Source organism: Lagopus leucura, unplaced genomic scaffold (genome assembly GCF_019238085.1).
Source record: "Lagopus leucura isolate 7727_CA_CO unplaced genomic scaffold, USGS_WTPT01 Super-Scaffold_810, whole genome shotgun sequence".
Classification (NCBI taxonomy): domain Eukaryota; kingdom Metazoa; phylum Chordata; class Aves; order Galliformes; family Phasianidae; genus Lagopus; species Lagopus leucura.
Window position 1 is genome coordinate 12,022,228 of NW_024962261.1, and position 116,101 is coordinate 12,138,328.

At 40.0% G+C, this 116,101-nt stretch overlaps 2 protein-coding genes across 4 annotated transcripts; one reads left to right on the plus strand and one right to left on the minus strand.

The window, feature by feature from the left end:
- Nucleotides 1–2,274: 2,274 nt before the first annotated feature.
- ERAP1 (endoplasmic reticulum aminopeptidase 1) lies at nucleotides 2,275–15,375 on the plus strand. 2 transcript variants are annotated; one of them, XM_042866128.1, is made up of 18 exons: nucleotides 2,275–2,841; nucleotides 3,645–3,783; nucleotides 4,947–5,081; nucleotides 5,637–5,757; nucleotides 6,110–6,264; nucleotides 6,843–6,956; nucleotides 7,764–7,895; nucleotides 8,436–8,567; nucleotides 8,717–8,800; nucleotides 9,151–9,314; nucleotides 9,820–9,899; nucleotides 10,191–10,374; nucleotides 11,644–11,800; nucleotides 11,890–12,074; nucleotides 12,774–12,935; nucleotides 13,533–13,673; nucleotides 13,784–13,865; nucleotides 14,988–15,375. In XM_042866128.1, the coding sequence occupies exons 1-18, from the start codon at nucleotides 2,384–2,386 to the stop codon at nucleotides 15,132–15,134; spliced, it is 2,772 nt and encodes a 923-aa protein (XP_042722062.1). In that variant the 5' UTR covers nucleotides 2,275–2,383; the 3' UTR covers nucleotides 15,135–15,375. The 2 variants fall into 2 exon arrangements, with proteins under 2 accessions (XP_042722062.1, XP_042722063.1); XM_042866129.1 differs by having other exon boundaries at nucleotides 9,154–9,314.
- A 2,555-nt stretch (nucleotides 15,376–17,930) lies between these two features.
- Nucleotides 17,931–76,712, minus strand: CAST (calpastatin). 2 transcript variants are annotated; one of them, XM_042866130.1, is made up of 30 exons: nucleotides 76,655–76,712; nucleotides 70,366–70,425; nucleotides 59,875–59,943; nucleotides 45,297–45,356; nucleotides 40,320–40,367; nucleotides 39,026–39,082; nucleotides 38,798–38,914; nucleotides 37,118–37,216; nucleotides 36,538–36,639; nucleotides 35,718–35,798; nucleotides 35,568–35,621; nucleotides 34,902–34,991; nucleotides 34,644–34,739; nucleotides 34,015–34,116; nucleotides 32,927–33,010; nucleotides 31,894–31,941; nucleotides 29,286–29,390; nucleotides 28,898–28,999; nucleotides 27,207–27,308; nucleotides 26,249–26,323; nucleotides 25,455–25,487; nucleotides 25,235–25,324; nucleotides 24,593–24,691; nucleotides 23,459–23,560; nucleotides 21,749–21,841; nucleotides 20,867–20,920; nucleotides 20,387–20,476; nucleotides 19,799–19,873; nucleotides 19,338–19,404; nucleotides 17,931–18,637 (listed from the first exon to the last, which is right to left on the minus strand). In XM_042866130.1, exons 1-29 carry the CDS (start codon nucleotides 76,691–76,693, stop codon nucleotides 19,354–19,356), a joined length of 2,277 nt encoding a protein of 758 aa, XP_042722064.1. In that variant the 5' UTR covers nucleotides 76,694–76,712; the 3' UTR covers nucleotides 17,931–18,637; nucleotides 19,338–19,353. The 2 variants fall into 2 exon arrangements, with proteins under 2 accessions (XP_042722064.1, XP_042722065.1); XM_042866131.1 differs by lacking the exons at nucleotides 59,875–59,943; nucleotides 70,366–70,425; nucleotides 76,655–76,712 and adding an exon at nucleotides 54,691–54,786 and having other exon boundaries at nucleotides 19,799–19,878.
- Between the last annotated feature and the right edge of the window lie 39,389 nt (nucleotides 76,713–116,101).

Genomic DNA, 116,101 nt, shown 5'->3' on the forward strand with positions numbered 1-116,101 from the left:
TCTCCTCTCCTCTCCTCTCCTTTCTGTCTTCCTGTCTGGTTGTACAAAACAGATTTTATGTCAACACACAAGTTCTTTTTTCTTGTATTTTCTTTTCTTTTCCTGAGTCTCATCCCCATCCCACTGTGTGATGAGTGAGCACAACGCAGTGTGATGCTTAGCTGCCTGCCAGTTTACACCACAACACAATCATGCTGGAATCCCCCACACTCTACAATCCCCTGCTCTGCTGCAGAATGCACTTGGACTGAACCCAAAGATGTTTAACGAGGCACAATGTTGGTGCAAGGTGCTGCACTTGGGTCAGGGCAATTCCAGGTATTTATACAAACTGGGGGAAGATCTCCTTGAGAGCAGCCCTGTGGAGAAGGACTTGGATGTCCTAGTGGATGAGAAGCTGGACATGAGCCAGCAGTGCTCGCAGCTCAGAAGGCCATCTGTGTTCTGGGCTGCACTAAAAGAGGAGTGGTCAGCAGGGAGAGGGAGGTGATTGTCCCCCCTCTGCTCGGCTCTTGTGGGGCCCCGTCTGAAGCACCGTGTCCAGGCCTGGGGCCTGAAGCACAAGGATATGGAGCTGATGGGGCAGGTCCAGAGGAGGTCACAAAGATACTTAGAGGATTGGAGCATTTGTCCTACGAAGAAAGGCTGAGGGAGCTGGGCTTATTTAGGTTGGAGAGGCTCCAAGTAGACCTTGTTGTGGCTTTCCAGATCTCAAGGGGAGCTAACAAAGAGGGAATCGACTTTTTACACAGTCTAATAGGGACAGGACATGGCAGAATGGTTTTATACTAAAATAAGAGAGATTTAGGTTAAATGTTGTAAGAATCCTTCTTTGTTTTTTAGCTCAAAGCTTGCTTCCTGAGGTATTTTTTGTGATAAGACTGACTTGTCTAGAAGATGAGTGATGGGTGTTGTCATGTGGCAATCAACATCACTGTGTGGACAATTTTACATCTTTGGAGCTGTTTGCCTTCGGAAGAAGTGCTCAGGACTGTTTACTGGTGGAAGACCTAGCCTGTGACCAAATAACTCCTGTTTGCTATGGGAGACTGGGGGATGATGCCGCTGTATCCTGTGAAGGCAAGATACAAGTTGGCACCTCCCTGCTCCCTCTTATCTGCTGGCAAGGCCAGGAAAATAGGAACAAAGGAGTTTCCTGCTGAGATCCCAGAGCCAGAAGCTGCCACTCCAAGAGAGCTGACTCAACCACTTTGGATTTGAGCTGTCACTCCAAAGACAGCTGACTTGACCACTTCGAAAGCACTGAAAAGGGGCCATAATCACCATTGTAACCGTTGTCATCATCTTCGTCAACAGAACAACTCTGCCCAATGACTCACCACTACTGAAGATCAAAGACTGAACTACGAGCCACGCTGGATCCATGGTGGTGACTATCTCCTTCTTGCTTCTTATAAAGACTCCTTGCTTCTTCTTTCCTATCTTTTCTATTGCCCTCCTTCCATTCCCCATTACCCTAATTCATAATAGTGTCTGTCCTCCCCTTTCCCATTTTCCTAATTAAGATTTGTAATAAACTGATCGGACCAACATTTGAACTGTTGTTTCTTAATCTCACGCCGGGTATATAGATAATAAAAGAATCTCCTCTCCCTCCTATAAATTGGAGCGAGACAAATGTTAGGAGGAAATTCTTTACTCAGAGGGTGGTGAGGCCCTGGCACAGCTGCCCAGGGAAACTGTGGTGCACTGTCCCTGGAGGAGTTCAGCGCCAGGTTGGATGGGACCCGGGCAGTTGAGCTGGTGGGGGGCAGCCCTGCCCACGGCATGGGTTGGAGCTGGGTGGACTTTCAGGGCTCTTCCGACCCAAACCACTGTTCTATGATTGCCTCAGAGATTTCCTCAGAGCTGTTCAGAAGCCGCTTGGTGCCGCATGGTGCCGGGCACCCTGCTCCGGGTGTCCCTGCCGGAGCTGAGCTTAGAACAGCTTGACCCAGCAGTCCTGCCAACCTCAGCCGTTCTGTGATTTTTGGAGCAATTCTGCTCCGCGGCAACAGCTGAAATACATGACAGCGCTCGCTCAACTTACAGCGGTACTCTTTGGCAGCAAACGCCTTGTTTTAATCACGGAGCTACTGGACAGCAAAGCAAGGCGTATCAGGTTCCAGCAGCCGGAGCCCTACCAGCCGTGCCGCCGCCGGGGGACGGCACCGCCGAGCTGACACGGCCCGGCCGCGCCGCGCTCCCCCCGTCCCCCGCGGCGCGATGGTCGCACCGCCGGGAAGCGAAAGCGAAAGCGAAGGTAGCGCCGCGCGGGGCCCGCAGGCCGCAGGTACCGCCTCGGAGCTGTACGCGTCCGAACGGCGGCGATTTGGAGCTTTCTTTCCTTGTGCGGGTGGTCGCCACCGGCAGCCGGTCCGCCATGGCAGCGCCGCGCTGGGAGGTGGTGGTGCTGGGGCTGGCGAGCGTGGCGTGGTGTGCCGCCGATGCCCAGTTTCCCTGGGACGAGGTGAGGCTGCCCAGGAGCGTCGTCCCGCTGCACTACCACCTCCTCATCCATCCCAACCTCACCACGCTCACTTTCACCGGCACCGTGGACATCGACGTCGCGGTCGCGCAGCCGACGAAGGCGGTCGTCCTGCACGGCAAACGCCTGCGCGTCACCAGGGCTGCCATCGAGGCGGAGGCCGGGAGCACCTGCACGGTGCGGAACGTGAGGCTGCTGCGGCATCCGCCCCGCGAGCAGCTGGCGCTGCTGGCCACCGAGCCGCTGTGCGCCGGGCACAACTACACCCTCCGCATCCAGTACTCAGCGAACCTCTCCGACTCCTTCCACGGCTTCTATAAAAGCACCTACAGAACTCAGGAAGGAGAACTCAGGTATTTGCTGGCTGTTTGTTGTTGTTGTTGTTGTTGTTGTTGTTTTTCTTTTTAAAGCACTAAATATGATTTCTTTGATTTTTCTCTGGCTTTAGAATTTGTTATTGCCTGCTTTAGGATTTTTTTTTTTTTTCTTTCTGGAAACCATTCTTGAGGTTTCTATTGCAATTGTGAAATAAAATCTAACCAAATTGTGCAATGGGAAGGGACTGCCTTTTTTTCAGATAGCGATGGGGTTCATAGAGTTGTATAACAATAGAAAGGTTTGGGTTGCAAGAGCCCTGAAAGCCCACCCAGCCCCAACCCATGCCGTGGGCAGGGCTGCCCCCCACCAGCTTCGCTGCCCAGGGCCCCATCCAACCTGGCCTTGAGCGCCTTCAGGGATGGGGCACCACAGCTTCTCTGGGCAGCTGTGCCAGGGCCTCACCACCCTCTGACTAAAGAATTTACTCCTAATCTATAAGGTTTTGACTGTGGCTTTAGCAGACCTTGATCCAACAACGTATCCATTGATTTCCCTTGGGCATGGCGAGAGGAAAAGGCTGACGACTTGTTGGGCTCATAGCAATTTTTCTCTTATTCTGCAGTCCTTTCCAAGGTGGTTTTTAATAAACTTCATCTGCTCACCTCAGTTCCCCTCTACAGTTTCAGAAACAGCAATTCTTGAGTTAAAGTGCAAAACATCATAATAGTACATATAGTTGTTTCCTTAATATGAAATTACTCGGTTTTTAGACAGGTGATAAACCCTGTGGATGTGAAGATGTGTGGACTACAGCTCCTTCTTTCTTTTTTTTACTTAGAGTGCTTGCATCAACTCATTTTGAGCCAACATCTGCAAGAATGGCCTTCCCGTGTTTTGATGAACCAGCCTTCAAAGCCAGGTTTTCAGTTAAGATTAGGAGGGAACCAAATCACCTTGCATTGTCCAATATGCCACTGGTAGGTAGATACGTTTAACGTTGTGCAATTGCTTGGTGGCCATTAAAACAAGAAAGTAAAATGAGAACTTCCAAGCATAGGAATGCTTGGCCTAAACGTTACCTCCTTTCTTTTATGACAGTGGGCTATTGCTAGTAGTTTTGACACAAGATTAAAAAGGAATGCAGAAAATTATGCATCCAGTGGGTTCCTGCTTCTTAGCAATGGTTTGAGAATGTTCAACATGATGTGGCTTTGATAACCTGTATTTTATTCACCAAATGCTTTCCATCATTGTCATAGATTTTGAAGATTAATAACAAAATATGTCTGAATACAACATGACACGATTCCTGTGTATTACCTTAATTACCTGCTAAAAAGATCTTTCATGTAAAAAAGAGATAGTTTGGCCTTCAGAAATATCTCAATGAAAATGCAGTACCCTGTAATGACTCCAAATGTTGCTTGCAGTTACAAATATGTCTGCATAAAATAGGGTAAGTTACATTTTACCCATCTGATCTTAATTTCTGCATGAGAGATTCTTTGTAAGTTCTTCTGTATTACCAGTTCCTGGTTTGTGAGGAAGGAATATTACCTCCCCATACACACAAAGTAGCTCTCTAAAAAGGAAATATTTTGAAAATTGGTTTTAAAAAAGCAGTTCTTACATAGAGAAATGGATAGAATGGTGGGGTTTTTTTTTTTTTTTTTTTCATATTTGGTGAGTCTAAGTTATTTAGCTAGGCTTGTATGTAACCAAAAGGAAAAATGGATAACTCCAACAGGTGACCCATCTTGTTGTCAATTAGATACTGAGACAGCTGATCATTGTCTGAAGTTTATTTCTCTCATGAATAATAATTAATGTTTAGATTTAGACAATTTAATTTGATTGATGTGCTGTCACACACTGAAGAAAATTGAGGCAGCAACCAGTATTTTTCTTTATTTAGTTTTAGCAATGTTGAAATAACTTGTAAGTTTCACTTCTTATGAGTGAAATTACTTGTATGTTATGTTTTCTTTGTGTGGGGAGGATAGCCATGGGAATTGATTCTTTCCAATGTATCTTCAAAGTGGTCTCAATAAAACTGAAAAAAAACCCATAGCAATTTATGATCTGAGAGTCCTCATGCATACTAGCAATGAATGATGTGCTGTGCTTGTTATTTTTTTAGGTGAAGTCCGTGAATATAGCCTCATGGCTTGTTGAGGACCATTTTGATACCAGTGTCAAGATGAGCACTTACCTTGTGGCCTTTATCGTTTCGGATTTTAAGTCCATCAGCAAAGTAACCAATCATGGAGTTAAGGTAGATCTTTCTCAGTTTCTAAGAGCTTTGTAAGAAGATCTGTATGGAAACATACAGTTTACTTTTCAGTTAAATCATTGCTTTTAAACATCCTGAAGTTTTTCGTGAATTAAAAGACAGAATGAAGAAGGGTTTGTAATTAGATGATTGGATGATTAGTCAAAACCTTTTAGTAATATTCTTGCTTTTTATACATGTACACTGTGTGTAACATTGTCACATGTAAGAGAAAAAGGAAACGAAATATTGTTTTCTTAGAAAATCAAGAGAAGAATATATCTGTGTAGCTTGAACAACTCCAGCATGATAGGGGTGGGAATTGTAGAAGTCTTTGTGGGAGTGTACTGGCTGCAGAAGTAAGTTAGAATTTGTATTTTTAGTTTTTATCATATTTTTTCTGGATTGTTAAAAACCACTGTTGCATAAGAACGGTGCTCTATGAGCACTCTGTGCTCTGGAGTCACTTTTTATGTTCATTCTAATAGCAGTGTAAAAGAACAAATGACATAAGGTTTTGACGGTGGTATCAAAATCCTGCTTGCTTGTGTGCTGTAGATTTCCGTATACACAGTACCAGAAAAGATCAACCAGGCTCATTATGCATTGGATGCAGCAGTAAAACTTCTAGACTTTTATGAGGACTACTTCAGCATTCCCTACCCCTTACCAAAACAAGGTAAGGTAATAATATTTTTAAGAACAGAGAGAAAAATAGTCTAGAGTTAGTAATTCATGTAAGACTGGGCTGACTGGCTCACAAGCTTTTATGCTTTTGTGCTTTCTTCGTCATCTTGCTTAAGAGTAGTTTTAAAAGCTGCATTGTGAACTGAAAATCCTTGTATTCTGTATAGAACTTCTTTGAAGTATGTTTTTGCTATTGCATTTGAGGAACCCCTTAAAAGTATGTGTGGTATATGTGATATGTGTGCCTGCGCGGGTGCTGTGGTGAAGTGGGATGAACAGGTAGCTGGGTTCTTGCTGGGTAAAATAATCCTAGCAGTATTTTAATGTTTTGTTTTGTTTTCTAGATTTAGCAGCTATTCCTGATTTTCAGTCTGGTGCTATGGAAAACTGGGGGTTGACCACATACCGGGAATCTGCGTTGCTGTATGATCCTGAAAAGTCCTCAGCATCCTCTAGGCTTTGGATTACTATGATAATAGCCCATGAGCTGGCTCACCAGGTGAGATTTAGGAATAACAATAAAGTATCAGAATGGGCCCACAAAGTGGTCAAGGTTGGTGGATTCTGTGTGGATGAGGGGATGTTGGGACTACAAACTGAAAATAGCTGCTCCAGCCTGAGGGTGTTCTCCTCTGAGCAGTGAGGACTATTTCCAGTAAAGAAGTCTAGTCAGGCTGCACAGACATGGAAGGCTGTAGATGTATTTATTCTGGTAAGTTTGGTAGTTCAGTGGGGCCTTTGCGCCATCGTCAACCATCGCAATTAGCTGTGGGGCCTGGATATAGATACATAAAGGTTTGGAAAATATTTATATCTGGCTCCCCTAACAAACTTGTTTAATTTACAAGGTTTCAAGGAATGGAAGTGGAAACCAGTGCTTTAGAGTTTTACCATAAAAACAACAAATGAAAGAGCCCAAAGCTAGCTATGTTACTAAAAAGATCCTTAAAAAGTCAGTTTTTAAGGACCTTTAAGGATCCTTAAAATAATATAAATTCAGTTTCATGCAGGTCAGCAGTAGCTTTTGTGACAAGCTGGGTACTTAATTTCAGGAGTTTGGTGTTTTTGTTGTTTCAGTGGTTTGGCAACCTAGTTACCATGGAGTGGTGGAATGACCTGTGGTTAAATGAAGGGTTTGCAAAGTTTATGGAGCTCCTGTCAGTAAACATAACTCATCCAGAACTGAGAGTTGTAAGTGGTATTTCCTGCATTTTTATTTTAGATCTGTCTTCTAAGACCAATAATTTGTATGGTAAAGACCATGCAGTTTTGTGCTGTGAAACACTTCTTAATTTCATTTTGAAGGAATTGTCTGATCTTAACTCTGAAGGGTGGGAATGTTGATTGAATAGCGTGTAATTATTTTCAGAAACTGATGATGGAAGTTAATGATTGTAATGAAAGTGCACTCTTTTTTTTTTTTTTTTTAAGTTATTTATATTTTCAAAAGTGTAAAGAAGTGATTTTGTCTTTCTCTTAGCCACATACAGTCAAACTTAAATCCTAAGTAATAAGTAATGTAAGTAATATCAGTAATTCTGCAATTTTGCATAGCCCCACCAAAGTGAGATGCACTGGGAAGATCTGTGCAGGATTTTGCTATAAAATTACATTGGAATGATGATGAAGAAATTCACCATTGCATTTTTTTGTTTGTTTTATTGTTGTTCTTGTGTTTTCTTTTTTCTTTGTTTAATGGTTGCTGACTGTTCTTTTTGTCATCAAAAAGATGTTGGAGTGTGCATGTGCTTTTGTGGAGTTATTTTCAGCTCTCACTAACTGGTCTGTCTAAGTTTGTTCAGACTGGTAGAAGAAATTTGCATCTCTTATGTTAATGTCAGTGTTTTTTTCTAATGCTCTGCAATAAAAAGAAAGATGTACGTTGCTTTCCTTGTGTGATGTAAAGATGATGAGGCATGGATTGTAATGTGAACTAACGGGAACTCAGTAGTCACTGAGCAAAATGTAGTACCAATAATCAGTTCTGCCTCCCATTAGGAAGATTATTTCTTAAGAAGATGCTTTGATGCCATGGAAGTGGATGCGTTAAATTCATCCCATCCTGTGTCTACTCCTGTGGAGGATCCAGCTCAAATTTTAGAAATGTTTGATGAAGTTTCATACGAGAAGGTAAAATAAGTAACTAACTGCTTCTATTTTCAATTGTACTGAAGGTACACTATGGCTGTGATGTACTGATCCCAGTCCTTTGTACCAGGAATCCCTGAGCCAAGGCGTCAGCACACATTTTTATGAACTTGCCTAATTCCTTGTCCAAAGCACATGAATGAAGTTCAAATGGTGGTTTTCCTTTTCTGTCTAAAAAAAAAAAAAAAAAAAAGGTTTTACTCCCTCTTCTCTGTTCTGTATCAATTTAAACCATTAAACCGTTATTTCAGATGCTTAAGTCAAGCAGCATTTTTCAGTGTAGGATTATATGGTGCCCGTTCCATATAGCAATTAAAAAAATAATAACAGTTTACTCAAGCCACTATATTTTTAAGAATTATGACTTAAATATATATAAAGCTCAGTTGTTTTTTGATCAGAGACAAGTAAAGCCATAGTGCTATTTGGATGAGTAGCATGCTGAAAAATTACCAAAACAAGCATTTTGCTGTCTAAGGAGTGGTGCTATAAACAGTTTGTCACTCTTTTTTTTTTTTTCAGGGATCGTGTATATTAAATATGTTGAGGGACTTCCTGACTGCAGATGTGTTTAAGGCTGGAATTGTGCAGTACCTACAGAAATACAGTTACCAGAATACTAAGAATGAAGATTTGTGGGACAGTTTGACAAATGCAAGTATTTCTTTTACTCTCTTTTTTTTTTTTTTTTTAATCAAATTTCATAGCTTTTCACCAGTAATTTCTTTCTCTTGTACACTAAAGAAGACTGCAAACACCACTTAAAGCTATTACATCAACGGGTGACTGAAACTCTTTTACAGATTTGTCCCACAGTAGATACTGAAAAAAGTGAACTACAGGGTGATGGCTTTTGCAGAAGAAATCAACAGTCATCTTCAAATGCAGTAAGCATCTAGTATTTTACTCTGTAGTATTTGGAAGTTTGACATGTAACACTCATATGTCCTCATGTTACTATCCTGTGCTGTAGGATTGGTACCTGGACATAAATCCTACTTCTGTGCCCAGTGCTGACTGGAAAACTGCACTACTAGTTGGTAGTTATGTAAAAGTGTCCAAAGGGAGATCAGCCAGAGATGTATTGATATCCCATGTTCCATCCTAAACTTTTCTATACAGAGCTTACAAATTCGCAGCAGCTTTTATTCGGTGCTTTCCTACTTAAGTCTATTTCATTGTCATTGTACTCCATCTGTCTTCCTCCTCTTCTTACATGTCTTTTTCTCTCACTCAGCAGCACTGGACCAAAGAGACTCTAGATGTGAAGGCAATGATGGACACTTGGACACTGCAAAAAGGTTTTCCCCTGGTAACTGTCACCGTGAGAGGAAAGAATGTCCATCTGCAGCAGGAGCACTACAAGATAGGAGTACATTCTCTCTCACCCACAGAAAATGGGTAAAGAAAATGGGTAAATCTCAGGGCACAGACTACAGTACTAACCTGTCACAAACACAGCTAAACAGTAAGAGCTTTTACTCTTGTTTCTTAAAGAATGCTGCCTGAGCAAACTAGTTGAGTGTCTTTGTGCAGCTCAGTACCAGCACCACTGCTGCAGTAGGTGCAGTTGGTGAGACTCTGAGTACCTGGTTGGAGTAACAGATGCTTCAGAGCTGCAGGGGCTGGGCACCTTGGTGAGCTGAGTAAACCTGCACTGCAAACATGCTACTGGAACTAGGCTTGGAAGTTCTTACTGTTGCAGCTTCACTGTTAATCTTCCAAGCAAACAGAATTAAAATTAGCTAGATGCATGTGGGTCTGTACTGAAAATGAACAGAAGTGATTGCAGCTCATGGCTGTCATCTGGCAGGTAGAAGATACTGCTCAGCTGTTAGGCTGAGCTGAGTTGGAGAAGGTTTTACAAAGCTTTTTCATTAAACAAAGCACTTCTGTTTTGCAATAGGTACTTGTGGCACATTCCACTAACCTACATTACCAGCAAATCTCACACTGTTCAAAGATTTTTGATGAGAACCAAAACAGGTAATTTCTTTGACTAATTTGATTAACTTGTTCAAAGTTCAAAAGCTTTTTAGCTCTGCTGTTGTTTTTTTTGTTTGTTTTGTTTGTTCGTTTTGGTTTGGTTTTTTTTTTCAGAATTGACAACAAAATAAGCTTTTTTTTTGTTATCTGAATAACATCACTATACTAGTCTCTTACTGTATTCAGCCATGTTGGAATTCTATTTAAATCTCTGAAATGAAACAAATTGTGGGTCTAACCCTAAGCTGTATTTGATTAATTAACAAAAAGGAGTTATATTTATGTTTGCAGATGTCATAATCCTTCCAGAAGAAGTTGAATGGCTTAAATTCAATGTGGACATGAATGGTTATTACATTGTGCACTATGAAGATGACGGATGGGATCGTCTGATCAACCTTTTAAGAGAGAATCATACGATAATTAGCAGCAATGACAGAGCAAGTCTTATTAACAATATATTCCAGCTTGTGAGGTAAGATGTTCTGTCCACGACAAAATACAGACCAGAGGACATAGTAATTCTCATGCTCCAAACAGTCCCTCGTGTGTTTGCAACAGCATGTAGCTTACTGTTTGAGTCTCGTTTTTGAGAAGGAGGGTTTGCAACTGAGTTCTCTGTGAAATACAGTATTTGCTGTGTTAATTGTTACTTCAGAGTTCATTTTTCACAGGGAAGCAGCACATATACATGTGTGCCATCCCTAACAATGACCTGTTTATTGTAGTAGTGAGGTCTGTCAGACAAAATTATGAGACTTAAAACTCCTTGAAATGGAGCCCTTGAGCTCTCTGCAAGCTGAGGGTTTTTTTTTTAAGACACTGTAACTCTTTCTACTATGATATCACACCAGGTCTTCTTAGGTTGCCTTTAACTATTACCCTCTTAAGCACTGAAGACATTGAGAATGCAAACATGGCACACATTTGGTGAGGTGAAAATGTATTCAGTCATGGATCTGGCAGAGACTGCAGTAGTAGAATGTATTTTGTCCATTGCTAACATTGTGCTAAGGTCTGCAATCAAAATGGAACCTATCTGTTTTTGTCAAACCTCTCTTTTCTTTCAATGTTTTGCTCATAGTCCTACCAATCTCTGCTATAATTTTAGCTTCCGAGGAAGGTAGGTTGAATATTCAAAACCTGGATTAAAGTGTTCTTTGAGGACACGAGGTGCTGTCAGCACATCTTCACACAACCTTTTAATCTCTCAGTGAATTTTTTGCAAGTGAGCTAGTGCTGGGGAGAACATTTATATGGAAGTACTGATGTTTACTAGGACTGTCAAATCTCTGTATCTCCTGCACCACAGGTAGCTGTCCTTTCTCAAGTCTAAGAAAGGAAAGCACGGAAATTAAATTACAATTTCCCTGGTCCAGCTGAGGAGCAAGAAGGCAATTAAGTAGATTCTCTAATAAGTAATTCTTAATAAGAATTAATAATTCTAATTAATCTAATAAATCTAATTAATAATTCTCTAATAAGTAAATCTAAGTAGTAATTCTCTAATTCAAATGGAGTTTTTTTAGACCAGAAGAGAATCAGAAGTTACATTCTCAGCATGAAGTTTCACAGAGGAGAAAATGAATAGATTTTAAAGGGGGGCAAAAACATTTCATTTTCAGTGCAGATGTAGTGCAAGTATACCAATGTAAGGTAATGGACTAGGAGAGTGATTCTGCTTTTAAGCTTGTCTTATGAGCTTAATTGTAAATTGTTTTATCTTCTCCTTTCCTCTCCTTAGAATAAAAAAACTGTCAGTTTCTAAAGCTTTTGATTTAACTTTATACATGAAACGGGAAACACAGATCATGCCCATACTCCAGGGTATGAATGAGCTGGTTCCTATATACAAGCTCATGGAGCGGAGAGATACAGATGGCACAGAAAAACAGCTAAAGGTAATATGTTAAGTGTCTACAACTTGGTAACTCTGCTTGTACCTTGCAAAGCGCGCTTTGCATAAATATTTGTTATTGCCTTATTTTAGGAATATATAGTCAATCTATTTAAGGACCTAATTGACAAGCAGCTTTGGAGTGATGAAGGCTCAGTGTCTGAGAGAATGCTTCGGCAGTCCCTGCTAGTGTTTGCATGTGTGCGCAGGTACCAGCCCTGTGTGGACAAAGCAGAAGAGTATTTTTCAAAATGGCAGAAATCCAGTGGAACCTTAAGGTCTGTTTTGTAAATACTATTCCCTTTTCTAGGGTTGTCTTTTTGATTTCTGTTTAATTATAGCAGCGTTAATTTATGAGTTCTACTGCAATTTTTTCTGCAGTCCGAAGCTGAGTCTAGTTTCATTTTTCAAGTCTTAGCTTCCACTTCTTCGACACTTTGTTGAATATCTTATACCCAAACCATCAAAGACGTCATGTGGTACTTCACAACTTTTTTTGTTAGAAATGTTCCGAAAAGTGAAAATTATGTGTGAATGTATTCCCTCTTTTACATGTGTAAGAATAGGTAGCTTCTGTTCATGAACTTGGCCTAATTCATATTTCTCATCGTGACATAAGAACTCTCTAAAACACCCTTGAAAACATCTCTTGAGAGATTGTTCTGGGCAGGCCAAAAATGTCCACATTGGTATCTGACTAAATACAAAACAGCTGTGAAAAGAATATTCAAAAGTAAGGAAGAAAAACAAAATAAAAGGAATGAGTCCAGCAATTCAGGAAATCACTTCCAGGGCAGTAACAGCACCATCATACAGCCTGTGTTTTTCAGCAACAGGCGTTGCTTTCTAATACCCATGGAGGACCAATATTTCTTAACAAATTGTCTGTTGCGTCAGCTGAAGCATGGCACAGCTGTATTCCTACATACATTCCTAGATGTGACACGGAATGTAACTTGATCTTCAATTTTCTGTAGGCTGCCAGCAGATGTGAAGACAGCAGTATATACCGTTGGAGCACAGACATCTGAAGGTTGGGATTTCCTCCTTAGTAAATACCAGCACCACTCCTTCAGTGTAGACAAAGATAAAATTGCATCAGCTCTCAGCCTCACCAGGAATAAGGACAAACTTCAGTGGTGAGTGGTGTGTTACACAAAAAAAGTGTGTTAGAGGGAAGATACACCAGTTCTGAAACAGGAACGAGAGTTGCTCCATCTTGTTTCACAGCTGTTAGTTTCAGGATTTCTGATATGTTTTATGGAGTTAATACAGTAAGAGGCTGCAGCACTTCCTTTCGTGGTTTTAGTGCCAGTAGTAAATCTGCAGTAGCGAATTGGGTTAAAATGCAGAGCTGTTCTGATACCTTTCCTTTGCTTGACAGACACTTTTTTACCTTCATAATTACTTTGGTTGTAGCTAGATATGCTGTATGTTTCTTACAAAAACCTGATTTTTCCCTGCTTTTGAGAGCTGAGCACTACTGAAGTTTTCAGGTGTTCAAACACTAATGCTTGATGCAGGTCTATCAAGTAACTGTACTTGTGAAAGTAATATTAATGGAGAAGGTGCACATACACCATAAAAAGCAGTTCAAAGTCACCACAACGAAATTATGTGTCAGGACCTTTAGGAATTTGAACTTTTTACAACAGTAGAAAATATTGAGGGGAGTAATCATTTGTCATTATTATCTACTGGTCTAAACAACTTCAATTTCTGTTACTAATTCTTAGGCTAATGGAGGAAGGTCTGCGTGGTGACATCATAAAAACTCAGGATTTCCCATACATTATTGTGTCTGTTGCCAGAAATCCATCTGGCTATCATCTTGCTTGGACCTTCTTAAGGGAAAACTGGGAGAAACTCATTGAAAAGTAAGGAACAGAAGTTGTTTCACTCCTGTCTGCACCCAAGCATATATTAAAACACTATTTCCTACAAACTAATAACACACTTTCTGAGTGTAGGTTATTCTTTTTGCTAGATTTGAACTCGGTTCATCATCCATAGCACACATTGTCACTGGAGTGACAAATCAGTACTCAACAAGGCCACAACTTGCACAGGTAAGCCGTTCACTGGAATAAATGTTTGGAGTAAGTTTTAACATCTTAAAAGCATGACTGGTTATGAATTGTCCAAGTAGTATCCAGTATTTTCCTTGGAGATGATTACAGCAATAGAGTTGGATTGCTTAAGGCAGAGCATTAAGCTGGTGGCAAGAAGGATGGGTTTTGTTTAGGCAGAGGAATTGGATGTAGAGTATAAATGTGTATGCTCAAGAGCTTACAGCATCCCTCTGAGAAGTACTGAAGGAAAAAAAAGGAGGTTTTTCACTGAGCAGTGATGGGCAAATATGTCATAAATGATAATCATTTTGTTCACTTATTCCACCATCTTTGTCAGTGTCAAAGAAAAAAAAATCAAGGCTGGTCAGTGTGCAGATTCATATCCCCACAAGAACCTCAAAATTGAACGCCTGGTACTTTCTTTTCAGAAGTTGTCTCTGCTGCTGCCAGTTTAAGATTTCCTGATTCATAGCAAAATATAGGCAGTAGTAGTATGACCAGAATAAATCCAAAATGAAAGAAAACAAGGAGAAGTACATTGTTTTGTACTTGGTTCTCAGCCCTCTTAGATCCAAATGAACTCAGTGAATGTGCCTGCAGTGTGTTGGCCACTGCCACAGACTGCGGGGATGTTTCTGTGCACTGCTCAGACGTGTGGCTGCATCTCCCTTGAGGATCTGCAGGGGTTAGATTTTGTGGGGTTTTTTTTCCTGGTAGAAAATTGAAGGAGGCATGGACCTCTCCATGTAGAAAAATCTTCTTTGAATATTTTATCATCAACACTTAATGCTCTCTGTGGTGAAAGTCTGTGCTGACACATAGCTGTCCTTGGTGCAGGTGCCACAGCTTCAATGACCATAAGGGTTTGTTGAATGAGCAAAGGACAGATTCCTCCCATACAGCATTGCATTATTTCAACTGGATTTTTAAAAATAATTAATTTTAAATGTAATCTCCATCAGTTCTTGGAATAGAGCAGTTATGAAACTTCTAAGATAACTCTTTGTGTCAGATGGTTGTCAGGTCAAACACCACAAATTTCTTGCTATGAAAGTAGGAGATGCTGCTGCCTCTTCATTCATCTGCTACTCTTTCACTTTTTTTTTTTTTAACTAACAGGTAAAAGAATTCTTCAGTTCTCTGGAGGAAAAAAGTGCACAGCTTCGTTGTATCCAGCAAGCCATTGAAACTATTGAGGACAACATAGAATGGATGGACAGATATTTTGAGGAAATCAAAACATGGCTGCAAAAGAACCAGCCATAAATTAGGATAGCTTGTTTGTATTTGTTAGAAATAATTGAAAGGCACTGAAAATACAGGGCTGGAGGGAAAGCTAAGCCTGAGGCATTACTTCTTCTGGAGGAAGCTCTCAGCCTTCTGCTGCTGACTGAAAATATTTTTGTATTTTTAAGTCACGTCAAGGAAAGGAGAATGCATATTTTGTGTGTGTGAATCTGTGTGAATCTGAGTTTAAGATGATTAAACAGTTTGTTTTAGCTGTAAATTTTGCTTTTAGTGATCCCTTGGACAACTAACTGAAATGCAACTACTGCTGTAAATACTCATTGGTGGTTAAAAGGACAGATAGTCATTTGTAATGAGCTTTATTTGTTAGCTCTAAGATGATGATAAGGATTATAAGGTAATTGCTCAGACAGTTGATGAATATTATGAAAGAGGCATAGTTAAGAGAACATGAGTTGAAATCTTCGAGGTGTTTTTATTTTTATTATATATATTTTTAATACATAGTAGTGAATGACCTTTTCTGCTTACCTACAAAAACCCTTCAACTCAAATACTAATAGTAAAAAAAAAAACCAAAGAAAACTAATTGTCATAGGTGCCTAAGATCACTTGATTTCTTGCATGCCTGTAATTCCACAGCTTTTTTTCTCTGCTGTTTTGACCTGTCTGTATTTCAATACTGGCTGACACAGACAGAAACCTCTTAACAAAGACTGAAACCTATGGATAAATGCACAAGCTGGAACTAATCATAAGCTTTTAAGCAAAGAAGTGTGCTTTGTTCACTTTCCAGTCTACTAGGAATAAAACCTGCTCCAAAAGTGGAAACCTACAATTAGAGTTCAGAAAGTCTTTAGAAAGGCCAAAAGTTTGGTCTCAATCCTGTATAAAACACCGTTTCCTTTCACTTGCTCTATCCATTCATATATAAGGAATCTTGTACCTCATCACTCAGTGAGGGAAACAATTCAGAACAGGATGTGCACCATGTGTACCAAAGTTAGAGAATTTTTTCAGCTCAATACTTGAACTTTTATGAAATGAAGTTTTACTTTCTGATGAACAGCTGAGGTTCAGTTCTTAGCTTCTAATGCCAGTGGAACTTCACTAAGCTACTGCAGTACTTTACAGGTGTACTGCTGCTGATGTAGCAGCCAGGTATAGAGCTCCACCAAAATGCAGCTTACTTTGGGCTGGGATGCCTGGATGACTTGCAGCAATTTGTAACAACTGTAAGGAGCTGAGACTCAGTATTTCAGGTATGGTTGAAACGTTGATTACAGTAATAATAATTAAAAAAAAAAAATTACACAGTTCTGGTTAAAGTACTTCATTTCCACATGTGGGGTGCTTTTTTTTGTTTTGGGATTATTTTTTTTTTCTATTGTAAGAAGGAATTAATATTGCTGTTCTCTGCTTTATCTGCTTTATTTTCAGCTCCAAGAACCTTCTTTAGTTTCTTAACTCTGGGGAAAGTTAAGTAACACTGCTTGCCCTCCCTGTAACAGCCACCTGCCCCCCTTCTTTTTTAATTAACTCAAAAAACAAAACAAAACAAAAAACCAAAAAAAAAACAAACACCAAAACCACCTCAGGGAAGCATCAATTTGATTAATTTGCAAGCATATATCCAGATACGTTGCAGTTCTCCCTATGGGAGAAAAGGGAGAATCACCAAGTATGCTGATATTCTTTATTCATAGAGTTGTGTGAGGTGACACACTAATAAACATTTTAGACACCCAGATGTGTGTGTCATGAATAAGGCTTGCTCATCGTGCTAGGAGCACTCTACTGAAATTCTTATGTCAGGAATCAGTCATGAATTGCAACAGCTACAGACGTGCAGAGCAGGGTCCACATACTTTGTTAAAATAAGGGTTTCTTGAGAATGACCATTCATCATTTATATATATTATGTCCCAGATTCTAACTGGACTTCTTCAGCAAAATAATCACTTCATTTTGTTTCTGGAAACTCTAAATGTGTACTCAACTGAGCTGTTCTGGGCCTGAGGCCCAGTTGGGCCCTACTAAGCTGCTATACGGCATGAAAAAGTGGCAAGCGGCAAGGAAGAAGGACCTGTAGCTGGCTCACAATCAGATTATGGAGGGCTTCATGAAGCACCTCTGACAAGCATTTTGGTTTTTTTAAACACATTTTCAGTTTTAATAGGCCACTGTATTTTTAAGTTATTTCTTGCTTTTATCTTCCAACAACTATTCCCGTAACAGCTGCAGTAAATAAAAAAAAATTAGAAACATCATGGTGCATTCTTTAAAACTTTATTAGTGTGACACAGGTTCTCAGTACAGACTGCAGAGTACAGTCAAAATTCTGATTATCCTCCAACTTTCACCTCAAGGCCACCTCTGTCTGCCACACTTCATACTAGAATCAGGTAATGGAATCATTGCAAATACTGACCCCTAGTATGACCTTCTGTAAGCTAACAGCGAAGCAGTACATGTGTAAGGATGTGCAAAAAGGTGTTTTGCAAGTAATGAAGACAGAGGTAAACAAACGGAAGAACTTGGTATGCCTAGGTCCCAAAAGCTCTGCCTGCAGCAGATGTCCTAGAGGGTGCCTGCTCTTGCCTGTTATCTTGAAGACTTGGTGAAAAGGACATTGTTCCTTACTGCATCAAATTCTGTTCTACTGCATTCTCTCTTGGAGCGTGAGGAACAGAAACAGCAAAAAAGGAAAAACAAACAAACAATCAAAATAGCCCAGCTGTCAACTTTAATTTCTCTTTGATCTCTGCTAAGGCTTATGCACCTTTTTTTCCTCTTGTGTGATTATAATGGTGGTGGTGGTGGTACACAGTGATTTTTATTTTTTCAGTCCAGAAGACTCCCAAAACCATGAAAAAGCACAGATGCAATTGCAATTCAAAAAAAAGTCCGTATTATCCGGAGTGGTTTTGCTATGGTTAGCTGCAGCTAAGGCATCATCAAAAACTACCTGTTTTGTTATTCCTGATGAAACAGTTATCACCAGTTTCTCATTCCTTACGCCTCCACAGCTTATCTGTGTTTTCTCACCAAGAAAAAGTCAGGAAAGACTGTGCAGCCAGGCTGAGATGCACTGGTGATAACTAAAGCTCATTGTATTCCAGAATACTTATTACACTCACTGCAATGTTAAAACTGCTAGCACATGCAAATTCTTCTGAGATTTACAGGCACTATGTGGAGATTATGTGCAAAAGTTTGCATTTTCTTTTTGGCATTGCTATTAATTTCTGAAATATACTTCTTACAAATATAAAGCATCCTTTTCCTCTGAGAACTCAAGAAAATTACACAAAAAATTAAAGCACATCAGTACAATAATATGAAAGGCTAGAAAAAAAACCAACTAATCTACTACTGGAAAAAAAGGAAAATATGAAAAAAGTCCAGGAAATACCACAGTACAAAAAACACCTAGAATAGCTACATGCTTTTTGCACCAGCTTTTGCAGCAATAATTATCCCCAGTAAAAAGAAGACTCTTCACATCACGTGCCAATATCCTGAGGGGAAAAAAACATAGATACATTAAAGATAAGAACATTAGCATAGAAAATCAACAGTTATAAAATATCTAGTGACAGAAATAAACCCAGGAAGACAAAATATCACAAGAAAGGAGTTTTTTTTTCAAAAGAAGTACTGCACTAAGTATATCAGCTTGCTGCAGATACAGAACCATTACACATCTTTGCCTTTCTGAAGTCCATTGCTAAGTCTTCACACAGGACTTAGGTTCATTCATCAACTGATGAAACCTGTTGAACCTTTTGGTTTAGCTGTGGGGGTTTTTTTCAGTTTGTTTTGTTTTGTTTGCTTTGTTTCATTTTTTTTCTGACTGATGCAGAAATAATGATGTAAGTTAACTGTCTTATAAAAACAACCAGACTGCTTGGCCTATGTAAATTCCACAGAAAAGCTCTTACTAAGGAATCAGTATGGTATGCTTTGTAATGCTTAAAACTACAAGGGTTTAAAGAAATTTAGCTACAGGAAATAATTTTATACTAGCTGTAGGGACAAATGGAAAAAATAGTAAGGGCTTTTCTGCATAGGATTCTGAAGTACAGAGTTATTCCACGTGTTCCTCTGTCTCTAATCACAGTCTGCTTTTAATTAAAACTGTTATAAAACTTAGCTTTGACAACACTAGTGTGAATTGTCTTTATGGTAGCTCAGAGAAAAGAGAAGAAAATATCTCACCTAGAAAGGTTAACGTTTAGCTTGTTTTCTGCTTCTCAGATTTGCTGCTGGAGGACTGTCCCCTTGCCTAGGGAGCAAAATAAGTAAGACAGTATGAAACTGAACTAAGCTAAACCCAAACTTATACACTGACAGATAGTCATCAGAAATCACAGTGATTCAGTCACTATTCAGAACCTTAAAAAACCCACATCTTTCTGGATTTAAAGACCTTCCACTTTTACACTGAAAACTGTAAGACAGTTCTGTTGCTACACAAAATGAATGTGCAGAAATTTCACCATAAGCAAAAATCCTTTCACTTAAAATGTAAAGAACATTTCCAGAGCAGATGTTAGCACACTGCTGCAAAATTCCCCCCAAAGTAGGAGCACGTAATACAATTCCAAATTGCAGCTGCTCATCTGTCCCACTTACAGTGCATATTAACCCTGACTGTCCATACTGCAATACATTTCTACCTTTTTATGATCCTTGGGTTTTCTTTCATCCTTTGAGGTTGCTTTAGTGGTGACGGTTTCCTTTCCACTTTTCTCCTACACTCCAAAGAAAAAATATAATTACAGTTACAAACACATTACAGGACTGATGGCTCTTACTCAAATTGCTGCCCTTACACATTATTTTAAATACACAGATGCAGGCTGCACACATGGAAGTTGGGATCCCTGCTTAATACTGGGGAAACTATGGTACAAGAAAGTACACAGACATAGAAAGGCTGGTGTATTTGGTCAGATCCTGCGTTTGCTACAGAGCATAAAGATTTAGCTCAAAAGGTCATCACCAACTAAAACATCTCTTAATCACAGAATTATTAACGTTGAAAAAGACTTTCAAGATCACCAAGTCCAACCATCAATCTGGCTTTCTGAGGACACATCAAACTTCCCTTATAGTATTAAGAATCATTACATTTTGAAAGCACATTCTAAAGAAGATACACCTGATTCTAAACTGAGCTATGGCAAAGAAAACAACTTTCATAGAGTAGTGAAAAACTGTTGGTTTGGGGTTTTTGTGTGTGTTATTAGCAGAAAATGTCCTACCTTTGAGTGCTGTGGTGTGGCAGAAGTCTTGGGACTAGTATCAAAGTCACCTGACAGGGCATCGATAGCAGCAGACTCATCTGTAGGCTTCTGCAATGATGTTAATTATGAAGTTAAAATATGCTAACTCCTAAAGCCCAAGTTATTGTTTTAGGCATTAAAGAATGGCTCAATCACCTTACATATGTCTTCTGTACATTACCTCTACAGAACAGATGCATTTATTTGAGGTTTCCAAACTACACAATATCTTTTAATACCAGATCCCTACATTACTAGCACATTTGTGTGCTTATAATGAATAGTTATTCTTAAGAAAAGTTTTGCTGTCTGCTGTTCCTATTACCTACTGTATTCAGTAGCACTTATGACATTTTACAATAAAATTAATTTTAAGCCTCCAAAGGACACAGATTAAAAAAAAAAAAAAATCAGAGTACACAGCAAACAATCACAGACCAAAAATGTAAGAAATTTTACCTTCTGTTCCTTGTTTTTCAAAGCATCCTTTGGTACTGGCTTGACAGGTTTACCCTTTGAAGGAACAAAGATTACATCTTCAAGTTGGGCTGGTCAGATTCTTTTTATGATTTAACACACTCTCACGTATTACACAGGGAGTTTTCATGTTATTATGAAAGTTGAACCATTGTGACCTGACTTCTTTATTACTTGTGAAATACATTCAAAATCAGTTCAGAATGCATTTTCACTCTCTATTCTTTTGACTATGTTTGTCACTTCATCTGCCTTTGCAGTCTACAGGAAAAAGTTTCTTGACCTAGAGCAGATCAAATCACTGTCAGCACAGTCACTCATTACAGTGAATGTCAGCTAATAGGGCTTCATACATACCACAAAGGTCACACTTGTAGATATAGTTCTCAGACTAGAAACTACCTAGAAACAATAAGCATTATTACATACAGTTTGTAAATAGCTCCTGTGTACAGGAGACTATAAGCAACATCTTCGTAAAGGGCGATACAGAATTTGTTCTCCTGGTTTTCTGGAACAGCTAAGAAAATGCGCCAGTATATCTGAAAGCTGTGCTGCTAAAAATTCATGATGATTGCTATTGGCTTGTTAAAATTGATTTATTTTTTCAGACTGCCTATAAAACACTATCTAAGTCAGACTGTTGTTTGTTTTTTTATATTAAATGCAAGAAAGGATGCAGACAGCTTCTCGTAAGTATTAAAGTTCAACATGTAAATCTTATATATATTAATACATCACACACTCTTCCTGGTTCAGTTTCACTGTTCTGCCTGTAATTCCACAGAGGAAACTCTGGCATGTGTGCACAAATTTCTAGTTACAGTAAAATAATGTAACAAAAACCACACAGTTTCTCCTTACCTCACCAGATGACTCCAGAAGTTTTTGATAGTCAGGTGGAATAGTATCATCTCTTTCTCCAAGTTTGTCTCTGTGTTCAGATTTAGTTTTTTCCTGAAAACATTTAAGAATTTCAGTACTTACATTTTTTCCTGTTCCTATTACATTTTAAAACTGGATACTTATTTACTACACAGAAGGTTGTTCTCTCTTGTGCATCATGAAGTAGTTCAATAAATACAAAATCAGTCAAATTAGTTTGACAAACATTATAAACATCAGAAAACTGTGAGTGTTCATTTAAAAAAAATTAGGACGGCTGCCTCTTTTGAATTTAAAATTACAGAACTACTGGGAAACATCCACATATATCTATTTCACAACCAAGTGTGTGCTCAATGTCTGAAAGTTTTAAAACTACAAGCTCTCAATAGGTGCACCTATTCACTAAGTTATGTACCTATATATGCAACAGCAGACCAGCATAAAGAAAATAGTTCTGTCTAAATTACATTAGAATGTAATAGAGCAGTTCTCTTGGAAGAAATTTTCAAAAATCATCTACTCCAACTGCCTGACTAAGCAAAAGTTAAGAGCTTATAATTCAAGCATTATTCAATTGCCTTCTGAATCCTGACAGGCATGGGGCATCAACCACCTCCCCAAGAAGCCTGTTTCAGAGCTGGGCCATCCAAACAGTGAAGAAATATTTCCCACTGTCTGTTCTGAACCTCCATCGCTCTGTGCTTCCCAACCTGCCATTGGATCCCTGGAGCAGAGTCTCACACCTCCCTCTGCTTCACTTCCTCAGGAAGATGCAGAGAGCAATGAGGTAACCTGCTGGATATGCAGAAGGCTGAGGTACTCAACAAGCTCTCTACCTCAGTGGTTTCTGGCAGTCAGGCTTCTTGTATCTCTCATAACATTTAGGTATGGGCTGCAGAAGCAAAATCACTCCCACTGTAAGCAAAGAGCAAGTTCAAGACTGCCTCAGGAGGCTGACTGTGCACAAGTATATGGGACCCTATGACATGCATTCCAGCTGCCTGAAGGAACTGCCTGATGTGGTTGCCAACCCACCCTCAGTAACGCTGAAAAAATCATGACAGTCAGTCCCCAATGACTGGAAATAGGGAAGCCAAAAATCACTACAATGACCTTAAGTCAGACTAGAAACCTTCCCATTTTGAGTCTATTTTATTCATGGTTATGTATAGTGATTATACTTCAGAACTAATCCTTTAAGTATTTCAGCTTACGGCTTACTACAACTACTACTATTATGCAGAGATGAATGTGTTTTAATTATTAACAGAAAGTTCTTTATACAATTATATGAAAAAGTACCGAACGAAGATGAAACAATCAGAAACAAGCAAGTAGAAAAAAACAGAACTGGTTAAACAAGTATCCCCATTGACTAATTTGTCTGTGGGGTCATAAAAGTCAATGAGGTTTGACAAAAAGGCCATAACATTCAGAGGCCAGAGAAGAAACCTGAAAAATAAGTAGAACAATAACAACAAAAGGGAGCAAAGTCAAATTATTGCAAATTCCTGTAATATTTTAACAATTATCTCCAAATAGCTAAAATGTATTAACTCAATATCTCTGACAAAATTCACAAAGAATTCATCTGACTGTAGACTGCCTGCTTAGAAATAATAATAATAAAAAATTAAAGTCCTCACTTTACTGAGATAGCAAAAGTTTCAGAATATCTTTTATTACCTTTACTTTATCCACAACTGGTTTGTTCTCATCAGGATCAGGTTCTCTCTGTCCCAGGGAATCAGACAAGAGATCCAAGGCATCATCCATCTCTTTTCCTCCCTAATAAAATATAAACATATGTGAGAAACCAAATCCGCTGTGAAAATATTGTTTTTTATTAAGCTAGCGTTAAGTACTAATTCATGTAATGTCCAGAGAAGAACGTACAGATAGTTTTCAGTTTCTAATTGCAAAGTAGTAGTAACAGCTGGGGAAAAAACATTTGTATACTGAAGACATACAGAAATCAATTTCAAGTAGAGGTTATAGAATTGATTTTAACGGTTTTGTTTTGTTATACAATTGAACTAATGAGAATAGTACTAAGAAAAGATTGTTGGTTTTTTTTTGTTAGGAGTCATTCATTTTGCAAATATCATCACTGCATATTAGTTGTTCTACATTCCCCTTTCAAAGTAGGTTGAAAACACTAGAGGGCGCTCTCACTGCGTGGATCAAAGTGGAAAATGGCCTCTACATACAACATTACATCTCAGCGTAAGAAAAATCTTGGTATTAGAAGGACATGGAGCTACCTGGGCTTTCACTAACAGTGAATTCTTTCACGTTTAGGCTTACAAAATGCAAATGATTAAGCCACTGGTTGATTACTATGCTATTATTATTTGTGATACTGACATTACCTAACCAGAAAAAGACGGGTGTGGTTCCGTTAAAAGATCAAAGCCTAAAAATGAAGCTGTTTGCATGCAGGTAACTATCTTCATCTGCCCACGGAACTGAAATGCCAAATCCTGCTGATACCCTCTGTAATTCTGGAGCAATCAGCATGAGATTGTGTTTCTCGTTTTCTAAGAACAGGCAGGGAGCTCTCAAGAACAAACTGGAATATGACACTATTCAGATAAAACAGACAGAACAGTCTTCAAAGACAAACACAAAATGTCCAGAACACTCCAAACTCTTTTTTCCAGATAAAAAAAAACCACATTTTTATCTCAATAACCATTATTAACAACTAATGACTTAACTTTACAATGGCCTACAGTGGTAAAACTGGCCTTATGACTCTCCGAACTCTACTCATCAATCTCTCATCTGAAAGCAGGATCTAAAGAAAACATTGCTTACCGACGTGGAAGCCAGGGGAGTTGCTGAGTGCACTGAGGAAACTGTAGAAGCAGAGATAACATCTGAAGAATCTGCAGTTTTTTTACCCGCTTTGGTTTTCTGAAACAAGACATAGCCTCATTACTAACAGAGATGACTAAAAGAAAAATATTTATCAAATTCCACGCATTTGAAATGCAATGCCCACATCACTCTTAAAGGGCTTCCTTTTTCTTCAAAGCTTGACTTATTTTAGATTGAAATGTCTTCTTGTGTGCAGAGTGTAGGTGTTTTCCATCTTAGCTTGTTCATGTTCAATCTTCCATCTCAGCTACTTAAAATCTGGCTTAGTTAAGTCAAAGGCAGGTTTCAGAAAACCTAAGAGTAGGTACGATTTCACCAAGCCCATCTGTATCAAGTAGCACTTTCAGAAATTTCTACTTCAAGCACTATATATGCACACAACTGGTAAGAAAATGCGAAAGCTAACTTGTCCAGCTTTTTTCTTACTATTGAAGTCTTGCTCTCTATTCCACTAATGTCCTGCTACAGAATTAAAATTTAATCACTCATGAATATTTGCATAAAAATTAAGGGAAAAAATAAAACAAAAGGTTACTCAAATTATGTGAAAATACATCTTTAGAAGATAAATATACTCACCTTTTTTACAGTTTGTGTAGGTAATGGTGCAGATTGGGCTGGAGAAAATCCTTTTGTCAAACCTTCTAACAGATCGTTTTCACTCATAGGCTATCATTGAAAAGGACAAAAAATATCAGTAGGTCTATTTATAAAATTCAACACTAGCAAATCTTACAAATGTTTGAGTTAGCCATTAATGAATGAAACAGTCCTCTAAATATGTAAATGTTCACTTTACCTGGGACTTTTCTTCAGGTCTTCCATCTTTATCCTACAAAAGAAAAATTCCCTTACATTAAATCAAGCAGTCCTTAAATGACCATGCAATATGAGAAGTCCGACAGAAATTACTTACTGACAAATAGTACTACCAAAGAAAAGGATCTAACTAGCAATTTCTAGCATTTACCTCTGTTACCCAAGTTGTCATCTAAAAAATCAAGGTCCTGCAACTTAAAGACATGACTACTTAAAAGTTATTCACTGTGTGGATTCTGAGCTTCTCCAATTTTCTGTTTCTGTGGAAAGTAAGCAGCAGAATTAAATAAGATCTCAACTTCCAGCTTGCTATCAATATACTGCTGAATAAAGAGTCAAGAAAGGCGGTGTCACACTGGTACCTGTGGCAAGTGATGGGCAGGACTTGGCTATACGTAAGCAACCCATTTATGTCAAATGAGTTGTGTGGTGCTGTCTGTAAAAATTTCTACTTGAAAGTTGTTGTTTTGTGGAGTGTTTTAAGAACAGTTTTAAGTAGTCATGACTTATTAAATTTTACAATATGATGAAAGACTCCACCATACTAATCTCAAACAAAATTACTCATATGCAGGCATTTGCATCTAAACCATTTCAGTTCCTAAGGAGGCATCTAATGAAGGATGTCAGATAATCCAGGAATTACAAACCATGACTTCTACGTAGTGTAAAACTGCCTTAAGTAAACATATCAAAATGAAATACAGTTTCAGTTTCATCCATGTGAATTGAGGAATGAAAGGTCAGACTGAAATAGAACATTAAGTTTATTACTTTTGCATTCGTTGATCTGTACTCTGGAGGAATTGTTTGTTCATCTTCTTTGTGTTCTTTCTGTTTGGTTTTCTCCTTTGAAGGCAAAATAAAATTAATAAAACTGTCACATCTCAACAGAAACTCAAATACAAAACTTTTCAGTGTCTTCAGTTTACTGATTCAAATCAATCTTTCTAATTCAATACAAAAGCCAGATGAAAAAATCTCATGCAAATTCAAAGAGCCCTTCAAAAAGGCTTTATCTATCTTTGTGTTTCTTTCTACTAGGAGCAGCTCCACATCCCTCAATGAAGATCAGCAGAGTTAAGTAAATGGGCAAGAATGAATCAGTAAACATAACAGCGGTGTACCTCTGAGCCAAAATTCTGACTTTGTTTGAAATGCACTCAGCAACTACCCTGCATGTAGTCTAAGCAGAGAATGCAGTAGCCGAATCCATAAAGGACTACTCCCACTACAAATTGTACAGGAAGACGATAAGGAAGACATCACAGTAAAACTAACCTTAAAAAATTTTGTTTGACATGCTCCTAGAACACCAGAAGAGTTGCTCTTTTTTTTACATTCATTAGCACTTAGCCCACAGTGACATTCCTAATTTAAACAACTCATCATAAATGTTCCTTTTGGAAAAGGACTAAACTATATTCCAATTCCAATTGCCAATTCCAATGCACACATTACCTCTGCTTTGTTTCTGCAGTAATACTCAAGCAAAAGCAGTTTTCAGAAGCTGACAAAAGATGAAATACTACCAACAGGCACAACAACGAAGTACTCACTGTATTTAAACCCTACCAGAATTTCCTAAGCAAAACACAACTTGTTTCGCAAGTAAATATTCTTTTTTAAAAAGTGTGAGTACTCCTCCAACTTGTTTAGCCTGTGGAAATACAGAAACAATGAAGATATGTATACCAACAAAGCATTTTTTGAGGTCTGAATATTTTTCTACCTTAACTTTGTCCACCGCAGGTTTCTTTTCTTCTAGATCAGGCTCCCCCTTTCCAAGACCACTGGACAAGGCTTCTAGTGCTTCATCGGCTACATGACCAACCTGCCAGAGTATTGATATAGCAAAACATAATTATGTGTTTGGAATTTCATTGCAGCTGAAGAAAACTCCTCATACGCTACAATTGCCAGACACACATTACTGAATTCTACTGCTGTATAATCTCTTCTTCCCTAAGTATTTATTAAATTCACTAGCATCATCCCTTTAATGGCACAGGGGGTAGAGCAGACCACAAGAACTGTCAGTTCAAATTACTCTGTTAAGAACTTCCCTGTTGACCTTCCCCGTTTAAGTCTGACATGCACCACAATCCCCTCCAGCCAGCAAGACAACTTCATCAGGGGCCAAACCCAAATGACTCCATGCAAATGCATATCACATTCATAGGGCTATGCTTTTACTGGCATCATGGATAAGTGGCTCACATGACTTGTGTGTTATAATGGAAAGATGAAGGCTCCATGGGAAGGGTAAACAGGGAAGATGAGGAGGGGGTGTTTCCTTTGATGTCAAAGACCATCTGGGGTGCACAAACTCTGCCTGGGGGTAAAGAGAAACTGACTGAGAGCTTATGGGTGAACATTAAAGGATGAACAAGGAAATCTTGTCAAATTCAAGCTCAAATAAGAAGTCTGAAGAGAGTGAAAGCAAGGATGGCTAACCTGAGAGAAATACAGAGACATTGTCCAAACATCCAGGGATCAGGTTGGGAAAGCTGAAGTCCTTAAAGCAAATTTGGCAAGGGACATCAAGGATGATGAGAAAGCCTTGCTGTAAGTACATCAGTGATTAAAGGGAGCCTAAGTAAAATGTGAACCTTCTCTTGACTGGACAAAACAGAAGACTCGGTTACTTGAGATACACTGGAGGCTGAGGCACTCAATGATTTATTTGCCTCATTTTCCCTGGCAAGTGTCCTAACCAGACTGCAGAATCCAAAGGTAGGGACCGGAAGAATGAAGTACTGCTCATTGCAGATGAGCAGGCTTGAGACCATCTAATGAATCTGAAAGTACACAAGGCCACAGGATCTGACAAGGTGCATCTGCAGATCCTGAAGGAACTTGTGGATAAAGTTGCTTAGCCATATTTGAGAAATTATGGTAGTTCAGTGAACTGAACCCCCACTGGGACTGGTGAAATGGATAGTCCCCATTCCTGAAAAGTGAAAAAAGAAAAACCTAGGAAACTGAAAGTCAGTCAGCCTCATCCCCATGCTCAGTAAGATCATGGAGCAGATCTTACTGGAAATTATGCACGGAAAACAAAGTGATTACTGTTAACAACCAACACTGCTTAAGTAAAGGCAAATCAGGCCTGTCAAAGTTAATGATCTTCCTTGATGGGGTAAAAGTATTGGCAGATAAGAGAAGAGCAACTGAAGTCATTTATGTGACTTGTGCAAAGCATATGACATTATCTCTCACAACATTCTTGTCTCTCAATTGATGAGATGGGGATTTGACAAATGGGCCACTCGGTGGATAAGGAATTGGCGGGGTGTAATGGCTTTATACTAGAAGACAGTATTAAATGAAATATTGAAAAGAAATTCTTCACTACGAGAGAAATTCTTCATTACGAATTCCTCACTATGAGTGAGGTTGCCTTTAGCTCTAACTACTCACAGAAGACACAGATGTTGGAGCTGAAGACTGCACAGAGCAAGCTGTGGCACGAGGGACTACTTCATCCTTTGCAGTTTTTGCAGATGCAGGAGCTGATGGCTTCTGAAACAGAAAGCATATTCTTACTGAATATGCTCAGAAACCCCAAACATATCTGTTAAGTGTTTTGTTTTGCTTTTTAAAAATACAGTACAAAATGAGGAAGAAAAAGAGTCCAAATTTAAAGCTAGATGCCCTTCAATTAAAGACTAAATGCCAAACAGAGTTGACATACCCCACGTTCCACTGAAAGCCACAGAGAAATAACAAAGAAATGGAAATATTTTTTCTTGAATGAACAGCAGCACTATCCAGTCTTAACAAACCACATTTTCTAGACTAGACTTACTTTGGATGTGCTGCTGGACTTTGATGGTTTGGATTGTACTGCAGGCTGTGCAGGGCTGGCAAAGTCTTTTGAAAATTCATCAACAAGGTCGGATTCACTCAAAGGCTGCAAAAAAAGGACATGCGTGGTATGGGTGACTCACTGCCTATTTCTTACAGACAAACCTTTGTAGCCAATACCAAAATAACCTCTGACATTTACATCCGAAAAACATCATGAATTTTAAAGCGCAAGGAACTAAAAAAGCAAATCCAACAACAAGAAAAATCAGAATGAGTCAGTTTCCTTGATATTAAAAGCTAATGTAACTGTAGAGAATGTTGCGTGCAAAATTTAGGGAACATTATGTTCAATACAGTTTACTGGGCTACTGAAATGAAAATGCAACTTTCTCACTAGAAAAAAAAAAACAGAACACTGATATTTTACTAAACCAATGCCATGCTCATCCAGTATTTAAAGTACAAATTACACAGAGGTTTTGGAAAGCAGCAGCATCAGGTTATGATTTTTGCATCTTAATTTTTTTTTTCACAGCAAAGTACAGAGTAAAGCTCCCCAGAGGCAGTGTCACTTATAAGTTCTCAGCTCATGCAGTGACTGCTGACATTCCATGTCTTCCCCTATGAATACTCCAGGAAAAAGTGCATAAATTGCAGCTTTCTTTCCCTGCTCTGCAAACTGTTAGAATTTGTTGATACTTCGTAATTTAGTACTCTGTGATCTATTACAAATGCTCCTGTGGTCCTTCTGGCTTTTAGGTTTACACCAAAATGTCAGCTGATTTAACATCAGTGATAACCATTAAATGGCTATGTGCAGTTCATTTAATAAAGACTTATTTGATTAAGTTCATAATACATATTATGATATTCCTAAAGGAGACTCCTACCTCTTTCCCCTCTCACACTGTTTCTTTTGTTGGTCAGTTTCCCTAAGTATTTCTAAAATATTTAATCACGAAAAGTTTCACTATTCATAACTAAGGACTTCCTCTCTAAACCACTATCTCAAAAAATCATTTAGGAAAACCAACTTTTTTTCACAAAAGTAATCATACCATATGTTGCTAAGGGCATGCAAAAAGAAGACCCTAACTACTAAAAGTCCAGCTGAAATCATGAAAATAACTGACTGCAATTCGCAGGAATTGAGGATGAGATGCTAACTGATTTGAAGATTAGTCAGCTAGTGACAGAATTGTTTTTATTTTGTTGCTTTTGATTTCATAGATTTAAATTACTGACGACACCACTGGCAAGTATGACTTATTAAAAACTGCCTTCTTCAAATTACAAATTGGGACATAATGCAGAGGGAAAAAAAGTAAAAAAACAAAGAAAACCTCACAAAACATGCATACACCTGATATGTCAAATATTCAATTATAATTGTGCCTCAGATAGAGAAGGGTATAAAAGCACAGGAATACTTATCCTTCTGCTTTGTCATTCATGTCATTCTTTGGCTATAGGATATCCTGTTTTGCTTTGGTATTGGACCTCATTCATACTATAGATCAGCCTCCTTTAATTTGTACTTTTTTCCTGTTTTGGAGCATTTGTCTTCTAGGCACATTTTTCTTTGTGCTCCTTGTGAAACAGGAGAACTTGTCTCCTAACATCAGTTCTGGTTCCCTCAAAGCCTTCTCTTTTTTCTCTTGTGACATGTTTGTCAGTATTCCTCTGTGCAGCTCTCACACATCACCCATCCAGATGGCTGAATATCTGAGATTTGACAGACACAAATTTATAGAAATGTGAAGTCTTTTCATTACTGTCTTTGTCTTCCTCCATATTTCAAGCTTGAATACTAAATTAATTCACATTTCTGTTACAAAAGCACTGTTTCATTTTCATTTAGATTGGTCCTGACCTTCACACTCATTTCAGAAGAACGAAGGTTAACTGTACTTTTCCAATTCCAGCCCAAATATTTGGGCTCTTTATGACTCTTTAAGTCATAATATTTCAGTTCCTTTCTTTTCAGTTACTTTTCTTTTTCTACTTTTTTTTTTCGCTTTCCTTTTGTACTTTTTCAAGTAACCATTAAACTTTTTATTTAATCCACTCAATCTATCTTGCACTTTCCAAGCCACAACAAAGATGCTTCTTGAGAAGTCCAAGTTGATCTCTTTATTTAGGAAAATGTCTGTAGCACCTTTTTGCCTCCTTCCAGTTATATTACCTTATATTTGATGACTGTCAAGAAAACACTGACTTTCCTACTTTTCCTCAATCTGTACTTCAATTGCTCCAACAGACTTTTACAGGATACCTTATACTATTTCTTTACAAAAGCTTTTCTTTGTGTTAACAGTTACTTCTGTAACTGCTCAATACCTAAGTAACCTCTAGATCTTTTTCTTACTTTGATCTCCTCATTCACAGCCGGTAAATTTCAGTAAAAATGGCTTCTACTTGACTCTTCAGATCAGTGCTTTTCATGCAAGGAATTAAAGACACAAACAAATCAACAGACTTACATAATGGCATAGAGAGAAGTGATGACAGAAGGGGGAAAAAACAGGGTATCTATTCACTCTGAGCGTGAATTGTCAGTTTGACATTATTGTCAGTTTTATTGATATTATTGTCAGTTTTCTAACCTTAGGTTTTTCTTCAGGCTTTGGGAGTATTGGTTTTCCATCTTTATCCTGAAAGTAAAAAAAGCAAGTATTTTCCAATATTGCAAGAAATAATTCCATATTCCACTGTCACCTCAAAATAATAATATGAGATAACCAGACTAAATCAGCGACATAGTCAGAGGCATTCCCCTAAAAAGAGGTAGATCTTATATCACCAGGTTAGCAGATTAAAAAATACATATATATTGGGCTGTCAACACAATAAAAATAGGCCACAAAACTGAAAATAACTGTTCATTCCTATTAATATCAATATTCAGTATGAATTAATTCTACGGCAAAACAGCAGAAGTTAATCCAATAGAAAGGTAATTTCTGAGTGCAAAAGACAAACTTTTTCACTTGTGCTAAGAAGCCGTTATATTCCACATTCCTGGCTAGACAGCCTTGAAATCTCTAATTAAGGGGTTAAAGTGCTCCACTCAAAACTGAGAGTAAACATACAGCTCCACAAGCAACAGTTCTCATACCAATTTGTTAATGTCAATTATTCTAACAAATATTACAAATATTTAAAAAAAAAAAAAAAACAGTTCTGTAGTGAAATTGAACTACACGGAAAACAAATCTCAGTTCCACTGCTGGTTTTCTTAACAGTGAGCAAATCTCCATCACTTTAATTTCCAATCTGAAGAAGTAGTTTCCATACTGTTTTACATTAGTAGTTCAAGGCTACAGTGAAAATGGGTAACCAAGAGCAGTTTTCCAACATTGAGGCTAAATATCAGAAACAAATCACACCACTCTTCAGGAAGGAACACATGAGCTGGGAAGATCCTATCTTTCCTGAGGATGTCTGAAAAAAATGTAGTCATGCTCACAAAGGAAAGGAAGGAAAGTGAAGACACAAGAATTATCTAGAAGGTAAAGCCACAGGTTGAATACATTACTACCGCTTGTTTTCTGCACGTTCTGTCCCTACCTGTGACCAAAAAAAGTGTCACAGACAACTGTCCTACGTACATAGCAACGGAGATTTTTAAAAACTGACCAGCTCTGGAGTTAGTCTGTATTCTGGAGGTACTGTATCATCCCGTTCTCCAGCCTTTTTTTCTTTTTTCTCCTTAGCTTTTGCCTGAAAAAAAAAGTACGAAAAATACTTACTGAGAGAAACAAAAGCATAGCATACACTCAACATCACTATCAAGATAGTTCAGTCAAAGAAATACTAGCATCAGATAAAAATATTCTGTACATCAACATACTCAAGTTCATAGAATCATAGATTTGTGTGAGTTGTAAGACACATTAAGTCTGACCGTGTCTCTACTAACAATACATCCACTACCTCCCTGGGCAACCTGTACCAGCACTGCACCATGATTACCATAAAGAAAACTTTCTTCTTATATTAAAAGTCTTAATCTTTTAGTTTAAACCATTTTCCCCTTGTCCTATCACAACAGACCCTGCTGAAGAGTTTGTCCCCTTTTTTCCTATAGACCCCTTTCAGATACCGAAAGGCCATAGATACTGTGAATTCCTCAATTTATTCTTATCCAGTTTATGTGAAAAAAATAAGAATCAATACCATAAAAAGGACTATATTCTGTTTTTGTTTTCTAAACACATAAAGCTCCAGAGAAAGTTTTCAAAAGAAAAGAGAAAAAAAGAGACTGAGAAGACACAGCTAAAGGCAAGACTCAGATTATAAAGACAATGGAATTGGGTGGATGAAGGAAAACATCTCACAAAACATCAAAAGGATTTATTAAAAAGTAATCAAACAAGCAATATATGCAAAGCAAAGGTCTAATATTGACTGTACCCTATTCACTGGGAACAAAACAGAGGAACTATAGCTAACACAAAGAAAGGTATATGTATTCATATCTATATAGCTAAAAAAAGAAAATTCTTTAGTTTTCCAGAATGTCATATGATATTCTACCTCATTCCACTTGGGATTCTGTAAGTTTTAAATTTTTCAAACCAAACTGGACTCAGACATTCCTTAGGCTTTGACATGAAAGTTGCTTTGCTACAAACTATTTAACACATTTGTACAATAACTAACAAAAAGGATCCAAGGTTCCACGGGAGACATATTTTTTACTTTTTAATGGTGCAAGATCATACCTCTGACACCTCTACAAAGGTGCTAACATCTTTCGGTTCGGGTTCAGGTTCAGGTCCACCAATAGTATCCATAAGAGCTTCCATTGCATCCTCTCTGATTTCCTGTATGAAAATATTACAAAAATATGCATTTTTTAATTTCTTTAAATGGACAAAAACAAACATTTTGCTGTATTTTGCTGGCAAACATTCAACACCACACTGGTCATTTTGACTTTACTGCATTTGATTTTTGTAACACCACACTGAAGCATACGGCAAATTTTGGAGAAAAAAAAATGTAAGGTAACAAACAGTCTCTCTAAATTAAAAAAAACGAATACTTTGTAAAATGTTAGAAAACAAAATCACATCCAGATGTTAAATGCAGTTTAAAACAGCTAAGAAAATTTACTTTACTCCTCCAGTCAAAATAAGAGTCATTCTACAGAGGACAGGAACAATCTGATCCGTCAAGACCAGATCTTTCAAACGCTGGATAGTCTGCACTATCAGAATTCCTAACATTTCCCTACTCTCTTGGCTAAACAGGATTTTCAACTAAAATGAGGATGACAAGTATCTTTATAAGACAAGGCACACTGAAATTTTAATCAGATGTTAACTAGCCAAAAGATAGACCTTTATACCTCTTTTGATTTTGTTTTCTTCTCTTTAGGAGGAACTGAAGTCTTCACTGAACTTGCTGCTTGTGCTTGTATGATTTCTCCTTCCTTAGTTTGTTTCTTCAGTATGAGAGGAAAATGAGAGGGATTTTATTACAGGCAAATTTACAAAAATATTTTTCAAAAATAAAAACTGTCAACATTATTTTAGAGTAAAGCATTATGATAACAGAAGTATTTCACTACAATAGAAGATTGCATGGCAAAAAAAAAAATCAATACCTCTGTTGACTTCTTTTCTTCAGCAGCAGCAATACTACAGGTAAAGTCAGACGACAGGGCATCTGCAAGCTCATCATCTGTCATTGGTTTCTGAATAAATTTTGCAAAGTAGGTTTTGATTAGTGAAGTTCAAATATCAATGCTGTCAAACAGTTAAAAATCTGAATATGTTTACTCAAATGATACTTCTCATTTTTTCATTCATTTTTTTCAGACAAGCACTGATTTTCATATATTGAACTTACAAGTAGATAAATTAAATCAGCTTACAGAATTATCTTCTAAGTATAAGCATTTGTAAGTGTAAGTAATCATTGCTAAAAAGATTACAGAGACTATTGTATGCACAGTTAATATATCTTTTCTATGTTATTATTATGACAATTATTTTGTCCCCTTATTATTATTATAACCAATACCTTTGAAAGCATTTATTTGACTTGATTCTGTTTCTGTCAATTCTTACCTCTTTATTAAAAAGCAGATAAGCAAACAAACAAAAAATCCCTGTGCCCAGTTCTTAGTTTTATCTGTATCTACTTTATCTGACAGGCCAATCCCACTTCCTGGTATTACTGGAACACATACTAGATTTTAATTTTCCAAGGAATCCTATGATAATTGGGTTATTTTCACCTTGCAATACACACATAAAGAAAGACTTACTTCAGAAAGTTCATCTACTTTTGGTAGGCCCCCATCTTTGCCATCCACTTTGCTCTAGAAGGAGAATTGATTTTGTAGTAAGTGGGAAACAAAAACAGACAGAAAGAAAGAAAATCGACAAAGGATTGTGTATTTTGTTAACTCACAAACCTTCAATAATGCAAGGTAATCTGGAGGGAGGCTACCTTCTCGTTTACCCAGTTCTTCCAAGTACTCTGAAGAAATATTTTCCTTTGAAAAGAATGTACACATCAATGTTTTTATATTACTGTTCACTGAAATAAATTTACAATTTCTAAGTTTTCTTATCTATCCACAGTGACATTTTTGGAAAGAAAATAAAAATATTGGCTAGATCACAGGACCAATACTGAAAAACAGCTGTATAATATCTTTCAGAATCTACTGTCATGCATACGTATATCAAATAATTTCAGCTGTGTGTCATCTAGCAGAACTCTCTTAGATTATTTCTGGAACAAAGTCATTTAAAGGTATCAAAGAATATATATTACTCTACATGTACTGAATTTTAGATATTTACTAATCCCAACTTGCTTGTTTTGGATGAGTACTGAATTAGACTCGTAATCTTAACTGTCCTTATCTGACTCTCCTATTTTAACTCTGAAAATATGCATTCTTCAAATTCTCAATATTTTATTCTCTTGTAAGTAGATATGAAAGTTCCTAGAGTATTGTTCTCTTACACATCTGTTAATGCCTTTTGTAAATGTACTTGAAAGACAATTCAAAAAGCAACTTCATTGTCACTTACTTAACCATGTCCTGCTGCAATATATACATAATGATACAATTTCTCTGTTACTGAAAAGCACTAGAATGCAGCTGTTTAAATCCTATTATGCCTCTTAGCAGACTGAAGTAACTTACTGCATCACTATACCATGAGCAACTGCAGACTTATTTTATTGATGAATTTTCCAAAAAACTGAAAAGTGCTAAATACCGTAATTTCCGGACCAGTGTAAACTGGTCTAGTAGCCACATCTTCTTCAGATCCACCCAGTGTATCTATTAAGCTGTCCAGTGCTGATTCATCCATGGCAGGCTAAAAAATAAGCAGAGCATTATAAGCCATGCTATCCCATGGAAAGAAAAAAATCATCTGGTGAATCTGTGGAGAAACTTTAGGAACTAGACAAGAAAGTTTCTTTGTGTAGGTCTTGTATTTGCAAGTATTTTCAACAAAAGCTCGTCTTAAACTCAATCCCAGTGTCAGTAACAAGATCTCTGCATTTATATACTAGCTGAACGACATGTAGGAATATAAGTGAGAAATAAAAGTTAATTAATTTTATGCTACTTGTGGTAAAAATAATTGCAAATCAATCAGAAAGCAAATGCTATGCCATTAGATGTTTACCTGTTCCTTCACGTAGCTCTTCACCACAATCCATAACTACTAGAAAGCATTACTTCAGAAATTACACATTTATTTTTTCTGAAACAGGAAAGTTTCAGAAAAAGAAACATTGACTGAAGTCATTTTACAATGGAAGCATTTCTCTAGGTCTGTGTTGACCAACCTCAGTATTTGGTTTATCAGCTGCAGCAACCATACTTGCAACAGCACCTTCACCCACTGCACCTGCACCATCTGCTGTTGATGTCTTTTCAGTTTTAGCCTGGAGAAATAAGAGAACAATTAAAAGATCATTTCACTATGTGACCCTGTATTAAAAATTCTACAGACAATACAAAGTGAAACAGATATTGTACTCTGGCACATATCTATTGTTCCTCTTTATATACACTTTCATTTGAAAAAAAACAAAAACAGTTCCACATACTGTCTGAAGCCTTTGGAAGCTGGATATCTGCAGTTTGCACATACTCAGACTAGCCAAGAGCGTTCAATTTAATCTACTTATTTTGGACACAGCAACTGGTTTATGCATCTCCACTGCATCCATATGCTTTGGCAGATTGATTGCACCATCTACGTGCAATATTCTGGAATGATATGCTGCTTCTAGCATTTGAGCACAGCACAAAGTGTGACCTTGCATGCAAAACCCATGCAATTTTAAGAACTTCTTTTTTTTTTTTTTTTTTTTTTGCCAGCAAAAGAAATTTGCAGTGCAAAAAAGATTATGATTTCCCTTCCAAGCCTCCTTTTAAAGCTTTCGCTTGCATGGTGGTTCTCAGTACACTGTTAAAACCAGCAGCAAATACTGCTCAAAAATTAAGTGTAAGCTATCTACTTATTGCAACAGTGAGTTTAGTAATGGAGCAACATCAATACAGTCTTCATGGTACTCTGGTGTTGCCACCCAGACACATACAGATGAGAAGACCAAAAGATGTAGATCCTGACTCTACCAGACGTTTTTGCCCTAGTATTTTCCCCACTTGCCCCTCTGAAATGATACCTCCTCAACTTCTTCCAACATTTCTCCTCCTACTTTTTTTTCCTACAGCCTTGCAGTTAGGCCTATCCTACTGCAAACATATAGCCTCCTGATCTCTGCATTTGGATTAAACACTGCTACTTCAAATATACTTGAAACTGCACAGATAAAGAAGTTCCATGCTGACAGTGCCCACATAGATAAAACACCTAGAGACTGATCACATAGAATAGAATAGACTGGTCTCATCTATTCACTTTTGGTAATAAAGGTACAGGGAAAAATTCTGAAGAACCAATCTCTCCTAAGTAGCTGCAAGAAACTTGCAGAAAGCTTCCATGTGGACTGAGGAGTCCCAAGCATGTAACATACAGGAGAACAGTTAAGCAGCTCTACGGCTGTAGTAATCTTCATATTGCTTGCCTGAACAAAAGTCACAGTGCGTTAAGCAATGTAAACAGATGTACAGAGAGGAAAACAAGGTGGACACGCATCAGGATTACCAAACAAGTACAAACTACCAATACTATTTGCCACTGAAGCTGTATCTGCTCTGCAGACAATCCTTATCCATTAATGCTCTCATGAGTTAGCTGGAATTGGTATAGCCAGGGGGCTAATTTAATCAGTGCGTAGAATTTGAAAAATTTCTAGTGTCTCAAATTTAGAACAGCACAAAAAGAAGTCTATCATAGGCACCTTTGAAATTAATACAGTTTCTGAGATTTTCCTACATTTTGACTTTTGGAGGCTATCTTGCTTCATAATGTTCAGCGTAAGAATCCTTCTAGATGCAGAATTCTAACTTTTATCATAACATAAAAAATAAAAATTGGATTGCTACTTTTACTATACCTGTGCTGTGTTTGCAGTGGTTGCCTGTGAAGGCTGCTCAGCTTGACTTGTAGTTTCCTTTCCCATATTATTTGGTTTAAAAGCTGTTACCACTGAAGGTGCAATTGGGCTTTTTGCCTGTATGGAGAGAAATCATTATCAATAGATTGAGAATACATATATATATATATTATATATATATAAATAAACAAAAGTAAAAAGTATCAGAGAGGGACGATTATGACTTACACCACTGGATTCCTTTTGCTTCTCTTCAGCTGGTTGATTGTTTTGAGAGTTTGATGGCTGTCATAAAAGAGAAACTTATGATCGTTTACCACAATTCAATGCCAGGGAACATGATCTACAGTAAGTAAATAAATCTATACATAAACATTCTTACTAAACAGAAGTACACAAGAAGAAGATTTATTCCTGTTATCTACCAAAACTCAGAAATTTGGGCTGGGAGGAGAATGTACTTACTGCCTAATACACCCTCTGAAGTGGACAATCCTTTAAATACTTTACTTTATATAGCTTGTTTTTAAAAAAAAAAAAAAAAAAAGATGCAAGACTCTATAACTGCAGGCACATTTTTAAAATGGCAGTCTTTAAAGAGGTTCTTATTTTTAGCCAGCTACGCACAAAATATGCTTCTACTGACACAAAAGTGCAGTTTAGAGGAAACAGAGATGATTCATCTTTCAAACTGTATTTGCATTAAGGTATGTATCTAGAGAAGCCATCACAGGCACAGCCATACCTAGGTCATGTAAGTAGAAAAGCATGCTTATTCCACTCTCTAATACTCATTTATCCTTTAAAAAAAAATTTTATTTTAAATTATATTTTCAAATAGTGCAAATTGAAAAGTGAATTAACTTTTCTTACGTACTCTTGCTAAACTAAATCTCTCTGACCAACTACAGTCTGCCCTTTTTTGCAAATTAAGGCTGAAGTAACTTCGACCCTTTGGGTTGGATGGCTTTGGGGGAAGTGAATTGGTTGTTTCTATTTTATACTTGAGATATATATATTTTTTTTCTAAGCCAGGTTTATTTCCTCTTTCTGGAAGGTAGAAAGGGTAAACAACGAGATTGTACACAAAAAAAAAAGAAGTAATGTTAATCCTCCCTACAGTGAGGAAGTCTATTTGGCCTACTGCTTGTTTCTCTTCAGATAAATATGCCTAATAGCAATTGACAGACAAGAAGTCTGTACTTCAGGACTGATATCCAAACAAATTTGAAACTATATTCCAAGGCTGCTAACTGGAAAAATAAGAACACCAGCTTTCTCCACATTTTTCTGCCCATCTTTCCCCTAAATAAAAACAAAACTGATTTCCTAAGCTGCTGTAGAACAATCATGCATACTGAGTGCTTCCACAAAGCACTACCTAGCTCATTTGCACACAGGTATGTTACTGCTCATTCAGCAGTTTCGCTCAGCAAAATAGTGGCTAAGAATTTATCCTATCACTCCAAAGTCAGTCAAAAAATGAAGTGCAAAAGCAAAAGAGAGAAAGCTGAGTACTCACCTTCAAATCTGCAGTTTTCTCAGGTTCTATTTGGCTTGTTGATGTGGACTGAAATGTAACAAATTTATATTCAGAGAGAGATTAATATATTTGTGTATTTCTACCGTGCAAGCTAATTTAAAGAGAAATACTAGACTGGTTTGTACTTGCGCAGTGCAACTAGTATGCTGCTCTGGCTCTGACTTTCCTTCCAGTGATCTAACAACTGTCAATGTATATAAGCACACACAAACACTCCTCATACCCGAGAGTGAAAGGAGAGGTTACAAAGCCAATAAACAAACAAAATAAACAGATTAATTCAAATATGAAAACTTTCTGAAACCATGCCACAGAATTGATTCCTATGATTCGCCTCAAGTATGGTAAGCTCTAAATTAATACTTACAGAAACAAGTAAGAATGAGCACTGAAAAGCCAAAAGATAGCTCTGTATGATGGGAAGAAAGAAAAATTGAAGTGTAACATCTTTGTCAGTGACATGGGCAGCAGGATTGAATGCAACCTCCGCTGGTTTGCAGACACCACCAAGCTGAGTGGCGCAGTTGGAGGAAAGAAATGTCATACAGAGGGACCCAAGAAGTCCTGAGAAACGCCCATATGTGATTCAACAAGGCCAAATGCAGGGTATTGCACTTGGGTTAGGGCAATCACAGATATGTGTACAGACTCAGACAGGAGCTCAATGAGAGCAGCCCCACAGAGAAGAACTTGAGGGCTCTGGTATGCAAAAAGCTGGACATGAAAAAGCAGTGTGCATTTGCAGAAGGCCATCTGCATTCTGGGCTCCATGAAGGAGAGGGAGGGGATTGTCCCTCTATGTGCTGCCCTCATGTCATCCCAACTGGAGCACTGCATCCAGGCTAATATCCCCAGTACAATAAGTACATGGAGCAGTTAGAACAGGTTCAGGGGAGAGAAACAAAGATTGTCAGAGGCAGGAGCATTTCTCATGAAAAGACAGGTTGTGGGAGCTGAGCTTGCTCCAGGGAGACCTCATTGTGGCTGTTTAGTACCTTTACAGAGCCTACAGGTAAGCTGCAGAGCAACTTCTTACAAAGGCATGTCAGTGACAAAGGGGAATGGTTTTAAACTTATAGAAGGGAGATTTATGTTAGATGTTAGGAGTAAATCCTTTACTCAGAGGGTGGTGAGGCCCTGGCCCAGCTGCCCAGAAAAGCTGTGGTGCCCCATCCCTCAAGGCCAGATTGGATGGGGCCCTGGGCAGCTGAGCTGAGGGAGGTGGGGAGACTACCCACGGCACAGAGGTGGGAATGGATGGGCTTTGAGGTCCCTTCCAACCCAAACCATTCTGTGATTCTATGATTCTAAGTGCCAGATGACTCATCACAGTTTTCTTACTACTTTGCTTTTTTGTTGCTACTTTAACTGCTCTATGATTAACAAATGTAGAGTTAATGTGGTTTCTGGAAAGCCATTCCCATAAGTGTGAACCTCAGAAGCACTCACTGCAGAATCAACTGGGGAGATGGTTTGTTCAGGGAAGCATAATTTAATCTGTCACTAGTGCTAGAAACAGCACTAAGTGCAAAAAAATCTAAAAGCACATATGGAAAACTACACAGCCATATACGTGCAACAGAGCCCGAATTCCTGCCCTGTCACCCAGAGAGGAAATCTGCAGTTGTGGGGCACAACTCCAGAGAGTGGTGGGAGCAGAACAGCTCATAGCAGCTGAGCTGTGGCAGCAGACTGTGCCCTCTGCCCCTACCCAGGACTGTGCTTTCTCCACAGCTGACCAGGCACACCTGCAGTATGTGTCATTGCACTGTATCCACATGCAGTAAGACAGCTTCTGAACTCAGGAAATACAGCCTCAGACAGAAACTCTCCTTATTCCTTTTATCCTAATAAATACTATGAGCATATTTAAAGTTGCTAAGAGACAAACAACACATTGTCTTTTTCTATCAGCCTATTAAAAGTCAGTAAGCAACCAAATAATATTATATAAGCCTGTAATTTAGATTTGTTTGTAGCCTTGTAATTTTTCCCTATTTCAGCTGCCAACCATTAATTACCATTTAGACATACCTAGCTTATATTTGATAGCTGACTAGATAAAGAAACTGCCAAAACTTGTTTATCATTTGTTATGGTAGTATTTACACCCATACACTGGACCGTGCAGACTTGGTTGTGAAAATGTGAGCATGTGTAGAAATGTAGATGCTTGGGCACAAGCTGGGTGGAGGTTTGGAAGCGACAGAACAGAGCACATCACCATATGACATTCAATACCATACAAGATAAACAAAACACAGATAGAGAGCAGGATCAACCAATTTCTGTGCTACAAAGTGGTGAAAAAACAAGTATTAAAAACAATAGTAATAGTCACCCAATCTCAAAGATTTCCCCCCTTTGGATTTTATCTTGAATGTCTATGCGGATTAAAACTCAGTAATTAAAAGGTTCATACTCTATGCGCTCCCACTTGTGCATTATTGTTATTTGACCACAGTATGGCTAACTCAAAGACAGAGGCATCTAGTTGTGTAAAATCTTACACTGAAAAGGCAATCATAAATTTTCAGGTTTTGGCTCAAACAGGTTGGATATGTTTGTGTAACATCTATAGCAGAGAATCAAACTGACGTGAGATGACCTTCAGCAGCATAATCTTTTTTGTAAGAAATGTTAGAGAAGTGAGAGCAGAGGTATAAGAAGCATAGTTTGACTCTTCCTGCTGCGGAATGTTGCCTGCTGGATGCCTGAGACCTGAAGCAGAGCACAAATTTCTGTTTTTCTTACATGCTTTTCAGAATATTAAACACACTTTCTTTTTGCAGAAAAAAATATAGAGCGCTTAAATTCTGTCAATATTTGAGGAGAATATCAAACATGAACATAAATTCTCAGCTTTACAACCTAGCTATTTGCAACTACACGCTATTATTTTTGCATACTGTAAGTAGTATTTTACTTCATCTATTTTTATAGATATAGTATATCTATTTATATAGATACAGATATAGTAGGGTATACACTATTTGTTATACTTGTTTATATTTTAAACTGTACATCTCAGACTCTAAACTTATCTATTTGAATATTACAGAATATACATGGGCTCACATAAGCAATACTTTGATTCAAGACTCATACACACCTGAAGATGCTAAACATTGAACATGCGATCACGAATAAAAAAATGCTCACATAGAGATACTTATTTAGATACACTTTCAGCAGTAGCAAAGTTCAAATCCAATAATAAGTAATTATTACTAGGCAGGTCAAGGCAGTGTTTTCTCTATTTTAGTATGAGACTACACATTCAAAGGTAAATATTCAGTCAATTGTGAGCAGTCACGATACTTATGTGTTGTAAACTGAAGCCACAGCACCAGTTCATGGCACAGACCAAAATCCCTTACTGAGAAGATGTTCTACTTCCCCTTCTACTGCCAATTTCCACCTGCACTGTGTCAGTACCCAAAGGACCAGATACTAAACTGACCCAGGAGACTGAAAAATGAGTGAGGAAAAAAAAAGAAAAAAAGACCCCAAGCTGCAGTAAAATCACAGCTTTCTCAGAGCAGCAGCAAACAGGCCTAATTCAAGACAAATATTCATATGCAGAACTGGAAGCTAAAGAGACGTTCAGAACATATTTAAGGATAGTGGTATACTACAGGGATTCCAAGAAAGAGAAATGGGCTTGTTTACAGCAGGCCAATTAGAAAGGAATTAGTTTGCCAGAAATTTAAAACTAGAAATGAAAATAAGATTTAGCAATACTATTTCTCTTCAAATGAGTCTATTGTCAAAATGCAGGCATCTTGCCTAATCCAGCAGGTGAACCGACATTAATAACACAACATGCATTAGAAGAAAACATCTGTTATCTTACACATGCAAATGTGGGACTATGCTTTGAAGTGGTTTGTGTTTGACAGCCTTTTTTTTTTGTCAGTGCTCAAGTATATGTCTCTGCTGCTGTTTCATCTTGTAAACACTTCAAAGAGCGCTGGTAATCTAACAGCTAGCTTCATACACAAAGAAGATGGACCTAGACTATCCTCAGAGGTGCACGCTGAAAAGACAGTGAAGGATTTCCCAATTCAGTAAAAGGTAAAAACAACAACAACAAAAAAAATCATAATGAAGGTGATGAAATATCAGAACTGGCTATCAACAGATGCTGTGCAATCCATACACTTAGAGGTAGTTAGAGTTTGGAAGGTCTCGAGCATCTGAAAGGTGGCTCTGCTCTGACTGAGGGGCTAGATAAGATTATATCCAGATGCCTCCTCTAACCTTGCTACTCTATTATTTTTTTGTATTTAACACAAGATGCAGACAGTCGTAAGTTTCACCACCTCAGAGTCTGTTGCTGGTCTAGGTTAGTATTCTATAATTTTGTTGGATTCTCTGATATAATTATGGAAAACGGTGGGAGAACATCATTAAACATTTCCTGAAATATTCATAAATTGTGTTAAATGAAAACAGGCATAAGTTAGGCTGGCTGTCTTTAACAAGAAAAGCACACCCATCTACTATGACAAGGATGACTGTCCTCCAAGTAGTAAAACACAAGGATTGATTATACACCTTCTATACTGAAGGAGTTGTAGTCACAACACAAGACAGAAAACAAGTACAAAGAATAAAAGCAAGGATGCTTTCAGACAGCCAACAATGAGTGATTTACAAGAAAATGCCATTTGTGAAATTATCATCAGGTGAATAAAACTGTAATTACACTGGGGGGAGCTATATACATGTCATGAAGCATGACTGCACTAAAATTTGGCACTGTTTTCATAAAACCCTTAAGTCCTTTGTACAACATTGTTTAGACTTTTTTTAATGAAGAAACTAAGCTGTAGACAAGAAATATGCAAAGCAAAGTTAGTCAGCATCTTAGTCAGAGGTATGAAAAAAGAAATTCCACTGCTTCACGTAGTTATGCTTAGCTACAAGACTGAATGTCTCAGAAATCCGTACCTTTGTTTCAGATGGCTTCATAATGGGTGGTTTTGATACATCCGCAGAGGGAGACTGCTTCTGAAAGAAAAAAAGCAAACAATAAATTCTACATACTTCCAAAAAGCAAGTATATAGGCAACCAGAATCCATTAGATAAGCAGCCAGGAGTAAAAAATACAGCGTTACTGAAAATCAGATTTATCATTTTACATCTTCTATCTTGCTTGTATTTCTCCTACATGTTTATGCAGGATTTTGACAACAGATCGTGTAACAACACTTTTGAAAGACAAATTTCATATCACGTATCAAAACAAACTCAAATTCTGCTCTTGTACTGAACTTAAACCTACTATGCAGGGTTCTTACAAATTTCAAATTTCTCCATAAAGTAACCATGCTTTTGGATTTATTAGTTAGTTACACAAAATACTTAGCACTAAATTGGAAGCTCAAACCTTTTAAGATGAGAAGGGGTCGTTATTTTCCACGTAACAGACACCAAAAAGTGTTAACAGAATCACAGAATTGTAGGGGTTGGAAGGGACCTGTTCTATATATCATGCAATGCGTTCAAAAGAGCTATGAACAACAAAGCCCACTCTCCTAGTTTCAGCAATGCTATCCCTGGTGTTATCCCCAGAAGCAGATATTTTACTTCTTCAGTAACTGTATCAATTTCCACAGCCCAGAAACTAATACTTTAATCATCAATACTTAACACAAATGCAATACTACCTCTCTATCCTGTTTACTGTTTCTGTGCTTAAAGTTGTGTTTGCAAACTCAATTGTAGCAACAAGTTCACAGTTTGCATTTAAATGAACAGCACAAATAATAAAAAAAAAAATCTAGACTTCATTTTCTTCAGATGCTTACCATGCCTCTCACTGAATTAAAACATGTGTAATCTGAAGGAACTCAGAGGCTGCATAACTATTCCATTCTTGGAGTGACCTCTTATTTCCACATAGAAATTTGTAATATTTATTTTTCACAGGATAACTATTTCTCAAGAATAATAAAATGTTGCACAACATTTAAAAGGTATGCTATGATGACTATAGCGTGCTCTTCCTTGTAACACATCTGATACCTTTCTTACCTTAGTAAGAGGCTTAGAACTCTAAGTATACACTGGAAAGAATCTGCAATTGCCACACTACAGAACTGTAAGCAAATAATTTCCACTTCCACTTATGTATACACATAAAGACTAATCATATAATAGGTGAGAACTTTTGTATGAGTGGAGATGTATGTAAGAATTTTTAAAAGCCTCCTATATCAGGACAAGGAACAAATGTTTCTAAATGATCTTTTTATATATTATCGTCATTAAGTGATCTGCAGGCAACATCATGTTTTCCTTATTTTGCTCTGTAACATTTTCCTTTTCTTACTTCTCCATGAAATTAATCTGAATTCCTTCTACATGACTAATAAGTACGTATCTGCTCTACACCTTCGTATTAGTCATCCCAGTTCCTATTCATTTCACAAAGGACGTCTCTGTTTTCTGCACTGCATGATTTATTTATGGTGTACGGGAACCTTATCTCTTCCACCCCTGCAAACAACTCCCACACCAACCCTTCTTCCTGCAACATGCTGAAAAACTTCACCAAGGTCCAGTACAGCAGCACCACCTTGACCTGCAGATATCCACCACCACTGCAGCAGCTGACTGACAGCTAGGGGATAGAAAGCAGTTAACAAATGGCTGCTCATCAGCTGCTACTGAGAAGCAAAGTTGTACTTCTGCGTTCACAGACTACCTCTGCATACAAGGGCAGCACCACAATGCCATGGTCTTCTGGATCTCACAGAGCACAGTGTGCCTCATTCCATCCATACAGCACCTTTTGCCCCAGTTCTCAATACTGAAGGCCTCTAATTTTCACGTCTCTTCTTCCAAGGACTTCGGTGCTCACAGTCTGCAATCACACTGAGCCTCACAGGGTGATGACAACACAGAAGGCTGCCACAGTCTAAATATTTGTTTCGTAACTAGCATGCAGCCTATAAAAACAGTCTGACTCCTGCAAGTCCATTTTGGGTGACAACTTCTTACTGTGGGTTGTTCTGGTTTTCCTGTTCCAAGGGACACGTGCCTTACCCGATAGTAGGGAAGCTATGAAAACACTGCTTTTGCTGCAGTCCATTAATCAGACTGCAGAATGGGTGAAGTTTTGTCCTGCAAGCAGCACAAAAATGCATGTCAGGCTTGGAGGTAAACATTAAAATGCTGCCTAGCAACAAGGATAACAACTGCCTGATGCACAGCTGCTAGAGAGGCTCCAGCACAGCAAAGCATATTGTGCTCATGAAAAAGGATAGCAAACCCTGCCACAGGCCGGGCCAAGGAAACCTGCCCGGAAAAACAGAAGAGCTTAAACTGTCCAACAGGAAGTGAAGAATAAGGAGAGCTCAGCATCTGGAGACAAAAGACAGAAAACCACGCACTGGTGGCAGAAAACACAATTATTTCTTGTGTTGTTTCAGATGCAAAGGGCAGAGCCTACAGCAAATGGAAAGAGAGTGTCATCAGCACTGATGCTTTTCCTGTGGCTGCACACACAGCTTCGGCCCCTAGACACACAGTGGTGCTGGCAGTGCCATGCAGCTCCTTGGGGCTCCTGGGAAGGGTCTCCAACTGCTTCCTAGTGCACAGCCCTTAGGAAGGCACTCAGAAGAGTCCAAGCTGATGGATGAACATGGGAACAGACCAACAGAGCTCAGACACTGCTGACTGTGAGTTAGAGAACAGTGTGTTCCAGTATAGTCTGCTGAGACACAGGATCTGTTTGATAAGAGAAGGAACGCCCTTCAAAACTGGCCTGCCAAATTTAACAAGGCAGACCTTACTAAAACACTGTTTCCTAATCTCACTGTATGCCAGAGACACGGAAATAAAATGGAAGTAGCAACAGGAGAGGAGATCAAAGAAAGTGAAGATGGAAACATCAAAAGAGGATAGTTTTAACTATTTAAGGAAGTGAGGGTAAACGCCTCCTGGAAAAACGTAACAGCAAAAGAACCCCATGCCAGCTCTCAAGTTATTAGAAGCTGCAAATTACTGAAACTATACTGCACACAACGCAGCAAAGGCCATCATCAGCTTAAACTGTAACTTCTGAAAATTACACAGAAAAGTATTGGTCAGAAAACAGTCCTTGCTTAGTCCTGAAAACAACTGTAAGGTGCAAGGTAGCAGCCAGCTCACTGAAAAGGAGATGCTGAAAATATTTACAGAATGATACACAAACAAACAGATAACAAGAGAACGAATAAATATCAACAGAAAGCATACAAAGTGAATGTAACACTGAATACAATCACATGTGGAAAAAAGCCTGATGAATAGGAAAGAAACTCTGTGGGACACACTGATGTTGCCACAATTTTTCACAGAACTTGGAATGATATTCTCTGGAGCAAACAGGGAGGTTACTCTGCTACACTTACAAACCTGCATTCCTCCAGCACAAAGGAAGAGCTTCAAAGAAGCCTCTGAAAGCACTCATAAGGCTGCACTCAGGTCGAAGTTTAGATGCAAAACAGGAGAAAACAAAAGCAAGAGAATGACACAAGATATGCAGGCAGCACCGATGGACAGCACTAACAGCAGAAACACAATTATGCAGTACCACAAGCTGAGATACTACTGCCAAAAACAAATAGAGGGGAACCATGATAAATTCTGTAACTGATAATATAAAATACGGGGATAAATTTCCATCTTTCCAGCTTAATTCACTCCAGAACAAGTCCTAAGGCAGTTTTGGCCATCTCACTGCAGCAGAAACAGAAAAGAAATACATCTGAAGACAAATTTGTGATGGAGAAATGAAAAACCGAGCATGAGGACTGTGCAGATTACAGAAGAAGGAAGATGGCAGCTTTTGTCCCCTGGTTAAAAAAGAGAAAAAAAAAATGGGCAAAGAGGAATAATTCCGCTTAATATTGTAACAAAGAATCTCTCAGATCAAAGCTGAGAGATTTTTCTTTGCAGGAGAACAGGCTCTGCACAGCAGCGCTGCCGAGACGAGCCAGGCACTTCCAGCACTGGAGCTTTTGGGCCAGCTCATGCAAACGTCTGCTTAGTGATACAGCTGCACTCAATGCAGGAAAGAAAGCTAAAGAGCTACCTGAGTACTTTTTAGGGCTTGCTCACCTCTCATAGAGAGTTGGCAATACCTCCTAGGCTTAACAATTAATAAAAAAGTTATTACTTTATATAATACTTATTATAGTAAGTATTATTATCCTATATGTCCAACAATGCAGAGAAAAAAACTGCTGCAACATAACAGTGATACATAAGCATCTGAACGTGTAACTGTAAGATGGGCTTGGTTATTAATTACAGGTGTGTAACACAAGGCAAAAATTTGGTTTGTCTGATTAAACATGGTTGCTCCTTTAAGCGAATGGTTCTGTTTCTAACAGCGTGTGTGTGAGAAGCAACAAATCCTGCTTGGAGAACCATTGTAAAACAACAGATGATTATTTCACTGCAGTATAAAATGCCATTTGATTTGTTTCAGGTTAGATCTCTCACCTGAATTAGAGCATACTGCAGAAGTCTTTTAGCAGGCAGAAGACAGGTCAAGAATAGTATTTATAAGCCATTAGTGCATTTAACAACACTTTTTGTAACAATGCAAGCAAAGCTATATAGATTTAAAACTGGAAAAAAATACAGCACTGAAACTGTAACAATGTAATTTATATAATAGCTGAATTAAAAATCACAAATTTGAATGCTTCTATGGCATTTCTATCCTAAATAATTCTGGAAGTATCGTATCATTCTTTAACTACTCCTCTTACACAAAAAATAGTTTCACTATTAAGTTGCTCAGAAAAACTTCTTTTTAACAGAAGAGAAAGTGAAAATGACAACTCGAGCTCTTATTAATACTGTGGAGACTTTATATTAGAAACATAATAACATGATATACCGGAATATGGATTTCTACTTAAGCCTATCAGACAGGCTCTGGTGTGTTTACACAAAACACTCCAACTATACAAGCCGTTCTGTTAACTTGATGTGATTAGTTTCTTTTTAGAAGTGATCAGCATGGTTTCCTTCCTAAACAACCTGCACTGGACTGACTTTGTTACATACAATGAAGAGAATAACTTTTTCACTACTGAAATTTATAATGTACCATGTTAGTGAAAAAGGTTGTACTGCCTGTGACATTTAATGAGACAGGAAGATCACAATCTCTAAAGGACAGCTAGTTTTTTTTCTGTAGCCAAATTTTAATTTAAAGTGAAATTATTTACTAGCATTGTTACTGTGACACCACTAAAGCCATGAAAGCCCTGACACAGCAAAGCTTTCCAACTTTGCTCTTGACGTGACAAAGCATGTTTTAAAGAGATTGGCCTGAACCAAGAATGGAAGAGTTGAGTAGCTCACAAAGCTGTTTCAAGCTTCAAGTGCTGCAAAATATACTGAATACCACACAGCACACTGAGCAGTCCAGTTTCATAATACAGACTCACACCTCTTGTCTTCTTCTGTTTTGATTAGTTAGAACATTTATGCCACATTAGCACAGGAAAGAAATGTGGCAATACTTAATCCCTGTATTTTATGTACTGGCTAAAGCTCATGGACAATGGTACACAAATTTAAAGCAATAGGTTTCATTTAAACAGTAGTAACCAGGGTCGGTTATTTGAAATTAACTGCTGTCAAGCACAACCTGCAAATAAAATCAGTGAAGAACAAGGCTTTGCATCACCTAGAAATTGATCAGACAAACCACCTTTAGCTTAGAGGTGTGCAATTATTTTTTTTAGTATTATTTTAATGTTACAATTAAGGTTCCCGAACAGCTGATACCTCAACAAAAAAGAAACAAACAAAAAAACCCAACACATAACCCAAAGCAGTGAATGTCCAACAACTTTAGGACATTTTTGTACCACCTGACTCTTCCAGAAACTTCCAACATCTCAGTTTCTGGCTACTCACATGCAGGAAGTTAGGGGCACACAGAAAAATTTAGAACCATCCCACAGGTAAGATGTAATATCCCTTTATTTGTTAGTGTCTCCTACTCTGACTGATATTTTTACAGAGCTTTTTCATTTACCTATTTTGGAAGTAGAATAAAATAGTCTGCTAGTCAGTCACAGAAGATGCACAGTATCTAAACATACAATTTGATCTGTGGACAGATGAAATCTGACCTGGAAAGAAAGTGCATACCTACCAAAGGAAAGAAGAGTTCACCTGCTAGCTTCAGGCTCTGCGCATTTGCAGAGAGACCATCTCTTTTATACTGCAGGCTATGCACTCTCTGTCTTACAAATGGAGTTAAAAGCACAGACTAGAATCCAGATTACAGGTCTCCATTCAGGCTTTATTACACTGGAAAAGTTTTCCAGTAAAAAGCATTCTACTTTCACACTTAACTTTTCACTGTCAGAAAGTTCCCATGGTTATGCACACCAAAATTACTCAGAGCAGACACATTTTTGAGCATCAGGTAAAACTATTTATTGGGTACAGAGGTGTCATGAAAAAGTTTTGACATCATTACATTGTTCTAAACTCTATTCTTATTTCTTCTTAAAATGTGTTCTTTAGCCATCTGCTTTTGGAAAACTCCACTTTCACTTACAATACGTTCTCCAAGTTGGCATGCACTGGAGTTTTATTTCTATTCAGTCATATTCAAGTATTAGAAGCAGGGTAACAGCACTGTCACCACTCTACTCAGGTTCCCACTGAGCACAACAAATTACTGCATTACATTAGCCTATGTACTCGTCACAGTAACAGAACTCTCTTTTTTCATAGGTAGTTAAAAAACTCTCTTCCCACCTCTAAATTTTTCTATATAGAGGTGCTCACTGGAGAGCTAATAGCTGTAATTATTATAACTACTGCCATTTCTGTGTATGATTTTAAACAACACAATGTTCTGAAGCTATCTGCAGTAGCATACTGCATGCTGATAAGAAAACACCAGAAAAACAAGGTATGGGGTGCCAACCATGTGCATGCAGCTGCTGAGTTCAGCTAGGTTTTTTCTCCCTTGGTCTTCAGTACAACCAAGGGAGGGCAGGAAAAGAAACTGCAAATTCCAAATGAAGCCAGCAGTCTTTAAGGTAGGGGGGCTTAAAAAGTTAAACCATATAATGTAAAAGAAGACCTCATCATAAAACTAATGCTCTCCAAGGTTTTGAGCTTGGTTATTTTTCTTACAATATCAAACTAAGCAATACACATAATGGTCAGCCAGTGGTCACAAGAACTATCGAGGAATACTGTTCATTATAGACTGGGCTCAGAATAGAAGTATTATTAACAAAGCTCTATGAACTGATACATGCATTGCTGTATCTGACAAAAGTGTCAGATATCGAAACTATGGGAAAATAAGATAGAAGAAACAAAAATCAACACAAAGCATTTTGGTAAATTTTTGTCTTTAAAATATCAACTCACAATAATACTCCATAACTAGGAAGGTAGGAACGAAGAAAGGGAGTTCAATATTAATTCACAATTCCAACTTAAAAAACCCAGATTAATATATTTCTTAATTTCAGGATAGGTTCTTAACTTAGGAACAGCCAAACTTGCTTCAGAATGGTACCACGCATGTTCTAGATGAATGAGCGTATTAACCTCCAGTTGAAAAATATAAGATGTCCTTCTCTGTGAGGTCCTGTCATACCTCACAGAGGTTCTACTCTAAGGATTACAACTTTCAGCACTTCAAGACATAAAGGCAGGAAGACAGATTACTTCTTGTACTGTCATTATGGCTTCTGAGCTCCTGAGGAGTGAGTTCACAAGGCCACAAACCTCCCTGCCTTCCTGTTGGGTTCTTCTTTTTGCAGAAGAGAATCTCAACAAAGTTTCCCAAATGTTTGTGAGTCCATGTTCTAGCTCAGGAAAACAAGAGCAAAAATGAAGACAATGACACACAGAGGGCTAACTCACACACAAAGGAAGTTCCTTCGCTTTCTGGAGACAGAGGTTTCACTGTGACTCTTCTCTACGCCCATTTCCCATCCTCCAAGATCCACCAACTTTAACGCAACACAGCTTTGCCTAGATTTGAAACTGGGAGTGTCCACCCAAAGACTAAAATTATAGGAGCAATGTTGTGAGACAACACTGGCTGATCCGTGACAACACTGGGACTCATCCATGGAACAAGCCATTCTGGAAGTCCAAGATCAGGAACAGATTTTTCTGCTAGATCTGCATGCCTTGCATGCTTAACCACTCCCTTAAAAACAGAAAAATAAAGCAACATATTATATTACAGGCTGTCAGTAAGAAGTACTTAATTTAAAAAAAAAAAACAACCAACCAGCAGGTTTTATGTTGAAGCAACTACTTCTAAAAAGTTTCTCTCACTCATTCACCACTAGCTGGCCATTACAAATATTATCTAGCTTGACTATTATAATCAAAATCATAGCCTTGGAGATGAATCAAACAGTCAACACAAGTCTCCGCAACATTCAAGAACCGTGTGTTATTTAACATAGCATTTTCATTTTCTCCAAAGAAAAAAAAAAAAAAAAAAAGTGAGGGACAACACTGGTAACCCTACTTCTCCTAAGAACTTACATACTGTTTTCAGATGAAACAGAGAATACCAATGGTTATGGATCAGCAGTTTTATTTTACAGTAGCATATAAAAAGCAAATCCAACCTAATTTCTACTACTATAGAAACAGCAATAATACACAATTTAATAAAAGGCTTTTTTTTTCTCCATATGGTTATATGTATCTGAAAGTTTAGCATCACTTATGTATGAAGTACAACAAACACTCGTTTGTTTACAAAAATAGTACTGACACCTAAACAGACTTAAACCAAGAAGTAGTTCTTGCAGGTCACTCCACCCTGACTACGCAATGCTCTGTGCCATGGGTATATTAAGCTCTGCAATTATGAGTTTTTGATGCAAGGACAGCATAGGCTGAAAAAATGGGGAAGGAAAGGGGGAGAGGGGAAAAGAGGGAGGAAGGAGAAGAAAAGGAAAGAAAACATCAGTACAGTAATACAGAACAACTCAAACACCACTTAAATAGTCAGCTCTTCCTCATGCCTCCCACATTCAAGATTCTGCTATGTCATGTAAACAATTTCTTGTGTTACACACGTAACATGCATTCTTACCGAGCTGAAAACTGAAAAGATCATTGACAACAGGTTAAAATAATTTTAAAGGCAATTCACTACACACAGCTCTTAAAAGCTGCAGATGAGAAACCCCAAAAGCCAGCAGCTAGTTTTAGTTCAGCCCACAAAAATCCCAAAGAAAGGGAAAAAACAAGAAGTACAACAAAAATGTGACTGAGTGCAAAGCAGAGGTAATATGAAAGAAAACCCAGCAAGAACAGCTAGCTTACATGTTACAGGCAGGCCTTCTGCTTCCAGCAATAACGCCCTGGTGAGGCTGTCACTCTCACCAGCACCCTGCAGGTTGTGGTTTCAGTTTTCACAGCACCAGCTCCCCTGCCGTCACACGACTGCTGGCACCACCCACCTCTGCCAGCACCCGTGTCCGTCTGTCTGCATGCGGGGAGGGGAGCCCAGGCACGCCATGGCGGGCCTACACCACATTGCTGCGGGAGTAGAACTGCGCACTCCACACTGCGATGCAACGGGACGTGCCCCTGCCCACCTTCGGCTGCAGATGAAAGCCCCAGCGTGGTGGAACCCATTCCCCTACCAGGCACCACAAACAGCCACAGGCCACCTATCTGCCTACCTCGCTTTACGCCCAGGTTCCCAAAAGGAGCTTACAACTGCTGAGCTTGCTGTGCTGGTGCTGAGGAAAGGAACCCACTCACTTGCCCTAAGCAGAATTAACGTTTGTGTATTCTCTTCTCCAGGCCAAACTAGCTCAGCTCCCTCAGCCTTTCTTCACACAAGAGCTGCTCCAGCCCTCTGAGTATCTTCGTGGTCTCCTCTGGACCCCTTCCACAGTTCCAGTATTTTATGTATCAGGAGAAATGAAATGGCTGGGCCATTAATTAAGATTAAGACTATTTTAATCACAGCAAATCCAAATAACTTACATTAATTTAGAAGTTAGAAGAATTAATTTAGAAGTTAAAAGTTTCAGTTATTTCTGAAATACCAAATATGACTCATGCTTTATTGCTTTTTTTTTTTTTTCCTTCAGAATCAAATTCTAAACACATGTAATCTGGGAGTATTTCGGTTTGTTTACTTGCTTGTGTGTTTTTAAAGAAAAAGTTCCAATAAGACTAAAGAATACTTCAATCATTTTTCAGAATAATCTCTCTGCCCTTTACCTAAGGGAACAATAAACAAAAGTCATCCCAAGAAGGAAAGTAGAAACAGAGTACCCAAGGATCACACAGAGTGCTTAAGAAAATACTCTTCTGAGTGAAGTACAGAATCCTTTTTCTTAAATGATTACAGTACATTGATTTATATCCTTGCAGAACATTACAATTTATACCTTTTGCAGTACTCTTGAGAGCAGTTTGTTTCTACAGCACTACTTTTCAAATAGCTTCCAGTAACCAAAGCCTCCTCCTAGCATTACATGAAGTCAGTTCTTCTACACACTTTCCATATTCCTACAATTTACGTTTTTAGTACTGTGGTCCATTTTTAGCACGTCTCTGCTACCAAGAAAACCAGCACTGACCTGCACACTGACACAGTTCTGATCCTTCTAAAATACAGGGTAACTCAGTGGCAGTAAATCTAAGAGCAGCCTGCAGGAAACACCCCACAACCTTGTTACAAAGCGCCTACGAAGGATCTGTGCACCCATGTGCTCTAAGGAGAGCATGAAACAAAAGTTTTCATTTAAATGTTTCTGGCAGTAAATCCCAAATGGCAAACAAAACCGCTGCTCACTTTACTGGCAACACTGGAATAGACATACGCATTTCTGTGGACGCATCAAATCAGTACTGCAACTTCCTCTATTTAGAAATGGCTTCCTTCATAATAATGTGCTGGCATAAAGTTCACAAAAATCAGAATATAGTGACAAGTACAGTACATAGCACAAAATAAATAAATAAAATAATTAATTGAAAAAAATAAATCCAAAAAATATACTGAGGGCAGGAATCAATTTTCATTATAATCTTCATATTTAGACTTGAGAGAATTTCCAGTCTAATGCTGAAATAGTAGGGTCTTCCTCCGAAAAACTTCCTCTGAAAACATTCAGTATCACTCAAGTCTGAAATAAAAGTAATTCTTGCTGAATTTCCAGTGTTGTTGAATTCACCCAGCACCCAGCTTCAATAAACCGTCCATGGAAGTAACATGGACAATAATGCTCATTTCATTGAACTACAGAGCCTAAGAACAAAATAAAAACTAATAATAATAATTCAGTGGGTTCACTAAGATTATCGCCAAAATCTTTTACATAAAAAAACATTAAAATCCATTTGATATCATCACAGAACATCACAAAGATCCAAGAAAACCGGCTGAATCCAGCTGTAGTCAAATATTAGTGTCTTCTATTAATAGGTATGATTGAACATTGCACAATGAATTGGTATTCCTTTTGGCTAAGGAAATGGTAAAAAACCAACAACAGTGTAAAAGACCATAAAAGAAAATACACCAATGCGGGCACATCACCTCCAGTTCAGGAGGGAGGTTAGTTCAGTTTTAATTCTTCATTTCTGCCTATTAATAATACTGGCATGATCTCCTGGTTTGCAGTTAAGAAATACAGGAAAAAGACTGCTCAACAGCAAACAATAACTGATCATAACTCTTCCTGAGTTTCTTTTTTCCTCCATTTACCTGATATGGTTCTTTAAAAGGTGTGTGCTTGCTGAAGATACTCTTGTACAACATAGCAGCCAAACAAAACTTTACACCAAAATCAAGATAAAGGCTTGTGATACTTTGTTCTAGAAAAAAATAGCATCAGTAAGAAATCAGAATATTTATTTCAGTTAAATGTTTTTAAATTCTTCATCTAGACTTGAGTTTTACAGAAAATGGACATGTTAAACTTGCTGCTTCATCTTCCTGAACGCCCTTCACACAGAGAACGCAAAAGCTATGCATATACAAAAGAAAGGAGAGTGAAGAGGCAGCATTTCTACCTTCTACCACTGGAAGGCACAGGCAACCAAGTATAAAGCCTGTCTAAGAAGACACTGAGCAGGCAGATGCAGCTGAGTAGTATCAGCAGCAGTGATGGGAACTTAGGAGTGGAAGAATAAAGAGCACAGGCACAGGAATGACAGCTCAGACAGTGCAGCGAAAATGAAGCCAGACTAACAGTGATTCTTAGGCTTGTTCACATTACAAGGTAGAGCCACAGGGAAATTAAACTACCCACATATTAGCCAGGCATTAAACAATGAGAAGTTGACGTCACGCACACGCTCCTGTGTCTTTAAACTCAGAAACACAGACAACCCTAGCTGAACACAACCAGTAGTTACTCCTGCTTACTGACGGTCGGATAAGAAATCAGGCCATAACAGAGAGACCAAAAAAACACTCCTGCTATTCAGTTTATAGAAAGTAATTCTACCAGAGGATCACAGTAAATTAAAAGACTGAACAGCTGCAGCAGCTCTCACTCACTCTCATCCCCTTCCCCACCTCCCTGCCAAATTCATCTCGGATAAAGTACATTAATGAAAAGGATTAATGACCAACAAAATGATTAAGGAATTCCAGGAGATTTCATACTCTGAACACATTTAAGCTACAACATGGGGAAAAAAGAAAGAAAGAAACAGGAGTTATCAAAACCTGCTGGAACACTTCTGACTGCATTAAAAGCTTTGATGTAGTTTTTGCAGCAAAAGAGATAAAAGGCTGCCTTTGCCTTCTAAAGGAATACTTCCTTCTCTGTAAAATTCACATATGCATTAAAATCAATCTTTTAAAAAGAAATACAGAAAAGAATACCGCTTGCCAAATAACTTTATAAAGAAGTAAAAGTTGCACAATCTACATGAACAGAACAATTAATCAGTTTTGCTCTAATTCAAACAGTACTGTAGAATTGCAGGAAACTGCAAAAATTAAAATATACATTTAAAAGAAAGTTTGGTCCAACTGAAGAAAGATAATGACAACCAGCAGGAAGTAAAATGGCTAAACTTAAAATGGCCTTTCATTAAGAGGTAATTATGGAAGCAGGAGGCAAATACTTCTACAGGACATCATCCTCACAGATACATATTTTGTAATGTCACAGAACTGAGGATGCATGCATGCACTAAGGAAAATATATAGACTGGGTTGTCAGAAACCAGAATGATGATGCCTGGAAATTCTGTTTTGTCACATTATTTTTACGGCATTATTTTCCAGTTCTTATTCTCAGTAGGATCACAGGCATTGTATGTTACACACTTAAAGTGAAAAATATGCTTACAATAGAAATAAAAAGGAATAACAGAACAATAGAGTGAAAGGGACCTCAAGGATCATCTAGCTCCAACTAGGACAGGGCTATGGGCAGGGCTGCCCCCCACCAGCTCAGCTGCCCAGGGCCCCATCCAACCTGGCCTTGAGCGCCTCCAAGGATGGGGCACCACAGCTTCTATGCCAAGGCCCAACTGCCCTGAGTAAAGAATTTCATTACTTCTAATCTAAATTACCCCTCTTTTGGTTTAAAACCATCCCTCCATGTCCCATCACTATGCCCCCTCAGGAAGAGTCCCTGCCTAACTCTCCTGTAGGTCCCTCTTGAAGCCTTCTCCTGTCTAGGCTGCTCAATACAGGGACTGATCCTATTATGTGATCTACATGTAACCTAAGTTGAGAAAGGCATTGCTAAACTAAGAGGGACAGAAACGCAACAAAAATGATTGTGAAACACAAAAACACTAAAGAAAAGGGATTACAAGGTTTATATATTTGCATTACTCTTTAATGTACAGAAAGAAATAATTGTTTATATAATACTGCAATGTCTTTTGGGAGTATTATTTTACAACAGCATTGACTAAGGAAGTGGAAAATGTCCTTGAAATGCAGAAATATGTGCTGCTGATATTTCAAATGATGGCATATCTGCATTTACAGAACATGCATTTAGCAGCTGACTACACCAACTACAGCCATCAGTTCATGTGTGACCACAATTGTTTTTTTTCATCTTCCTACTTCAATATTTTGAAAGACCAGAGTATGCATAAAAGCCGTGATCACTGTTTCTCTTCATGGAGTACCAACTATACTCCAATATGCGAGTCATCTTTATGTCTTTCAAACTAACTTCTTGAACAACTGAACCAAGGAATATAAAAGCAAAGATAGGAATCAGTGTTCTGTTCTGTTCTGATTCTGCTGAATAAACAGAATTTAAACACACAAGCAATATCTAAGAATGAAAAAAGGACCACAGCCACATACATCAAATGAAGTTGTCTTCCAGTGATTTGCATTCCCCTTCTATTTCAATTTCCTAGCATTTCCAGCAAGACATGAACACCTCTTAGTGATACTAAATGCCAGCAAACATAAATTGTTTTCCATCCCACACTAGGTAACAGAATAACAACATGCTTTCTTCACTTTTCAAAGAAACCATGTCCTTAACTATGCATTACCTTAGCAGCAGACGGTGCTCCACTTGTCTGTGTTTTGGGAGGCTGACTGACATTAGCACTTGCTGACTTCTGCAAAATAAATGAAAGAAACATAATAAACAGAAACAGAAGTTGATGAATAAGAAGTAAAACTGTATATTAAATATTTAAAAAATTCTATTCTAAAAAAATCCCTGTAAGAACATTTTTAAAAGGTAAGTAATCCAAAAACATGTTTTCCTATGTAACTTTAATTCACACTGCTTTATTTCAGATGACTTTGCCCAGCACTGAAGTTCTCCAGCACTGTTTCACAAAACAAATAAAAGGGCCTGGGGCACCTCCCATATGAGAAAAAGCTGAGAATCCTGGGACTAAAAGGGGATCTGATAAATGATTACAAATATCTAAGGAGAGGTGGGAGGCAAATGGTTGAGGCCCGGCTCTTCTCAGTGGTGTATAAAGATAAGATAAAGAGCAATGGCCTAAAACTTGAACACAGGAAATTCCATACAAACACGTGAGAGAAATTCTTCACAGTAAGGGTGACAGAGCACTGGAACAGGTTGCCCAGAGAGGTTATGGAGTCTCCTATGGAGATATTCTGAACCTGTGCAACCTATTGCAGTGAACCTATTTTAGCAGGAGGGTTGAATCAGATGATCTCCTGAGGTCCCTCAATTTCTGCAATTCTGTCCTTCTGACAGATCTATGTTATTTCCTGTGGCAGAGTAACTTATTTTAATAAAGAGCCAAACCAATAGTAGCCGTATCACAGAATCATAGAATGCTTGCGTTGGAAGGGACCAAGGGATCAAGGATCATCAAGCTCCAACCCCCCTGCCGCAGGCAGGGCTGCCGACCTCCACATCTAATACTAGACCAGGTTGCCCAGAGCTCCATCCAACCTGGCCTTGAACACCTCTGGGAAAAGGGCATCCACAGCCTCTCTGGACAGAATATATGCAACATGAGCGATTTATGATAAGACTTTAAAATACTAATTGTGTAGTGAGATGGTAGATTATTGCTCTGCAGAAATAACTTTAACAAAATGGGAAGTAACAATATATCTCAGGCAGGGAAGTACAGATACAGAACTAAGAGCAAAATGATGGCTTTTCTAGTTAATAAGTAAACTTGCAATTGAAACAAAACAGGACATCCTCTCTGAACCTGCATTCAGCAACTGCTGAAATGACATCTAGTGAAGACTAGAAAAAGCAGCCATTAATAACGAACACAGCAAAATATATCAAGTATTTGGAGGCAGAAGATGGATAAGACCAAGTCACTTTCTCTGACAAATGGAAGCTCAAGATCTACAAGATGAAGTGTTTACACTTCAATTACTCTCTACAGCAGAGAAGTCAGTAGAATGATGATGGCTCAGATATCTTAACAGGAAACCTGCATTCAAACTCACAAACACCAGATTTCAAAGGATTGTACAATATCTCCTGCAACAGAATAGCAGTCATAATCTTCTGTTTAAGGTTGTTTCCATGTCACATTCTCACTGCAATTCAGCTCCAAAACTAGGAAACCATCTCCATAAATAATGCTGAACATTCAACTACTAATATCCAGTCAGAGCCTCAGGAAGAGGACTTTCGTGACTATTTACCAAAGAGTAACATCACAAAAATCTAGCCTAGCAATACAGACTGAAACAAATAAGACAGCCACATCAAAGTGTTCATGATTACTACTGAAAGCAACGACACACAAGCAAGACTTCATAGTGTGTCACAAAAAAAGAAAAGCAATGGTGATTTCCCCCCTTGAAAGAGTTTAAGAACATGGCCACCTCCTCCAGCCACTCCAAACCAGGACACCTCCTGCACGGCCACTGGAGTCTTCTGCAGACCTGTACCACTCAGCACAGTTCTGGCTGCGTGTTGGAGCCCAGCGCAGTGCCCAGGCACATCATCTCTCTACCCAGGCAGAGAAATGCTGCTGCCACCTTCCTGTTCGCAGGTTCAGCTAGCAGAAAAGCAAAGCATTTGTCTGAGATTCATGCACACTGGCACTGCCTGTCTTCAGAAGCACCCACAGACTGGAACCACCCACCTACATAGTCTGGACTAGAAATAGTAAGAAATCTGTATTTCAAGTGAAATAAATTCTGGTTCCAACAATTAATCTATGTTTATCAATTAAACAGTATAAGGAAGAAGTGGTGAAGTAACCGAACCAAACATTTCTGTTTCTGGTCTCCTTCAACATCTTCATCAATGACCTGATGATGGGATAGAGAGTGCACCTCAGCAAGTTTGCTGATGATATAAAGCTCGAAGGAGTGGCTGACAACCAAAAGGCTTTGCTGCCATTCAGCAACACCTGGGCAGCCTGGAGAGTTAGGCAAAGAGGAATGTGATGGAGGAATAACTGCATGCATTCAGTACAGGCTGGGAGGGCTGATCAGCTGGAAGGGATCTCTGCAGAGAAGAACCTGGGCGTCCTGGTGGACAGCAGTGCAATGAGCCAGCAGTGTGTGCTGGCCAACAGGTTGAGGGAGGTGATTCTGCCACTCTGTTCCCAGTAAAACCACATTGGAGTACTGTGTCTAGATCTAGACTTCCCGTCTCAAGAAAGACAGAGAACTTCTACAGAGTTCAGCAGAGGGCCACAAAGATGCTTATGGTCCTGGAGCATCTCCTGTATGTAGAAAGGATGGGACTGTTTAGCTTAGACGAGCAACCTAAAACAGTAGATCATTTTTGAGGCTTATTCTTGACCTGGATATGCAAATTCAAAATGAGCAGCAGGATTCATCATTTTTACATTTCATATTTCAACCTATGGACTCATCCCATGGGCCTCAGGCTGGGGAGGGCCCAAGACACATGGCATCCCAGGGCAGCATGAGGAATCTGTAGTAGGCTTTGAGAAGGTTCAGGGACGGTGTGAGTGTTGGCTACAGCTGCCTACTGGGAGCATGGAAGATGAAATCTGACTTTTCTCGCACATACCATGTAGTGGGCACTCTCCTCACCATTCTTCTCTTTTGAGATCAGGGCAGAAGAGATGCCACTTCTCAAGTTCCAGGAGTAGGGATGAGGAATAAGAAAGAACAGCTGATGCAACACTCAAAACTCAACTGTTTTTTATGATTGCATCTCCTACGACTCTCTGTAGGGTGTCAGTATACTCTGCCCCTCTCTGCTACTTGCTGGCACCAAGATGGCTCCACAGTAGGCAGCTGCAGGGTGGCTGACAACCCCCTTGCCTGGCCCGCTTGGTACACTCTTTCAACCACCTCAGAGCAAGAGCCATAGGCCCCAACTCCCAACTGCCATGTTTTGGTCACCATGGGACACTCAGAATCCTATTGCCATAGCCATCCCTATAAACACAGGGACCCCATGTCCAGAACCCCAGTCGCTGAGTCACAGTAGCCAGTGGCACCTGGTCTCCCCAGGAAGTACACAGGAAGCTTTCCCTTGGACTGAGGATGGATCAGCCACCTTTCAAGAAGAGGTGGCTGATGGAAAGGGACGATGACATCGAGTCCATGGAGATGGACCCACCGGACAGTGACAGACATCCCACGGAGGTGGATCCACCTCGGGAGGACAACCTGATGGAACTCTGAAGTTCCATCTGAACTTTCACTCTGAAGATGGAACTCCTGAAGAACTCCCTCCATCAGGGCACACCAGTCACCACCCTACACTGTCAGGCTGGCCAGGAAGAGATCATGCCCCAAACACCGTTGCAGGGGCACCAGGATCCATCCACCTCCATCCAAACGGCTACCTCAGTGTTGGCACTGATCCTCCTGTCCTGTAAGTTTACCATTAGAGGGGAGAACCCCAGTTCAGGGCCATCCTGCAGGCTTACATAGAGCCTCCAATTCCTGGTAATTTTCCTTTTGACAGCCAAGACTCCTACAAGCCCATCATTCCAATCCCACTCCCTCGTCCCTCCCTACGACCTTTCATCTCTTCTTCATTGAGTCCTGAGGAAGAGGGCAGGGCGGGGACTGTCAGCCTCTGAATTGCTGCAATTGGGCAGCAGGAAGAGTCCAGCAAATTGACCTAATTTCCAGAAACCTCAAACACTTCAGGGATGTGAAGATCATGTAAGTTTATCATCACCCGGAGGAGACCTAACTTCAGGCCATCCTCTGGGCTCACATGGAGCCTTCACATCTTGGCAATTCTTCTTTTGACAGACAAGGCTCCTACAAGTCCTTTCTTCCTGTCCCCTTCCCTCATTCCACTCCAGGGGAAGAGGAGGGATGAAACAAGTGGCAGAGATATATTGCATAAAAGTAGACTTCAGTTTGGACAATAAGTACCAAACTTCAGCAGGAAGGTCCAGTCAAGATGTTTCATTTGCACATTTTTTTCCAAGACTGGACAATCAATAATTTACAATAACAATATAAAATAACAATCATATAAAAACCAAAACACAAAATGAACAACTTTACTTTTATAAAAGCAATAACTGTCTCTCCGTTTTTTGCAATTTTGTAGTCTGCATATAGATTCCCACATCCCCTCATCTCCCTCCACACAAAAATGTACCCTGTAGTACTGCACACAGTCCTAATTTCTAGCTGGAGGAATAACCACAGAACTGCATAGACCATGCATGGCCCCTTGCCCTGCCTCATCACCATCCGGTATGTCAGAAGACATTTTACATAAAGCCAAAAGGTTGGCTTACGAACTGTCATCCTGGAAAGGAGCTCTGAGGAGAAGGATCTCAGTGTCCCTGTGGGCAACAAGTTGGCTATGAGCCAGCAGTGCACCCTCATGGCATGGAAGGCCAATGGCATCCTGGGGAACATTCAAAACAGCATGGCCAGTAGGTTGAGGGAGGCAATCCTCCTCCTCTGCTCTGCCCTGGTGAGGCCACATCTGGAGCACTGTGTCCAGTTCTGGGCTCTCCAGATTAAGACAAAGAACTTCTTCAGAAAGTCCAGCAGAGGGCCACAAAGATGTTTAAAGGCTTGGAGTATCTTCCATGTGAAAATAGCTGAAAGACATGGAAGTATTTAGCAGCCTGGAGAAGACTGAGGGATATCTTTTCAATGCTTATAATTACCTAATGGTCAGGAGCAAAGTGCATGGTGCCGGACTCTTGTCAGTGGTGCTCAGTGACAGGACAAGGGTCACTGGGCACAAACAGAACACAGGAAGTTACATATAAACACGAGGAAAGGCTTTTTTACTTTGAAGGTGACACAGCACTGAACAAGATGCCCACAGTGACTGTAGAGTCTTCTCTCGAGACATTCAAAACCCGTCTGGATGTCTTCCTGTGCAATCTACCGTAGAGAACCTGCTTCTGCAGGGAAGTTGGGCTTAATGATCTATAGAGATCATTTCCAAACCCTATGATTTTATGATTATGTGAATCAGTGGCCCGTACAGAATTGTGTGTGAAGGAATTAAAACTGTGTCTTAAGGATATTCATAGTCTACTCTCCAATATTAGAAGTTACTTCAAAATAAAAAGCCAAAACACTGTTTCAAAATAGAATCTTAATTGTTTCATGTTTAATAGAGGGGAGATATAATGTCTATCACTCTGATATGTAGATCTTCCCACTGAAGAACTGCAGCAACACTGGTATCCAGAAATACTGATTACACGTTCAGGATAGGCTACACGATTTCATTTTTTCATTATAGTTTTGCTCTAAAAACAACTACAGTGCAGTTTCCTTTTATGAAAAAAAAGTCATCACATGAAGAAAGAACACTCAATCTCTGTTCAGGAAATGCTTTTAACAACTCCAAGCAGTGTATCAACCTACAGTTTTCAATCTTGGATTCAACAATCACATGATCAACAAATTTCTGCCTTGAGTAGACAGAGTCTTGAATCATAACAACTCCCAATGAATATCAAAACTTACCTGATATAATTATATCTCAGCAAAGAAAGAAAAGCAGCAAAGAAAAACGGGCAAACAAATCATTACCCTACTGCCCAGTATCACTCCTTCTACAAAAGACTGATCCACGCAATTACTTCCCTAATGCCACCCTATGTCCCCTGACAGACAGCGCTGGATTGTGTCAATCTTCTAGGTTCCCTCTGGGATCCACAGACAGAGCCAGACCATCCTGCAGAGTGATCTTTTTCCTTTTATTAAAGATTTAATGAATATAAAAGCCTTATCTAGAGTGTGACTTTTCAAATTAGAATAAAAATATGAGTGCATCTGTAACAGCACATAACTTTTTTTTAAACCAGCACACTGATCTTTCTATACTGACTGTTCTTTTTCAAGTGCAATGCATGAAAGCCTAAACTCCTCAAACGTTCCAATGATTTTCATCACCATATTGACTGACTGTGTTTTCCCATTACAAAGAATAAAACTATTATCAGAAAGCTAGTGTACTGTTAAAGCAAAGTTGCATTCCAGGGACTTGAAAGCACTGTATTTGGCATTCCAAGAAGCATTAGGCTTAGGAAAACAAACAAACAAACAACAACATAGTTTAAAATAAGTAACTTGTTATTAAAGCAGGAAGAAATTCTACAAATGCTCTCATCAAAGGTACTCATGATCCTACAAAATTTGAATCAATAACAAGCATCCTCCCACATTTTTACCAGTCATAGTGTCATTACTCAGAATAATGCTCCTGGACTCCAACTAACTCTAATGTTTGTTTTGGAAAAGAAATCCAGCATCAGGATTTTAAAATGTCAAATCCTATTGTTAGAGGAAAGAACAATAGTGTTTTAAAGCCAGTTATTGCCATCATGCTTTCAAAATAAGGAACATTTCCTGTTTAGTAAAGAATAATAAGCTAAGGAAGTGGCACATATTCTGCCTACACTGCTTGAAAGCATGACTTGAATTGGCAGTACGTATTCATATGGATCTTATTTCATACCATCTCTGTGAAAATGCATCTTTGTCCTAATCTTGAGCTCTAAATTCCTCAAACATATTACTCTGTCTTCCTTTTATAGAATTATAGAATCACAGAATTGTTCAGGTTGGAAAAGACCTTAAAGATCATGAGGTCCTCGTTTTCACATTCAGACACCAGCAACGCAATAACTACATAGTTAGACTGACACAGAAGCTCCCCTTGATATTTCGCTCTATTTCACTCAATGGAAAGATAACAGCTTTTTCCAGATTTTGTGCAGTTAGTAACACCAGCATGAGCTACTTCAAAACAGAGAAGGCATATTTCAAAAACCTGTCAGACATAACAGTAGTGTTTGCATCAAAACCAGGAATTACACATACGAATATGTACTAAAGTACACTGCAGCCTGCAATGGACAATGTCATACTTATGTACCTTTAAATATACTAGAACTGATTTTTTCAAAAGTTAACTAATCTGAATCATGCCCATCTAAATTTTAATCCAGCACCTCTGTTCCTTCTACAAGCATTGCTGTATTTAATGCATAGACTTCAAAATTGCTTATTGGGTCTCACATCAAAGCACAATTTAAAGAAAAGCTCAATACTGTAAAAAAAGTCTCACTCTGAACCCAGCAGATTTTATCAGACTGCCTAACACTCTGGAATGCTTCACAGGAGATTAGGGCAGGATCAAGATTTGTGCTTGAAGCAGTTCAGCTGAGATTCCCAAATGAGGAGTTGCATTCTTTTGCTAATCCTTCGTCTCCAGGAGCATCGCACTGAAGTGGCATTATCAAACACAGAAAAAGAACATGACCGTGACAAGGCAATTCACTGTAACACTGTATCTACCTTTCTGAGACCAGGCAAAGATTCGGGCAACCAATTTCCCTCTCTCGAACAATAACAAACAGTAGATACAAAAGACAGCAAAACCAGCCATGTAAAAATAGCTCAGATGTACGCTGATGCTCTTTCTCACAGACTCATAGATTAATCTATTTTTCTTTAATTTCTTTAATTTCAAGATGTTTTATAAACTATCATTCACTATGCAGTGAGTTTTCCTCTCCCCCCTTAAAATTATTTATCTAGCATCCAAAATATTCATTAGCAGTAACTCCTCAATTGTATACAAATTCCAAAGTGACCTGAAACTTCTGAAAGGATGCACAAAAGCTTGAAGATGATGTTAAGATGAAAGGTAAAAAAAAACTATGCGAGCTGTCTCTCGCATACTAAAACTGCACATAAAAACTGCCAAAAGACTTAGAAAACTGGGAGGAAAGAAGAAAAGATATTTGCTATTTCTCACATTTTGCAATGGTATCTTGCAAACATGTTGACTCAGGACCGTAACATCTCAAGTTTTCACAGAGTGAGCTGTGAACCTAGAGGCATGGATATGGGAAAACGGCAGCATGTCCTGCAGCATGGCAGGTACACTCCAGCTGCAAATGCATAAAACAGATTAAAACACATGGGCAACCACCAACTCCAACAATGATCGTTTATTTTATGCTATTTTCTACCACACACACATCCACAAGCAATGAAAACATTTCAAGGCAAACATAAGATTCTCAGTGTCTGATCTTCTTCAAAATGTGAATTTAGCAATTTTAAGGTTCTGAAATGCAAGACACAAAGAGATAAGGCATATGACCAGTAAACCTGTCTGTGAGTGCTGCTCAACACAACTGTAACACATGCACATGCTATCTTTGGATCATGTGGATAAAGAGTTGCCTGTATCTCCTTTCACTTACACATTTTAACACATGAATTTTCCAGCTGCCTCCCTTCCAGCAAACCACTTATTTGTAGCTGTGCAGTATCTTGCACATATTCCATTGGTCATCATTACAGTAACAGATGATGCATGTTCTAACCTAAAGCTGACCACTCCTGGGGCAAGCAGATCACTCAGTCTGCCTTGAAGTCTGAGTAGCACTGTTGAAATGAGGCAAACAGGATCTCAGTGTGAAGGTGTCTTTTCCTTAATACAACACAAAGATTAATGAAGCAAAGGAGATTAACCCTTACAAGAGGAATGTGGCCCTGTAGAGCAGGATCTCACAGACTTATCAAACCATTACAAAATATTTCTCTGTTGTGCTAGATGAAACAGCACTAAGATTTAGTGCACCCTAAGTGCTTCCAAGTAACTATCATTGGCTGCTATGAAGAACCAGGGTTAAAGAAAAATGGGCATAACATATTAAGGCTACATCTTGGTTTTGTTTTCAGAAAACAAACAGCCTCAAGCTAGCATTCTAGAAGAAAGAGAGGTGTATATCAGAAGCTTTTTGTAAAAGCAAAAGCATCTGGAAAATAAACTTATTAACAGCCTTCTGTTGCCAGTTTGGAACAGTAACTCCACCATCCAAACTACGGACTTCAACTTCCATCAGTCCCACAGAACGGTAAGCATTTCTATGTTAAAAGCAACAACATGCAATCTAAAAAATCTAATATAAAACTATGAAGGTACAAAAGCACTGCTGAAGAAAACTACACTGTCTTGAGATAAAAGAATCATGTACCCAGCACAGGCACCCCTCTTCTGGTATTTGGTCAGGAAAGATTGGTAACTGCTCTAATCATCTACTCTGAAGACAGTAATAAAATGATAACTGCTCTTGATAGACACAGCAGTTAAAAGCACTATAGCTTACCCAAAGTTCTTTTTCCAAATAGCTTCTGTTAAGAATGAAGTATCAGATGTTCCTACTTTCAGCTTCCCTTACACAAATAACTGATATTTGAAGGCAACAAGTAGACAAGTAGTGGATGCTTCTGTAAATTCTTCTCTTTGTAAATCTGCTGCTAACATTCCTTGGAAAAGTACTGCTCCCATTTTGCATCAGCTGAGAGGAATGAATGATCACTATTGGCACTTGCATCCTGGCTCAGACAACACTTTCTTCTGCGGCACAAGAGTGACTCACCACAGCACACAACATATTTCTGTGTGACTAACAGAATTTAGGCCTCCTGGGAGAAGTACAAAGTACTGTTCCGAACACAGCCTGCAACCCATACAGTTTCTGACTGTCATCAACAGCCTTTATGATCAGACTATAAAACCGCCTGCTGTATACTCAACATTACAGCCCAGTATGACCTCCTGATCAGGAAAGCTTCATTCCTGACAAAGCCGTATCTTCAAAAAGTAATATTTATTGAAAATACAGCACTGACCACACATATGCAAATGTGCCAAGATGTGGCTCAGATGTGAAAAATCTATGCCTGAATATTCCCATTTGGAAGAAAATCCAGAGTACAAGCAAGAAAGGAAGCATGACAGAACACTCCACTTTATCCCCGCTTCCCAACAATCAAAAAGCCAGTACCATCAGATGTGTATCAAAGTGTACCTGCACTGCAGAGCACACAAATTCACTGAGATAATTTCTACTGATACTAAATGGAAGAACTTCTGAAAGCAGAAGAAAGAAAACATCAGGTGGCTCTGCAGCTTATGAAAAAACTACAATTTATTGCAGGTGTGTGCAATTTATTGCAAAAAACGTAATCAGTTTTATCTGAAAATTACCAGTTTGCAATCAAAAGACAAAAATTTATATCAGAGGTAATTAATTACTGAGTTTTTCTTGTTAATATATTTGCATTATTGAATTTACCTCCGTTGCTTCTTTCTCTCCTGATTTGGAAGAAGTTCCACTTGCCTTCTTGTCGCCCTGCTATAAGTAAAGAAAAGAGATGTGTAAATATTAAGATCTTGAATTGTACCTTCCATGCTGAGAAAGTCTCAAGTATCTTAATGCATGTATAATGCACCTATCACTCTCCACAATACAAGACAATAGAACAGTACATCTCCCTTCTCACGAATGGACAAAATTTCTAAATCACAGAATGACTTGGGTTGGAAGGGACCTTAAAGATCAAATAGTTCCAACACTTCTGCTGTGGGCAGAGTTGCTATCCACTAGATCAGGATGCCCAGGTCCCCATCCAACATGGTTTTGAATGCCTGTATGTCTACATTTACGGCTTCTCTGGAAAGCCTGGGCCAGTGCCTCACCAAGAATTCTCTCCTAATAGCTAATCTAAATCTCCCCTCTTCTACTTTAAAACCTTTTCCCCTTATCCTGTCATTATCACACCATGTAAAAAGTCTGTACCCTTGCTGTTTATAAGCTCCCTTTAAGTACTGGGATGCCACAGTGACTTCTCAGAGCCTTCTGTACTCCATCCCTCTGATGATCTTCGTGGCCTTCTCTGAATCTGTTCCAACAGCTCAAAAAACTTCTGCTGAGGCCCCAAAGTCTGGATGCATCAATGCAAGTATGGCCTCATGAGGGCAGAGCAGAGGGAGATAATCACCTCCTTTGCCCTGCTGCCCGCTCCTCTTTTAATTCAACCCATTATACCATTGGCCTTCCAAGCTGCAAACGCACAGTGCTGGATCATGCCCAGTTCTTTGTCTACCAGAAACCCCAAGTCCTCAGTAGGGCTGCTCTCAGGGAGTTCTTCTCCCAGTCTGTATGGGATTGCCCCAAACCATGTGCAACACCTTACACTTACCCTTGTTGAACCTCATCATGTAGAATCACTTTTCAAGATTGTCCAAGTCCCTTTGGATGTCATCCCTTCCTTCTATTCTATCAACTCAGCTTGGTATCATCAGCAAACTTGCTGAGGATATACTCAGTCCCACTAAGTTTTTGAAAAAGATGTTGAAAAACACCAGTGCTAACACTGACCCATAGGGCTCATCATTCATGACCAGACTGCATTCTCCTGCTGGACGACTTCAACAGATTACAGTCAGAAAATAATGATTTCAATAGTACTACATTTAACACTACTGTTGTGAGACATTCTGTTATAAGATATTCATGTTATTACTTAGTCTTGATTAGCACGGCACTCTTATACTCGCTGTCAGTTCCACAGACTCCTGTAGAAACAAACCAGCTCTAACAGATCAACACTACATGTCCAACCATGACCATGCACTCCAACATCTAAACTTTCTTCATAACCATTCCAATGCTCATGATGTCCAATCCTCCTTATGTGGAAGAAATCTGCTATTCTGACTTCTAGAATTTTGCTGTTTACAGAAAACATAAACTCTGTCATGGTTCAAGCACAGGCACACATTAAAGACACAGTTCCTCTTCAAAACTCTTGTGTCATCCCATCCAAGACATTAAACTTCCTTCCACCTAACCCAATGTGCCATTAGTCCTACTTGTTCTTCATGTGTAGCAACATACAGAATATTCTGCAAGTGCACTGTATTCAACACTGGCTTTATTTTGCACCTCTGATAACAGAGAGTATGGTCCCTCAAAAAAATCTTTTCCAACAGCACACTGTTTAACCTTAGAATTAAAAAAAAAAAAAAAAAAAAAAAAAAGATGCTAAAAGCAAGTAAGTTTCCCCATGAATAACAAAAAGCGACATAATAAAGCCATTATCTAATATCTCAGTTAGTATCCCAGGGCAACTCAGACACCAGAGAAAACTGTTTGGTGTTGCTGAGTAAAGAGAAGGGTTGAGTTTAGAACCATCCATTCCTTTCTGTTTTGCAGACTAAGCAGTAGGAGAAGTTTGCTAAATCACTTAAGTAATGAGTTCCTATAGCACTTTCTTTGCATGGCTACAACTAGAAAGTAATGAGCCATGTATCACTAGCCCATCTTCAGCTGGAATGTGCTCAAGCACAGCAACAGACAGGCTGGGGACACAATAGCTGAACGAACAAACAGAACAAAAATAAAAATAAAAATAAAAAAGTCATGTCTCTTATCCATTTCCACTATGGTAGTAGAGGACAAAAACTTCATAGGTTGTTTTAAACAACTTCTATGGCTGCTGTTCAGCAAAACTACTTTATGCAGACTAGACTCCAATCCTACACAGACATTCTCATTATAGGATCACAGTGGAAAAGACCCACAAGGATCAAGTCCTAATCTTAACTTCACACAAGACCATCCAAACCCAAACCCTACATCTGAGATCAGTGTCCAAACATTCCTTGAACTCCAGCACTGGGGCTGTGCCCACCGCCCTGTGCATCCCATTCTGTGCCCACTGCCCTGTGGTGCAGCCCCTTTCCCTGACCCCCAGCTGCCCTCCCCTCACACAGCTCCATGCCGTTCCCTCGGCCCTGTCGCTGTCATACACAGCAGAGCTCAGCGCTGCCCTCCGCTCCCTGTGAGGAGCTGCAGCCGCCTTGAGGGCTCCTCTCAGCTCCTCTGCCCTGTGCTGAGCACACCCAGGGACCTCAGCCGCTCCTCATACACCTTGCCATCTTTTTTGCAGCACAAAACTCAAAAAGCTGAGTGCTACCATGAATCCAGCTGCATCTCTTACTGTTATCAACACAGATAGCTTATGGAGAACTGCAAATGCATACTGCACAGAATGAAAGGCTTTATTGGCTTCCCAAAAGAATATTAATTATCATAATGGAAGCAGGTTAACAAAGCAAGCACATCTTCCTGATATTGCATGTATGTTGTCAATCTCATTGGTACGCTCTCTCAGATTTGGGCGGCAACACCAACTGAAGTCCAGAATGATTCTCTTTTTCCTTTGCAAGTCACAAAAAGCAGGAATCCTACACAGACCCTACTGTGTACACCAGACTTCTGTCGGTGCCAAACCAGGCACTACCCTTCTTACCTATGTCCACATCTTCTTTCCTTCCAAGGAAACACACAGCAGACAGGATCATAGCCTCAAGAGAGTTCTCAGTCCCAGGACTATGTCCCAGCAGGGGGCTGAAGTGAAGAGCATCCCAACTGAAGTGTCAAGCCTCTTTTTCTACCTCTAGACCGGGCTGTCAGGTACAGTAATCTGAGGTTCCCAGAGAGAGCCTGGGAGTCAAGAGGAAAGGCAGGACAAACGGGTTGGCAGCATTCCCTCAACCATCCCTCAAGATCAACTGCTCAACCCTGAAGCACCCTAGGGAAGCCAAGTACTCCAGCTCTGCCACACCTAAACTCAAGTCAGGCAGAGATTAGGCACCTGAAGCCTTCCCACTAGAAAGCTGTGTCAAACAGCATCTACAATAATGAGACTCCAATTTAAAATTCAAATGACACTTGGAACAAGCACGTAAGTCCCCACCAAAGTGATTTTTATCCAGTCACTTGGAGTCACATACTACATACACATTAAGCACTGATGCTCTCTGGCCTCAGATAATAAAACAGTCTACAAAGGCATTATCTCACTTGAAAGTCTGCCCCCCTGAGGAGGTAAACTGAGGAGGAAAACACAACTTTCTAATACACCTTCCGCAAAGATCACACTGGTTCCATGAAAAGCTTATGTTTAAGATATGAGAAGGGATCCTATTTTCAAAATGACCTCCATCAGCTCCCTTTTGCTTTGCATTTCCAAGCACTGAGACTTGTAGTTTAAATAAATTAATCAATTTGCTTAGCAAGAAACTCAGTTAAGCTTTCCTGGGATGGTATGCATGCCTTGGTATATACCAACCATGGTTTATATCCACATGGGTGAAAGAGGCTGCTTTTGCTTTGGGCATCCTTTTTCTTGCTCATTTTTCTTACAATGTCAAAGAAATTTATGTATGTGGTAACAACATACATGTACTGATGGCAGAAGCAGCTCCAACTCTGTCACAAAAAGGGCCAGCATACACTTTTAGTTAAACCTAAAATGTAACTTATTTGCAACACTTTTCTGTAGTTGTTGGAAAAATAAATTGGCTCCAAATATGCTTCACTAAGGACAAAGCAAGCAAAACCACTTACAATGACAAATCCAAAAAAAAAAAAAAAGAAAAAACAACAAAGAAGTATCATCAACAACAAAGTTTAACTTGAGATCTTTGTCTTATTCTGCATGCAGAAAAACATCTTGACACTATTGCCTCAGCACATTTACCTTCACATTCAAATGCTGTGCAAAATACTAATAACAGAATGTACAACTGCATCCTCAGCTTACATTTATAGAAATCAGACATTAGCTAAAGGTCCTGCTCCAAGACATTCTTCCTAAACATCAGGAATTCCATTAGCACCAGTAAGCCCTCAGTTCAAATACACTGCACAGCATCTCAGAGGTCAGCAATGACCTCTGTCAGTAACTGGGTAAGATGGGAAGTCTGCCTGCAACACTCTCAGCTGAAGTCAACTAACTCTGCATTGCTGCTGCTGAAGACAATCATTCTATGCTGACAGGAATCTGACCATCACTTTTCAGTTGAAACTGGGAAAAAGACAGAGATATTTGATGCTGCTCACAGAACTGCCAGATGAAAGATGCATCAAGGAAGTGTACAGAAAGCATAGGTGAAAGCCAGATTCTTCTTACAGCCCTTGCACATTATGCAAAGGGCTGTAAGATCAGTATGCTTTGCACACATCTCCCAGGAAAAAAAAACAAACAACCAAACCAACACCTAATAGAACAACCATTGAATCTCTCATATCTGTTCCTCTCTTCCTTTTCGCCTGCTGCACTCCCCCATTTATTAGACCATGATGCCCTCCAGGAAGAAAGCACCCCAGTAAGTGATAGATGTTTACATGAACATAGAGGACATTGGTCTCCCACAAAGACCAGTAACTACACAGACTGCTTTCCAACAGACCTCAAGAGATGTGGTTTCCCTCTGTGAATGCAGGAAACGAGGTGGCCTTCGTATCTTTTCCTATCCTGGATTCAGTAGCCCAGGACTACAGAGCCATCAATAGTTAATGCATCAGTTCTCACACTTTCCTATTTCTGATTCTGTGGTATCATCATCATGCCGTATCACTGACTTATTATAACAAGTAACACTCAGAAACATCACTAATCCAACATCCAAGCTACTCTGAGCAATGGAAAAGTGCAATTAGAAATTAGGGGGATCCTATTTACCTCAACCATTATTCAGGAAATATGTTAAATCGATGTTTTCTCTGAAAGACACCTTTCACTGTATATAGTTTCTCTAAAACTTTAAGAGAGGGCAGGCTCCTTCTCACCACTCCTCTGAAAGACCAACTGCTTCCTGCTATGACTAATAATTCAGATGACTTGTAAGCAATTACAGGTCCTGTCACTCTAATGAGCACTGACGAAGCTGAGCTGAACCACAGAGTGCCATGAGAGATGAGGTTTGCTCAGAGACTGTTCAGCTAGACAAAATTATTCCTGGCAGCTCCATGACCTACCTGCAGCTAAGCACACGTTTCCAAAAAAAGGCACACTGCAGGATTTTTACCCAAAGCAGAAACAAACCCACACAAGCTCTGCCTTATGCTGCAAATCACTTAATGGCTGAGTTTTGATCGAATGGCATAATTTAGTCGCTTCGAGAGCTCGCATTATTCAGAGCATCACAAAAACAATCATCAGCACGAACGAACCCACGTTCCAGCATCGCTTAGACAAAGTTCACAGCAGAATTTCGGAGCTACATCCAGAAAACGCCACAGGTTTTCACAGGACCTGACGCACAACAACACAAGCACGTGAACAGCGCTTATCTGCCGCCCGTCACTCCCACCTCCCCGCTCATTCGTGCCACACACGGGCGGCCCCACTCGCAGCCGCTGTGCGGAGCCCTCCGCAGGCCGCAGCCGCCCCCCCGCATTTACCATGGCATACCACCAGCGCGCGAAAGCCATGGCGCTGCTCGCTGCTCCGCACGGCACGGCGCGGCACGGCACATAGACGCACGGGCCGCACCCCAGCGGCCACCTCCCTCCGGGGGCGGCACCCGCCGCGGGAGCGGCCACGGCCGCGCCCCAGCCGCCACCGAGCCCCGCAGTAGGGCGGTGCCGGCGGGTCCGCGGACCGGGCGGAGGGGTCATGGTTGGCGGGAGAGGGGGGAGGGGGAATGAGGGGCGTCGGGGTCCATCAGTGCAGTCGCCGTGCCCCCCGCCCGCCTCGCCCCGCATTCGCGCCGCTCCCTGCCCACCTTACCGCGGCGGGGCCGGGGGGCCCCGAGCCCGGCTGGGACATGGCGCACGGTGCCGCTGCGGGCGGGGGGCGACCGGTGGCGGCGCGGAGCAGAGACGCTGCCGAGCCGCGCGGCCAGTCCCTCCTCTTCCTGCCGGGCCGGGGGGGCCAGGGCAGGGCGTCCCAGCTCGCTCCTCCAACGCGGGAGCGGCTTGCGTTGTGTGGCTGTTGTTAAGGCTTGGGGCGGGACGGGGAAGTGTCGACACTTTCCAACTTACAAGTGGAGTTACTGACAGTTTTACTGCTTTCTCCGTGGAAGGCCTTTTCTCGCAGTCTCTTGGCAAGGCTTGTGGATTCCGACAGTCCTGAGCGTAAAGCTGCTCGTCCCGTGGCCTTAGCCTGGGACTGAGATGTGTCCCGCAGCACTGAGGCTCCTGTCAGTGGCACTCATTGGGTACTTGGTCAGAAAGCAGTACCCCAGCCTGAGGAGTCCTCACAGAACTGAGCTCCTGACTGACAACAGTACTGACAGCTGTTCCAAAATACGGCAGGGGTTGTCGTGGTCACACAAAGCTGTTGGAAGTTGAATCATGACTGAGTAACTGTGATCAAAACAGATATTCTCTATAATAAGGGTAATAAGAGCAGCAGTGGTTTCTGGGCACGTATGTGTGTGCTGAGGTCGCATACATCAACAGGAGGAACAAGAAGTTTTCAGGGAGTGCTCTTTCCCTTACCAGCCACACTCCCTGAAGCATGAGGACAAAAGTCCTTCCCAGACGCAGATCAAAGCCAGCTGCTGGGAAGCAGCCCCAGTCAGTGCTGTTGGATGGGTGGGTGTATGCGAGGCCTCAGAACGGCTTCAGCCTCCAGGTGAGAAGCAGCGTGGGTCAGGCACATCCCCCGCCTGAGGCATTCCCTGCTCTTCCTGCACTCCATGCACTCATCACTGGCCTTTGAAGTGATTCAATAGCATGTATAGGTTTTGCTTTCCATTCTGCCTAAAATTTTAAGCACACGAGTTCACTGTGATGGGAAGAACAGCACGGAGTTCTTCAGCTGCACGCAGAAGGGCTGTCTGACACAGCACTCCACGTAGGCAACTTCGTGTGCTTCACCCCTTCTATTGCTACATGCTTCATGACAGCAACTGAAGCCGTCAGTGACTGAAATCCTGGAGTCACCCAGAAGTGAGGCAGTAATACAGGAAAAGCTTCTTGCTAATCAGTGTCCTGGAGGGTGTTGAGGGTTCTGCTGATCCAGCACATGGTCTATTTTAAGCTCTCTGGTGGGAAGTTAGGCATAAGACATGATGTTTGAAATGACCCTCAAAAATCCCGTTCAGGTCTGCTGTACATACCTACCCAGAAGGACATATCCTGGAAGAATTCAACCTGCATCAGTCTGTGCATAGCATGGCAGCCCTGCCTGGCTCAGAGGGCGTGGTGCATGCCTTCCAGCATGGCATAGTTGCAGGGAAGAGCACAGAGCCTTAATCCAGATCTTGCAGCACCTGCATACATCTGCAGTGTTCTGGAGATTGATCAGGTTGTTATTGTTGTTTCTGCTGCATTTTCTAACAGTTCCTTCACATCATCTGCATTTCTCTTGCAAGTGAGCAAACCTACAGATACGTGCTGAGATACATGGCCCTGGGAGGTCTGCCAAGGGCTGATCATGAACACAGAAGATGATGGGCAGTCCAAAAATTGCTTGTTCAGTGTATATCAGCTGGAGCAACAGCAGCAGCTGCAGGAACACGGGTTTTTTACTGTTGATAATGTGCAGTGGAAGCAAGTATTTAAAATAATTGGCTTTATGTTTTAAACAGTCATTTAGATATGCACTTTGTGGGTACATTTATACTTAATCCAAGGTACTGGCAGACAAATTGGAATGCAGAATCACAGGTTCATGTTTCTTTACCATACTCAAACTCCAAAGGTCTCCAGTTACTGTGATATGCCTGTGGATAAAAAGGTGCTGAAAGTTCTACCAAGATCTAACTAATTTTTTTGCCACATATATATATATATTATTAACATAACTTCCATAATAGTACTGCAAGTTCATGAGTCATTCAGTAAATTAATGAAATTTAAAATTTCGTATATAATTGCATTTTCATCTGCAACAGTTTAAAAAAAGTACAGAAGTACAAAACGAGTCAAACAAGTTGTTTGCTTAGCTGCCCCCTCTCCCTCTGATTTACCAAGAGACTCTGGTCAGTTTTCTTTCTGTTCTTTTCCCCTGAACTCCGGACATTGCCTTCTTACGGCCATTGCAGGACTTACTTTTTTTCATTGGGTGCCTGCAGTCCCCACTCTGCTTTAACACACCGGCATTAATAAAGACACACAAAGTATATTTAATTTCTTCTTCTACTGCTTCTGTTCACAAAGCATTTGGTAAATAGAAATTGGGAAGTTTTTCAGTTACAGAAATCCTACTTGTTGATAAGGACAAATAGTCGTTAACATTCTTTCAGTACAGTACAAGTACAGTACAAAGCTGTGTTTCAAACCTTTATTGTTAAAACAGAAATATTTTATTACTGTATACATTGATACCTGTATTTTTCTAAGCACTGTAAACATGTCCTCTTTTGTCATATAAATTATATACCCTTGTTTACTTAGTGTGGATTGAAGACTTCCTGCTGGACTACATCCCATCCCACAGCTAAATGGAAATTTGCTTTGTACAGACAGAAGACTTGACCCTTATACCAGCCAAGAGAAAACAGGTGTTGATTCTATAGCCTTCCTTTATTCCTACAGTTTTACAAATCACAACATATTGATCTGGAACTTAATTAAAAAAAAATTAAATTTGAAATAAAAAAATTGTTGAAGCTGAATTTAATTGATATATACAGATAAATACAGACTTATTGAAGGTTTCTTTTCTCCACAGCCAGTTTCTACTGGTGAGGCCCAATAGTGCTGTCAGTTTTGAGACTTGGCAGAGATTTAAGGCAGCTAAGATAAGATTGCTATATTCCTAAAATAGTTGTGACAGTTGGATGGAGACCAGTTCAGGAATGTGTGCTTCAAATCATTTATTTGTTTCAGTATAAATACAGCTTTTAGCAAATTACAGGCATTTCCCTGCATTGGATATAGATAAGAATGGTACAAGGTTATTTGATATCCATAAAGTGAGATCCAAAAGGAAGTGCAGTATATTGAGAGTATATTGAGGTGGGCGTTACCCTAATGAATGTCAAACATTGCAACTATGTAGGAGCGGCTAACCTGCAGCTGATTTCTGTCTGCTGGTTTTATCTAAAAAGACCTTCCTGGGATGAAGTATATTCTCTCCAGTATAAAGTATATAACAGTATATAAAGTATAAAACAAAATTACAGCAAAAATTATGTCTGACATTTCTGATGTTCTATAAACCTGGAGGAACTCTGCACTATGCAGCACTGGTACATAAGGAAATGACAACAGCCTTTGTCTCAGATTCTCAAATCACAGACTGTGATTGCTCTGTAACAAGTTAAATAACCCTCTAGATAGCACTTCATGTGAGCTGGGATGAAGAAAATCCGTGCATTCAGAAATTTTAAAGTCTTTATACACTAGGTGGTCTAAAAATCAGTATAAAACCATGCTAGTAGAGTGAAATACACACCAATTAAGCACAGTTTCAACAGGTAAAATTTAACAAACTCTGTTGTATCAATTCCTTAGGTTGCAAATGTAAAACCTGTGAGAGAGATTTAAACTTTCGTGTACTTCCTGAACATCTGCTCAGTGATGATCAGTTTCCATTTGACACTGAAATAATGTTTTTCCCTTGAGAGTACAGGAATTCCATCCAGCACCACTCTACAACAGTCTCCAAAAATTATGGTTAGGCAATGGTCCCCTTAGTTAAGCTTTCATCAGTTTGGTTTCAATACTTCCAGTTTTGGGGAGAAAGAGTGGATGTTTTATTCTACAGGGGACAGATTACTGCCCGTTTTGTAATAAAAAATTCCTCCGAATGAAATTCATCATAAGCTAATTAACATTTGCAGAGACTTAACAGAGGAAGGGTTATGAAAAATAGCTGCAGGTTTCTGCACATCCTGTAAAACAAGCTCTAATGTTGTTTGCATTGGTTTGCAAAGATGCAGTAAATCATAAAGGTGAGTGACTTCCCGTGAGCCATCCAAGGTTAATGAAGATGAGGTTTTAAGTGCCACCACATCACAATGTCCTGTGACTCTTTCTTCTGTTTTATATTTTTCTTCTCACCTACCTGTGCACAGATCCATACAAAATTAGCACTCAAAAAGACCAAGACAGATAAAAGTATAGTTTATGACTAATTCAAAAGTGAAAAAAAAACAAACAGCACTGGAATATTTTGTATGTGGTATTCATAAATAGCATATTTATACAAAATATGTGTATGTACCTGCACATATACCTGGTGTATTTATATATGCATACATATACATATCTACCTGTCAATGTTTTTGTACAATTCTATGATAGAATGCATTAACCAATATTCTTGTGATTCCCAGGTAAAACAAAAGACTAATGACTAAACATTAAACAATATCCACTTACAGCAAAACAACAGTGAAATATACAGTTAATTTAGACTGAATGCAATAAAATATTTATGCAATAAAATATTAACCTTGAGACAGAATTTCAACAGAAACCTTGGAGAATTTTTAGAGCTAGGAGGCAATCAGAAAAGGAAGAAAAAAAAGCTCCTCTATGTGCCTCTGCTCTGCCTTCATAAGGGACATCCACAGCATGAGCCTTCAGTTTTGTGTGCCTTGAGCTACCATAGTATAAGCAGCTCAAAGTGGCCTGGGTTTTTTCAGCACGACAAAAGGTGGTAATTTTTGTGACTGACCCCAAGGGCTGGCAGGAACAGTCTGATGCTGGTTAGAAAGCACAAAAGTGCCAACCCTACTAAATATCTTTTTTTTGTTTATTTGTTTTGCTTTCTGCAAGTGTTTCATAAACTCTTTGCTGTGTTGGCTGGAGATGATGCTCCTTCGCATATATTTTCCACAGCCGCCTGTGAAATGAGATGTCAGAAATTATAGAAATATTTCTGCAGTATTTCCTTCTGCACTTGTGGCAGCTTATATAGAAACCTCAGGCAAACGAGAAATTCCTGTTGATAGAAAAGGAAATTACAGTGCTAAGCCCTGCTCATCCTCATGAGATGCAGCACACCTGTTCTTCCTACAGCGATGCTATGCTGCACCTGGGTGGCAGGGTGTGTGCCCCAACAGCCTTCATCTCTCCAGTTGCACTGCTGGAGAAAGAGGAGTCTTCTGCCTTTCCTGTTGCTAACTGGAGGTGGAGGAGGGGTGAGAGATGTCACATAGTGTTCTGGTAGAGGACAAAAATGTTGACCTTGAGTTTTGTTTATGCACAACACTTTCAGTCAGATCACATTTATGTTCCGATTACCACGTTTAAAAGTAGGGTTATAGCAGCAATGAAGAAAAGTTATTATATACATTGTGATCTTTAGTTTGCAGACCATGAGAAGTCTAAAGGAGTTTTGCATCTAAATGGACACTCTTTCATAATGGCATAATTATCTGTACAAACTGTATTTGCATGCAGCCACACATTCATGCATCCATTCATATATACACACGCACACAAATAGTCTATCACGCTTTAGAGCAAGAAAAATAGCATTCTCGATTACAGTGCTGACCACAGTTGCTCTGTGTGCCTGAAAACAGGAATGTAAGCAGACAGAACCGCCCCGAATGTAGCACCACGCTGCTGAGTCATCTCCTACAGGCTGGATGGGAGCTGCTGGATGCTGTCACGCATTTAGCAGCCTTGTTGCTGTCTGGCTTGTCTAGTGTGAACTCAACTAGTTAACTACTGCCGCCACTGGAAGTGAGATTAACACATTAAAGTCTGCATTAACATTAATAGCCATGTCTCCAAATAGAGATCTACTTGCAGTGTGACATTCCTGAACCTATTATAGCCATCTGCTACTTTCCCATTACTGCCTCTGATGTTTGCTCAGTGGTTTAAGTTCTTCATTATCAGAGACTGTACACTGTGCATGACTTAATCTCTCAGATTGACTTTTTTTAGGTTATTACTATACTGCATGATCTTCAAGGTCCCTTCCAACCTAAGACATTCTGTGACTCCATGACAAAAGACAGATGCCAGTGAAAACAGCAGACAGGAAGTCAAAGTACTTGCTATTAAGGACAAGTTTTATGGAAAGCTGCAACATTGTTTTGCAGGACATTGCTTCCTGTTTCAGAAATATGGAAAAAAGAAACCGGGATTGGTCTGAAGGGGAATATGCGTAACATGAAAAATATTTCACAATCATATGTTGTTTTGTCAGAAGTTAAAAAAAAAAATAGTAAACTGAACTAATGGTGAACAGAACAAGTGACGAGTAAGTAAGTAGCTGGGACAGGACCACAGCACTCTGTGCAGCTTGACTTGCCACTGAGCTTAGAAGATGGAAAAGAAGCCTTCACCTTTAGCTGCAACTCTAATGCTCGTTTTGCTGTGCTTCACCCACTAAACACATCACTCCTGCCTTGTTTACTGCTTGCAGCTATTTTCTGGCTGCAAAATAGCCCAACAATATCAAGCATTGATTCACCCAAGCGTCCAAGCATCACTGTCATGACACAGTGCACTGTACACTCTGTTGTGGGGTAAGCTTCCTGCAGCAGTTCCCTCCCAGCTCATGCTTTTCCGAAGACAAATACAGCTCTAATGGTACTGGTGCAGGGATAATTTTCTCAGCCTGCACCACTTCTGCCTGAGAGCACTTATCCTTTCTAAGCTGTGTGTTAGTTTAATGTTTGTCCAACCGTGGGCTCTGGAGTGGCCATGCATTGCAGTGAGACCAGTTTCCATGCATGTTCAGGACCAGGCATCAGTACAGAAAGGCACAGGACTTGGTTTGCCATGAAACTACTCAGTAGTTCAATCCAGTGCAAGTTCGCACCAGGTGATGTGCCAGCCATTACAGAAAGTAACAGTCTTGCACACATCATAAAACCTCAAACCCACATTTTCCACTCAGAAGAATGCACCACACCTTCAAGCCCTAGCAGCCCTGGCAACCAAGGCAATGCTGCTGCTCCCTGCAGGCAGTGTCCATTCAGAAAGCTGTGTGCAGATATCCAGTGTGTGCAGATACCCCTGGACCACAGTTGTGTGCAGCATAAGCTTTGCCTGCATGCACAGAGTGCAGCAGATGTGGTGAGTGACACACACACAGGATTTCTGATATGAGATATGAAGGAACTCATATTTTGAACTCATCCCTGCTTTCACAGGTATCCCCAAATATTGCAAAACACAGCCACTTCAAGTAGCTACAGGGTAAGAGAGCAGCAAAATCTGAGCTGAAGTACTGTGCTTGAGGAAATGCATTTGTTTGGTGTGGCTCTGCATGAGACAACACCTAGAATAGCTGCACTGTGCCCAGGCTTGCTCTTCTGAATGCCACTTGGCTGCCCCAGCTACCTCCCTCACAGGTAGTCCATGCCTGCACCTTTACCGCAGCCCAGGGAACGCAGGTTACATCCCAATTTCCAGAACAAACAGCAGAGAAGTCTCTTTGCATGGGAGCTGGACTGGACTGCATGATTTTGTTGGGAAGTAAATAGTTCCTTCAGCTCTCTGTCTGCACAATGGCAGGGGAAGATGCCTGCTGTTGGCTATATGCCTCTGGTGTGATTCAGCATCTGAAGGCACCAGATGACAAACATGCTCTGCTCTGTTTCCAGGAAGGCTGTAAGCCAACGGCAGAGCAGCTCAGAGGTGGAGTAACAAGCAAAGAACAAACCTGAGATTATTAGATGTGGCAGAAACAACAGCCTCAAAGTGAGAAAGTAGACAGTCCCTTCCATAAGACCCTGAAACAGTCAGATTTTTTGCACTTAAATAAAAACAAGTAATGTATAAACACAAATGCACAACTCCTAATCCAGGCTCTGGGGGACGTGAAAAATGTTCCCCCCACAACTTAGTGTCTGGCATAACCAGAGGGAGTGTGGTCATTTGTGCTTGCCAGTGACCTGCCTCAAAACTTGTTGCAAATAATGATTTCCCACTGCCCCTTCTGAGTTTTAGATTAAGTTAAAAAAAAAAACCTTTATTTTTGAAGCAACAGTGCTTTGCATTAGCCAGCTCCAAATATCAGCACAAGCAGAAGTCCCTTCTCTCTCATGTCGGAAAAAAAAATCAGAAGGAACTGGGTCTGTTTAGTTTCAAACAAGAAGACTCAGGGGAGACCTTATTGCTTTCTCCTATTGCCTGTGGTGAGGGGTGGGGAAGGCCTCTTCTCCCAGGTAACTGCAATAGGATGAGAGAGAATGGCCTCAAGTTATGCTGGGGGAGTTGGAGGGGTGAAGGTTGGATACTGGGAACAATTTATTCTCAGAAAGAGTGGTGATGCAGTGGCACAGGCTGCCCAGGGAGGCGGTAGAGTCACAGTCCCTGAAAGTGTTCCAATAAACGTGTGGATGTGGCACTAAGGGACATGGTTACTGGGTGAATGGGGATGGGTTGGGGTTGGACTAGATTATCTTAGTGGCCTTTTCCAGCTTTAATGGTTCTATTATTCTAAATCAGGACACCAAAGTCCATTCTCCTTGCAAACCAAACTGCAGAGTTCTCCCAGCATTGCTTACTGCCAAATCTTTCTCAATACAGTGTCTACACACAGGGTCAGCAGGTTGCTGGTGCACTGATATTTGTGGTGAACAAAGAGTTATGTTCCAGTATACCCATATTTGTGCCACAGCATGGCGCCAGAGTAGATATCTCCTCTGTTTTTTCTGCCTCTGCTGCCAAAGCAGAAGGATGGCATTAAGGGCAGAGGACACGCTTTACACATCAGAGAGGGACAAATCACCCTGATGGGGAACTGGATGGGAAGACTAAAAGAGCAGGTAAGCCTGGAAATACAAATGGGACTTCCAAAGCACTGCAGGACTTGGAAATTGTAGGAACAGACACAGGACTGCAAAGCCTAGAGCGGGACAGGATAGCACTCCTCATGGTTCTTGTTTGTCTTCCTGTATGTTTTGCTTGGAAAGGCTGAATGGAGCCACTGATGGACTGGCTCTGAATTGCCAAGCATAGCATCACAGCCTGTATGGAGACAACTGGGGGCCATTCTAGCTCCCTCTCCTCTTCCCACCTTGGGCACCAAGACACCTGAAAAGTCACTAGCTGCACCATGCCTCACACAGCAAATGCACAACTAAGGCACCAGCTTGTATCACCCTCAGCTTCTGTTGTTCTCAGTGTTTACATTTGCAGCAGTCTGCTGAGGCACTACTAGATTTTCCCAAATAAAGCCACGTGTTTGTTGTTGTTGTTGTTTGTTTTTGGACTGTGGAGTGCTGCAAAACATCCTGCAAGAAGTGCAGGGTTGTTCCAAGGTAATGCATATGTTGGCTGATGCTTGCTTTGCAAGGGCTTTTCCTCATCCCCCAAATGCTCTGGAAATGACACATTAGCCACTCCCTGCTGAAACAATGGGAATCAAAACTGTGCCGCATGAAACAGCTTGATTAAATAACAATGTTCCATAGGTTCTTTTTATATCACAATAACATCTGGGAGCCTCAAGCACCCCCTGTACGGCTGGTGATATAGCAGAAAGATGGCATTTGGAAAATTAAAGCTAAAAGATGTACACATCCCTTTTCGCTACTTAAAATGGCTGCATACCTCAACAGCACAATGACGCTGGCTTCTTCTTGTCCCATGGTACAGCTGGCCTCTACTCAGTCTCTTCAGGCTGCCCCAGCCTGTGGGCTGGCTCTGATTTTTACTGCCTCTTCTCAGGGGAACTCCCTTTGCCTTCCCCTGGGCCTGTGAGTCATTTCCTTGTGCTGCTCGTCTCCTGTCTTCTGCTGCCCTAATCGTTTGGTTTTGCTGTTATGCTCTCCAGCAGTGAAGCACGTTTAAAAGACAAATGAAACTACCGCATTGTTGGAAATCTTTCCTTTTTTTTTTTTTTTTTTTTCTTTTTTTTCCCCTCAACACACAGCCCTCTTTGTGAGATCCTCAGTGAAGCTTTGTAAATAGGCTGGGGTTGGTACAACGGGAGAAAACCTATCGACATTCCTAAAGCGCCATTTAATATTTATGCCGTGCGAGCACGCAAAGACGCAGGAGCGGGAGTAACTCAAAATGAAAAGTAGTCTGAAATTTCAGCCTCCTGGAGCGCTGGTAGAAATGAGCGGCGGTGGTAGGCACGTGTAGGCAGCGAGTCTCCTGGGCAGCGCTGCCACCTGCTGGGGCCGCCGGGGAGACCCATGAGATCTCTTGCGTGAAGCAGAGATTCATTTATGGATACTGGAAGCTGAAAATTGAAGGACTGCTCTCATTTTAGGCCTAAGGCACAGCCAAGCAATACTGTGAAAGGTATAGTGACTGAAGGCAAAATAGATAGTCAGTGTTTGGACCAGTCTCGGGTTGTTTGGATAGAGACGTATTTGCATGCCTTACTTGCACTATGGAACTGCAGTCCTTAGAACCAAGAAACAAACTGCTGCTGACTCAGATGCATCCTCAATTTTTACAGACTTAATTTTGCTTTTAATAGATAAAACATAGCAATGCAGCAGTGATGGTTCACATCAGAGATGTGATCAGAAGGGGAACTGAAATGTGAGCTTCCACATTGTTCTTCAGTACGTGTACTTTCAGAAAGAACGATTTCACATTATTCTCTTGTGCATTTCTGAGAATTAAAGCTGCCTGGTAGAATTAGAACTTTTCAGCTGGAAAACAGGGCACAGCCTATCTCACTTCGTTGAGAAACATTCAAATAAGCTGGCCACTTTTGCAGGATGCCTTGAAGATGAACAAATTGAAGGTAAACAAAAGGAGCAGTTTTCAAGGTTGAAAACTCCTTGGCAAGGGTACTTGTGCTTGCATATTTGTCTGCAAAAAAAACAAAAAAACAAAAAAAAACAAAAAAAAACACATCTGATGCAGAACAGTTCTCTCAGTATACACGAGGGTGCATCAGAAAACAGCTGAAATGCTGGTAACGTAGAGCCCGTTTAATTTAAAACAATATGTTCTTCGGCAACGGTGTGTGCACGCTCACTTCATTCTGGATGCAGTGCCGGCCATCCTGCTGTAGGTGTCCCTGCTGGAGCATGGGGTTGGACCAGATGACCACCAGGGGTGCCTCCAACCTCAAACGTACTGTGATTCTGTGCTCTTTGACTCAGTGCTTTCATTTCCTTGCTGAAGAGTGGCAAAGAAAAACATACAGGCAGAGGTGCACTTTGGAGTGAACGAAATACTGAGCCCGCCAAGAAGTTTTGAGACTGAGGCACAGCTTTAGCATATCTGAGTGGCCAAAGGAAACCCTTGCTGTACTTCTGCGCTTGTTATGCTCAGATTTACCTCTTTTCACCTCTTTTTCACGGCCATATGCTGGATAGGTAACAGAATATCTTAATGATTGTGAGATAACAGCCCTCTGAACACAGTACAATTTTTTTTAAAAGTTCATTTCTATCTCTCTTTGTATAATATGTCAGAAGGTCTTTCATTGAAACCTATTTCTCCTTCACAGTGGTTTCTCACACATCACATTGTTTTCTGATGACTCAAAACTGAGTGCTGAAGTGGACACATCAAAAGGGAGGACCAGTTTACTGAGAGCACTGGACAGGCTGGAAGAGTGGACAAGCAAAAATATGAAGTTTAGCAGACAACTCTAAGGTCCTGCATTTTGCACAATAAACCGAAGAGCCCATTACAAGGGTAGGGTCTGTGGGGATGAGAAGCAGCCTTGCTGCAACATACCGGACATCCAGATAAACAAGCTGAACATAAGTCAGCAGTGCACCACTGCAGCAACAACGGCAAATCAGACCTTGGGCTGCACCTGCTGGGTTATTACCAGCAGAGATATCATCCCACTCTACTTGGTGCTTGTCAGGCTGCTCCTGGAGTACTGCGTTCTAGTTTTAGTCCACACAATTAAAAAAATATACAGCTGTGGACAGACTGGAGAGGGTCTAAAGGAGGGCCATGGTGATGATCAAAGGAAGAACCTGCACAATAAAGAATGACTGAAGGAATTAGGTCTTTTCACCCTGGAGAAGAGTGGGACCTTGTAACTGTATTTCAGTACTTAAAGAGCAGCTGCAAAAAGGACACAAACTGTCTCTTTTCAAGGAACCACATAATAAGACAAGTGGCAGCAGGTACAAGTTGCCTCAGGATAGGTGTTATCTTCATGTGAAAGATTTTTTACAGTGAGAATAATCAATCACTGGAAAATCATCACTGGAGGTACAGAATTGCCATCACTGGAGATTTCTGAGATAAGATGGGGCAGGTTGACAGATAATTTCATCCAGGCTCCCTTTTCCCAGTGAACTGGGGTCTTTGAGGTCCCCTTCCAACCTGGGCTGTTCTATGAGTGTGATCTCAAAAGGCTCTCCTGTATTTTGGGAGTAGGATGTCCAGGATTCATATAAAATGAGATCATTAATGAATCAGTGGATGTAAGTTTTCATACCAACTTGATCATTCTCACTTATCATATTAAGATATGGTGTATGCTTTTAATTCTTTCTTAATCTGTTTTTCAACTAATCATCATTTTAAGCTATGGTTGGCCACTGAGGCCTGCTAACATCTGCCCTATGCAAACAGAGAACAGAAGCCATAGATTATATCTGATTATCATTGTTATTTGGCATTCTGTGCTAGGCTGAGCATTGCAGCAGCTGTATTTTCTAGAGACGATTGGCTGCATTATACATAAAAGTAAAAAGATTATTAAAAGCCTGGGAAAAAAAGAAAGCTTACTTTCAATCCACATAAAAGCATATGAAGATTATAGTTGTTTGGAGGTGTGAATTCCTTGTCAGTATAACAATAAAGAATTTTTCTGCACTGTGCCTTCAGGTGTAATTTGTAGCCCATTTTAAGCATTTACCCTAGGTGACTAGCAGCTCTGGAAATAATTTTCTGAATGTGCTGTCCTTCCTGTCTTTGTGCCCTGAGGACTTTGGGGGTCCATTCTCCAGAGCTCTTTGCAATGCAATTATTACAGATTCACTGTGGTTCTCTATCAATAGGTTGAGGAAAAATGTCAGGATCTTCCTTCTCCAGGGAGGATGTTCCAGGATACTCAATAGCCATGAACTGTTCTGCAGTGAAAGCACAGTCAAAGGTTTTTCAGAAGCAACAAGATGGCATACGGCTACATGGACTGTCAGCTACTGCAAGCCCAAAATAGGATGACACACAGAGACTTAGTATTTTGTTGAGATATTTTGTCAACAGTGACCAACTGCTGTGGGCCAGATGTAGCAGAGATTGCGTATGTGATGGAGGTACAAATTCACAGTAGGGGAAAAAAAAAAAAAAAAAAAAAAAAGTAGAAAAATGCCTATTTGATTATGGGGGAGAGGAAGGAAAGGAATCTTCTTGTCTTAGCTTACTGTCAAACCTCCATGGTTACCACAAGTTCTGCATTTTTGGAGCTCTTTCTGCTTATTGGTACACAGGGAAACATCTACCCTAGGTCAATGAGTACACTACCATATAAGCTATGGAGTCAGCATCTGCATGAAGAGAAGCATGGGGAAGCACAGGTCAAGGACAGAAGTGCATCAGCTCCAGCACCTCCAGCAGTGGGGAAGTAGGCAGCCTACCCAGGCAGTGCCCTCTGTGTACTGCTGGGGATCTCTGTGATTTTTACCACACAACCTTCCCACAGGTTTCACTTACAGACTGGTATTGAACCAGTCAGTACATGCCTTTCAGCCTGCAGAAACTGTGATTGAATGAAAAATATGAGTTTTGTGCTGCTTTCCATTCTTCCTTCAAATGTGCCTGTTTGTCCATCACTTGCCCTGTCTGTACTAGCTGTTAATTAATTTACATTAGAATAAAAATTTAACACACGTTATGAAAAATTCTGAGCATGAAACAAATTTACATAGAGTTTAATTTGACACACTGTAAAGTTTTTCAGGCAAGACAAGGAAGACAGCATCTGATTAATCTAGCATGCAAATTTAAGCATATTATCAATTCATGCTATCAAGTGTGAATAAGACAGTGACAAAGCTGAGGTTTATTCCTGGTTGAAATAATCCATCTCAGTCCTTGTGAAATATTCTGGGAGACAGTGGCTCCAGCAAAGAGAGGTATCAAGAGGATATTTTAGGGGGGAATCTTCAGGTTTATAACAGTAAAATGTAAAGGTGTCATGTCTGCTGGAGAGCCTAGTGCATCCTGTTCTTCTCATTCATGGAGGACCAGAAATATGACAAAAAAAAAAAAAAAAGTAGCTGTGCACTTAACAGGTGACAGTCTAAATAGAAGTGAATGTTCTAGAAGAACCAGGGTCAAATTAACTTCTGGTTAGGAAAAAAAAAAAAAAGAGAGAGAGAGAAAAAGAGAAAATAGATTGAGAAGTTGCTATGGGGTCATAGCTTTTTTCCACTGAATTTTCCATCTTCAAATGAAAAGATTTTCTAAAGCTTTCCTTTCTTTTTATTGCTGATGGACAAATGTTAGTTCTGAAATCTTTCCCTTTTGAATCTCTCCTACTGCCATCAACACTTTGGCATAAAATCTGTGTAATCATGGGACTACTATTCTTTTCTAGTTTCTACCACTTGCCTGCAGCACAGTGGCAGTGCTCTGCTGTTGCTGAACTCAGTCAGGGGTTAAAATTCCTGCCAGGAGTGCTGGGTGCTTCTTCATGTGGGCTTGGGACTTTCCCACTTCAGCCTCATAGCTAAAAAGGACTTGATGTTAGAAACTGGAGTGCACAGGGCAGGAACGAAGGCAGTAAGAAGAAGGGTCCAATACTGTACGATTTTCACTCCAGGTAGCTCAGACAGATTTTACTTCTTTTACCCAGAGTGATTATCCTTCACTACGAACAGAAAAAATGGTGTTTTTCATATAATCTTTCATAACATAGCATTGCTGAAGAGTCGGCAGCAGAAAGAACTCAGAAACTCGATGCTTTTTTTTTTTTCTGCCTGCTGAGATACACTCAGGGACTTTTTTTCCCCTATTTTAGCACGAGTTCTATGTTTACAGTGAGAAAGCCTTTATGAGCTCGCCCTGCCACTGTAACCTTTCTTCCTCTATTTTAATGAAGTTGCAAAGGCTAGGGGGTGCATGTGAAAGAAATAGAAAATGAACTAATGAGATACATAATCATTTTTCCCAGAAGTTCATCTGCATGCAGGAATTGAAATCAGCCAGGCTGAAGCTGGATGCCCTAGGGCATTCAGCAGCTTTTGCCAGGGCCAGGGTGGCCTGCATGAGGCCATGCTGAGGCTTTGAGTTGCAGTAAGGGCTGGCTGATGACTGGCAGCCCTGCCAGAGTTCATCTTCCCATTTTCTCCCCAAAGCAGCTCACCTTGTAGCCATGGCAACTTGCTGCCAGGCACAGGCAGGCCCTGTTGCTGTCACTGCCCCACAGCTGCCATCACAGCTGTGTACTGCAGCATCACAGGCTGCTGCCTGATGTGGCACATGGGTTGCGGGGTGGGCAGAGGGGCTGTAGGAGATGCTCACTTCCACCTGAACACAGAAAAAGTGCTACTCTCCTCACAAATGCAACATCTGGTTTTGCTGCTGTCACACACAGCTTTCTACCGCAGTATGTGTTCTGTCTTAAAAAATCTCCCATTAATGGGAGATGGCATGGCTAGCTCCATCTCCAGGTTGCACCTTCTTATTACACTTGATACCTCTCTGTTTAGGACCTGTGGCTCCAGAAGTCTCTATTTTGACTTGGCTGAAAGAAGCCATGCTGCACCTACGGAGCAATTGTCAGAGCTGACAAAAAGACTGCCTTGCCCATAGTCCATAATACTGATATTTATATGTGCATAAGTGCCCACCCTTGGCTTACACTAAGTATTGATTCTGCTAATACAGTGATATCCCTGAAAAAGGGCAAGTTTCAAGATTGACACATCTGTTACTGCAGTAGAGATGGGAAAAGGAAGCTTTAGTGCCTGAAAAGGAGACGACACACATAAAACAGAGAATGATCTGTAGGATAACATATTATTCCAAAGAGAGAAGTCAGATTGCCAGGGCCACCATGCAAAGCAAAAGATCATGCCTTCTGGAATGGCTCTATTTTTCATGAAGGTGGACAAATGAACTGCATGACTGTTGTAGTCATCAAAGCCACACAGGAAAAACATTTTGTAAATGCCAGGAAATTAAGTCTAGTCTTAACTTGCTATAGAACAACTTGGTTCTTAGATCCATTAATGAGCTCTGTCCTTGTCACATTATATTGGCAATCTTCCTTACTAGAATTTCTGTGGTGCTTTGTGACCATTAACAAATGTATTATTTCCTCACTGCTGTGCAATAGCAAAGGGGAGGAAACCATCACTACATACACAGTGCAGATTTATTGATTCAGTTTCAAAGATCAGTTTTCAAAAGTCAGAAGAAAACTAATATTTTCCCTAAAAGGAGTTTGAGCTCAGTAGCTACAAACACAATGCTGATTAACTTTGCTCCTTACATACAAATTGAGTTATCTTCTAAGTAAAACATGAGATGACAGTTTTGTGAATAGTCCAAAATCATTTAAATAGAGTTGTTCTTCAGGCATTTAAGAAAACAGCTGTGTTGAGGGACAGCCACATATATTGTCAATACTAGATGAAACTAGCACATGGTGTTACCAAACAGGTTGTTTCCATAGAATAACTGTAACTCTGGCTTTCATCACAGTTCTCATCATTCCATTAAATGCACTGAAACTAAATTTTGCTTAGTTTGCATGGAAGGATTTGAAGAATCTGTTTCTTTCATTCTGGTTGTTTTGTGGTTACACTAGAAGCTCAAGTATCACTGTATGTGGAACGCCTGGAACCTAGGAGATGGAGGTCAGCCATACTGAGTCATGGTTATATGCTGACATTTTCAGTGTATGTACCTTTCTTGCAATCTATAACACTATCTAATGTTTAATACTTGCTTCAGACTTTTATTGCAGCTATCTGTATTCTTTGAGGACAAGGAAGTGTTGGTATACATACATAAGGACTTTTGAGCACTATTCCAGTGTTTGCATATTCTCCTGGAGAGGAGAAGCAACAAACAAAGCAAGGTAGTCACTGATAAGGAAGGTCAAATTCCAAAACGAAAAGTATTCTGAAGTGCAGCTGGTTTACACAGCTTTCTAGCTCCATAAAAATGGTACTTAGAAAAATAATATGGATCAAGGGTGACATGCTGTCGTATCTAGGAAAAACAGGGGCTTTTGATTTGGATGTCATCATCCACTTGGTCATGTTCATTACAAACCCACAGTAAATGAACTGTGCTGATTGTGAGTTGATTGCTATGCAATGTGCTCATCATTAGCATAATACAGAAGCAACACAACTGAAGAATAAAGAAATGTCATTAATATATCTGCAAGTAATCTGCACTATCCAGCTACTGGGACAGTAATCCAGAACAAATTGTTAATGGTACTTGTATCTCTTTCAGCACCAAATATTTTATTGAACAATCCTAGCTGATCTTATACTACATTTTGTTTCCAGTTTCTCCTCCACTTTTAAAATTTCCCATTATATGTTGCTATTCTGTGTGCTGGCTGCTAAGTTATTTTTTTTTTTTATCTCGCCCTTGGTCTCTGCAAACAATCCAGACACACACTTTTACTGTGGAAATTATTGGTGGAAATACACCTTTAACTATTTATGCTTTTTTTCTTTTTTTCCTTTTTGATAAAATATGTTATCTTGGAAGACTGAAGCTATTACCTGCCTGCTGTCATATATATGGAAAGATGATCATTTTGCTAAATAGGAGCAAGAATAATCTATTCTACTTACCAGTCTTTTTTAATCAGAGGGTACATTCATGGCTTGTTAGCAGTACATTGACTGTCTCTCTGCAAGCTGTCAACCTGACACAGTGGTTTCTTCCCTAGACCTTTCCTGTAAAACACCATAGGAGAGTTTCTAATTATATTGGCCAGCTGTCCTGGAGGGTATGTGGTAAACATCCCTTATTTGTGCATGTGAAAGAACATGGCTGTTTCACAGTCAGTGTGACAGTCTTGAATTCAGACAGGATGGTGTGCAAACAACTTACCTTGTTAAAAATGGAGAGTTGTATTTGGTTCCTCCCCATTATCAAATATCTGAAAATAAACAGATCAGAGGAATGTCAGCAAACAGCACGGTGGTTTGTACCATCCAGACAGCCCTAGTTATGGCCAAATGCTCAGGGCCAGGCTTACCCTTATGGCCAGGCACTGTACTATTGAGATTCAGAGATCACTCTCTGGGAGCAGACAAGTCTTCCATTACAGGGTCTTTGTTACAGACATCTTTTACTAGTGGTTGCATACAAATATCAGGTAGTTCTGCTGGTCACAGTTGCAACCAGCCTTCATAAAAATGTGCTGAAATTTGGTTTCTCCATACTGAAGCATACTCCATAGCAAGCCTGGTTTGCTTCGAGATGAGCCTTGTTCAAAAAGGAAGTCCTGACCTGACCAAAGTCAGCAAAAGATTTGCTTGTGATCTTCATGGGGACAAGGATTTAAAATTATCTTTCAGGTCACCAAGACATTCTTTCCAGCACACAGAATCACAGAATGGCCAGGGTTGGAAGGGTCCTCAAGGTTCATGAATCTCCAACCCCCCTGCCACAGGCAGGGCTACCAACCTCCACATTCAATACTAGACCAGGCTGCTCAGAGCCCCATCCAACCTGGCCTTGAACAGCTCTAGGGACGGGGCATCCACAGCCTCTCTGGGAGGCTTCCAGCATCTCTCCACTCTCTCTGTAAAGAACTTCCCCCTGACATCCAACCTAAATCTCCCCTCCCACAACTTAAAACCATTTCCCCTTGTCCTGCAGTCATCAACCCTTTCAAAGAGTTGATTCCCTTCCTGTATGTAGGCTCCCTTTAGGTACTGAAAGGCTGCAATGAGGTCACCCCACAGCCTTCTTTTCTCTAGGCTGAACAAGCCCAGCTCCCTCAGCCTGTCTTTGTAGAGAGGTGCTCCAGTCCCCTGATCATCTCTGTGGCCCTCCTCTGGACCCTCTCCAACAGCTCTCTGTCTTCCTTGTATTGGGGGCTCCAGACCTGGACACAGTACTCCAGATGGGGCTCACTAGAGCAGAGTAGAGAGGGACAATCACCTCCCTGTCCCTGCTGGCCACCCCTCTTCTGATGGAGCCCAGGATACCATTTGGTTTTTGAGCTGCAAGAGCACACTGCTGGCTCATGTTAAGTTTTTCATCTATCAAGACCCCCAGGTCCTTCTATACAGGGCTGCTCTCAAGGACTGATCCTTCCAGTCTGTAAGGATGCCTGGGATTCCTCTGGTCCAAGTGCAAAACTCTGCACTGTGCCATGTTGAACCTCATTAGGTTCACCTGGGCCCACCTTTCTAGCCTGTTGAGGTCCCTCTGAATGGCATCCCTTCCTTCCACTGTGTTGACCGCACCGCTCAGCTTGGTGTCATCAGCAAACTTGCTGAGGGTGCACTTCCATTCTTCTAATAAACCTTCTGCCCCAGTTTTATTGAACAATTATTTATCTTTGTGCAGAAAATGTTTCTGCTCAATAATCCTGTTTCCTAATTCCTTCCATGCTTGTTTGATTCTTATTCTCTTGAATCTCCCATAGTTTTCTGCAAAGCAGCAGTCAGATGTCTGCCTGCTTATCCAACCTTATTCTTTGTTCTGTCAAGCTGAAAACATCTAAAAAACATCTGTGTCCTTTTCTACCCTTTCCAGGCAGAGTTCAGGCAGGGCTATGCAGTCTTACAGAATACAGTAAAAGTGCACTTGTGCCATGAAAATGATATGCAATGCTTACTGCAAACTGCAAGTGAAACTCCTCCTAATGTATAACCCACTGCATTTAGAAGGCTGAGGATGACCCCACAGGAATCACTACTGCATTTCTACTGATGTTTTCTCAATAGATATTTAAGGCATCATATTGAAAGACAGTTTTTAGTGTTCTATATTAATGTCTGTTGAAAACTGGTATGATAAAGTTCCTCCTCCATATGAGATGATTTATTTTCTGCACACTCTGCTTGTGAATATATAGCTGCAGTGTTTTGGCAAACCTAGGTAAAAGTGACTGAATTCTTTTACAACCACCCATTTTTCTATGTTCAGAATCATCTTCTCCCAGCTCATTTGCAGACAGGACTCTGCCCACCACTGCCCTGGCGCATTCTGTCTCAGCTGTTGGAAAGGAAGCACTAAATCCTGCTCCTAGCAGCATCCAGAAATCTATTTCACTCTGCACCTGACTGCAGTGCAAGGATTTCTGCCTCATTTGAATAATGGGTTAATTAGTGGTCGCTTAAAATCACTCAATTTCTAAGTCCATCAAAGTCTGTGAATGCTTTGTCACAGGCTGTACAGGGATTAGGAGGAGGCACAATTTACAAGAGATAAAGAAAAAACAAGAGGGGAGTTTATTCAGATGAAAACAACTATGAGTACATTGATTAACATGCTGCCTTCTTTAACTTAGTGAACAGATGAGAACTAGGTAATTCACTTTGAAAATGCCTGTGTATCACTGCAAGTTCAGGGTCTGTAAGCAAGGTGGGAGCCCCCATATTTCTCAAGTGGTGAAGGCTACTTCCCTGTCTTAGCACATGGAAATCTCTGCAAGGCAGGGTACAAACAGGAGGAGCACAGAGCAGAAGTCTGACTGACAAATGACTCTTCTTTATGTCACACGAATGAATACTTGGTAGGCCCTGATAACCAATGCCAAGAGCACCTTTACTACGGTGTGTACCACCCATTCAGTGTGAAAGCTATGTATGCATCAGCTATGCTCAAGTTACTAGGCAAGCAACTTGGCAGTGCAACATCATGAGGATTAGTGGGAGCCAGCTATGAGGAAAAGAGAAGGTGCTGGAATGGACTGCATCAAAGCCCCAAACTACCCCCTCGCAGAAATGAGTGGGAGTATAGGATCTCCAAATGCTTGATTTCAAGCCGAAACATAATTTTCTAGCTCATCTGTGATATTTCAGAGGAACAGATTCAATTTGCAAAAGTATCCTGGCATCATTTATTAAAAACTTTTGCCCTTGAGCAAGTAAATAAAAGCAATGTCTAGAATCAGATATCAATTACTCATATTCCCAACTGACCCTTGCCATTTTATCATCTTCCTTTAGCATCTGATTATAACATTTGCCATTCCTTTTGTGTCAAGGCTATACACTATGCAAATTATCCAGGAAGTTTGTTGTAAGTGCAGATGTCCACTGGTGGAAAGATAACTGTATCTAAATGTTTTTTTCTTTATTTGCATATTTAAGGGTGGCCTTATAAACCTATTCATGAAGTCACAGCTGCAGCTGTACTTACCATACTTATACGGAGAATACTTACAGCAGGAAGGAAGAGAACAAGTGGGTGAACTTCTTGGTCTGCCATCTGGACAGAAGAAATGATTTTTCCAGAGCAAAGGCTACTCAGGCTTTATGGTTCCGTTCTTTCCTATCACTGTAATGACTGGCAAAATTGATAGCCTTGAACTAAGCAGCATCTTCTGCGATGCCGTGTTGTGGAAGGTCAAACTCTGGGCTGATAGTCAGATGCAAAGTTGAAAGGATAATAATATTAAGAAGAAAAAAGAGATGCAGAAATACATCAGGTGTCCAACATAGTTGACTTGAGCTTCGTAACATATGAATGGTCTCAGACAAAGGAAACTTCCATTACTTTTGAAACAGTGCATTGTCAGTTTGAGGCATAATCCCTTGCTTGCAGAGATAATGTCAATGATTGGAATAATCATCTGCCTGATTCAGCTGGAAAAGTAAACACTTTATTTTCATGTTACAGTCATGTTTGCTTAGCAGCAGAACCTGTGACACACTGAAGGATGAGCTCACATCCATTTAATATTTCGTTCCCACTTCTATTGTCCTTTGGAAGCACTCACCTTTATTTTTACTATCAATCCCTTGTAGGAGAGAGATCATCTGCAGTTCTGACTCAGACCATTAAAAGCATATTGAGAAATAACTTAGGTTTCCCAGAAGGCTAATTTACGTCAGCAAGCAGAAAGATAATCACAGTCATAAATCTTTGTCCATGTCCATGTCATGTCTCCTGATTGCTTCAAAAATATTAGGACAACACTTTTTATATTTTCTATATCTGTATCAAATGAAGTAATCTGACGTGCTTTTCTTGACATCTGCAGTGCGTGGTAGCTATGCTGTTTTATACAAGACTCATTTCCAGCATGTTGGAATTAAACATGCTCTGTGAATTATGCATGACTTTTTAACATTCATGAATCCCATAATTTTACTTTATTGATCAGTTCTTTCTGATAATTGGCAACAACCCATGAGGAAATGAATGTTCTGCATCAGGCAAATGGGAATTTTATTGATGTATTACTGAGAAAACAATAGATGTGCTTAGCAAGCTAAAACATTACTGTCCTTTACGTCTGTTTGAGAGCAGTATCAGTGTCTTCTTGTCTGCATTTTACTTGGGCTCATCAGGGAAATAAAAAAGCTGTTCTAATTATTATTTAAAGGAGAGCTATGATATCCACCTAATCCTCCATTGCTGTTAATATTAGTGCAGGTAACTGTATTCCTGCCTTGACTCATATTAATATTAATGGTAATGAAAACGTATGTCAATTTAGGGATTCTGAAGGTTTTCATTACTTTTTTTTTTTTTTTCCTCAGGACTGTAAGTCAGTCTTCCCTGCTCCCACTTCCTCATGCCTTCATTTCACACATACCAGCTCGGCACTCTAGACTAACAGCAAGACAAGGCTCTGCTGACCCTCCAAGCCCGAGGCAAAGCAGCTCTTCTCACTGCAGAATAAACAAGACTACCGTGAATAATTTGGTCAATAAAGGCCTTGTACTGAAGAACAGCATTTGCCTTTGGGTCAGTTATAAACACACATCAGTAGAAATAAAACTCAATAGCTGGATGAGGAGCCACAGCCATAGTTCTTCCATCCTATTTCTGACTTATTTTCAGATCATGGGAGAAGATAAGCCTATCTGGTTTTATGAAGGGCAAACCCAGCCCTTATACTCCATATAAAAATTGTTACAGGATAGACGCCATGTCTCCAAACCCATTACTGATCTTAACAGTGAGGGCAGCAAGCCTTCACGGTGGTCCAATAAGGCTCCTGAAGAAATAAAAAGAAAGAATAAAAAAAAGATTCCAATGTGAATTGTGGCTTTTCATTACTCTGATTGTTTATGGGTGGCGATTGATTCATAATGTGAGAGCAGTTAAAGCAATGCTAATTCTCTACATTCAGCTCCTGTGTCTTGCAAATATGTGGTTTGAGTTCAGCTTTGTGAAAATGCCTTTTTCTGTGGTATACTTTGTTAAAAATAATACAGCACCACAGTAAATTCTGCATTAGTTATTGGGTGTACATAAGGAGATCAATTCACTCATTTGATTTTCTGCTTAGCCAAGAACCTTTCCTCTTGTTGAGTATTACTGAATTTGTCTCCACTGGGAAAAAGAAAAGATTTAGATTTATTCTAACAAAATGTTGTATCAAGTTGAAATTAAACTGCAGAAAAGAATGAGTACTGCTGTAAAATTTAGTGTTAATTTCGAGTGCAATTATTGCAAAAGCACTCCTTGTTAAAGCACAGATTGCGTTTTACTCTTCTCCATTTTTTCCCCAGAGTGCACAGTAGAAGAAACAGATTGACCTTGGAGCTTTTCTGCTTTTTTGTTCTTATTGTTAAAAAATGGTTCTAAATAGTTGAAAAAAACATAACTGTTCTCAGAAAGTCATGAATGATGTTCTCACTTAAACCCCATGAGTAGTAGAAATCTCAGTAGTCCATATCAGAATAACAGGAAGAAGTTACTAGGAAAAAAAGTCATTATCTCCAATAACTCTAAACAGAAACGTAGAGTGTATCTTGTAGCCATGGTGCCAGAGAGAGCTGATGCTACATATTAGAAAGATTAAACATTCCCCGAGGATGCTGGGAGCCCACAACACAACAGATCATCTGAAAGACCAGTAGTAAAGTGAAATGAATAGTCTTTAACAAATGTAAAAAACCTTTGCACTTGAAAATATCTTGGCAAATAAAGCATATCATTCCAAAGGAGAACAGGGCTACAAATAAAACAACACCAAAATCCATTTTGAACTTTGCAGTTTGCAAGCATTTCATTAGCAATCTCTTTTGGCAACTTATCCCCAGGCTACAAGCATGTGCAGTTCCAGACATGAGTTCTACATCAGCAACACTTCTGTGAAAGCAGCATTCAGAGGTGCGGTGTTTGGGGAGTCAGACTGGATGCAATTTTGGCTTACAAGAGAAAACACTGCTTTTATTACACACCACATGTGGAAATAGATGTACTGAATCTGTGAACTTTTGGGTAGACAGGGAATGATATGGCCATCTAAATGAATGACTGATCATCATATTGGAGCAGGCAGTAATATAATTGTTCTTCAAAAAAATCATTTTTCTGACATCACATAATTACAACTCCAGAATGTCCTAAGTTGTACACTTTTTCTAAATATGTTTGATCTGACTTTGTGACTGTGCAGTGCTCTTCGTAAATATTTAATTTTATTCTAAATAAATTTTTATTTATTATAAAAATTTATAATATTTAATATTATTCTGCAGACAAAAGCATCAGAGAAGAGTCAGAAAGTGACTCAAAATTTCTTAATCAGATACGAATGACGGGGCAGCTCTGATGCTGCAGTGGGAGAGGGTTACTGATGTTGATTAAATCACCTGAGAATGACACCCATGTGTGCTTGTGCAAGCCATTGAGCAGGCAGCACGCCATGCTGAGGCAGCATGCACTGACTTCCTGGTGCCCCTATGCTGCAGTTCTGGGGCAAAATGCAGAACAACAGTCTTGTTCTTTGCACAGAAGACCTTTCTGATTTTTAATTTTTTTCTTTTTTTTTCTCTACAGCAATAATCAAACCCCTCAATTTTGAAACAAAAAAACTGCAGAAAGACATGACTGCTTTTTTTGTGTTTCATTCCTATTAGACAAATGCACCATACATTCAACATGCATTTATAATTAACTTATGACTGCTAAATGCTTTGTATTAGAAGCTCAAGCATTAGACAAACTAAATTGGGAAACCAACTGCAATCCACAGATTTAAATTAGAATCCTCATTTGTACTGGACAGAGAACATGCTTACACCCATGCAGGAAACAGAAATACATTTATTTTAAAAAAGAAAAAGAATTTCTTATGCCATCAGATGGAATCTTTGGGAAAACAAGCACAATTGCTGTAAAGGGAAACTGCACACTTAAAACTAATAGAAATCTGTAGCAGAAAATAATGGAAAAATCAGCAGGTATAATTTATTTCAGCTTTCAGGAGCTTTTATCACAATATTATGGATGGAAATAAGAAAGAAAAAGTGATGACACATTAAATTATTTATTGGTCATTAAACACTGTAGGATGTACTGCTTTTCCTGTGTTATTCTAATGCTGTTTAATTGAATGCTGTTTATGCTCACATTTTTCTGTATTTGATTTCATTGATTGTGTGGCCTACAGTAAACTTGCCATATGTGGCTAATTGCAGAAGGTTGCAAAATAATATCAGGCATTCGGCTTACCTTTTGATCTTACCTAGTTAAATGAGAGTGAATACACTAACAACAATGAAGATCCTGCAAGAAAAAATTGTGAAATGACATTTTTCTGAATTGGCAAGATGACATTTTCAGCTATAGCTTCTTTGAAATTGGGGTCTCCACAATTCCCTTCCCCAGGAGAAGCCAGCTCATCCAGACAGGCTGTGAACATGCGTGTAAATAACCAATTTTATCTTGCTCTTCTTTTGTTTCACTTCAAGTACTGGTTTGTGTCCTACTGGGGTCAAAGCATGGAGTGAGCTGCAGCTGGCATTAACTTATACTGAGGGTGCATCAGCTCCTCCACCGGCATCAGCTGCATTAATTCCTTTTTACATCTGAATTCCAATTAGTTTTGTGTCTTGCAGTCTGAGTCTGCAAATTGTAGAAGGTCAGAAATGCTACAGGAGATCAGCCACTGCTGCAGGGATAGCCAGCCAACCCTGTTCAAGGCTCTGTTTCCTGGATCTGTCATTAAAATGGCTTTAAGAGGCTGTTGGCCATCATCATTTTCATAGTTCATGAACATTTCTGCTGCACAACGAGATTTTATTGAAAAAAAAAAAAGAAAGGCAATGCAAAGAATAGCTGAAAAATAACTAACTAACTTTACATCTTTCTAAGTCACTTATCTTTACCACATGACACTTTTCTGGATATGTAGATTATCTCTGTGTTCTCTTTTTTACCATGCTGTCTTCAAGAAAAGTTCAAGCAACAGCCCTGGATATAAATGCTGCTATGATTATAGTACCATACTAAATCAACCACATACTTCTATTTTGGGATAAACTACATTCTGCACTGCAACATTGCCCTGGGTATTGTGGCTGCTCAGTGACTGTTATTGTTATGAATTGCTTTCTCAGGTCTTTCGGGACTGCAGGATCCTATCAATCATCAGGGAAAGTGCCGAAGTTTAAATTCAAGTTATCTTTCCATTAAAATTTTAAATTAAATGTGTGCTAAACCACACACTAAACAAGCCTATACAATTTCATATTAAAAATCCTTCTGTTTCTGCTTATCTTTTATTAATTCCTACAATCATTCATCTCACATCTGAATCAAGAAACAGCCACTCTCAACGTTAAGTAATTGATTTGTCCCCTGCAAGATCTGTTGCACGCCACTAGGCATGATGCAAATTTCAACAAGGCACACGTACATTTCTGCCTCCATGGCTTTTAGCCTCCACAGAAGGTTTCTCTGCATGCTGGTTTTCAACAAGAGGCTGCTCTGAGACAAGCCAGTTCCATCATTCCTGCACGACTGCCTCTGGTAAAAGCAATTGGTCTTGCTGCATGAACAGCAACCAGCATGAAGCAGGGAGCAAGCCACAGGAAGCTGATTGCTCTCTGTTGGCCATAAGAGCCTCACCAGGCACTTTAGGTAGTGCTGCAGTCTGGCACTTCCACTGTGCCTTTTACTTGGAAATCCTCCAGTGTTTTCAGGAGGAAGTCTCTCATTTTCAGCTTACAGTGTTACTGTTGAGGCAAGCTCACCAGTTGGCCTTTTTTGTTCATCTGTTTGGTGTTTTTTTGGAGCCCTACTGGACAACTAATGTGGTTTCAGCCACCAAGGAAATGGAATACATTCAGAAATAAAATACTCCACACCTCCACAAAACATGTCTAAAAATGTGATGTTAAGTTTTATGCATGAAAAAAACACGTGATGACCCTGCCATTAATGCTCACCTCTAGCATTTCGTCAAGCTATGAAAACGTCTCACCTGGTAAATACAGAGAAGCTTAAATCCTTCAAAATGAATTAATTCTTTTCTTCTTTTTCTTTTTTTTTCTTTTTTTTTTTGTATCTACAAAAATCCTTTTTCAATTCAACGTTATTTCACAGGGTTTGTTACATATGGCTGTATAACCTTGATTGAAATAGTCACAGAAAAAGAATGTGGTCAGGTCTGGATTTACTGAAAATACAAAGATTTCCTTTTCGTGTAAAAAAACCTTCCTTTTCCTCTTAAAAAAAAAAAATAAAATAAAAAAAAAAAAAAAAAAAAAAGCACAATTATAGCCACAGAACACCCTAAGTTGAAAGGGATCCAACAGGCTCATAGTATCACAGAGTACCCCTAGTTGGAATGTACTCACGGGACCTGAAACCCAAACCCTGTGTCTGAGAGCATGTCCAAATGCTCCCTTGCCCTGTGGCAGCCCTGGGCCTGCTGCATTCCAGAGTATGGTTGTCCTCTTGGGCTCCAGGGCACACTGCTGCCTCATGTTTGGCTTGCCATCCTTCAGAACACCCTGATCCCTTTCTGCAGTGCTGCTCTCCAGCATCTCATCCCCCCAGTCAGGTGCAGACTTTCTCAGGTGCAGAATCCAGCACTTGCTCTTGGTAAATGGACCTGTTTTACCAGCCAAAGCAGTGGCAGCTTTAGGAGACAGATTACCATATAACCTGTGCCGAAGGCAATGCCACCACAAGAGACAATTGCTGACAGCAGGACCAGGTGGGCAGGAGCTCTGTGCTTTGCCTGTAAGTGCCTGCTGGTGCTGCTAAGGACAGTGCAGGACCCAGCAGGAGGTGGGGCTTGAATCAGGTAGTCTGAAGTCTGCAGAGGCTTTTCTCATGAAGAAGGCAGAATGTCACCTTCCTTGTCAGCTCAGGCCTTGCTTCTGTCTGAGTCTTCAGGCAAAGAATGCTGTGTGTTTCTCTGCCTCACCTGTGCTTAGGTTTTCAAAGCTGTGCAAGAGCCAAAGCAAAGAGCTGAAATACAAAGTCAAGCTAGGTGGACAGTTGGATGTTATTAGAGGCCTTTTCCAACCTTAATGGTGCTATTTTATTCCCTTTGTCTCGCTAAAGAGTAAAAAGAAAAGGGCATTCTAAAATAACTGCAGGCAGAACAGAAGGCTGTTGTTCTCAGTGCTAGTTTTATGATGCTGAGGTGAAGCTAGTATGAGTCACTCCTATAACTTACATGGGCATGACACAGACTTCTGACGCTTAATATTTCCTTTTTCTCTTACCAAAAGTTATAATTATCCCTTGAAAGCTTGGATCCACTTTCTTTTCCTACCATTCAGCCCCTTTATGTTTGTCATTCTGCCATTTTCACTGCGTACATATTCCATCTGGGTTCTTTCCTGGCCCTTAGTGCTATAGTAGCTGAGTGTTCCCAGTATATATAGATTCTATTCAATCTGTATCTCATGTTATACTTGGCAATTAGAGACTCAGGCAGCTTTTGCATCAGATCACAGTCACACACACTATGGCACAACCAATGACTCAAGGAGATGTACGCTATGTTTTAGTTACAGCAGCAAGTCTATGCTTGAGATCATCTTCTTTTCTAATCCAGTTTGGAAAGAAATGATATGTGAGAGATCCGAAAAGGATGGAGGAGAAAAGCCACACTAACTTCATCCATAAAGTGGATCCCATCCTGTCCCTATTGCTGGCTAACTTTTTAAAGCAAACTATCTCTTAAAAATAACACTGCCTAAATCTGTTGTAATGTCCCACTCAAACAAATTGAAACACAAGTAAGGAAAAAAATTAACAAAAAACTCCTATGAAAAAAGATAATTTCTAGAGCGTTTTTGCTTTCTTTGTGTGCCCGTACATGCGTATCAGGGCATGTGCATGCATGCGGAGCTACACACACATGCATAAAATTGCAGGGTGGTATACAGTGCAATCACCTGCGTGTCTTTGGTGTGCAACATCCAGCAAACAAGTCTTCACACAAAAAGACTGATAGGCTGCATGGGGAGCTAGAATTTGGAGTCCTCTTGCAGCTGTCAGACAATATAAGCACTCCAAGTGTGCAATAGTGCATGCACTATTTAGGATAAGTCAAACAGAAGCATTATCCTCCAAAATCACTGTGAGAGGACATTCTGCTCTCTACATCTTGGCCAAGTGACTGCAGAGACCTGACCTATATACTGTTTCCTAGAAAAGGAAGAAGTGAGGAGAAATGATCATTCCGTTGTTAGCAAAGTCTAGTATCCATCCTTGGGAGGTATTCTCATTTACGCTCTAATGAGGCCAAGTACCCATGCCTGGGAGGGGTGGGTTCCTTGTGTAGCTTTTGAACTTCTAAGGAGCCAAACAGTATGGCTCAGAGGCAGGCAGCTGGGAACAAATACAGGCTGACAGCTTTTAGATGAAATAATGCTCTTGTAGTTAAGCTGAACTTCCTATCCAGATGGCTGATATCTTGAATAATTTTACAGCCACAGAGCAAAGCAAGATGAAAGTGTTACGGGAAGGGTGACACAAGCAAGCAAAGTCTGCAGGTATGCGTCTGAGTGCATACCAGGTTTTGTCCTTTCTCCACCCCGTGGAGATAGAGAAAGAACACAAAGACCTTTCAACCTTTCTGAGTTCAGATTTACCTTCTTACTACTTGCTTAGAAAGCTGAAACTAATCCTGACTAGACAGAGCAAGTAGCTGCTGCTTTATTTCACAAGACTATATTAAAAATAAGGCAGCTGAAGAGGGTAACCATTTTTAAGTGCACACAGTATATTTCATTTTCCTTGTCAGCCTTGCAGATTAAGCAATCCAACAAGAAAGTACTACTGATCATGAGACAGCACTTGATTGCAACAAATCACATTTATGTTGCTCATGTCTGGACTGTGTATTGCTTGAAAATAGGTGCTTGCATTTCTTTCTTTTCAAGCATCTGAGGAAGAAGCATTCTCATTGGAAGAATCCCACGTACTTACCAATCAAGTTTTGTCTTCATATGAGCCTGAACCTCTGGGTTCTTTCTATTGTTATACACAGACTGTAAATACAGACATAGGTAGGATTGTTATTCGCACTTGCTGGGGTGGATACTTCGTATCAACATCAGCGGCAGTAGCAAGGTCTGAAGACCCTCACTTTTTATTTTTCTATGGGAGTGGGTGAGCAGAAAAAACGTGCAGTGCTTTTTGGGCTCTGGCAAGGAACTGGGCAAGTACTGCTCTGGGAATAGCTGTGTCTTTATAGCTGCTATGCAGAGATGCTCGGCACATTGTACAACAACAGCTGATGCTTTTGCAGTCCAGAAATGAATGGAATTATGAAGAAGGAAATTTCAGGTGTGTCCTTGCAGGCAAGATCTGCAAGATGGGCAGCTTGTAAGATGGACTTCAGCAAAAGTATTTGGATTTTGTTCAGTTTTCTGTGCCTCCTGATCCATGAATGATGGAAAATAAAACAGAGTACTTTTGTAAAATTACCATTATTTGCAATATCTATTACTATAAAATACAAGAAGCACAACGTGTTATTGTCTATAATCCATTCACCTAAGGATTTTCTCAACAATTCTGCATTCCAAATAGCTTTGCCTATTTCAAAGGACATTAAAAAGCTTATTTTCCTCATTACCTATAAAATTAGTGTTTTAAAATTCTTTTTTCCTTCCAACAGGATATTGGAGAGCTGAGTGCATCAGAGATGCTATTGACATATTCAGTGAGATATATTTAGCCTAGTGGAAAAAATAAAATCTTGAGAAAGGTCAGTTCTTTCCCTGTGCTAATTAAATTGCTTTAGAAGGAGATTATATCACGATGGTGACCAGCAAGCTAATCAGAGCAATCACCAATCTGCAGTAGGTAGCTTTTGTGAAAGTGTTGATGTAAGAGTGGCTGGTGGGGGTAGGCACATATGCTCATAGGTTGCCAGTGAGTCACTGAAGAGAAGATTTCTTTGTTTGATGTTTTGATTTCACAAAAGCAGGGAAAACAGACATGTGTCTTAAAAAGAGATAATTTTTATTCCATTTCTTATTAACTAAGTGCAGTGCTGTATGTGTGCTTTTTAGCTGAAGAACCTACTGTTAACTGAAAACATGCATGGTGATAACTGTAGGTTATCATTTTTTGGAATGCATGTTTCTAATAATACAACTTTTGAAAAAATGGGGATGCTCTGAATAAATAATGAGACACTAATTTTTCCCCAGGTTTGATTGGGTTGATGCTATAACAAATTTGCAATGGTTGACCTAAAATGTTCTTACCACTTGACTCAGTAAACCCAGCTTTCAAGTTGCTTGGAACTTGACATTATCTTTCCTTTTCCATCCATATGGACTCCTTCAGTACCTTATTTTGCCTGAATGGCATTCCTCGGTTTTGTTCTTTGTATCTTCCCTTTTGTCAAGAGCCCTAAAGAATAGTTGGCTGTTCTTCAGCAAGAGTTTTCAGCCTAATGAACAAAGCAAACAAACGAGTCCAGAACAACCACAAGGTGGGGTTAGGTTATTGACGATCTGACCAGTCCAGAGAATGAATTAATGATCACATCAGTCTTCACTTCCTTCCCTCTGAAATCCTCCGCACTTTTGTCGTATGTATCTTCTCGTACTGAAATCATCTCTCCCTTTGTTAAACAGGATAATTCTCTTCAGCCACTTTGTAGTTCTGATTGTCCACCAACGATAATTGCAGCAATCATCCTTTAGTTCATTTGCCTGTGCTGTGTACGTCAGCACAAGTCTGTGCTCTGTGATTTCTGGCTGTGGATAGAGGAGCAACTAATTTTTCTAAAAGCCTCTGCTGATCTCCTGCAGATCACTTTGATAATTCAGAAAATACATTTGCTGTTAAAACTAAGTTTTGTTGATGACAAATTAATGGCATCAGGACTGTGTAATCTGCTCAGCCAGGTGTCCGTGACTTTGAAATGACCGTAAACACATCTTAATGCTTTCATGAGCAAACAGCACAAGTTGCCTAGGACTCTTGCAGTAGTGGATTTTGTTATCTTGGATGAGATTATCACTGCCTTTCAAAATCCAGATATTTCTAAATAACTGCACAAAGCAACTGATTATAAACTAAATTATTACTTTAACTACAGCAATCAAGAAAAAGAAATAAGGGGGAAGGGAAAGGGGAGCTGCATATCATGTTAATTGTCACATGCTCAGTGAGTTCCCAGGGTGGATGTGAGGAATCTAGGAGTAAATGGTTTTGCAGGAAAAGACCAAGAGTCAAATCCAGATGCCAAAGTCTTGGCGGCAGCAAAAGGGCATTGTGGTTGGGGATCCCAAAGGGATTGACTGGGATTTCATTTGGGAAGATTAGATTTAGAATCTTTACTTTACTTGCCTACTATTTGAACATGTCATCTTTAAATTTGAATTAATTGCCAGCATCTGCTGTCAGTCATCAGAACTGCTGAAAGTGCACCTTCCCCCATCTGGACGTGATTCTCCACTCCAGGACATCTTCTTGCTGATATCCAGCTTGGATGTGCAGATTAGCAGCCCAGTGTTTCTAAGAACATTTCACATTAGCTGTAATTACATGGTGAAGTACAAGCTAACAAGCTGCATCTATTCAGTATTAAGGATTAATGATCTGAGCTTTTAGTATTTACTTCCCTACAGGGTAGCAAATTCACTAAAATTATGCTTCAATAGATGCAAAAAGTGTTATAGACAGTATATGTAGGGTATGTGTATAGAAATATTTTTTTTCCTTCTTTTCCCCACTTCCATGCTGTCTTCAGCACCTTCCCTTTACCATCCATCTTCGCCATCACAAAACAGGCTCCCAATGTAATCCTTTCCTTTTGAATACCCCCATGCTATCCATTTTACAGGGAAGCTGTGGTCTTTCTTGCACCTCTGACTCTGATCAGCTGTCGCTGCCTGGGTGTTTCTTCTACCCCTTCACAAGGGTAGCAGAAGGCAATGTACCCAAGCAGCAGATGCATCCAAAGACCTGGCTGGCCAGTCTGTCTCAATTTGGGTAAATTTCTCTTTGTGTGCACGTTTTGTGCCTTCTCCAAAGCCATACACAGTTGCAATAGTACTAAAAAAAAAGAATGTGGTTTATATCAGATTATGGGTTACTTGAAAAAAGAAAGAAAGGAAGGAAGGAAGGAAGGAAGGAAGGAAGGAAGGAAGGAAGGAAGGAAGGAAGGAAGAAGCTTACCATCCTTTTGGAACCTCTGGTAGATCCTTCTTCACCTCTGGCTAGGCAATGTGTGCATAGATACTGGTCCAGTTCATCACCATGATAAACCAGAGTAGAAGGAGTTTCAGCCCCCTCATTTAGTTGGATTTTGGTTTAAAGTGACTTGCCATTTCAAAGCAGGCCTACCTCTCAGTTTTGCATCACTTGTTTGGACATAAATGAAAGGGACCCTCAGACTAGATAACCTTTAGAGGTTCGTTCCTCTCAAATAATTCTATGATTCTATGATCCTGTGACATTTACCATGGACATCAAATCCTCAGGCAAAACATAGCTCTTTAGCAAGCCCATGAGCTTGCAAAACAGTTAATAATTCCAACTGTACATACAACCAAATATTTCAGGTGGGGTATTGGTGGTTGCTTTTGGTGGAAGCTTCTTGAAAACACTTCATTCAGTAACAACTGCATGGATCACTTTTATCAGTGTGACTGCGGGGCTGGAGAGCACCAGTGGGGTGTTTGTGTGGCACCAAATGGATGGACTGAATTTATCCCCACTTTAAGGTAGATAAGAAAGTATGGGAGAAAGGGAAAAACAGTATTTTTGAAATATAGTGAGATCTGGGCTGCCTGGGACACTTGATAATTGTCTTGGGCTCCAGTCGGGCATCCAAACAAGCAGTGGGTTCCTGCTTTCCTGGGTTACAACCCTATTGTCAGGCTCGCTCCTCAGCTATGACATCTGCCTTCTGAAAATATGCCAAAGATTTCTTATTATGTTGTTTCTGCGGCTGTTTGCATGAGTAAATCTTACAGTCAGGCAACACATGAGTAGTATTGCACATGTAATTTACTCAGTGTATTCAGGAATGCTAAGCATCATGCTCTATCAGTGGAATCAGTTGATTTTGAATGTGTTTTTTTTCCTTGGCAGTTAAGGTTATATGCAAATTTTGCACTTGCGTGTATGTTCCAAATAAATTGCACTACTTTTTTTTAAGAAAAGACTGCCAGACATGCAGCGAGCCTGCAGAGTCAGACACAAGGGGAAATGTGGGATGGAGAGAAAAGGCAGCACTGGATGGAAATGGTGGCGCAAGCTCCTGGCGAAGCGTGCTGTATGTGTCCTGCCTGACCAGCCCATGGGGTCTTCATCCCCTGGAGGACGGTGACAAACCACCACCACTGGCACTGCAGTCTGTCAGCTGCTGTCAGCTGGCACTCCGCATAACATAAAGAGCGCTCGGGGCTCCTTTACCCTTCACTGCTGTAAGTCACAAGCAAACCTAAAAAATGATAGAAGAGTTAGAGAAGAGTGAAAGAACTATTACAATATATATTTTTTTTATATAAAGCCTTCCCCTTTCTTTTACTTTGCTCCCTTTCTAACTTTGTTCTGGGATCTGTCCTCTTGGACTTGTATTGTTGCAGTGGATGCCCATGGCTCAGCCTCACCCAGGCGTTCAGCTCAGAGAAGCCTGTTGGTGGCACCCAGGGGCAAACCAAAGGCTCACCCACTGCTTTCAGAGCCTCTGCTCCTACTGTCTGGCTGCAATTCTACCTCACCATTCTTGGGAAACAGCTAGAAATATCTTTGTACTCATGTTGAGAAACAGAGAGTGTTTAGTATGCAGAAAGCTTCCCTCCTTCCCTTCTCCTCCCTTTTTTCTTTTCTTTTTTTTTTCAGTTTTAATTGGAGAGCCAAGGAGAGCTGTAACAGCGAGAAGCTATTATGCCACAGACTGTCAGCTGTAGCGATGGCAGGCGGGTGTCTGAGGATTGTGCCTTTGGTTTGCTGATAGGAGCCTCACACAAAGAATATCTACAGTGCTAATCAAGCCCTCTGAAGCAGCCTGTGGGCTCTGGAGAAGGCAAGTAAAAATTCCAACCATGATTGCAAGCCTCCCAGCTCCTGACAGGGAACAAGGAGGATAGGAATCAAATCCTGGGGCTGGTTTCTAATTAAGAAGACAATGAGACATTTGAAAAGATATAGCTGCAATTGGGATGAGAGGCACTACAGAGATCAAGAGAAATACTTCTTCATAAGAACAAGCTGATGCTTCGCTCAAAGGGAATGTGTGGGGCGGGAGATGGGGGGAAGGTAGCCTGCTTGAAAGAGACTAGCAATGTAAATTGGACAGAAAATTCAGCGTACACAGAAAAATCATCTCCTCCCAGCTTTTAACTGATTTCAAAGGAATCAGGGTTTCATTGAAAAAATAAAGGAATACTGTTATTATGGCATCTTGGTTAGCAATATATTGTTGTTTTTTTCTTACCTTCATATTGGAAACAGCATATATGACTGCTCTTATAATTTCTGAGATTCATGGAGGAACACAGTACTGCTCTGATATTTGAGAAAAGGAAGACAATATTTAAAAATCCAGGCAGTGAAGATTCAGTGGTCTTTCAGCCAACTCTTCTCCCAGGTCAGCAAGCCCAATTGAACCATTCATAGGGATAAGGAGAAGCTCATGACTCCAAGTGACACAGGGTTTCTGTCACTGGCTTGCTTGCTTGCTTCATCTACATCTTTCTTCTCTAACAGCAGTACTCTTGCTGAGAACTGAAGAGACTCCAAGACAATGGCCAATCACACATCCATTCACATCAAGAAATGGGGAGTAGGACAAGTGTTAAGAATTTGCCTGGATGGCCAAGGAGGCCAATGGCGTCCTGGCTTGCATCAAAAATAGTGCAGTCTGCAGGAGCAGGGAGGTGATTGTCCCTCTGTGCTCAGCTCTGGTGAGGCTGTACCTCTAGTGCTGCATTCAGTTTTGGGCCCCTTACTACAAGAACATTGAACACTGAAGCCCTGGAGTATTCAGAGAAGGGCAGTGAAGCTGTGAGGGGTCTGGAGCATAAGTCTTATGGAGAATGGCTAAGGGAACTGGGATTGCTCAGCCTGGAGAAGAGGAGGCTCAGGGGAGACCTTATCACTCTCTACTTGAAAGAAGATTGTGGTGAGGTGGGGTTCAGCCTCTTCTGCCAAGTAACTGCAATAAGATGAGAAGGAATGGGCTCAGGTTGCACCAGGGGAAGTTCCGTCTGGACATCAGGAATAATTTCTTATCAGAAATAGTGGCATTGGAACAGGTTGCCCAAGGAGGTAGTAAAGTCACTATCCCTGGAGATGTTTAAGGAAAGGGTAGGTGTAGTACTTAGGGACATGGTTCAGTGGGCAATATTGGTGACAGGTGGACTAGATGATTTTGGAGGTCTTTTCCAATCTGAATGATTCTGATTCATAAAATTCTTGATTATATTCAGTCATGACGAATGACAGTGAAGATAAGGGCTTCTGTTACCAAAGCTTATGGAAAGTAAATTCTTCACAAATCATAGAATCATATAGTAACAGAACTATAGAATGGCTTGGGTTGGAAGGAACTTCAGGAACTGCTAGTTGTCTTCCACCAGCTCAGGCTGCCCAGGGCCCCATCCAATCCGATGTTGAGTGCCTTCAGTGTTGGGGCAGCCACAGCTTTTCTGGGCAGGCTGTGCCAGTGCCTCACCACCCTCTGAGTAAGGAATTTCCTTCTGATATCTATCCTAAATCTTCTTTCTGTTTGAAACTATTCCCCTTTGCCCTGTCATTATCAGACTGTGTTAAAAGTTGGTCTGCCTCTTGTTTATAAACTCTCCTCAAGTATTGGAATGCCACAGTGTGGTCTCCTCATAGCCTTCTCTTCCCCGGGCTGAAAAAGCTCAATTTTTTCAGCCTTTCCTCACAGGTGAGATTCTCCAGCCCTCTCATCTTCCTCAGAGTGTTGATAGCAGGTATCCTTCAGCATCACAAAATTGTTGTAAAAAAAATCTCTCTTTACCACTGAAGGGAATAAGGAAGGTGATTTAATTTTCCATGCTTAGTACAGTCTGGAGGTTGCTCATATCTATAATTTTCTTATGCTGTTCATATAATACAGCTTGGAAGTGACCTGTTTATCTCCAGAAGACTGGAGATGAGATTTTCAGCATATGAAGAATACTGCTTCAGCATATGCTGAGTGCAGAGCTGCTGACATTTCCCTAGAAGTTACTTATAAGCAGCATTAATTATCATATTTCTCTGAGATTTTATGAGTGGAGTCAATGGTTTAGAAAAACGAAGGCAATCTGGGGAAGAAGATTTTACTGGAAACACCTAACAATTCTCAGAGCTGTAGAAGTTAGGGTCAGGAAAAAAAAAAAGAAAAAGAAACAAGAAGGGAGTGCCTAAGCTAAATTCCTTCTGACACTCTTCTTGAGGCAACAATACTGAGTGCCACAGAAAAGCAGAGGTTTCCGACTCTAAAAATAAATTCAAAGTCTAGCACAGTGCAGCAGCCATCTTTCCTTCATCTCCCCAGAGCTTCAGCTGGAAGGATTCAGGCCACTGCATTTCATCTGTTGTTTAAATTGAAAGCCTCAAAACAACCAGCCAACAAGTGTTTTGACATGAAGAACTTGCCCTAAGGGGTTGTGCTTCTTCGTGCACGTTTTCTTTCTTCTTTCCTTCTTCTGCATTGTTTTCAAGCTCTCACGAGTATAGCAGTGCTAGTCCTCTCAAAGAGCTGGAGTGCAAGCTTGATTCTCAGCAATTTTAGATCAAAAGAAAGAGAAAAAGAAGAAAAGGAAGAATTGCACAGAGAAAGCACATTGAAATGTTTTAAAGAAAAAAAACAAAAACAAAACAAAACAAACAACAAAAAACCCACTGGGATCAAGAACCTCTTTTTGTTAGAGAATTGCAACAAATAGAAACTAGTCAGGCAACTACGAGAAAAGAAAAGACACCGGGAGACCTCTGACCCAGAACAGTCCTGACTCCACAGCACTAACACTGGTCATCCTCACTGAACAACTCCATGGCACCTATAAGGCACAGCCCAAAGAGGAGAAATCAGCAAACCACAGTGAGGTGAAGGGTCACATGTGCTCCCAAAACGTGCCAACCTTCTTGCTGCAGCCTGGAGCCAGTCATGTCCCTGGTTCTGCTGGCCCTGTCCTCTCCTCTGTGGGGGAGAAGCCACATGGAAGGCTTTTGAGGGCACCTGAGAGAAAAAAAGAGTGTGAGTGGTATCAAAGTGACACAGTTGTGATTTTCCCCCTTTGTAGATTATTGTTTTCCTTAAATGATGCTGAAATGATTAAAGGCAGAGAAGAGACTCAACGTATGTAAAATATTTTATCTCTTTCCTGTATTAAAGCTTCGCAAGTACTTTTAAGGAATTGCAGAAATTAGGATGGGGGGGCTCTTAACTAAGATCAAAATGGAATTTGTGTTCGGCAAGAAATCCTTGTATTAATAGCCTATGTATGTGAAGAGCCGTCTAGTCTCTGCCTCTTGGTGTACATCTCTGTATTGTGACACAGGGAAGAAGGCCCTTCAGTGATCTGGCTTATCACAGCTATCTTAGGAGCTGGAACTGACTCATCTTTGACTTGCTCTCCCTTTGCAGCGAGCTGCAGCAGTAAGATATATTAATAGCTGTAGAACATGTTATCATGGCTCTTCTTGGTGACACTGACTGCTAAATCAAAAGGGGAAACTTACAAGTTCTCTTTGCCTACATAAATACAAAATCCAGTGTTTAGTTCAAACACACTTCTGCTGTTTAACTGAAGACAGGAATACACCTTCCCTAGCACCAGCTCTGTGATAGCCTCTGGGGAGGCTGGGGCAGATGGGAGCAGTGCCACAATGCCTAAAGCTGCAGCACAAGAGAACATCAGAGTAAATGCCATGCACTGGTAAAAGTAATGCTAAAGACGTGAAAAAGCTGTGACTCCACTGAACATGTTTTTGCTGTGTAACATACAGAATTCTGTGCCTTTCTGCAAAAAGAAAGAAAGAAAGAAAGAAAGAAAGAAAGAAAGAAAGAAAGAAA

Coding starts and splice junctions, on each gene's coding strand:
- ERAP1 (XM_042866128.1), top strand. CDS start 2,384: ATGGCAGCGCCGCGCTGGGAGGTGGTGGTGCTGGGGCTGGCGAGCGTG. Junction 9,315..9,819: donor CTCTCACCCACAGAAAATGG/GTAAAGAAAATG, acceptor GTTTTGCAATAG/GTACTTGTGGCACATTCCAC. Junction 13,674..13,783: donor TGGGAGAAACTCATTGAAAA/GTAAGGAACAGA, acceptor TCTTTTTGCTAG/ATTTGAACTCGGTTCATCAT.
- CAST (XM_042866130.1), bottom strand. CDS start 76,693: ATGTCCCAGCCGGGCTCGGGGCCCCCCGGCCCCGCCGCG. Junction 25,325..25,454: donor GACCTGAAGAAAAGTCCCAG/GTAAAGTGAACA, acceptor TTTCAATGATAG/CCTATGAGTGAAAACGATCT. Junction 23,561..24,592: donor CTCCCCTGGCTTCCACGTCG/GTAAGCAATGTT, acceptor ATATTTTATTAG/GGAGGAAAAGAGATGGATGA.